This window comes from Atractosteus spatula, chromosome 7 (assembly GCF_055471065.1).
Source record: "Atractosteus spatula isolate fAtrSpa1 chromosome 7, fAtrSpa1.hap1, whole genome shotgun sequence".
NCBI lineage: Eukaryota > Metazoa > Chordata > Actinopteri > Semionotiformes > Lepisosteidae > Atractosteus > Atractosteus spatula.
The window spans coordinates 41442678-41586856 of NC_142712.1; the positions used below are offsets into that span (position 1 = coordinate 41442678).

Consider the following 144179-nt stretch of genomic DNA (forward strand, 5'->3'; position numbering starts at 1 on the left):
CCATATCGCGATATGCGGGCTTCATGCCCGCGATATGCGGGCTTCATGTCGCGACATGGGGGGGGGGCGGCACGTCATATCGCGATATGCGGACTTAATGTCCTGACATGGAGGCGGGGCGGCATGTCATATCGCGATAAATGAACTCCATGTCGCAACATGAGGGCGGGGGGGCAGCATGTCATATCGTGATATATGAACTCTATGTCGCAACATGGGGGCAGGGGCGTTTTGTTGGGGTATGTCATATCACAATATACGGGCTTATAGATATCGCGGCAGTAACGCGATGCGATCTTGAAGTGCGCACCCCTATCGTGACAAGTTATTTGAGTCATGAACGCGCTGTGGATGCCATGACATTCTTTGTCTGCTATTCAGTCTTGAGCTCAGTGCGATTTATCTTAGATCAGTTATTGGAAACCAATGGATGTGTTACTGTGTATCCACCGTGCTCATACAGCTCACACGGTTAACCGGGGCTGCAGCATTTGGACCAACACGAAAATCCCTCACCTACAGTATATATCTACATATATATAGTTTTGGAACTTCCGCTGTGGCGTTTACCCAATCAGTGTCGATTCTCAGTCTTGCTAAATTTAACCCAATCGCGGCCCGAACTGTTCGGGGGTTTAGCCAATCACGGGTCTGAAAGCTGCTCGAGCTTGCAGCGGCAGGTGGATCGGCTTGTTTACTGTCAATGAGAATCTATTTTTAAAATGCTTTACCAATTTCCAAAATAACTGCATCGGATATTTTTTATTTTACGTCTTAATTGATTCAAAATATCCCGTATTCTTCTAAATAAATTTTTATTTGCAATATAACTGTCTCCGCTGTTTTCTGTAATACATGGTATTTTTTTAAACAATTTTAAAAGTATATTTAAGGTCGGGGAAACCACCTACTGCTTTGTACTTCAAAAATAAATAGAAATGTAAAGTCTATGATAATTATATTATTATCCTTGTGCGTTCAATTTTGTTTCTTATTGTAAAATTATATCGATCTTGAAACTAATACCTAAAAATGTGAATACGGGCACTCGTGTACCAGCGGTAATTTGGAAACTGGTGTTGTCAGGATACAGCAACGGTGTCCATTAACCAATAAAAGGAGTACACAAGCAATACATTTTCGGGAATATGGTTAAAAATTAAAAGAGAAAACACCTAACCCAATTAACTAACATCATAACTCCTCCCTAAACCTAAGACTGTTTATTAGTGTAAAGGCTGCGGTCAACTGATCAAAATATCACAATTGAAAGATCTGGTGGTCGTGACTTTTTGTACGTTGCAGAGTGACGTCACAGCCAGAAAAAGAAGGCGCTATATTGAAATATATTGCAACATCCACCTCACCCGACCAGACAGACTCAGAAAACATTTTTTTTTTCATCACATTCAGGAGTTAAAGTACCTAGTATGTTGGTACCTGTAAACTTCCTTGTAGATAGTCACGCGAGTACCCGATAAAACAAGGCGCTAGATTTCGGGAACGAAAGCAGCACAAACGCTACTGTCAACGACACAAACTGGCACAAACACACTAACGAATGAGGTGGGTTTCATCGTTTGTGCTGTTTGTATGGGGGGCAACTTCACGGAGCTGCCAACAGGACATGTCTACACCCAGACACTTGTTTAAATAGGGCTTTACTGCGGGAGGGAAATATTTACACCAGTAAATGGTGCAGGAATGAACTGGCCATTCATAAGAGAACACAAGGAGTGTTGCGAAATGAGAGGCGCCATTCAGACCACTTTTCTCGTAAGGTTGCTAGTATCTTCATATGAAAATGCTGCCTGCCCCCTACTTTAAAAATCGCACGAAGACATTCAGCGTCTAAAGCTGTCTGAAGTCGAGCAGGTCCGTATCTTTGGTAGGAGCAGAGTGCTCGAACGAAAATCCTTAAATCGCGTCTTTAGATCCGGAAATGAGAGTTTTCGCTTCTACGGTCTGCGTAACAGTACAGTACATGACTGTCAACAACAGCTTTTCATTTCTCTGCCCAGATTCTTCGAGTGATTTCAACATTTAGAGGTTGCAAACTTTTTGCAATATAACAGAACAACCGAGAGGTATTTTCTTAGTAAAATATGATTTTATTTGTACTTATACATAATCGACAATGTAATCATCATACTAAAACGCCAGATCTTGAAGGCATTTAACATGTTTCATAAGCATGCAATACCTATGCAGTTTGTTCGGTGGGATAAATAAGTCATATTAAAATATAATTTAAATATATGTAAGCTAATGAGGCTTGCAATAACAGGACAATATAATATTTGAGGAAACGGACTTAATTAACCTGGAATAGAACATTTCAGACACATAGTATTTTTTTTAGGTCTCGCAAATGTTTTTTTAAACATTGGAACATAAGAAAAGGTACAAATGAGATTAGGTATTCAGTGTCTTTAAAGGTTAGGAAGTTGTCAGACTGGCCCAAGGATTCTCTCCTGAAGCAAATACTATGAATGCTTTCCATGACTAAGTACCCACAATGGTGTTTAATAACTTTTCATTCATATTAATGTTTCCAGTGTTTGATAAAGGAAACTCAATATGCATTGTTGCTGTGTACCTATTTTCCATTTCTCCCCTTGCAGAAGTGTTCTGGGTCAAAGATCTTGTTGAGAATGTAGCTCTGGAGATCTTATACGGAGACTCAGAGGGTGGGGTCAGAGGTCAGAGGTCGGCATGATGACCCGGAATTCTATATATGTCATGAAAATGCAGAGCAAATAAAACAAAAACTGGTTGGATTGCTTTCTGTAGACTGTAACTCTCACTCACCGTATGGAGTGAAGTCCTGGGAAACACTCTGGCCTACATCTTAACTAAAAGAATTGGTGATAATCCAGTTAATCTTATGGGTAACAACAAATACAACAAAAAATTGACAAAGAAAATACAAAATATTAAAGAGCACTAGAGCCTTACAAGGCACCTTATTGGAAACTGTCGTCTTCGTCTGCCAGACAGATGCTGTGAACAGTCAGGCACAGGAGTGCTCGTTGTGAGATTTACCGGTGGAGTGCTTTGGAAGGGCCTCAGGCTGGGTGTCCCTGTCATTCACGCTATTTTATTTGAATGCTTGCAATGCTAAAGCAGAGATTGACACTTTAACAAAGGACTAATCTTTCTTACATGGTGTTTTTTTTTGTAGTGTGGTAGGGATTTGACAAACCCATCGTTTCCTCGAAATTGCCGGTTGCTGTGGGTGTGGCCGGCGCGCTCCCGTCCTCCCGCTGTCCTGGCAGCAGCTCCGAGCTGCTAGAGGTCGATGATAGCGGCCAGGCGGAGGCAGAGGGCCGCCTCGGCGGGCACCGCGCCCTCCGCGAGCTCGTTGCCGTCCAGCCTCAGCACGCGCAGCTGGGAGAAGTTCATGATGTCGATCACCGAGCAGAAGCTGCTGACGGAGAACTCTGGAAAGGCACACAGAGGGGCCGTCAGCACGTAACTTGGCACGCAGAGCAGTCAAAGTGCAGCCCCTGAGCGCTTTAGGTGCCGTGCTTCTCTGAGAGATCTGCTTGCGGGGTGTGCGAAACGTGCAGTCGGTTATGTCAGAACTTCAGGTTGTCCGAACTTCAGTTTAGGTGTTCAAAACTGAAAAATCCTTAATAGAAGGTGAAAGATACACAGTGAATTCAAATGTAAGTGACATGATGCTTTTACATCTTTCAATACACCTTCACAGGCTTTTTCAGTGTTTTACACATTTCAATTCAGCCCATATAGCCAGTTTGGTAGTTGGTAGTTAATTAATCCCAGAATATCATCCAGCTGTTTCATGAAAGAAGCCAGGGTATTGGCTTCAACCACACAGCCGGGTAATTTATCCCACACTCCCACAGCCCCTGTGCACACCCCTCTTGTTTAAATTGTTACTGAAGATATTTTAATCTGTAAGCTCCACATTTTCTAGGGTAACCACAACAGGAATGATTATAATGAGAAGAGCACATGAAAACAAGTTACATATAGGATCATGTAAGCTAACAGGTTATCCTAAATGTGTTTTGTTTTAATGCATTTTATATTTATAAGCTGCTGTTTCACTGTGGAAAGCTCTAGGAAGGATCTTAAGATTTTGAAGCTTTCATTATCTTAATTGTATGGGACTCCTACAAAACAGCATGAAAGTCATTTTAGTGTTGGCCACAGGAAATGTGGTGGTGTCACTGCACAGAAGAATTACTGCATGGTAAGCCAGTGTATAACATATAATAAGAAATTACAAGACGAACATAAGGACAGACAAGACGTTTACAGATATCACTAGACTCTCCATCTGCAGCATCTCTAAGTAGGAAAATACAAACAGACTGTAAATCACACACTGGAGTCACAGGCACACCTTTCCCCACCAGGACACAATCAGCTGACAGCAGAAAAGAAAGTAAATCAATGCTGCCTGCTGGGGAAGAAAGCAGCCCTGAGCAAAACTTTGCTGGGGCTTTAAGCAGCTACTGTACTCCCAGCCCGTCTGGACAGTACTTGGGAAATGAATCACATCACATGTTTCACATATTACAGTACCTTTTTGAGTGTATATTGTGGTGGGTTTGCACAATAGTTTCACATTTTTCCAGTTTTCCCAAGCTTTGGAGATGCTTTGCTTTTCGGCAGTTTCCTGCAGGCGGAATAATGCCATGTTTCTCACCATTTGTTCACTGTTTGCAACAATGCTTCACTATGCTGTTGCTGTATCATGGTATATCACAGCAGACATTTCTAAGGGTAGGACAAGGGTGAGAGTTTAGGGTTAGGCGAAGATGAATTAGGGCTAGGTTTAAGGTCCTGATTAAGGTTAGCTATGTCTTGTGATTTTGCACGTTCTGTTTCACAATACAGGCTCACAGGGCATTAAAACCAGAAGTTCTGTACCTTTGATTTGATTGGCGTGCAAGTAGAGGTTTTCCAAGCTGGTGCTGACAGGGGGGATTTTCTGCAGCTTGTTATACGACAGGTCGAGCTCGATCAGGCTGCTGATGTTGAAGGTGTTGGAGGGAATCCCCTCGTCCGTGAGCTTGTTATTGGAGAGCCGGATGTACTGCAGCTTGGCAAACCTTCGGAAGAAGTCGCTGGGGATGGAGCCGATGCCGTTGAACTCCAGGTAGAGCTGCTGCAGCCCCTCGGGCAGGCTGTCAGGGAGCTTCTTAAGCTTGTTGTTGCTGATGTCCAGGAGCGACAGAGACGTCAGCCCCTTCAAGGCTCCCCCCACTTCTTCAATCGAGTTATCGTTGAGGAGCAGCACACTCAGGTTGGCCATCCCCTCGAAAGAAGCGGGCTGGATCTTGCTGATCTTGTTGTTGGACAACCGGAGGTCCCTGAGTGACCTGGGCAGGCCCTGGGGCACTCGTGTCAGGTTGTTGTGGTCCAGGTACAGCCTGTCCAGCTGCTTCAGGTTGGAGAAGACTTTTGCCCCTAACTTGTCCGTGCTGAGCAGATTCCGGTGCAGCATGATCCAGGCCAGTTCGGTGGCGTTGTCGAACACCCCGTCCTGAATCGAAGTGATCTGGTTGTTCTGGAAGTAGACGTACTTCATCCGGGACGGCACGAAAGGGACGTGCCCCAGTTTGCGGCTGTCGCAGTACATGGCGATGGGGAAACTGGGAAGGCAGTCACACTCCAGTGGGCACTCTCTGCCCGGGGAGCCCACGGAGTCCTGCCCTCTGTTGGAATTGTAGCCAGCCCAGCGTTCACGCAGGTACGACAACCAGAAGAAGTTGTCCTGGTTCTGGCACAGAGTTAGTCCATACAGCCCCGTCGTTAGCAGGAGTGCAGCCAGTCTCATTCTTGCAGTTAGTACTCAGCCCAGGAAATGGAGCAAGAGCTGCAAAAGGAGTTGCATCTTTATTAATATCATGGCATATTGTATATACATTGATTGCATTCGATCAGAAAATAATTTATCTTTTAAAAGACCATGTCTTGTGATCAAGTGATCTGATAGACCAAGAGAACTGTTCTTCTGAAACAGTGAAGAGAACCCCGAAAAGGTTGTTTTTGATCTGTTGAAATGTAAATACAGAAATATTCAGCTTTTTATTTCTTACATTTCCCATGATAAAACAATACACTTCTGTCATAAAATTTCCTTGCTGGAGGCATGCTGTTATTTTGTATCTAATCATGATGCCTCTCAAATCAAGAAACCTACAAGAAATGTCTGAATTAGTGTGGTATTTGCAAGAAATGTGTTACAGAAAGTGGGCGATTAATGTTTGCTTTCTAGCCCAATTTGCGATGTGCATCAGCATTTATCCCACCTGAAAAAGAAGAAAATATTTTGAACTTTTCAAGCCAGCAAGAACCCAAAACTGAAAGCAAAAAATGTATGAATCCCAGTAGTGTTCAAATCTGCAGGGAGCTCTGCAGTGCAAATTCTAAATACAGGTAAAGTGAATAAATGTTCATTTATATAAAATTACGCATGTGTTTTCATGATTAATTTAGGATTATTTTGCAATCTGACATACACATTTCTTTACAAAGGTACTTTTTAACTTAGAAAAATACACCAACCTGGATAAAAATAATGCAGTCCTTCGCTGTCCTGTCTCTGCCTGTGGCTTTCTTTCTGGGACTGAGTGCTAAAGATGTATAACAGTTTGTAAATACCTTCTCTGGAGTAGCCTTTTTTTTCAACCTGTCCAATTACTGCAGGCTTCCTTGTTCCATCAGAGATCCTTAGCTATTAGCATAGGCTGGCTGTTTTATATGACCTAGCCAGTATTAATCCCATCTGCAAAACAGGTTAGGGACATGTGCACTGTAATGGCAACCTTGTTTTTCTCATTAGACCTGAGAATTGAACAGGACCTTCTCATTAACTGAGTAGGGGGTGTGACCTGTTTTTTTCCTTTTGGCATGTGTTTGTTTTTGGGAGTAGGCCAAAGTGGAGGTGACATGAACACAACTGATCCCTCCCAAATAATAAGTCAAACCTACAGAGCAATTTCTAAACTCTTGAAACTATTCTCTTTTCATCACTGAAGCAGGTGATTTGTTCAGATAAGAAGATTAAGGATAGTGTGTACTGAAAATCCAAACAAACATTAGTCCTCAAGGACTGCAGTTGTCCATCCCTGACTTGATTGAAATTGTTAATTTGGTAAATCTTTCAAAACCCAAATTTTCACAGATTGATGATTTGACGGCGACCCGCTATATGAGTTGACATCCTGTCCAAGCTGTTGGCCTCCCGAACATACACCTTAAGGTTGGGATTATAATTATTCATCAATACATCCCTGCATTACAAGGATGTATGAGCCAGAGCCTATTCCAGCAAGCAAAGGGCACAGTCTGGATGGGACGCCAGTCAATCGTAGGTCACACACTGACACAAAGACACACACATTCACACCAGGGCCAATTTTCTCAGAAACCAAATAACCACAAGTATGTGGGGGAAACCCACACAAACACGGGGAGAACATACAAACTCCGTACAGGTAATACTCCAGGAGCCCAGGGCCCCAGTGCTGTGAGACAGCAATGATAACCACTTTGCCACCTTGCCTCCTATTATTATTATTTTACTGTTATATAATTGCATTTATCTAGGGCAACATACAATATATAAAAGGTTAGGGACTGATATGAAAGAGGCAGTTTCTGTTCTTTGAACATAGCTGGCGAATGGGTAGTAGGAAAGTGACAGAAGAGGAGTGTGTTGGGAGCAGGAGAGGGAGGGGACAAGAGTGACACAGAGGTTCTTGTCAGAAGAACAGAGGAGGATGGAGAGCTGGAGCCAAGAGGTAAAGAGCTAGAGAGCTCCACCACAGGGAGAGAGAGGAAGGAAAAAAAAGGAGTCGGGCTTCGAGAGCCTGAGTCTGAGATGGCGCAGCATCCAGGAGGAGACGGCTCTGAGACAACATTAATAATCATGCAGTCATTCACATCTGACCCTGATCAGGCCTCATCTGTAACATCTTATCCTCCTTTCAGTAGATTTCAGCAAAAGAGCTCAATCAGTTTGAGTTTGATTATGCGTTTTAATTCCAAAATCTGCAAAATCCCAGTGAACATTTGTATTAGTTTATGTCTTTTAAACCTTGAAGCTGGTATATAGCTGGTATGGATGGAATATAATATATATGAATTAAAGCCTGATACACTATTGAGCATTCTTAGCACTATGCAACTAAAAATATCCTAACTTAGACTTATGAATGCAGTCTTCATTTCCAGTGACACAATCACTGTATTTGTTGGCAAAAGAGGGTCTGTGCTTCCTTCCTGCTTCATTCTTTGCAGGATGTGCTGCTTATTCCCATTATCCCTTGCATACAGTTAAGGAATATGTGCAGGAAAAAAATATGCACAAAAATTGAAGCGACATTCTGATTCCCCCTGCCCAAAGGAAGAGCAACGGCACTATCTGACAGGACGGAAATGCAAGTTTGGGGATATTTCAGGAACGGAAGAGAACAATATATCCTGTGAGAGAGAGTTTGTCCAATGCAGGCCAGAAAAGGTAGATCAAAGTGTGTCATGGGCACTTCTGTTGGTACAGTGTACCTGATTCCAAGCACAACAAGTACACTTTACACAGGCAATGTATATTTCCATTGGGTCTTCGAAGGAAACATAGAAACCGCAATAATAAAACAAATCTTTGCTCCCATTTTTTCCTGTTTTCCATTTTTTCCCTCTTTATGCTGTTGCTAAACACATTGCAAAAAATATTAATGCCAGCACTGGATAACCCGTATTTTTCTGATTACATTACGAAATCTAAAATATCTACACTTTGGGAAGTAATTGACAGGCTTCCATGCCAGTGAAAACACTAAAGTGATGGAAAGCTGCGGAGATGAAAAGGAAGGGACAGGTTATAAGGGCAATAAGGGTTCCTTTCGTGTCAGGTTCCCAGTCGGAGAGTCATCAGGTAAAGCAGTTGTGTCTGGAGCTCCAGGAAACTTTATCCATTGCCTCAGTTTGGACTGGGCTGGTGCCTGCTCACTTGAAAAAAGTCTCACATGAAGGAATTGCTTCGCTGTTTTCCCACATCTTTTTTTGTTTCCAGCGTGAGAAGCCAAAAAGTGCCATATTACACATTCTCCAAGGAGGCAATCCAGAGCACTGATGCCTTCATGGAAACTGGAGACTTGCTCTGTTTTGTTACACAAGGGGATCCGCAAGGCAAGCAGTGCTTCAATGGAGGCCTGGCAGGGTTTAAAAAATGAGTCAGAAAAAGTGGAAAAAAAAGTGAAGCAGAGGCAAACAGCAAACAGCAGTTGTCATCTGCTGAACATTCATGCAAATGTGCACTCACACTCAGATAATCAGTGCTCCACCAATCCCAGACTCAAACTTCTTCCAAACCCAACAAGAAAATACAGAGCCTTGATCAACTGTCCATTAAAAACGTTTATGTGAGAATCCTCACAAAACTGTGAGATCCCATCTTACTACTTAATAATATTAGGATTTTTTAAGTGATGTCATTTCATAAATCAGGAAAGATAAAACCAGCACAGAAAACATTTATAAATCTATATAATTGTTTTTAAATTAGGACATTTTTAAAGCAATTAAGACAGTACTTGTGATTTAAACAATAGGACACTCCCAGTAACAGTTCTCTCCATGAGCATGTCTGTGCTTTCCCTAGAAGTGGACTGGTGTCCCATCCAGGGTGTACCCTGCCTTGTGCCCATTGAATGCTGTTTCCCTGCAACCTTGAATCGGAAGAAGTTGTTAAAAATGGATGAATGGAAAGATAATAATAATGATAACAATACTTTTACTTTTCACTATTACTACTACAAGAAGTAGCAAGATGGGGGGTCAGGGTGTTAAAATGTTGTGCACAGCACCCTTTCAGTGACATCACTTGACAATATAGCAGACCCCGATATAAGTGTATGCACTTTCTCAGGGCTTCAGACATTTGTTACTTGTTCTAATGATCAAACAATGAGCCCAAAATTTGGTAAAATGAAGTCAATCTTAAAAAAAAAAAGCTGTTAAGAGTTAAGGTTTGAAAACGTATCATGTATTGTTTAATAGCCCTGTAAGGTAGATTTCTGGCAAGCAACCCCTTTATTAGACAAGCATGTAACCTGGGCTGAGTAATCATTCATTCTGGCGGACAGCATTCAGGAGTCGGCTTGCAGCCGCCATCACTCCTGTCTTGGTCTTCCTCCGCAGGAGGGCTGGGGATAAGTTCTCTTGGCCTCTGGCCGAAACACAAAACATTGCAGTCAGCATCAGGAAACACTTTACATTCCTTGTTCCTACAGTCATAGTGATTATCCTCCACAATCCGTCATTCATCACGGTGTGAATGTGAAACAAAAAGAGGCCCTTGGCCAATTTTGTGGTCCCAGAAGATCTCCTGCGACACCAGATGGTATCCATACTGAGATACAGAGCAGCACACTGCGGGTGAACGTTTATTAAAAAGCAGATGGATGCTTCTTTGCGTGTTAATCACTGGATCACCTGTCCATCTAGATTCCTTATGAGTTGATATATAAATATATTGTATACAACATGTAGATATTGTAAAACAATGCTGCTGAAATTATTTGCCTTAAATATATTCTCGTTTTGTAGTCGCCAGTGATGAATTAATTTATGTCTATGTGTGTGTGGGGAGGTTCTGCTCATTCTCCTTCACAAAGCTACAATTGTCAGAGCTGCCCGCCATGTCCACTCTGGCAAACAGGAGAGTCAGCATCAGTCAGAGGAGGGATGCAGCTCTCACTGGCAGTGTCACAGGCTCGCTGGCTCCCATGCCCTGTAGGCAGGGGGCACCTGAGCTGGTTCATGTCACCTAGCTAGACCAGGCCAATTGTATAGAGGTCACTGTCAGCTCATGACATGTTATGACATGACATAATAAGTGAGTGCATTTCTGGTGGGTTTAATGGACTATTTAAAATGTATTTGAATATTAATTAGTATTTTTCTTTCCTAGCTATGTGGAAAATTTGAAAGTTAGGACATGAGAGTTGGCAACACATAACCCTAACCCTAACCAGGAGACAGGGTCAGGGAGATTTTCGTTTGTGAAAGTGGGGGTGACCAGCTGAACTGAAAGACAACAGCCAGCTACAGTAGGAATGAAAGAAAAACATTTCCATGAAAATTGCAGAGTAAGATTGTTTTGGTGTTTGAGCATTTGATAATTCATTTTCTTTAAAGAAAACAGGACACGTCTTTGTTAACAGACTGCAACTGAATACTTCATTGGCTTACTCGTGAGAAGGAACAGTTTTTGAACAGGACTTTTATTGTTCTGCTTAAATTCACTCATAACTTTAGACACTCAGGGTTTCAGAAATCAATCAAGTGTTACTAGACATTAACGATACAGTAGTTGAAAGTATGCAGGAATTCCAAAGCATCTCTAAAGTTTGCAGTGTGATCTTGGATCTGTACCCTAGTTCCACATTTACGGCACAATATGTGGCTTTATGATGAAAGGACTGCTGCTCGTTATTCCACCCTCATCATTAGACACCTCAGATGTTTCTTTTTAATTTGGGTTTCTAATCCCACATCAGAAGCTGTGATGTCTGCGGGACCTGATAGGGAAAGATGCCTGAGCCCAGATGAGAACCAGATATGGCAGCAGGATTTTGTTTCCAACACAGTGTGCTGTTAATTTTAACAAACGAAGCAGAGGCCCTGTCTTATTGTAATGTGTGGCACTTGTGTGTCTGCTGTGCACACCTGCGGCTTTGGGCACAGATGGATGTGTGTGATGAAATGACGTGTGAGACTAATTGGAAAGACTGATAGATAGGAGGAATTTCCTTTGTATACCTGTGGCAGATGCAAAATAATTCCTCATTCCAAAGGGAAAAAAAAATATTATAAGAGGTACTTGTCCACCTTGAAACTTTGACAGTTTGATTTAGTAATACAGCTTGCAAATGTGTGTGTAAAGGAGATCATGCCAGTGCAACCACTTATAAGATGGAAGAAACTGAAGACAGCCAGTTACTTGCTTCAGTAGATAGGACGAAGGTGTTCAGAAAACGTTGAACTTCATGAGCCCTGTAAAGTACACATCACCCCATTCCTCTGATGAATTCCTACTCTGGGGTGAGGCACAGATGAAGTGTGAACATCAGTGTCCATCGTTTCCTCCATTTTCAGGATTCATTTTCTCCTCAGGCGTTCACAGTGAGGAGGAGCGTGACCTTGCAGGCACAGGCACATGACAGGACCTGTCTGCATACAGTGGACAGGACACAGCACGGAGACACTGAGATCCCAGTTCACCTGGACAGCATGTTTTTGGACTATGGAAGGAAACCATAGAAAACCCACATAAACACAGTGAGTGACATGCGAACTCTACACACACAGATCCAGATTCAAACCCAGTATCCTAGACATGTGACGCAACAGCACTAGTCACTATGCCCCTGTGCTACCTGGCATGTGTCATTATCCATTTACAGAGAAGTTTGATTTGACAAGACATTATTTCTAATTTTAGGTGTTATAATATTGCTAACTCACAGGTAACAGTTAGGGTGCCAGCCTAAACATTTCTTGAACTGATGGGTGTTACCACTCTCACCCCTCTCTTAATTCTGCTACACCTTGCAACAAAAACACTGGTATGATTGTGCGCAAGATATTGACGGTCAGCAGAAAGTGACATCCCTGCCTCTGTTATGCATGTGCTGCAGAAGCAGGAGACCCAGCTGCTCAGGGTACGTGCAGTAGGGGTGCTGATATACTGTATTTAAACACTTTACAGCGGATTGGGTCATATCAAATACTCCCAGACAGTTATGGGTAAATAGGTTCCAATGAGAGATTAATGTGATTACTTTAAGATTTAAAATTTGTCCATAAACTGAATTATGCATTGCATTATTTCATAAAATAATGGTTAATTGACATGCAGTGCAAATATGTAGTACTGATTTGTTGTTCTGGGGTCTGAACAGGGTAGAGATAGCAAAAAGCAAAAGTATGGGATGTATTTGCTGTGCTCAGTAAATACAAAACTGTTCATTTACACATTTATTTATTTCTTATTTTAAGGGCATCTTCAAAATGTTGTGCTCCCTTAAAGCATTATGTTAATCATGGGGCCCATTATTAAGGTAGAATAACACTAATTTCCCATTTTTCAGCCAAAGAATTAAGACCAGCTGTAGAAATCCAGGTCTGTCTTTGGGATGTTTTACAGTGGCTTCTCGATCTCAGCGGTTGCACTCATTCTTTCACGAACACTCTGATTTTTCTCCACAGCAGCTGAAATTTCCAAGCTTGATTTTACTGTTGGTGACCTCCTGGGTCCCCTTTCATCTGTACTTTGGCTTTGATGTTAGGACCCCTTGTGGTGATTCACAACAGCTTTGGCAGTAATCTCACAGCTCAATTACCCCTTATGAAAGAGGATCACATGTTCCTCCTTAGTGGTATTGTAATTCTCATTGTTTTATGTTCATATCTTGCGTTTCAAAACTGAAAGAATTAAAATACAGCACATCTCAATGAAAAACTCACTGTAAGAAGCATTTACAGTATATTATTTGCTGAATTATATCTACTGCAAAGGTTTATTGCTCAGATCTTAATTGATGGCTTAGCTCTTCATAAATATGAGCTGGCTGGCTCCAGAGGTACTGTGTGCTTATAGACTCCATGAAGTCTTGCAGCAAAAAAAAAATGTTTTGGCTGTCATTATTTTAATTTTACCAGCAACATCTCTCAGAAGATTCTAGCTGCATGTGTCTTTATAAATCAAAGATGTCCCTGTCTTTCAGCTTTGCTTGATGTCCACAGCTTCTAATCCAGATGGGAGTGATTTCAATTTTTTCTTGCTGAGGAGAATGAAAAAAATGTTCGAGTCCAGAGTTACAGAGCACGCTTCCAAAACAGGCTTTCCAACCCACTGGCCACCCTGTGGAACAGATGTGAGAGTTTCAGAAACTGACGAGGTGACTCTAGTTACAGCGGCCCGTCTTGTCTGTAACACTGCCTTCAACCGTGCTATAAAGAAGAAATGTGCTGTCCTCCTGAAGCCAAACTCTGAGTCACGTTTCGACAGAATCAAAGCAACATGATTCCCAGAGGATTTTTTTATGGGGGAGGGTGATGTTAAGATGACATTGTTTCAGATATTAAACTTGGATGCTAACAAACAGGATCCCTTAAAACAACTTAAAGATCAAACAAAGCAGAACAAAATCCTGGAAGACATTCTGCAGCAATACTGTTGCTGTTAGATTTAGGGAAAATAGTTTTAAACTCCAGAACAGGGCTCACAGAGCAGGATGACAGTGTTGTGGTGATATCCCTCCTCAGGATTTCTCAAGAGGCATCTGATTACCAGGAACAAGGTACTGCTCTGCTGGCATTAGGGGTTTAGGGTTTGTCTGGGTTGTATGATTTAGGTACTTGGAGATGTTCCTGAAGTGGAATTCTGAATCTAAGACAAAACCACATTTAGTACACTACCATGAAACAACCTATATAAATCATAAAATTGCTTTTTTACACTGGGGCTGACGGTTCAGCTATAGTACTTCTAATGTGCACCCATGGTTAGATGCATATATTTGAGTCTGTAGGGTACAGTTTTTTTATTTAATTGCGTTGTTGTTTGATGTTTTTTGTCTGTTTGTTCCAAAGCAAGAAGAGACACAGGAGATCACTTTTAAAGCATTTAAAGAAGAAAATAAAAAAATAACTACCTAACTCTGCGTTATTTTGTACATGACTCAAAGCTGTCTGACTGGCATGAGGCTTTGTGTTGCCACAGTGGCTTGTGGTTTGGCCACAGTACAGAGTCAGCTACAAGATCCTCAAAGACTGTTCAGCAGAGAGAAGAGGGGGGGCAAGGCAGGAGAGGTGCAGGAGAGATGTTACAACCATAATATTTATAAATACAGCAACATACCCCTCTGCCTTCATGAATGGGGTTTTATATTCTGAGTTACACAAGCATATGCATTTGTGCTGATGTTCGGGATTTCTTCATGCAGAAAAGATCTAAAGAGTCACCCAGAGCCAACAAGGTAACACATGGAAGTTATGAAGAACAAGACTGCAGAGCCTGTAGAAATGTTTTTTAACACAACAGTTACAGTAACAGGGCCGACAGTGGCTGTGCACATTAACCCACTAGCTGCCTTCTAAACTGTGCTGTTGAGCTGCAGTTTTATAAAACATCTTTGTATTCTCTGGAGGAAAACAAACTGGGAGACAAATAATGTTTCCTGTGTTTGTATTTCTATCTCTTGACCTGTACCACGTACGGGTTAAAGTTATGAGGGAGGCCTTTATTCTGGCAAGAAAATTTGGATTAAAAAGCAAAAAAAATATCAGTAATACCAGAACTTAAACATAATATCCTGTTGGAGGCACTGACGGCAGTTTAGAAATCAAAACTATTCTAAGGCCTGAAGAGTGAATCCTTAGTTGTTAAGATGAACACAGTAAAGGGAAATTTAGTTTAATTTTTGTAAAGACACAGAAAGGCGCTCTGTCAGACACAGCATTTAGTGAAATTGTCTTTCTGTCCGACACCCACCCACTGCAAAGCCACCGTTGTTTACAGTATCAGAGTCTGAAGGCTTCAGTTGTGGATATAGGGAGAACTTCCTATGCATGCTGCCACGAGTTTCAGCCTGTAAGGAGCAAATTAGCAACAAAGTGCAGAATTGCACTGTTCTAGGGTTTCATTGTAAAAACAACTTTGCAATTCTTGATTAACATGCACATGGAGTCCCCAAGTCCCCATAACCACCTGTGCCACCCAGTCCCTAGTTAGTAAGTGGAAACGAAATGTTGATGAATTGCATTTTAAAGTGTGTTTCACCCGATTGACAGCTGTCTTTGACCTTCTGCTTTTAAACGCCTGTGAGAAAGTCAGGGTGCATCTCTTGGCTGGTTGAGCTTTGGGCAGAAGAGGGTTGAGTGCAGCAGTTGGTAGCCTTGCCACATGCTTCAGAGGGTCTTTGTTCAGCCATCCAGAAGACCTATGGAAAGTGTCTTAATTTCCTCGTGTTTATAGGGAAAGGGCTTTTTTCTGGGATTCGGCTGCTGTGCCTGTTTCCATTCAGCACTGAGACATCTAAACATTGACTTTTCGGGCTGCAGGCCATGCTTCTGAAAAAGAGAAACCTGTTTAGTAAAAGGGGCCCGTTTCCAAAGATTTTAGACTTGAATGGATTATTTGCCCTCGTTTTTTTTAAAGAATAAAACCTCTTACAGGTATATGTTTAACACAATAAAACTATGTATTTAAAAATACTGTTTGTTCACTTCTGGACTTTCAACATACAACTTAATGTTTTCTTTTTTTTTAAAATGAAGACACCTGGTCTTCTCGTTCCAATACAACTGTTTATTAACTCATTGTTTTGAAGAAAGTTAAACTCAATACATGGTTTTAAAATATCCGATTTAAATTATAAACAATTAATATGATCCATATTCCTTCTTACTCCTTTTGGAGTGAAATATTGGAGTAATAATGCCAAAATAAATGTTTGACACATCTCAAAAACAACTATGCTGTAAGTCTTTTATGGGCTGGCAACACCAACAGTAAATATTTTCATCTTTCACTCCTTGGACAATACTTACTTCAAAATCCATTTTACAGTTGTTTAAAAATACAAATAAGATCCTTCTCCTCCAGCCCTTAAAAGATATCTGATGGGCAAAAAAAATCATTTGCTCGTTGTCGTCTTTATTTTGTTCTGGATGGTGTTCAAGAGTCTCAACAGATCTAAGATATTGTGAGAAGTCTTGGACACATCTCTTGATCTCTGCTTCTTTCTTGTTTTCCTTGGAATGGAAACCGAGCTGAGTCTTTTCTGGTGTGTGATGCTATATTTAACAAAATAGCAGGATTGAGAGCAGCAGAGGTTAGGGGCTGAGAATAAAGCAGCATTTCAAGAGCACCTCATAAAAGACAAAAGAAGGACACCTATTGGTGAATTCATTCTACTACACCTCATAGATACAGTCAGAAATCCCTGGAAATCCAGGAAATACTCATTACAATAATTCCCGGTAGGAAGTACAAATTAGTGGGATTCTATTACTTGATTTTACAGGATAATAATCAATGTATTAAATTCCAGTAATGGTCAGGGTAAACTATGAGATAATTGGTGTGCGCACCACAATGTCAATTAATCAATACAGGCCCAAAACTTGAGTTATCTTTCTAAAATGCTGCGTTTCAAAAGAAAATAGTTTGGCTCAAACAAAGATGAATATTGCTTAATAACACTTTAATCCAGTTCAAGGGTGATTGCCTTTCTGTGCAGTGTAAAGAAACAGAAGTGATTGAACCCCCCGGGGGTGTTTATTGAAGGGGGCGCTGTGGTCATTCAGATCACAGCTGCGCGTTCCCCCTCTCCTCTGCCACTCACAGGCCTACAGTGTCTGACTGCCTGCAGGTCTCTCACAGTCCTCCTGCAGCTTCTTATCGCAGAGCCGGACTTCTCACATGGTCTCTTGGGCTCCCCAGGCCTTTTTCATAACTGTGGGCTTGTTACAAACACTCTGCACTGCACAGCCAGGCAGCTCAAAAGCACTCCTCCGATCCGCTGGAGCTGTGATGGGGATATCGTCTTTACACAAGTCTGCTCTGCCTTCCAATAACAAGTCACATTCCATCTGCTCCCAGCACTACCAAAACAAAGTCGAGTTCAGTCTTAAAGTTACAGCCAGTCTCAATAAGAGCAGACAGTGGGTCTGCAGTGAGCCAGCGCACACAATCAACCAGCTGATTGATTTGTCTGAAACAAGTTGTAAAAAGAAGGGTAGCAGAGGAAAGACCAACAGGTGTTTCCAAGGCCCAGAGGACAGAGCAGTCAGATGTTAGGATAATATTTTATGTAAATCTTTAAGTATATTAAGAAGTCATTCTGGAGATAAGGGTCTGGGTGGTGAAAAGGGAGACTGCTCAGTTGCAGACAATCTGGAATCAAATACTTCACAGCTACAGATAATGAACGTTGCAATTTCTGTCAGCAAACTTGTTTTCTGACAGGTGTTTTACTGTTACAGGCATTGAAATGAAGTTAGAAATGGGGGAAATCGAAAATTTAGGAGGCAAAATGATACTTGGAGCCCCACATTTTCCCTGTGGCAAACTGTGGGCAAGTTGCCTATTTTATTAGTGAGCGTTCAGTTTGCCCATCACTGTTTGTCCACTGGAGAAATAAAGCCTTAGTTTTCAGCTATGAGGGAAAAATGGGAAAGGATGTGGTATCTTTGGGATGGGCAAATATGTACCAAATACAAATATGTACCAAATAAGTGCTAGAACCACACAAGAATTAGAATGATCCTGATTTCAATAGATGAAACTGCAAAAGTGCTTTCGGATCTTCAAGGCGATCGAAGGAATGAAGAAAGGAGCCTGAGAAGTTTCTCTTTGAAAATTCCTGTTGGGTACATGCTCCATCTTTTTTTGGCGGGACTCTGGTGCTTCAGAACACATATATATGTAACTCACTTTTAATTCATGCCAAGTGTGTAGCCTAGCAGACTCCCTGGGTGTGGTGAGGACATATGACTTACTGGAACAAGAATGAAGGGATATTGACACCCAGACAGATGTCAGAAGCAGAACATTGGAAAGGGAAGGTCAAAGGTCAGGTCTATATAACCAGGAGATCACCAGATATGGAACTCATCCCCTTACCCACCTTAACAAGTGGAAATTTAGGAGCAATTCAGGTAAATGTCTAGAAATGTCTATATACAGCATATATATATACAGTATACAGCTTCGGTATTCTGTAGCTTTGGTGCTGCAATGTGTTTTAAAACTTTCAGGTTTAGAGGTAGTTTGCTGGGTAGTAATTGTATCAGGAGAAAACTCAGGGGCAAAAGCCGACTAAGCTGCTTCTACAACAACTTTAACAACTTCTACTGTACAACTGCTTCTACAACTTTAACAGCTGCGGTAAATAAACTGCAGGTTTTTCCATATTCCTAACAAATAACAAATACGTGTAAATAAACTATAAGTCTTCCAATTGCTACTATAACTTCTCTTTAGCTGTCCCAGTAAAAATGAATCAGATTTAGGATTGTTCACTATTTAAATGCATGTCGGATAGCTACTCTGACATTTAGAAGCCAGTCAAGGTGAGTATTAAAACAGCCCTTTTCTTGTCTTTATTCCGCTTTATTGATTTATTCCTGCAGGTTCCTGCAGCTGAGATTTTCTGTTGGCAAGCACATTCCTACCAAATGTTGGAATAGGAAAAGAAAACCATTAGCTTCTGCATCCCTCAAGATGGGAAGGGATATCAAAAGGCATCAGTAGTCTGGGGCCTTCGCCATACGAGGATGTGGAATGTTTCAGTCACAGGGTAAATACTGTGCAGGTTCCTAGCGCTCAGACCCGAAGCGCAATGCCAGAAACGCTGTAGAAAAACAGGGAGGAAACCTGGGAACAGGAGCCCTGAGAGAAAACAGCTTTTTACGGAAGGGACACAAGCAATCAAGGTATGTTTTCATTTTCTTTGCCTGTGGCGCTCACCCCTCCAGCTCGAGAAAGCCACTTTTTTTATTACAAAACCTGTCTTGTTACTGACGAGGGCGAAGAGGCAAAGGGCAGAGGATTGGGATGTTTAAAATGCGGGATATTCATGAGTCCCCAGAAAAAAAAAGTGATTGCTTAAGAGATGGCAGAGTTACTGTAGGCAAGTCCAGGCCAACCAGCTCAGAGAGATGGAAAAAAATGGAAAATGAAAAATATGTGTCTGGTGTCGCAAAACATTTTTTCATGCCCTGTAAAGACAGTTAAAATTGATGGCAGTATCTCTGCTTTTGATTAATATGAAACAGATTGACAAGGAATTATTTGCAAGGCCCATTAATATATTAATATTGAGACCTGTTTTCCCAGTTATGGAATGGATGTGTATGTGTTACTGAAGGTCACGTGTGGAGATGCATTGTATTAAAGCCTGAAATGGTTAATATAGCAGCTGATAAGAACCAGGTACTGCTTGTGGTGGCGCTATCAACAGGCCAAAGTGTATTAAAATGTAATTAAAAATCAATTTAATAAAATGTAATTTTAAAATCATATTCAATCATATTAATCATCATATTTCTACACTGCTGCTACTTTACTTTTGCTTATAAGTAATAAATATTGAAGGATTATGTCAATGTATAACTAGACTTAGAAATGTAACATGGGAACAAGCTACATCTTTTCCATAAATGTTCTAGATAAATAATGTTTACTTTTTTATTTTTTCTATATTTTATAACAAACAGCAGTAACAAAATAAATATAATAACAGTAAGAACATTTGATAAATTTTAGGAACTAAGCTAAAAATGTTAACTATAGTATTTTCAATCACATTAAGGCTAGTTGTATTAATTACAAAATGGCTCAATGAGATTCTAGCTCAGGAATTTGAAAAACAAGTCCTGACTACACTCAATTATGGTGACCATTACAGAAAAAAAAAACTAATTATTTGTGCAACAGATTACAAAAGTCCCAAACTAAAAAATTCAATATTATTTAAGGGGCCCAAATACAGGGCCTCAGAAGCACAGTCCAGGGGGTTAAATCCACTGTATCTTATGATCTCAGTGGACGATCTCTCTGAGGTTATCATACGTTTTACATCATTAAAAGCCCTGGTTTGTATTCACAGAGCCAACTCCGTATCCACACCCAGGCAAAACTCCCATGGGGTTACCAGCCTTCCTGCTGTGCCTCTCTGTGGTTTGCATACGTCCGTGCTCGGGCGGCTACAGCGACTATGATTATGGCGGGATACCCGTCATGATTAACCGCCTGCTGGGGGAGCCCAGTGTGCTGAGCCTGAGGGGCCGCCTGGACGCCAGCTGGTACCGCGCGGTCAACACAGAGACCTGCCCGCCGGAGTGCGACTGCCCCGTCCACTGGCCCTCGGCCGCCTACTGCGACCACCGTGGACTAAAGGCCGTGCCTCCCGCGCTGCCCCCACGGACGCAGTACCTGTTCCTGCAGGGCAACCTCATCTCCGGCCTGCCGGCGGGCATTTTCGCTAACGCCACCCTGGCGCGCTGGCTGCTGCTGGACCGCAACCAGCTCGCCAGCGACCAGGTGAACAGCACGGCCCTGGCGCAGCTGCCTCACCTGGAGAACCTCTTCCTCAACTACAACCACCTGACGGACGTGCCCTCCCCGCTGCCCGGCGGCCTCCTGCAGCTCCGGCTGGCCCACAACCGGATCAGCAAGATCGCCCCTGGGGCTTTCCGGAGCCTGCGCAACCTCACGCTGCTGCTGCTGCAGGGCAACCAGCTGCAGACGATAGGAGAGGCGGCCTTCAAAGGTCAGTGGAATTTGGATCCGTTTCCTTTTAGTGTTTTTCCCTGGCCTGTGAACAGCGTTACGTCTTCGTGAGCCGTGAGTACATTTCGCTTCAGACTAATAGTGGAAAGATCTCTCCCATCGCACCTATAAACCAGTCCAAAGCTTTCAGAACACAATCTGAGCGTCCAACACTGACTTCATCAGAAAATGAGCCAGTGCATTTTTCAAGAGCTTAAACAGACCATTTCCTCCCTTCTTTTGGATTCACGGTCCAAAAAGCGTTTTTAATCTGGAAAAGTGAGTTTTGTTTGGTGTTCTCTCTTCTTTTGTTTTATTGCGGCAGGTCTGCAGTCCGTCATTCTCCTCGACCTCAGCCACAACCAGCTGAAAGAATTTCCAGAGGGCCTGCCTCCATCCATCCAGCAGCTCTACATCTCCAACAACTCCCTCAGCGTCCTGCCGGAAAGGAGTCTGATGGGGTTTGGCAATCTGCAGTACCTGAGGATCAGCCACAACAGGCTCCAGGACAAAGGCATTGCCAGCAGCGTCTTCAATGTGTCCTCGATTATCGAGCTTGACCTTTCCTATAACCAGCTCACCTCTGTTCCCGTAGTGTCAGAGACTCTCCAGTATCTCTATTTACAGGCTAATGTCATCCAAGGTAAAGTAGTTCTTGGTGCTGAGGTTACATGTGGTGTTACAAGCCAGTGTGGCTTTGCCATCTTGCTCACATCATAAGACCCTTGGCCTTGGGTACATCTTGCATCCCTAGAGAGGTTCTGATGAATCACGTCCTCCATCATGTTCTAGAAGCAGCCACTCACATTGCACATTTAATTCACTGTGCAGTTGCATTTTAAATGTATCATGGACTTCATTGTGGTGTTGCTCATGGCTGCAAAGTATGTAATGACACATGCAACGGCTGAATCACTTACTTGGATTCAAAAGTGTGGGGTTACTCAACTTGTCCATAGCAGTTTGTTGTTCTTATTAAAATTGCAATTAACAAGGTCAACTGAGTATTCCTGTTGAAAACGAGACTCCATGGCAAATGCATGAATCAGAATTTTGGATGCACTTAAATTAAGTCCACAGCTCCATTTAAGTGTTAGTTGATATTTCTGGGTCTTGTAAAATAGATATGTGGCAAGGACATTTACCAAGGTCCTGAGCCTATAACATGATTATCAGGAATCCTCAATGAAAAGGTATACAGTTCCTGTGCAGACGCAGAGGAAGTAGATATTGAGACAGGCGAACAATCCGGAACGTCAGGCGAGATCGTAGTCGATAGGCGAATGGCAGATCGAAATCCAGGAAGTACAGAGAGAAGCAAACAATCCAAAACAGAAGGCGGGGTCCAAGGTCGAGAGGCAAAAGGGAGTTCAGTCACCAGTAAGTGAGCGTAATCGTGAGGTAGAGCTCTCAAAGAGAACACCCAATACCGAGCAGCGGGAAGCGGGTTAGGATGGTTTAAATAGTGCTGCTTGCCGCATGGTACAGGGTGTGCTGATGGATTAACACCTGCGGCAGCGCTTGTTATTATTAACCCGCTGCTGGTACTGGTTAGTTCTTTTGTGAGCTGATCTCCGCTGGCTGGTGGTCGTGACACTGACGAAATAGCTGGTGCTTAGCTTAGCTTTGCTGTAGCCAACATGGCTGCCTGCTGTTTGAACAAGTTAAATGTCTTGTCATATCCACTGTGGATAAGGCATAGGAATCTTGGATCCTTAAAGGATGGGTGTGAATTCTTGCCTAAGACACTCAGTTCCTCCTACATTGCTGCACATGACTGAATGTTGCAGTGCATGTAGAATTCACAAAACATCTGGATATCATTACTGTGAAATCCGAGGGATAACAGCACGGTATGAGGCACCCTAGTCATACAGTATGTTTAGGGCACAACCCAGAACACAGGCTCGGTAGTTAATTCCAACACAAAATTATACGTTTTGGTTAATGCAACGTGTTAATGTTATTGAGGACACATGAAGTGATCAAGGGGCATAATCTCTCTTATGCATTAAGTGATAAAGTTGATCTTTTTATTTTGTAAAAGCAGAGGTGCTGCAAGATATGCTTAACGTTCAACTGAGCTGAAGGGAGTAATAACCCTTGCTTAAAGACCCATTGTGTGAGCACGTCTCTACTCGGCAATCATGGAAAAAGTGATTAGAATCTCAGACCAACCCCCACCATGCCTGTTTGACTTGATGATTATTCTTCATCAGTGAGAAACTATGGCAGTAGCAGTATTAAACCACATCATCGCTGGGAATTTGCCGGAAAACATCTGCATGGAGATTACCAGGGACTGCCTTGCAGGCCAACTGCACGTTTTTTTCCAGCAACAGTCCAAAAAATGACAGAATTCCAATTTCTGGCTGGTCTGTTCTTCTGCTGTACAGTGATAGTGAGCATAGAAGAAACAAACTACAATTTGGTTATATGGTACTGTGAGTAAAAAGTTAAGACTGCATTTTCTAATCTCATGGATCATTGTCTTTTAGCTATATGGTGTGGTGGTCAGGCAATATAGCAACACTGTGATTAGTGCTCAGGGGACTTAGCTGTGATTTTGGTGTTGCTGTTAACTTTAACTCCATGAGCTTGCATGCTGTAAGTTTTCTCTAGGTGATTTTCTCTTTTCTCCCAAAGACACAGAGGAAATGTTCGATTGACTTCTTTAAAGTTCAGTGTTTGAAGTGAAAGAAGCTGATCTCATTTCTCTGTCCTGTAAAGAGTGATTCTGTGGTGCTTCTCTGTCCTGTACTTGGAACCGAGTTGCCGAGATTGAAATATGACTGTATGGAGAAAAGACTACCTCATTTTTTGCCTTTCACATATTAACATGTAAAAAGCAACTTTGGTATACCACAATAAAAGTGTGGTGAATTGTATAACAGTGCAGTGTAATCATTCCAGTGAGTGAAGGGCTGTGGTAGACCATGATATGAGGGAAAGTCAAAGCAGATGAGAAGCATAAGCAGGCAAACCCATTGAAAAATAGCAAACCTATTGTATAAATGTTTTCAGGGGCTGTACATCCTGGAGAAGCCATTGTTCGTGTGAATTTCTGTTCAGATCTTCAAGGAATACCTACAGGAACACTGATTTCCAACAAAGGGACCAGTATTCCTCAGCAGTGTGGTTAGAAAGATCTTAGGTATAGCTTCTGATTCCAGAGACTTTGTTTAGGAATTCATGCCTGCTTTTTTCCAAGCGGAGATCCAGAAGACGTGACAACACAGTCTGAGCCATTGACTGAGGTGAAGGAGGGAGGAAACTGGCAAAGGATCTTGCCACCCGGCACTGTGGCTTGTGGTTAGCTCACTCACAGGCACATTCTGTTTCTCTCTCCTGGCTGCCGAGCTGAGGATTCCGGTCTGTCTCAGACAGGGAAGGATGCCTTATGATCAGCACCGAGGTTCACCCATGTTCATTGCTTTGACTGAGATTTTTATTGTCTGAAAAGCAGCCCCCATGCACCTGTGTCTCGTTTGTTAATTTCCAATCACATCCTTCTACATTTCAAATAAGGGCTCCTTATGAGAACCATGCAGAAAGAACAGTCTGCCTTTTTCTTGATGTTCAGTTTGATTAATATTGAGTAAGAGTGCGAGTTTGTCATAAGTTTCCACTCGTACGTGCTTATAAAAATGTCACACTGTATCGCTGAGCAAAATTTAAGATTATAATTGCAAGCGCTTCTATAACAAAGTGCTCAAGCTCATGTGAAGTTCAAAGTATCTCAATTTTCAATGCAATCGTGCCGGTAATACCAGAGAGTGGAGAACAGTAAAAGTAAAATGGTGGACATGGCCGGACAGTGAAGGGTATGATTCTTAAAACTTTTGTCTTTTGTCTTCCAGAGGTCAACATGACCAGTTTCTGCAGGACGGTGGGCCCGGTGGATTACTCGCACCTGAGAGTCCTGCGTCTGGACGGCAATCCGCTCAGCTATCACCAGCTGCCTTCTGACTGGGTGCTGTGTCTCCGCGTGCTCAGCAACATCTTCATCTGACCCAGCCCCGGTCTGCTCCTGCATCAAGAGCAGCAGGGATACTCTGTCCGAGCAGACACTGAGCACTTTATATCAAGAAAATATAAAGGCACAAAGCATAACATGCACAAAGCATAACATGCACAAGGCACAAAGCATAACATGCACAGACCTTCACATCCGTTAACTAACTAAGCAAGTATGTCCCATGAGTTTTTACAGGAAAGAATGCTTCAGTTTGGTCCCCTTTTGTATATACTCAAACTCTAATATGAATGCAAATTAAATTGCGTCCAATTGCATCCAGGAAACAAATTTGTGTGTTGCATTATTCAGGAGGGTCTGTTGTGAAAGTTTTGATTCTTCTAAAATATTTTGAAAAACCACAATAAAACCGGGGAAACACTATGAAATTATGGTAAAAGCATGAAAAAGTTCAGGGACATGGTAAGGCATAAAGTATAGCAAAGCAACACCGAAAAGGGAAAAGGATTTAGCATAGCATGCTTTTATAACAGAAAGTCACAGTCGAGGAGATGTACACTGGTGGGAAACCAGTGGGCGTAGAGCATGTGCTTCTGTATGTAAATACTCTACAGATAAATAAATGTATTATAGCAATGATACAAATGTACATTTTATGACATGCTAACTGTCAGTGCACCAAGTCAGTATATTGAACAGTACATCTGGAACCAGAATACTGCTGCGCAGCATCACTGTAGAGGTCATTTCCATGAAGCTCTCTGTTTTGCACGGCGCTTGTAATCTAAACAATGCAGGGTGCGAGCAACGTGTTCTCCACTTAGCTTCTGGGGTCTCAAATGTGAGCAAATAAGTCCTGTAAGGTAAGGACAGTGACAAACACAGATACTAAGTATTCACATTTTGAATCTGAAATTGCTTAATTGACATAAACAAGGGCCTCCATCCCTGTGTAAATCATGGTGTGCTAATGCTAACAATTCCTAGTAAAACCTATGGTATTCCCAGGGTGCGGTGTAGTAGTGCACAGTGAAGGCATGTTGAACCCATAGGAAAACACAGCAAATGTTTGGTAAATCCATGGTTAAAGTGAAAATAAAACTATGGTAAATTCACCAATACAAGCTCTTCAGGACATGCACACCTTTAATATTTTAGTCTAAGATGTCCATGACCAGACAGGAACTTTCATTCATGTTGTGGACTCTTTCAAAGCACTCAAAGCTCTGCAATACAAGTATGACAGGCATGCTTCAGGAACAGTAGTAATTCAAGCATATTGCCTTTGTTCTTCTGGCTCACTAGCTTCTCCTGTAACGTGCACATCTGAAATTAGGCTTAATGCAGCTAGAACTACACATGTTGCCCCTTGTTTGCTGTTGAAATCTTGTGCATTTCCAGGTTTCAACCTTTCGTGCACTGTGATAAAAACAATTGTGAAAGTACACTAATTCTCTGAAAATACAGGAGGCATTTTCAAAAAGTCAATGATAACGAGACCTCCTCAGGTTAAGAGCTGAACATGTGTCTGTCGTATTAACATCTCCCCAGTTTGTTACAGTCATGTAAGTGACTCGGGACACCACACTGCTTCTTGAAATGGTAATTCTGGTGTTCCTCGCAATTACAAATTGTGTAATTTACATAGGCTAATAGGTGGTCAGGGGTTGTGGTGATGATGTAATATGTAATATTATTGTATGTTAATGCTAAATTTAAGAGTTATTCATACTAAATAAATTATATACAGTAGCTTTACTTACATCTTGCTTTCTTCATTTATTTCATATCCTGTGTCCAATAGGACTCCAGTTTGGAAATATAAAAAGCATGGTCTGCTTGCTTGAAACCAAGCCCCCCAAGGCTTGTGCCTAATTTCCTCACTGGTATTAGTGTGGACATGTCTGCAAAACTCAACTAACTTTTGGAGATCTCCTGGTAATATCCATAATTAAACTCATTCTTGTTGCCATGGATGAGTGGTGGGGCAAGCTAGTATCTACCTAGTAGTCACATACACCTCAATCACCTGTCATTCAAGTGCTGGAGACTGTGGTAACTAATTTGACAGGAGTCTTGCACAACCTGGAAGCAATCACTATGGCCGACCCAGGTGGTTTAATTTACATAAGCTGTGATTTGGCAGTGCTCAGGAACATAGAGTTCACTACGCCTTAGCTTTGTTTCGAGTTCCTGAGCTCTTGTTGTATTTGCTTCCTAGATTCTGGACCCTGCTTTGCCCTGACTTCGCTCCTCATATTTCATCCCTCGTGCTTTGTACTCTGTCTCTGTGTTTATGGGCTGTGCTTCTTTCCCTTGGCTCTGTGTTTTTGGATTTCCCTTGGCACTGTGCTCCTGTGTTTACCCAGCTCTGAATCTCTCCTGTTTGGGTAACACTCTGGACTTTGTTTGTCTGTACCATGCATGCCTGTTCTCCAGAATTTCTCTTCCTGCTTTTGGGTTAATTTCACAAAAATATGTCGCTGCATTACCATCTCCACCAGTGACATATAACATTAATAAGCAAATTAACCTCAAAGGGCAAGGATTTCAGGGTGCAGGTTTTTGAAGGTCTCAGTCTGCACTGACATCATGTCTAGGCCTGGTGCCATATGTTAGTCATGTGATATCTACTAACTTCTGCAATCCGACTATTGTTTTCCTGGAGCGAGCAGAGGAACTTTGGTGTCTTTTAGATTAGTCCAGTCATTTCACAATACAAGAGCTGTTTTTAGCGTTCTAATAACTGTCCAATAGAAAAGGTTAAAATGTTATTTTTCAATGCTCACATTCAGTTACAGCACTTTGGCAAGAACACGTGTAAGTTCACTAGAGTTAGATGGCCGCTACTAATTTTTGTTTCCTAACAGTCTAGACTGGCTGCTGTTTTGTCCTGGCCTCATCATGCTCTTATGTTCAGCCCAGGTACAGTTCCCTCCAAGAATATTTGAGAAATTGCTGCCGGACGTAATCAAATTCTTATACCATGACAAAAGATCCATTTTGATTTCCCAGAATCTTTTGTTTGCTCCATGGCAACAGTGTTTAACTTCTTAAATTACATTGACAGAGTTCTAGCATTGCAGTATTTCATTTCCCACGTGCAATGGGAAGCAATGTTATAGCAATACAATATTAAAAAACACATACAGTATATTCAAATTATATTTAGCTTTCATTACTTTAGCGACAGTAAAGACAAGGAGGTCTAACAATCACTATAGCTCTGCAGACTTCCAGTGGGGTTCCTGATTTTTCAGTGGTTAACTTATTCTTAAAGCTCCAGTAGCATTTAAATAGATTTAAAACACAGACACCAACTAATAAGGCCTCTTTGATAAATACATTTCTAGCTGAGATACTTTGGCCAAAGCACAATTTCCCTGAAGGTGTGTTAACGTTTCTTTACTTTTTCCTGGAAAGTTCTAAGTCTTTATAATTGATATTTTTTTTAAGTTATTTATAAATGTTTCATCATGATTTGCATGATTAACTGAGTACCCTATCTTCAGTGTAATAGAAAATGTGCAATATTTGGCCAAGGTCAATCGATCTGTGTTAAAAAATCTATACAAATATGCATAAATAATTAAGACCTCTTATTGTTAGAAAACGTTTTCTACAATCTTATTTTTTTCTCCAAAATTATTTTAAATTTTGAAGGATGCTTAATATTTTGAGCTTTAAGTTACCGTTCTCTTGTGAATGGTGGTTTTGAGACCACTGGTGTTCTTCTTTCCCCCTGCTTTAACAGAAACATAAAAACTGTAACACTGCATGATCTATAGAATGCGGACTTCAAAATCACAGGCACTTAATATACAATCATCCACAAGCCTTGTGAGCCAAAGGAAACCCAGAAGTGCAAATGAGCAGCAGATAAAATAGATCGGAATCTCACATACAGTACTTTCACTCGGCCATGTGAATTAGTCACACACGTACTGTAGATTTCACTTCCCCTCCACCCCATCTTCACCCCAATAGTGAGGAAGATTCGGGCAGCTTTATCCTCACATCGCCTAGAGTAGAGTCACACCAAATGTTCTCTACATAGTTCATCCCTCTGCTGCACTGATTAGGAACTGAGCTGCTGAAGTGAGGAAGACAGAAGGGAAACTGCAGACAGCGCCAGTATAGCACTAAAGAGGGCACTGATCAACAAACACATTCTTTCACTGAAACCTCTTCCAGAGTCCGTCGACTTCCCCACAGTACCTGTTTCCATGTGGTTTTATAAGGAAACAAATTAAGTCAATATCATGATCAAAGACCAGCCATGTCTGGGGTGGTGTCTGAAACTCACAGATGGCGAACGAGCAGCATCTCTCCTGAAGAAAGTCATTAGGAAAACAACTATGAATATGACCATTTAAAGGCAAGGTCATACTTTCCTTGGCAATCAGGAAAACAACTCATGCACAGCCTGGAAAACTTTAAGCTATACTCAATCCTTGCATATGTGCAAGCTGTCTGCACCAATGCTACTGTTCAAACAGTGATCTATATTGCACCCTGCCTTTCTACTCATCCAAGCAGCTACTAATCTGTCAGGGGCTTTCTTTTCCCAACTGCATGTTTGACATCTTATTGTCTGTATATTATCTTTCTTTCTATAGCTCATTATCTATGATACATACAATATAATTATGCAAAAAGTGATATCATCTATGTTGAAACTATGTCTTTTAGATAAAGTTCTTGGTTTTTTACTAGCTTCAGATTTATTAAAATATTTCTGTTCTACTTTTCCTTATATTCTCGAAGTAAAAGCGATAGCAGATGGGACTTTTTAAAGCAAGTAATCCGCCCTGTGAATTAATCGAGACATGGAAAAAGAGACCATTCTCTGGGGCCGAGGTGGTGCAGCTCACCTTTCAGGAGGCAGAGCCGTTCCCCCCACAGCCTGGTGTGTTTGTATTGGTTGTGCACGAGGAATTACCTCATTCCTCGGCTTCGGCCCATTTGGCTGATGATGACATCATCGTGGGTGAGCCGAGAGGCAGCTGCAAAGGGGAGCAACTCGGATGGGATGGGTCCGAAGCAAGGCATGCGGGGAAGAAAAGATTAACGAGTTAGTATTTTTACAGTGGACGAAAGCTCGGCCAGTGTCCAGTGAGCTGGGGAGCTGTCATCCTTCCCTGGTGTGTGTCCTGTCTCCAAGCAGCAGCCGGTCATCATGGGCTCCCCCTTCACTCCCCTTTCTCTGCTTCTTGCAGCTTCTGGGTTTCCCATCACATGGAGAACGTGAGGACTCTGATCCCTCAGCAGCTCTCCAGCAATCAAACTGAAGTCCTTGAGGATGGTGGGATGGACAGAGAGGGAGGAAAGATCAACATCTGCAACAAAATGTTGGATTTGCTTTCACAGTTATTATCATTCCAGCTACTACTCACAATACTGACAGTGATCACTTTTTGTCCAACTGGTAATTTGATCTGCAAGCACATCCAAATTCTTGTGCAAGTATACTTATTTTAATGTCAGTAATTCTCAATAGCTCCAACAAGCTGAATCATCAAATGCACTTTTGTTGCCTTTACATACTAGTGTGGGATTTGCATCCTCAACCGTAAGACATGCTAGAGGCCCCAGCCTTCTGTACTTTTGTCCTTTTTGTTTTTTTTTAACTCTGACATTTTAGCAGATGAATATATGATATGCAAATATTCATTAATAAACAAGGGCTCTTGTTGTTTGAAAAGATTAGAATCAATTATTTTTTGTTTTGTCAAAAATTATTTTTAATTTTGAAGGTTGCTTGACAGACCCTCTCACCAAGAAACTGCAGTAGCTTCCATTTCACACAACGTTTTTATAACCTTGCAACTTAATATCATCCACTCAGATTTATGGGACTCTTAAAGAGAATTAATGTTGCAAGAAGAGGCTCTCATGCAGAAGGCCGTCAGAGAGCAGAAAAGAACATTTTTTATGCTGTAGTTATGGTTTAGCAATTACTGCTGCATGTGACAGATTGATATCGCTTTGGTCGACTCTCTCAAACGTCTAGGCAGGCAAGGTAGAGTGATCTAACAGACAGTTCAGAGCACAGAAAGCCTTGAAAGTTGAAGAAACCTTTGCAATATTGTGCTGACATATTTTACCACTTGCAATATAATGTACAGGAGGGACCCTGTGTTGCAAGAGGTTCCATTTTTCAAATGAGATGTTAAATCCAATTCATGACTACTCAATAATTAAAGTTCCTAAGGCACTGTTCCTAAGAGCAGGGGCCTTAACTTCAATGTCCTGGCTAAATCACTCGCTGGGCTTGAAAACTCTTGCCCTCACCAGTCACCTTCGGACCCACAAATTAGATGATCATGGAAAACAATCGATTTCAGCTGCAAGGAATGCCAGAAGACAGATACTCTTTTTGGCATCCCAAAATGACATACTGTACATAATTACTATGGGAGAATTTTTTGACTGATTTTCCCATTGCTATTAAAATGGTCTGATTCATTTCTTTGTGTTAAATGTTTTTTTTTCTGAAAAAGGGTTTCAGTTTCAAAAGGGTGTAACTTTAATACCTTTAGCATACTTTAATTGAACTCAGAAAACATGAATCATATACAGTAATTACCATTGGAAAGGCTTCGGAGATGTGGGCTGAGATCTTTTGTACAGTTCTGTGTCTTTGTAATTCTGGTTTTGCTATACGGTAGTATTATGTTATCACTCCAGAGCTGCTGAATTCTGCTGATTCTATAGGTGGGCAATTTAGCTCTTCTTGACCAAAGACATTTCATGTTTCTTACCAATATGATTCTTTTAAGAATGAAATAACTCATGAGAGCTGGAAAAATGGAACTGTTGGTCTTCAACACATGAATCTTCATAAGCCACTCTCCTGTTTAACAATAGCAAATCTTGTTTTTGATTTACAGAATATACACTTCATCGCATACATAAGTGTTCTGCCCAGCTTATTATTATTGGTATTATTATTAACAATAATACTATAATTCATACCCACAAACTTGGACTGACTTGAATATATTGTTACAAAGGGAATATATTGTTATTGTATGGCATTAAAGAATACCAGGACCTGACCAAGCAGATTAGTCAGTAAGTAAAATAAATAACCATAACCCCCCAACTTGTAAGGATTTTGCCAAGAATATTCCCGAGCAGCTGGTATAGTTAGAGGCACATTAATTCTTTTTTCTCTGGCGCAGCTTTGGTAAAAAAGAGCAGTAATTCAGGCACATATGGTTAAAAAATATTAATTAACAATGACAGTGACACACAGAAACATACAACATGGCTTTCCTTATGTGCAGTAGAAGTTTACAGACAAGGCATTTCAGAGACCAGCATCTAGACTCTTAATGCCTACAAAGGCCAAAAGAAGAGATAAGCTGCCTTCTAAACTAAATACAATACAGCCTGCGGTTAAGCCTCTCTCTCAGTGAACACAGATGTCGCTAAATAAATGGGAACCTATCTCCCTATTGTAAAATGCACCTACTAAGCAGGAGAGGACGTTTTTAACTAAGGGGTTCTTCACTCAGGAAATCCCTAAAAAGCACAGAATAGCAAGCTCTCTTAGCAGGGTTCAATAACTTAGCCCCAATCTGGTCTCGAATCTCGAATGAGGACCACTCTCCTGGCACACACTTTATGTTCTGTATCCTCCTGTCTCCCCTCCTCTGTCTCTTGTGGTCTGTTCTCTCTTGTTCCGTCCTCTGTCTTTTACCCCACACTTCTGACACCCTTAATCATTTACCCAGAACTTAATTAACTAAGGTAAACCAGAAGATTCTTTTGATCAGCCTGTGTCACATCCAGCACAACTAAGTAAAGTAAGCTCTACAAGTGGAAATATTGACGCTAGTTGGTTGTTACCCATTGTGTCTAGATTAGAAGAGTCACTTCCATAGTCATCCACCTCAGCCTGTAACAATATTTTCTTTTTTCTGGATTTGTCCAAAGCAACTTACATCTGTACCCAATTAAGAAGCTCTGTATTTTACTGGACTAGACTGGACTGGACTTACTCAAGGGTACTACAGTGGTGCCCCATTCAGGATATGAACACACAACCCTTCAGTTACACAGAAACCTAGCCAATACTCATTATATAACATATACTGTACAAATAGTGTAAGAGGACCCGGGGAAGGGTCATCTATAACCGGTATTTCTGGAACGAAACACTGAAAATACTCGATATAGACCTGGGCAAGATGGCCACCCAGGATAACCAGCTGACCCGCTATTGGAAAAAGCCTATGCAGCGAAACAAGGAGACACAGCTGAACTACATCAGGAAATGGGATATAAATGCCCCAGAAGCGATGAGCCGGCGCGGAAGTCGATAAGGTGAAAGCGTTTTGGAGGAAGGAGAGATATTAGGAGTGTGCTAGAAGAGAATTAAGAATAAGGGACTATTGGATACGGATTTTGACTAGGATTACGGATTACGGCTTGGATACGACGCAGAGGAGTGTGGACATACGGATTTGGGAACTAGGATTGTTTAAGGATACTGACAACGGATTGCGGAACGGATTTGGGGAGACACACGGACGAAGAGCACAGAAGAACAGTGTGGTGTGAGTTAAAACTCTTTTACGCCTATTTTCCCCCGGCGACACCACAATTGGTGGAGGATGCGGGCAGCTCCCGCTCTGGTTTGAGAATTAAAGAAAGCAAGTTTTTTTTGTGTGTGTGTGTGCGGGTTTCACTTTGTGCGTGTGAAGAAAAACTATGGAACAATTAATACAGCAGTTGTCCCAGGCCACCCTCGCCCAATTCCAGGCATTAAAAGGACAGCAAGAAGCTATCGAAGCGCAACGGGAGGCGAACCAAATCCAAAGCGAAACTAACGAACGAATTATAGAGGAGCAAAAATTAGTACGCGCAGAATTGCACAGATTAGGGGAAGAAATCCGGCAGGCCCCGGTAGCGGGGAGAGGCACCGCTCAGGCGGAACAAATTACGCTACAAAAGATGACTGAGCTTGATGATTTGGAAGCGTATTTAACCACCTTTGAAAGAACTGCATCTCGAAATGCATGGCCCAAAGAGCAATGGGCTGGGAGAGTAGCCCCTTATTTAATTGGAGAAGCCCAAAAAGCATATTATGATTTAAAAGTGGAAGATGCAGAGAATTATGAGACTCTGAAAAAGGAGATATTGGCAAGACTAGGGGTAACCATGGTGATACGAGCAGTCTGGTTTCACAATTGGAGATACCAGATGAACAAGCCTATGAGGTCTCAGACGTTTGACCTGGTACATCTGGCAAAGAAATGGCTCCAGCCAGAAGAATTAAACCCAGGACAGGTGGTAGAAAGGGTGGTGTTGGATCACTTTGTGAGGAGTCTGCCTGTTCATCTGAAAAGGAAAGTAAGTGAAGGGGATCCCCAGACACTAGATCAGGCTGTGGACTTGGTGGACAGACACCATGCCACAGAGGCCCTGATTAGGGAGGAAAAGGGGGACTTTCGGAAGGAGGAGAGAAGAAGCCCCAAGAGTCTGGAAACCGAAATAAAGTATCGGCCAATAAGGTATAGTGATTATCGGGAACCTATACAATTTAAAAAACCCCTTCGGGAGAGGTCTGACTCAAGGCCCTGGACCATGGAAAGAAACCCGGCGATGTTTTAATTGTCAGGAAGAAGGGCATTTAGCCAGCTATTGCCCCGGCCTGTCCAAACCCATGCAGGTAGACCCCAGAGGTGAAGCCAAATGTAACTACCTTACAGCACGGGTCCCGACCTGCGAGGATCCCCCTTACGAAAGTTGAGATGGGGGAGAACCCGTCGAGGCCTTGTTGGACTCTGGCAGTACTGTGACCCTGGTGACCCCTACAATACTTCCGGGAGAACTGGAGATTTCGAGAACAGAGGGAATACCTATTACTTGCATTCACGGGGACACCAAGGTCTATCCGACGGTAGAATTGAGCATCTCTACAGAACAGGGGACCTACCGTTCAACGGTAGGAGTGGTTGAGCAGTTGCCATACCCTGTCGTACTGGGACGAGACTGTCCCCATTTCCTCCAGATTTGGAACACGGTCCAAACAGCTAGGCGAAGACCAATCCTCTGCCCGGAAGACCGTGGTGACGCCCCTACCGACGACCCTGATGAGACGGACCCACAAGAAGGCGGAGCTGAACTTGGAGTTGAGTTTGAAAATATGGATTTACCGAACTGGGAACCCCCAGAACGTCGTGGTAAGTTTAGGTCGGCCCAACTAGAAGATGGGAACTTGAGACATGCGTGGCGGCATGTCAGGAAAATTGATGGGAAGTGGTGTACTGATCCTAATACAGTGAGTTACCCATATTTTATGACAAAGAATAATCTCCTCTATCAGGTGCAGCAGAAGGGACAGGAAGAAGTGGAACAACTCCTTATTCCCCGGGCCTACCAGATGAAGCTCCTCAACTTGGCCCATAGCCACCTCCTGGGCGGACACCTGGGGGTAAAGAAGACATCCGAGAGACTCCTCTCTAGGTTCTTTTGGCCAGGGATCTATAAGACCATCGAGAAGTACTGTCGGGAATGCCCCGAGTGTCAGAAAAGTGCGCCACAACCTTATTATAGAAACCCTTTGATTCCCCTCCTAATTATTGAAACCCCCTTCGAACGGATTGGGATGGATTTGGTGGGGCCCCTGATCAGAACCACCAAAGGTCACCAGTATATTTTAGTAATAGTGGACTATGCTACCAGGTACCCCGAAGCCATTCCGTTGAGAGCTGCCACCGCCAAAAACATAGCTAGGGAGCTAGTACAACTGTTCGCTCGAGTCGGAATTCCTAAAGAGATCCTAACTGATCAAGGAACACCTTTTATGTCTAAAGTCATGCGAGACTTATGTAAGCTACTGGGTATACAGCAGATCCGAACCTCAGTTTATCACCCTCAAACCGATGGTCTAGTAGAATGTTTTAATAAGACCCTGAAAAGCATGCTTAGGAAGACTATGCAAAAGGATGGGAAAAATTGGGATCATCTGCTCCCGTATCTCATGTTTGCGGTTCGAGAAGTACTGCAGGCTTCGACTGGATTTTCCCCATTTGAATTATTATACTCTCGGAAACCACGGGGCCTATTGGACGTGGTCAAAGAATCGTGGGAACATCAACCTTCCCCTTTACAAACTATCATTAAGCATGTGGAACAGATGAGAGAAAGAATAAATGTTATTGTTCCCATAGTGAAAGAAAACCTGGAGAAAGCCCAGGCTCAACAACAACAAATTTATAATAGGGGAGCAGTTGCGAGGGAATTTCAGATTGGGGACAGAGTACTGGTTCTAGTTCCAACCCCAAAGTGTAAATTCTTGGCATCCTGGCAGGGGCCTTATGAAGTGGTGGAAAAGGTGGGGCCAGTCAACTATAAGGTCAAGCAACATGACAGAAGACGGCAGCATCAAATCTACCATGTCAATTTGCTGAAGAAATGGCATGGTTCCGAAGTTCTGCTCACCCACTTTTCCCCAGACCCTCTGGAAGAAGAAACGGGTGCGGTATCCGTGGGAGACCTGGCTCCGGCACAGAAACGGGAATTGCAAGAATTCCTAACCCAAAACAAAGATGTTTTTTCCCGGACACCTGGTCGAACCCACCTTATACAACATAAGATTATCACGGAATCAGGGAAAAAGGTAAGGCTACCCCCGTATCGAGTACCAGAAGCCAAAAAGGAAATTGATTAAAGAAGAGGTGGGGAAAAATGCTGGAGATGGGAATAATCGAGGAATCCCATAGTGAGTGGGCTAGCCCGATAGTTCTGATCCCCAAGCCGTATGGAACTATTCGATTTTGCAACAATTTCAAAAGGTTAAATGAGATCTCGCTGTTTGATGCATACCCCATGCCCCGTATAGAGGAACTAATCGAGCGATTAGGTAACGCTCGATACATCAGCACCCTTGATCTTACGAAGGGATATTGGCAAGTGCCGCTGGCCGAAGAAGATAAAGCCAAAACCGCTTTTGCCACACCTGAGGGACTATATCAGTATAGGGTCCTACCCTTCGATTTGCATGGCGCTCCCGCAACATTTCAAAGATTGATGGACCGAATTCTGAGACCGTATCGGGATTTTGCAGCCGCCTACTTGGATGACGTCGTAATCCACAGCACGACCTGGGAACAACATCTACAACACCTGGAAGCAGTGACTGGAGCATTGCGAGCAGCAGGATTAACGGCCAACCCAAATAAATGTTGTCTGGGGGCTAGGGAAGCCAATTACCTGGGTTATACGATCGGGAGAGGATTGATCATGCCCCAAGATCAGAAGGTACAGTTAATTAAGAACTGGCCCAAACCAGTTATCAAGAAGCAAATTCGAACGTTTTTGGGACTGGCAAGTTACTATCGATGTTTCATTCCAGGGTTTGCATCCATGGCCGCCCCTCTACACGACCTGACGAAGATAAGCTGTCCGGAGAAAATAAAATGGACCGACTTGGAAGAGAGGGCCTTCCGAGACTTAAAAGGAACTCTCGCTTCTCAACCCGTCTTACAGGTACCAGACTTCAGTAAGCCTTTCATGATACAAACTGATGCTTCGGACACTGGGATTGGAGCCATACTGTCGCAAGAAATTGAAGGACTGGAGCATCCTATTCTGTATATCAGCCGTAAGTTGAATCCGGCCAAAAAGCACTATTCTACGATATAGAAAGAATGTCTAGCAATCAAATGGGCCCTAGACTATTTGAGGTATTATTTATTGGGAAGATGATTTATATTATACACAGATCATGCGCCATTAACATGGATGTTACAAAATATGGATAAAAATGATAGAATTACACGATGGGGTCTTAGTCTGCAAAGATTTCAATTCCAAACGGTATATAGACCCGGAAGGAAACAAGGAAATGTAGACGCCCTCTCCCGAATGCACTGTTTTTTTTTTTTTCTAGATCGCCCGAGGTCGGGGCTGATCTCAGGGGGAGGGAATGTAAGAGGACCCGGGGAAGGGTCATCTATAACCGGTATTTCCGGAACGAAACACTGAAAATACTCAATATAGACCTGGGCAAGATGGCCACCCAGGATAACCAGCTGACCCGCTATTGGGGAAAAAGCCTATGCAGCGAAACAAGGAGACACAGCTGAACTACATCAGGAAACAGGATATAAATGAGCCAGAAGCGATGAGCCGGCGCGGAAGCCGATAAGGTGAAAGCGTTTTGGAGGAAGGAGAGATTTAGGAGTGTGTTAGAAGAGAATTAAGAATAACGGACTATTGGATACGGATTTTGACTAGGATTACAGATTACGGCTTGGATACGACGCAGAGGAGTGTGGACATACGGATTTGGGAACTAGGATTGTTTAAGGATACTGACAACGGATTGCGGAACGGATTTGGGGAGACACACGGACGAAGAGCACAGAAGAACAGTGTGGTGTGAGTTAAAACTCTTTTACGCCTATTTTCCCCCGGCGACGCCACAATAGTTATCTATGCTGTTGGTTTGATGTGCGTGAAATGACAATCAATTACTCAAGTCATATGATCTGACCAGTTATTAGACTCTTGTGTTAAGGCTGTTCTGCTAGAAATCAAACAAATAGTTTAGTTTAGGTCATAACCTAAACAATAACCACACATTTCTCTTCCCTGACGAATCCTTGATTTTATTTCAGTATTTGTGAATGACTGTGCTGAAATAGCATGCTTGGAAATTCAATACTTCAAGGTTTCAATACTGAAACTTTGGACAGCTTTCAGGACATGCTAGTATATAAATAAACAAAACACTGAGTTCCAGAAGGCGCTAATGTCAATGGAATTGAATTCTGATGTAAAACATGTTGAGTCTTTCCCCAAAAGGCAAAGCAGAAAACAAAACTAGCAGATGAAGCTGAAAAGCTGCGCTGTGATTTTGCACCCACGGGTGGGTGGAAGCGGACATCCTGCAGGTTTGTGGCCTGCCAGTTACTTCATGTTCATTAGTGGTTGTAACTGTCTCATTCCCCTTAATGCTACCAGCGGGTTTCAGTGTAACACCTCATCTGCACCTAGATCCTGTGGGGGCAAAAAGTCCCTCGTGGCAACTGTTGCCCAGGGCTCATCTCTGTGCTGGAGTACGTCTTTGGTTTTGCTAGATTGTCCATAGTTATTTCGTGGGATGAAACTGCTGATCTCAGAAGACGGGGTAAGTGAGGGACATATCGCTATACAGGGGGAGGGGATGTGAGCAGAGACCCAGTGCTGTGTAAGCTGAGTCCCTTCCTCTTTAAATGATCTCACAAGAGAAGCCTGAGCAGCAGATGATCACTTCCATCGGCGAGGGGAGAGAGTGGGCGATGGGGAGCCGGGGGTGGGGCCCCAGCAGTGATCGGTTTGCCAGTTCATGCCCGCAGAGAAACGACTGCTCTCTGCTGTCCAAGCAGTGTGAAGCATTAGCTCACCAGTGCAAAAGACCCGCCAAGTTACAGGGCTCTGGGGAGGAAAAAAGAAGGCTGTTTCAGAATGCAAGCTGCAGTTTAACACTGAGCAGACTTGCAGAGTACTGAAAGAAGATGGAATGCTGATTTTTGCAACCTGATTGCACAAGAACTGAAAGATTACTATTTTTAATAACGAAGTAAAAGATATTAGGCAGGTGTTTATGCAGTGAACCCTTAATAGTAAAGAATAATAAGTAGTTGACATTGTCTTTGGAAAGTTTGTCAAACTGCAATATAGAATCTTGTCCATGTTTCCACAGTCTAAACGCCTTTGCTTTCCCACCATTTACACTTGTGCATTCCTCTCTACAATTTATCACTCATTCACCGAGCTTTACTGCCTTTTACTTTGACCTCATGTTGCTGGTAAGGACTGCAGCCTGCACTAGGTACTTACAACCATCACATTGCAGGTGAGTGTGCTGCTTTTGAGGGATTCCGTAACACAACCTGTATATCAGAGTTAAGCTAATACTTAAGATTCTCTACTGGAGGCACTACTGGATTATCAAAAACTCCAATGGGAAGAGCTAGAACCACAAATAATTACTTACAGGCAATTTCTGAAGTATGGCGATTGCATGTCGTTCTGCTGGAAATGAAAGGTCTGGCATTACATTTTGAGAGGAATTTAGGGTTAGGCCACCCTCAGAGCAGAAAGGTATCCGTACTGACCTGCAGAATTGTGATAGTACCTCATCTGTAAAACAGAAGGGCCATGAGTGCAGATGAAAGCCACTGAGACTTAATAAGGGAAGTTAAGTGGAGCTCAGAGTGCACGAGAGGCAGGATACTGTATTGCCTGTTTCTTTGCTTGGCAAGCTGATTTTATATGAATATGGCTAGACACCCAAAACAATCCCGGGTGACAATTTGTGCTTTTTCTAGTATATCTGAATTGTTCTGTTTTTTTTTGTTTTTTTTTACAGTTCATTGATTCTTTTCAAAGGATGTTGCCTTGGGTCAAGGTTTTAAATGAATAAATGAATAATAGGAGCTCACAGTCCATTGTGCATATGTTTTATGCTTTATATCTGCATATTCATGTGTTCTATTCTATGTTCTTTGGATATACACATTGGAATGATTTGTAGTCGTATAATGCTGACCAATTATTAGAAATAAAAAAAACGTCAACATTTTTGCTGTGAAGAGTTTTTTTATGTGTACATGACAAACAACAAAAACAACAAACATGAGGCCCATCTAATTCATTAGTAGCTAATTAATCCAATTATCTCATCCCACCATTTCATGGATGAAAACAAGGCACACCTCCACGACCTCAGACCTGGTGAAAAAGTGCCTCCTGACCTCAGATCTAAATGTACTTCCCCCTGCCATTAATGGGCCCTGTATATAACTGTATACACACAATGGAATACTCTAACAGTGTCTAGAAAATCTAGTGATGCCAGAGGAGGAGAAGTTTCTCAACAAAGTGACAACACATTTTTAGTCTCGGTGAGGCCAGACACTCCAGTAGCTCCCTAATATCCTCTTATCTGGAATAGTGTGCAACTTCAAAACTGTGTTCTTATTTCCATGAGTTAGCTCTGTATTACAGCAGCACCAGTGCTTCCGTGAAACACATTAGCACACAGGGAGTAGGGATCGGTGTGGCTGTGTCAGAGCCAGTTTGTTAATCGCAGTCAATAAACCTTTCCTAAGCCATTTTGAAATGCTTTCCCATGTTTGTTGGGTATTATAGACTCCAGCTCGTCTATACATCTGAATAACTGGAATCATTTTTTTATTGCTTAATGAAGGCAAATTATACAGCGTATGTAGAAGTGGGGTGGACTGGCAGCACATTCGAGGACTGTGTTTTATATACGGAGCTGTTGCGGGCTGTTTCGTGGGAGGAACATCTGCTATTTTTGTACTCGGAAAAGACAACTTTTTAGATCGCTAGGTTACCCTTCATACCAAAGTTCTAAGAAAATGGATTTTCAGAATCCTATACCATAATTATTTCTTGCTGATACATGGAATGTTGTAATGAATCAATATCCTTTATTCCAGTTTAAAAGCACTAAACATTGTCTGACTGAAAAGGCATTGCAATGCAATATGCTTTACACCATATTTTGATATTTAATAATTCATTTTAAGGTGTTAGTCTGTTAATGGTCTGAATAGACTCAAGGTCTGTTTGAGCTTTTGGTTTTAAGTGCAACACAGCTCAGCTTCTTTTTTCAGGACTTAAGGATTCTTCTTGAATCAACACTTTCAAATGAAACGTTTCCTTTCACTGATGTTCTTTTAACTGTTTCCTTAAGGTGATAAATAATCTTTGAAAACAGTATACATTAGATATAGTAACCTGTCCTCATAATGCAAGAATAAAATCTTTAAATAAATAACAGCGTAAGTGTTTTTCAAAGCAGATTTCTTACTGGGTTTGTAAACAGCCAATAAAAGCAAAAGATTCTTCTCTCACAGCTGGCTTCTACTCTTTCCTTTTCCTGCTGTGTTCCACACATCCCATTGCTCTCGATTTCAAAAAGCTTGTTTTTATTCTACTGCCTGTTATTAGACAGGGGCTAGAATTATCTGAGATGTTGTAGAACTGTAATGCATTAAGTATCATGTAGTAGAAATAAACAAAGACCATAAACCGCAAAGCACACTTGCCTAGTGCCTAAAGACGGAAAACAATGTTTAAACCGTCCACTGTTTTTTGATCTCTTGCAGCTGATCACCAAGCAGTTTTCACTGAGTTGTGCCATGGTGAAGCTTCCTTTTCAAATTCATTTTGTATTTTCAGCATTTTGCTGTATCCATGAGCCACACGTAAAAAAAACAAATTAAGATGTATTCATTTTACAGAAGAGACACTGCTGACAGGGTTTGGGTGGAGTTTGCATATTCTCCTGTTGTTTGCTGAGCTCCAGTGAGTTTTCTACTAAATGCAAAGGTTCACTGCCATTTTCTAAAGATAATCTGGCCATCTTTACTGGTGTCTCTACATTGTCCCTTTGTGTGTGTGTGCCCTGTGATGGTCTGGCGTCCTAACCAGGGTATGTTCCTGTCTTACACCCTTTGTCTTCCAGGAGAATTTACTTGCTCATCACTCCCCTTCTCAGGGTGAAGCATCTCTTTGATTATAGATGGTGGATTGACACTACTGATTGCAGGAGTGTTTTCAGCCTTGAATCAACATCAGCAATCAGTCATATTCGGCAGAAATTGAACAAATGGTTTTATAAAAGCGCATGCTTATGCTTAAGTGTGTGAAGAGACATGACAAGTGTTAACAGCACAGGGAATCAATATGAAAAAAATTTCTCTCCCCAAGAAAGGGCTTAGTTTACAGTAATTGCTGTTATGTACAGTAGTTGTGTGGGGACTATTCTGTTCATGAGTGTACTGTCTGGATTTGTGTGCTTGTCTGTCCCCTCAGATACAGGGTTTATTTGAGGTTTCTCTGTGTCTCCCATCCGGAGGTCTCCAAGCTCAATTAGAAGAAGGACATTTGGATGGTTTCAGAGAGAATCATGACTCCCTTCCATCACCACTGCACTCTCCATTCAAAAGCTTGTCCACAAAACAATTAACACAAAAAGTTGCTTTGCTCATTGGAAGGCTTTGTGGGATGAACAAACAGCTGCATTTTGCCCAGCCAGGGAGGCAAGAGGAGCACAAACAGCTCCACAGTCAAAACACATTCCTGCAAAGTGACTGGTTAAGGAGCAGAAATCCAGCTAAAACCGCACTACAGAGAAGCACAGTCTGGACATTTACTGTGGTACAAATACAGTGAAGTCCACACAGTCGTGGAGACAACATGAAGCTTCATGGTAAAGAGATGACAAAATGTGGTGAAAAAAGTGAGAAAAGTAGAAAAGTAAATGATTGACACAGGTATAGTAAAACAATGAACGATGCCTTATTTTGTATGGTAGCTTTTGTGACAAAAATCCCAAAGCACTTCACAGAAACCAAAGTCACATTATTAGACTACAGAAAGTACAGTTTTCAATCCCTAGAATCTATGTGGACAGTGCAGAACTAGGAATATTCCCTGAGAGACTTGGCTTGAATCCCAGCTGGGAATGAACTGCGCCACCACACATTTGCTCATTTACTCTAGCAAAACTTTCACAAGGAGAAAAACTGGAGAGGTTTTATAGAAAAACAACACTTGACTCGAATTCTTTTAAAACCGGAGGTGATATTATTTCAGTTGTTTCTGAGATGAGGAGGAATTCTGTAATGGCCCTTGTTATACAACACTGCGACTGGAGACAGAGCAACATTATTCCAGCTCTTCTGGGTTTCTGGCTTGGTGTTGTTGTGCTCATGGAGCATGGGGCCCAGATAGGTGGGAAAGAAGGCGTCTCCTTCATTGCCTTTTCGGCCTCAGCTAGAAATTCTCAAAGAATGGGATGCTAACGTGTTTATTATCTAACCCCCCCCCCCACACACACACACACACACACACCCTCAATCCAAAATTATAACAAAAAAACAGACCATCATCTAGACTCTGTAGAAACAAAACCACAGGAGCAATTATTTTCAAAACAGACTGTATTGGAGATCAGTGACCACAAAATACCAAAGCACCCTGGAGTCATTGGAAAAGCAATTTTTCATTTAAGCATAACTTCTCTGGACTCAGCAAAAACTATTGAAAAAGTGGGCATGAGATTAAGTCTTCAGCCTTCCCTGGGGGGTTATAGGTGTCAGCCCAGGCAACAGCTGCAAGAAAGGATACAACACTGAAGAAAACCACTGGATTCAAACAGACAGGGAGGGGGGCTGCTGCAAAAGTCAGTCTTTCTTTCTTTCTCCTCTTTCTTTCTAAAGCCCTCAGTCGAGCTGTGCAGCACGCAGGGGGGTGATATTATTAAACAAGTACATCCTCTGCGACAGGGACAGGCTTGTGGGTAGAATCTCGAAGGATTTTTTTTTTTGGCTGCAGGATAAAAGCCTTATTGTTGACCTTTGGAGAAAAAATCCAAAAAGGGAAAGGACCCAATAGGAAGTCTGCATTCCCAAGGAGGGGAGAGAGAGACAGAGAAACGGAGGGAGAGAGAGAAAGGAGAGAGGGAGGAAGAAAAGGGGAGAGAAAAATCCTTCAGGAGAGAAAGAGCTTACAGCTTCTTAAAAGAAGGCAGGTACAAGAAGCAGGTAAGAGGCACACACTTGTCTTCCTCAGAGTAGAGCTCTTCTTCCTGAGTTTACTACAGTAAATCTGTGTAACTTGGCAGGGGAGGATTTGCGTAGTGCTCTGTGTTACTATAGAAACTTGCTGCGTTTGTACTGGTACTTTCTTCCAATGTGTTCTGGCTTTTCTTCATCTCACAAGCTGTTTTCTCCAGTTTATGTCGCTCACAGGTTTGACCTTTTCAGTCTGTAAAGATATTTACAAAGATATTTCCAGATTTCAACTTTGACTTAGTATTGATGATATTCTGTCTAATTTCAATCGATCACTTGCGGGATTGTGTTTATTGTTGGACACTGTTCTTCCCAGTAAGTCAATAATTGTAATCCCTTGTCAAATGGCAGTGGTGGTTTTCAGAAAGCTCAGAAGGTATTATGTCAACAGTGTTTGGAGTTGCATGGGAGAGTTCTGACATCAGGTGGTTTTGCACAAAGATTCTTTTTCGATCTTTGCTGGCTTCATGCTTTTAGAAATTTTATTTAAGGAAGATGTTATTTCTAAGCATACTGAGTTGGGTTGTATTTGACAAAAAAAACTAAAACATTTTAACCAGCACATTCTGGACTTATTTAATCTTAAAAGTTGTATTATAAATAGCTAAGTGTAAATAACATTCATTATACTTTATAAAGAAACTCAAGGCTTTGTCTCAGGTACAGAGTTTGTCTACAGCTGAATTCTCAGTTCAAGGACAGTAAAACCACACTACCAGGTTTCTCCAGGAGATTAGAATTACAGTTGTGCATTTTATTGGAGAAGATGTTTTACACGAGATGATCAATGCGCGCTTGTTTCCACCAGCTGTCTTCATGACAAGTAAATGTTCAGAGTGCACACACCCCACATGTTTTTGCCATTAAAGAGCTTATACATTTGACATAGAGCAAATGATATGCATCTTATATAGGATGAAACTGTGGATGTAATGTCTAGAACCTAGATCTAAATGGCTTAAAAAAGTCACAGGTTTTCATTTAGCTGCTTTGCTCATACAAATATGTTGTTTGCTGTACATAGAGACACTGGAATAATATTTGTCACACGAGTCACGTTTATTTCATCTGCCAGGTCTGATTTCACAAGAAGAAAGTATGTAGTTTTGCTGCCTGCACGCCTTATCGGATACGTAGCTGCTAGTCTTTTTTGCATGTCCACAAACAAACGTGCGAGAATAACAGAAGTAGAAGAACGTACATACTAAACTTTACTTTAAAATTAAATAAAGGAATCAAGTGGAGCCTTTATGTCTGTGGAGGTTAACAAATTGGAATGTTTCAGCCTGAAAGTGCAAATAGGATTAGTTCCCTCCACCTCCCTGTGGCACACACACATACGCCCTCCCTCCTCCTTTGTCTCGGTTTCCCAGAAAGTCAGTGCCTGCATGAGGAATCAGAACCTGCGCAGAGGACCAGACTCATTCAGCAGCCATGCATGCAAGGCATCTGGCTCCCTCCTTGGACTCACTCTTTCATAGGTGACAGGCTTGAAAAACTGGGCAGGAGCCCTGCATGAGCTGCCTCTCTTTTTGAGAGAAGTTGTTAGGGCCGCTTTCCAAGCTCTTCCCCTTGGCTCACTGCTCCCCCTTCACTCACCACCACCTTGTCTCGGAACAACAGTCACTTTGCGCCCTTCCTGCATGAAGTCCATGTCAGACACTGACCTCCTTGGACAGAGAACAGGACCCCACACTAATCCTTTGACAACACAGCCCTTCAAAGAGTATCGTGCCTCTTCAGAACTACACCATGCAGGAAATACCACCCTGCCTTTTGTTCGTAGCATTCAGTCCTTTAAGACCCATGACTTGTTTAATCCAGTATGTACGTACCCTCTCTAACTTTACCCATCAGGCTTTTCTCCCTGTCTGGAATGCAGAGCCAGAACTGTGCTTTCACTCCTAACAGGGACATTTCCTGCTTTCTTATCCCACTGAACCTTGCTGTTCCCAAAACTGACGTCAGTTCATAGACTTTTTTGACCATTCTGAAGAATGTGCCTCTTGAGCAGGGTTGCAACTTTGTGCCGTCCGTGATTTTACTTTTCAGGGGGCAGCTGACGCCTCCAGGAAGAAGAAAGAATTGCATTTAGGTTCCCCAGGTTTTCTCCTTCACTTCTAGAACGTCCGTCTGCCTCGTCTTCACGGTCGGGCAGCTGTCAGTCAGCCAGGCAGCCAGAGCCAAACATCTGTAGATCATCTTAGGCAGCACCCTGAAAAAAGAATCCCAAAAGAAAACACACTTCCATTCCATTACAGTTATGTATTGTGTTAGCATCTAAAGCTCTTCGGCATTCTGTGGCTTTAGTCCTTACATCTCTCAGGGTACATCATTAATCCAGGCTGGATATATGCCTTTATGTTATGTTTTAGTTTTGTAATATTCAGGGCGATGAGCCCAAAAAAAGAGCCTTGGAGGCTTACTGCTCCATAGAGATAAAATCCCACTCCAGAATTACTTCTTGGAACCTTTATTAAGATTTTTCTTCAATAGGTGGCAGTTTTTAAGGTGTTTATTAAATGCAATTAGGTACCTCTGCCCTATTTTAAACAATTGAAGAGTTCAAATTAATTGTATTATTTCTTCACTTAAAAGGCCAGGGTATGAAATGAGGAGATCAGAGGGCAGTAGGAGTGAGGATCTCAAGGACTGGAACTGAGTGAAAAGGTTTCACCAATTGTCCACTTAAATACGTTGCAAACATATCTTTTAATTGACCTCAGGCTACTTCCCAGAGCAGAGAGGCCGGTTGTGTTGTGTTTGTGGAGCATTGGCTTTCCATCACCACGCCATGCCACGATGCCACGCTGGCAGCTCAAATACCTGCTTGGTTCAGGTGCAAACAGGCCATCAGAGATCCAGTTCCAGTAGCCAATGGCTGGAGAGGCCAAGGGCACTGGCATCGCCTCCTCTCATCAGCGGGCATGCCCAGTGGGTGCAACCACAAGCACACATGCCAGCACAGCACATGTCATTTTCCAGGGGATCCCGGTTCCCCTGTTGTTAGTCACACTTGCCAAAACGTCACTGCTGCACCGTGCACAGTTGTGCGAACTGACTTTACAAGCGCCCTCTACTTAGCTGCTGAATGGAACCGGGCCATGTCTTATAAGATTCCCTCTTGACAGGTGGGCGCAGGCAGTACCTGTGAAGGTTCCACTTCCTCTGGCAGGGGAAGTGGACGTCTGTCTGATTTGCCTTAAATGGCCTGGCCCACACATGCCAGGGCCTCGTGCTTTGGTGTTGCAATCAAGCGGAGCGAGAATTGCCCGATGCCCCCCTTTTCTTTGCTCCCAGAGGCTTTGCCTGCACAGACTCGTCATTGCTTGCTATTGTCATAACACATGTGTTTTCTTTGTGCGGGACAATTAAGAGCAGATGGAAAAGAAAGAGCTGATAAAGTACAAATGCTGGCAGCTGTCCCTGGCTGTTTTTGAACAACTCGGATGCAATGAAAAGTGGCAAAAGGGGAATTAACGAGGCTGGAGCCCAGCAGTGCCTCGAAGACTGTGCCAGCATTTACTTCCAAGCTCAGTGGTGAATTTGGAACTAGAGGAAGCTGCCTATGACAGGGAGTTTATTGTGACTTGACTATTATAATACTTCTCCAGACCCTGCAGGGAGGCAATAAAAATGTCATGGTATACATTGGAAAGTATAGAATTTAAAATAAATGATTTAATGTTAAGGCTTCCAAAGATCTAGTTAAGAGTCGTTTAGAATATCGTGCCCAATTCTAGTTGCTTTTTTACTCAAAGGACATTGCTGCCCTGGCAACTTTCAGAATTCTGTCCATAAAAGGGATACAATACAATACAATACATCAATGGGTTAATTGAGCTGCTCTCTTTAGTCTTGAACAGAAGAGGTAATGAGGGGATTTACTAAGACTTTAGAAAATCTTAAAAATGGTACTAACCCAATTAGCGGTGTGCTCAGCAAATGCAAGAAAGACCTGAAGGCAAAAATTTAAAGTTGCAAGGAAGTGCAATTAGGGCTACAGGAGTACAGGAGGAACGTCTTACACAACGTGGGAGGTGGGAGCTTGGAGCCAGCTGCACAGCCAGACTATTGGAGCCGATTCCTCTTGCTTCACTAGCTTCCACATGCAACATCTTCTAGAGACCACTGAGGTTTGGTCTGTGTGCACTTCCGTCCCTGGGATCCATCACCTTGAAAAGTGTCCACTTCAAAATGGACTTTACTGCTATGGATTCTTTTGATTACTTTGTTGCAGTTAGTCAAAACCTTAACATTGTTTTTAAAAGCCTCCCAATCGTGTGACATGAACGTTACGATAAAAAGTAAATGTGTTACCGGACAGTTATTTCAATGGAATTTGTAACAGAAGTACGGGAGGGATGACAGCAAGCAGGTTCAATCACATCGGCTGTCAGTAATTCACAATCGCTCCCTCTCCTAAAACACTGTAAATACTGTGCGGGACCCCCTTCTCTCCCTCTCACACCTCCACCCCATCTCTACCTCGGCAGCTGCCCCTTGGTCACTGCTCGCTCTGTATGGGGGTCCCAGCCCTCTTGTCCTCTGGCCAGGAGGTCGGCCCTCCGCCAAGCGGGTGAAGCCAGATTTTCACTGAGCACTCCATCATCCTTTCAGGACACTTTTTTTCTCGGGTGTTGTCATTCCTAGTGACAAGAAAAACAAATCAGGCTGATCTCATTAAAATGATTAATCTCTTGATGAGCTGTTAACTGTTTTGTTGCATGCAAACAATAAAGTCGGAATTTCTTTACACTGGAGGAATTCTAGATTTAGATACACTTTTTTATCTCCTTCATTATTGGAATATGTTTTTGCAAATAAAAGGCCAATTACTATAATCATTTATCATAGTGTCCTTACTTTAATTTGTATCTTTTCCTTGAGGTTTGAAAAAATACGTTGTTTTAGAAAGGAGATCGTTATCAATTGCAAAGAAATACTCATTGAAAAGGTCAGAATCATTGTTTTCTCTATAAATATTTCCAAAAATGCACATGCAATTTCTGTTATAGTGTAAAGAACTGTAATGTAGGGATAACAGATTGGCTTTTAACAAATAATTACTTTCCTGAAAGACTCAATGTGTAATTAGAAGGCATGTGCAACTACACGTTTAATCTACTCATTCAACTATAACAAAAAATTATGCTGAAGTCAATTTGCAAATTAAGTGTAAAATAAAAGCTGGATAAAATTCAGTAATTGTTCACTAAGCATAGGCACCGTAGCAAATACTCCTTTTATATATTTGCTTGTTTTGAAATTGGAGCACTTCAAGGTTTACCAAAATTCCCCTTGTCATGTACAAACAAAAACAAGAAAGGTTACAAAGGTTCATGTGGCCTGTTCCGGAGTTAGGACCAATCAACCCAAGATCCAAGAATATCATCCAGCTGTCTCTTGAAAGAAGTCAGGGTACAGGCTTCAACAGCATAGCTGGCTCCCTTAGGTTGTTACAAACTGAAAGATCAGGAAAAATGCCCCTCCCCCGCATTTTCTTTTTGCAGTTAAACATTACTTGCTCCACAGGGTCAGGGCTGAAAGTCAGGGAGGTACCTAAGGGATCTGTGTCTGAAGCCAAGTGTTTCCTCGTTCTTCCTCTGCGCTCCAGCACCCCAAGAAAGGATTCAGCAGCACAATGTTTCCTTTATATGTGCCACTGATCCCTGGAGCTGCAGCTGGAGCTGGAAAATAACCAAAGCAGTTCTGGTTCACTTTGAAGCACTAAATTGCTGCCGTGGACATGGCAGAGAGAGCACTTCACAGCACAAAGAGACAGCGTTTTTGCACCAAAGCCTTGCAGCTTGTGCGGTTATTGTGGGAACATTCTTTACTTTTTAAGCGACATGGTTGCTAAGACAAAACATGGTTTCCCTGTGCATAAAAGTGGAGTCACTCAGTAAACAAGTGGTGGGGAATATTCATTTTCACACTTCCCGTTTGCACTGCTCTGGTGTGTTAGAGTGAACATACACACGCTTGGTCATCCCTTCCTGATTCTCTCTTTGTCTTTCCTGCACAGGTTACTGGACCATGAGGGCCCATCTTGGGTGTTTTCTCCTGTTAAGCCTTCTCCTGATTGGTGCTGTCTCAGGCCAGAGGCGGAAACCTGTAAAACCCACAAAAAAGCCTCCCCCCACCCTTCTGGAACCCAAGGAGCCGACAGACTTCCCTCCTCCCATCCTGGGGCCGCCCTCCATCTACCCGGACTGCCCCAGGGAGTGTTTCTGCCCTCCGGGATTCCCGAATGCCTTGTACTGTGACAGCCGCAACCTGAGGAAGATTCCCACCATCCCATCCCGGACCCATTACCTTTACCTGCAGAACAACTACATTGACGAGGTGACAGAACAGCCCTTCATAAATGCCACCGAGCTCAAGTGGGTCAACCTGGACAACAACCGGATACGGCGAGTGGAGCGCCAGGTGTTCGAGAACCTGCCCAACCTGCTTTTCCTGTACATGGAGAGGAACAACCTGAAAGAAGTGCCCAGCGACCTGCCTCCCAACCTGGAGCAGCTCAGGCTCAGCCGCAACCAGATCTCCAAGATCCCACCGGGGGTCTTCAACAAGATGGAGCACCTGGCCTTGCTGGACCTCCACCACAACAAGCTGAGCGACAGCAATCTGGGAAAGAACATTTTCAAGGGGCTCAAGAACCTGGTACAACTCAACCTGGCTCACAACATCCTCAGGAAGATGCCCTTGAACGTCCCACACAACATCTACCAGCTCTACTTGGACCGGAACAACATCCAGGACATCCCAGAAGATTACTTTAAGGCCTTCCCCAACCTGGCTTTCGTGAGGCTGAATTATAACCAACTGACCGACAAAGGAGTGCCCAAAACAGTTTTCAACATCTCCACTCTCCTGGACCTCCATCTGGCCCACAACAAGCTGAGCAACATCCCTGTCTTTAATCTTGGCTTGGAGCACCTGTACCTCAACAACAACAACATTGAAAGTGAGTCCTGGGAAGGCACTGGGAATATGGCTTGCTGTTTCTTTTCACTGTAAACACTGTGTAAAAGATAAATTCAATGAAACAATGTAGCTACTGTATTCAGACAGGCAGAGAGAGGAACAGATGGAATGGATGGATGGACAGACAGGTAGCAAAGCAGAGCATATAATAAGGGCAATGATTGAAAAGAGCAGGAAACAATTATAATCTTTCTAGAAAGAATTATGAGTACTACATGAGAGACCTGAGTGGTAATAATACCAATAATGTCAATAATGCATTCTGTTCTCTGCATCTGCTGGAGAAATTAACACAGCCCGTTCATTCTTTGTTTCGTCTTTCCAGAGATCAATGGCACAGAGATTTGTCCTTTCCAAGTGATGAGTGTGGATCTTAGCAACGAGGATCTCCTGCCACGGCTGCGGTACCTGAGACTCGACGGGAACGAGCTGAAGCCGCCCATTCCATTGGACCTCATCATGTGCTTCAGACACCTGAAGTCCATTGTGATTTAAACCCACTCTTCCTCTAATGGCTGACGGAGAGCGCTCCGTGTCCCATCAAAGGTCAAGGGTCAGGGTCAAGGGTCAAGGACTAACTGGTGTGGCCTTTTTCCTGTTTGTCACAGAATCGATTTGATACCTAAGCCTTTAGATTCTGAAACATAGGAACCCTATTTATTAAACAACAATGAAATAAACGATGGAAATGCTTTTCTGGCAACAATGCCATTTTTTGCAAGCATGGATAAAATGTGCAGGTTGTTACTTTTTCCTTTAAGCTCGTTTATGTTTACAATATCACTATGGATAATTCTGTGTGACAGAGGTGGGCTCAGTTTCTAATTTTCTTCAAGCAGCATAATTGATAATAATAGCTAGATACACCTTGAAATAAAGGTACATTAACCGCCATATTTAATAGTGTAGTTACTTCTTTCTAATGTCAAATAGAGCTCAACATCCTGTTGTGCTTTATGTGGCAGGAAAGTTAGACACCAGACTTTTCCAGTAGTTTCTGTTTCATTATCACACTGTTCCATTTAAGGGAATGCTGTCTTAACAGAAAGAGTTACAAATTAGAGGAGGGTATTTGGTCCATAAGAGAATGAGATTCACAACATGTTTAAGCTGTTGTGTAAAACATTAAACTACCATTTGGTTAAGAATATCATTAAAGTACCAACATTTTTAGGCTATCTCATTTAAAGATAGGTTTGCTTGCTTTGTTCTATAGAAATGTATGATTTTAGCGAGCCCATTTATGTTTACAATATCACCAGGGTTAATTCTGTGTGAGAGAGGCAAAGTGATGGGCAAACTGCTCATCTTATTCATTTGCAATGTACTCTGCTGTTTGCCCACATGGAAATTCAAGGGCTTAATGTCTTCTTAAAGAAAGTGGTAATTCGTGCAGCAGAATGTAATTAGTCTTGAGTGCAATATTCACTTGAATTCTTTCCTAAGCCCTTGACCTTTGAATAAATGCTTTGACTTTGACAAACACTTTCTGAACTGTTGAAGTACAGAGTAAGTACCTAGTGGGACATGCTATTTCATAAAGTATGAAAAGAAGAATGATATATGTTTTATACCGATAAGCAGTATATCTCTGAAATACTTCCTGAGTCTTGTTATTTTTGTTGATGTTGTACTTCATATGGTGTCATTTCTCATTGGGTAGCCCTGCACTCAGAGCATTTATATATACAGACTTAGATTCAAAACACCTTGTATGGAGTTTTTTTAAGAGGCTTTAATTTGTGTGGAATAGTTGTCAGATGCCAGTCATGTGACTCACACGATTAGCTTTTCTCATCTGAACTAAATCTATCCAAAATACATGGATCAGCCAGGAGATGCAATATTGCTGCATTAATTAAATGTGTCTTATTAAATGTAACAGACTAGATACCATCCCACCTGCATTTTCACAGTTCTGTAGACATGGCGACTTATAGAGATTGAAAGTCAATCAACCTTTTGTGCTCTTTTGATAGTCCTATCTCCACACTCCTGTCCAGAAGTAAACACTCAAGTACAAGCTATTGCTTCACCGTGATTTGTTTTAAACAAGGAGAGACAACAGCAAATGTGCAGCCTTTGCATTGTCCTTTGGTCCAGTGGAATTGGCGATTGTATAAGAGGGATCTAATTGACAAAACAATCACAAATGAAGTGAAAGTGTGTGTCTCTATACCAGGCCATGGCAAGGGAAGCTGTAAATATCCAGGTGAGAGCTCACAGATTGGAGGCCTGGTCGGTTTCCTGTTTCATTTCTGTGTGCAGCTGTGTAACAGTCTGTCCTGAGCTGCTGAAACCTGTTTTTTCTCTGACATTTCAGCAGAAGGGCAGCTGCTGGTGGAAGATCTGACCCACATCGTTATTTATGCCAACAAAAAAATATTTCTGTTTTGGGTTTTCTTTTTTGCTGTCTTCAAAGGGCGATGTGCTGAAAGCTCAGAAGCTTACAGGTGATGGCTTACAGGACAATAAACGTTTCAGAAATACTGGGTTAAATGTTTGTAGGCGGAATGCTATGATTTCTAAAAATAATAACTAAATGAAAATGCTTGCTGCAGCACTTGTTGCCACATTGTTTTAAGAGGAAGACAGAAGGAGAGTCTGACATGCTTTGAGGAGTAATCCCTGCAAGACTAAACCGAAACCAAAAGGACACATTAGTTACATTTGCTTCATTTTTCTTGTCCCATCTTTCTTCCCACAGTCAATCATAAGACTTCAGTGAAATCATGGAAAAAAGCAGATCAGAACTGACTGTTTTCTAAAAAATGTGGGTGCCTGAAGAGAACTGAAAGATTGCCATTATATTAGATAGACAGGCAAGTTAGCTATGTCATTCTGATCAGAAGAAGTAAGGGTGAAACATCTTTCTGTGGCTGCTAGCTTTGACTTTATTCACAGCCAGTGGAATAGACATCACCATAGACAGTTCTGCTTTCTAGTGTTGTGAAACAGTCATGGCTAATTAATAGTCATATATCCCACAATTCATAGCAATATGCTTCCTCTTAAGATACCACAGCTCTGGTCCTTTATAACAACTAGATTGACAGTTGAATAACATAATCTTAAAAATGTATAATTAACAATTCTTTAAGAGCAGTTTAAGAAACAAGGCCATATTATTCTGCAAACAAATGCATTTCTTGAAAATATTACAGTATTTTATGCTCAAAAACATCCTCTTTCCTCTGCCTATCGTAACTCTCTCACTTTAATGTGTGTCTTATTTCCCTAGCAGGAAGGGCTGGGACAGGCTGATAGCTTTGGCACTGCCAAGGAAATCGCACACATCATTTCAGCTTTTCAGCATGCTATTAAATGCAATTTTATTTTGCCTACTCACACCAGGTAAGAATTACTAACATACATTTGGCTGAAATGGAGCACAGCAAAATGTTAGATGCGGGCATTGTTACAACTGTGCTAAATTTTATACTCACTTCCTTTCCTGAAGCTCTTGTGATTTCTGTTAATTTATTAAAGCACCGATGACGCAAATATGTTTATATATCAATAGACAGATTGGTAATAAATTAATAATAATACATCTGCAAGCATTGCTCATTGCTGTTGAATTTATTGTACACAAATGTTAAAGAATGAATGTTTGATTCCTTGTGGTTTATAAAGGTCAGCTAATTGTAAGACAACTATTAAAAGACAGTCATGTTTTTTTAATTCATAAAATGTTCATAAGAATTTATGCTTGTTTAATAAACCTGAACATAAATAAAATTATGTCAGTGCATTAAATGATTTGACTGTATGTCAGATGCACAAAACAGTGTCATAGGAACTGTTAAGGCATTTTTGTAGGGCATATCTGTGTGGAATTTTGTATGTTCTCCCTATGTTTGAGTAGGTTTCCTCCCAAAGACATGCTGGTAGGTTAATTGTCCAGTGTGAGTGTGTTTGTGTCTATGTGTACACTTTGATGGACTGACGTCCTATCTAGGGTGTATCCTACCTTGTGCCTGTTGCTTGCTGGGATAGGCTCCGGCTCTCCTGCGACCCTGAATTGGACGAAGCGGTTAGAAAATTAATAGGTGGATCTTTGGTCACTTTATTTGAATTCAACAAGAATTTACCTTACAGCTCAATCCACTATAATGGATTTGCTTCCTCCCAATTCAATCAGCATTAGCTCAATGGACTGACCACTTAAGTGCCATTATTGGGTAATGAACAAGAACAGCCAATGTGGTCTGTGATGCTCCAGCATCATTCTGATCCCATCGTGCCGATGTATATCGATCTACTACGCTCCACTGGGTTTGGAAAGGACTGGTTCCGCGTGGTGGGGTGACCTCCTGCGGTTCTTGTGCCTCACAGGCACAGTGACGCAGGCGAACTACAAGGTGGTCAGCGGCACGGAGGGGCAGAACTGCCTGATCCTGTGTGAGTGTGACCCCGTAGCCGCCCAGCCGACGGTGGCCTGGTGCCGGAAGCAGAGCGCGGACCCCTGCCTGCTCATTCTGAAGACCAGCACAGACGGGCAGCAGGACAGGGTCTCCATGTCCATCACGAAGACCAGCAGGTCCCTTTTGGCCCGGGTGTCCATCCAGCCGCTGGTGGCCTCTGATGCCGGCGAGTACTTGTGTGGCTTCTGGGGAAGGAATATACACGGCGAGTTCATTAATGTTCAGGACAGAATCATCCTTCATGTTCTCAAAGGTAGAAGCTTCCTTTGGCAGTATGCATCATGTGTGCAGTCTCTGTTTCTCTCCTGTGGCATACAGAGACTGACAGCCTGTGTGATGCAGGGGCAGATAGATTAGGTTTTTCACCTCTAACATTCAGTTATGTCCTACAGTTACATAGGACGTTAAATTTACGACCCACATTTTCAGATCACGTTTTACAAAACTGAAAAAACACACAAATACCATTCAATCGATAAATCAATTATGGCATAAACATTTGTGTGCTATATGAACCAATTAATCAATGAGTGTTTATTACCAAATAATTACTGTCTTCACAGTTTGGATTTCTTTTTCTTGGAAGTCTTGGATTGCCAGCCTCTTTCAGCAGAATAGTCTCACATCTCTTGAGAAGCTTTTAAGATGATATACAGTATATGAGAAGTAACGCAGATCTAGGTCCTTGTACATCTGTGCAGCTCACCGGCGATCCTAATGACGTCCAACTGCATATTGATCTTTTGTTTTCCTCCCTCAAGTTTCCCTCTGTCCCCTTGACTTCAAAAAGATCACAGAGAAGGCAGCTTAAGGGCACGATGCCTGGGATGTTCGACTATCCTCATAGTCACAGAAGTGAATCACAATCTTAGTGCTGAGATCCACTGGACAACAAAGGGGAACTCCCACAAAGCATGTGGAGACCATCAGTCACTGTCGGAGAGCTTTCTATGGACATCACAAACAGTTTTTCTCAACACACAGCTCTTCACTGTGGCTGAAAAGGATGTAAGGGGCTTGATACAATTTGTTTCAGGCATGCCCACCCTTTAATCATGGACTGCAGAGAATACACAAGAGCTTATAAGCCTGTCCTGTCTTCCGTGTTTTAAGGGTGAAAAGACAATCTCCCTTGTGTCTGTGAGGGAGGGAGAGTGATGGGAGAGGTCATTTCCTTTTCGGTAAACACCAGATGGGCTCTTCTGCACGATGAGGGAACCTGATCTATGTGATCCAAATGAAACAGCTTTTTAAGGAGGGAAAATCAGGTGCAAAGAGTAGCTGAGATTGAGCGCTTGTGGAAGTGGCCGGTCAATCAAGTGGGTAGTACAGTTTGTGTACTGCCGGGGTGCAACAGACCAGAGAGCGCAAAATGTAAAAAGGTCAAAAGTCACGAATACATGTTCACCTTAGATAAGGTATCCGTATAAAAAATCAGGCTGTTGGAGAGGTGTAGCAGACTGTAAAAAACAATGGGTTACATTAGAATTCTAAAAGAATTATAATGAAAACACGCCATTTAGGAGAAGAGTTTTGAAATGTATTTTATGTTTCCCAAAAGCATGTGAAATACGTGGAGCATATTAAAAATGAGGATGCACTGCCCATACGAATTTTCCTGGGGTGACATTTCTCCTGCCACTGCACTGCTTGCAAACTACTAATAAAGTATTAGTCAATGCAAACAATTTTGATCTTGTGTAAAGGGGCAGTGTAGCATAGTGGGTAAGTGTCTTGGCTCATTCATAGCTTGTGGGTTGTGGGTTCAAACACAGCTGTTGTACCTCGTGTGAAGCCCTTTATCCCAGTTGCTCCAGTCCACCATCTCCCCATCCGTGGGGCCATATGCTCTCTGATCACTTCACACCTAGAAAACAGAATAAGTTCTGATGAGCCATTGAGAGTGCCTTGTATGGAATTATTCATCCAGCCTGCACCAGGCTGGTTCTTTTCTTTCCACAGGTTGAATTCAAATAAAATTCCAAATTTACTTAGAAGAAAAAAAAAGAAAAGATTTTTGTTTTTCCACCTGCACACCTCAGAAGTGACTTTCAGAAACAAGGTTTTTAAAACTCCTTGTGCAATTGTGTGATTTACAGCTCAGCAAACCTCAGACAATGCGGCCACTTCTCCTCCCTTGTTAAACTCCACTGACAAGAACGTAACAGAGCTCCGTCCCAGGTAAGGAGATGGTGTTAAAGTGAGCAAGAGTGAGAGAGAATAAAAACTAAAATGGAAAATGGAAAATCCTGGACCATCCCTTCCAAATATTGTCCCAAAAACTCATCATTGTGATTTTTTATAAATACCCAAAAAAAGACATCAATGTAACTGAGAGGGAACTGCATATTGTGAGAGAAAAATGGTTTAACTTGTTTTCCCCCTGGAAATAAGTTCCTCAAAAAGGACACACGTGACTCACTGCTTTTTAAAACCCACACGGACTGCAGTGGGAATGGCTGTGTCATGGGATACTGGGAGATCTGACATTTAAAAATCAAAATATTTTAAAACAATGGAAAAAAAAACTGACCAGAAAAAAAATGCATCTTTTGGAATGTACAGTAACTAGGCTACTAAAAACAAAACAAGCCAGAAAAACTCCACAGAGCCTTTTGATAGCCAAGAGGAAGTAGACCTGGGCTAATTTACTGTAGATCCCTATGGTACTGCACTTTTCCTAATGATGGCACTTTTGTGATCACAGCTCTCTCAGAATTTTCTCAAATCCCCCCAAATCATGCGCTCAACCCTCAAGATGGACCCCCATCTCCACCAAGATTCACATTCCCCTAGCAATAGATTGCTATGGCCTGAAGAGGGTGAGACGAAACTTACTGCTAAGCTTCCCGTCCCAAAAGCAAAGTCGGACACTTTCGGACCCCGACACTCCTTGAGAATGTTCTGTCGCTCTGTTTTTCTCCAAAGGGGTACAGACCTCCGCCTCGCCCTCCCCCTGGCGGTGGCCCCGGTCCTGCTGGCGGTCACAGCTGCTGGATACTTCAAAATCCGGAGAAGGAGGGATTCCAGAAAAGTGGGTAAGCCACCCTGCTGCTTTTTAAAATATTCAGGCCGCGTTTTTGCCCTTGTGAAAGGGAACTAAAACCTCCCCTCTTGACTATGCCTCAGTGCTGCAGAGAAATCTTAAGAAGGTGTTTTGAGAATTAAAGTCACAAAAGTCTGCAATCATGACACATTTTTACTTCATGGTCATGTCACCTGTATTGTATATACTGTATATACCGTATATCCATCCCTTAATATTGCACCTACTATATATTGCAGCACAACTCACTTCACTGTTTTGCACTCTTGTCACTTGGAAACAAGTGCTCATTGACGGTCATGGTCTGACAAGTACTTGTTTATGTAGGAAGGAGACAAAGTAATGCAGTACCCTGCACAGGTGTACAGCAACAGTGTTTTCCCAGGATCTGAACCCATAATCCTTCTTAGTGGCAGTGTTGAGGTAAAACCATTGTTCCACACTGCCACCCCAAGCAAACAACCACAGTACTCTGCTGCCTTTTTCCTTTTGTTTCTCTTGGATGACTTTTGTGTGGCTTGAACTTCACATATTAAGTCAGCTGCCAAACACACTCATGCACAGAGAATGACGTCTGCTTGCTCACAAAGTCAGCACCTGTCCCATCGTCCAGCCAAACTGGCGCACCCACCAGGGGCCTTTGAAATTCTGCAGCATGCATTTTTTCAATCAGCACCCAGCAGTCTTTTCTTACTACATTAAATATCAAAGTTAAGTGTAGTTATGTGAAGGTTCATGTAATTGAGTTATGTATAACTGACTCTTATTCTAATTATTCTTGCTGTCTTTTGGCATTTTTGTTTATTAGGTGCTGCAGGGCCCCAGGATTCAGTCAGAGCATGTGAGGTACTGCATGTCTTATTTACCAGACAGACTGACATTTTTGGCGGTTACTCCTGACAAAGAGTTTTACTTCTTTATTTTTGTCTTTTTAATGCACGCAATCTTTTCTCTCCCTCACTATTTTGGCCCCAGCTCAAAATGGGCAACTCAGATTTCAACAGACCTGCAGTGCACATGCACAGGGTCTGGTGATCGGCGAGTGTGCTCTGAGCTCATCCGATCCTCTTCACCACACAGTGAACTTGATTAGTCATGTTCTTCCACGAAACAAGCAGTACAGCAGATAGGTGGAGAGATATGAAGAGACTGTTTCAGTCTAGTTACTTTCTCTTGCCCCAGAGCTTAATATTTAAGAAGTCAATCCTTGTGCATTGTACAGATTGCAAGTGGAACTGCGGCCGCTGACCTTGGATGGTTACAGGACCAGCAAGTGAGCTGTACGTGTGTGGATGGAAAAAAAAAAACTAATCACAATCCATGAAACTCAAACCACCAACATTTTTATGTCTCTTGCACAAGCAAAAGCTGAATTCCACAGTCTTTGAGTTTTTCTTAAGGGCAGAATTTGGCCTACACATGTGGTTGCATTTCTTAAGGATAAACCAGCTTTTAATTGTGGATCTGACAGACAAAGATCCACATTAGACAGACAAAGAGATGGCCCAGATGTAGGATTGCACTGCATGTACCATCCCATGCGAAAGTTCACTATAGCATTCCTGCCACGGTGCCATTGTTTTAACACGATCATACCGGTTTATTTTCCTCTACTGTGTCTTTTTTCCCTTTGTGTGGGATGTGGTTTTACTCTATTGTTCTATGCTTTACCATGGTTTGCATCTGTTTACTCTGCCTGTATACCAGCGCTTCTAGAGCTCTTGTGATGATGCAGTTTCTGGGCGGAATGCTTTGCAGATCCCTGGTGGAGGTGAGCCCGGCGTGACGGATCTCACCTACGCGGTTCTGACATTTCACCCTCGCGTCTCCTCTGAAGAAGCCAGATATGTAAACGTCCAGCCAGGCCAGGAGCCGAAAGCCCCAGAGACGGTGGAATACAGCTCAGTCTCCTTCCTGACCACTGCAGGGGGAGGACATCAGGACGGGAAGTAGGAGAGAGTTACAGTGGCATTCCTGGGTTTGTGGGTCAGTAATGGATCCAGGCAAAAGGGCTGGCATCTTGCATCTTAAATGACAGCACCCACAAGAACACCATAACCGTCTCGTGCTGGGTTGGATCAGAGCTCCATTACCTTAGAGGCATCAGTGACAAAAGAGAGATTAACAGAAATATTTATTGCACTTAAAATTAATCAATTAAAATAAATTACCCAGTAATATATTTTCTAGATGCAGGGTGTTAATGCCTATGTCTGCAACAGAACGTATTGGATCTGAAAGCACTCTGACATGTTCAGCACACACAATAATTAATCATTTAGCAAAAACAGATAACAGAATCCAAAGGAATATCAGGACTGCTTACAAAACTTGTTTTTTCTCCAAAAATGGACTATACTTTCCAAGTTTGTTTTAAATAAGTAATAAATAGTCTGCTTACTGGTTTGACCTGTTAATCATTTACAATGGGTTTTGAGAAAACGAGGAAAAGATTTCCTTGGGAGAAAAAAAAATCCTTTGGAAAATCACCCTGTTAATAGTCGAACAAGCTTCTTCATTACACGTCTCACATCCGTAGCTAAGTTGAATGCGCCCTCTTGTGGTGCCACAAGTGCAAAGGAAATTACTGTAAGTTTCCTAACTGCTGACGCAACGTAAACAAAATTTAATTATCTCCGGCTGAGCGTTCAGTACCGTGCTACAAAACAGAAACATTTGTGTAACATTATGTATGTTATAATCATAAGATATATGACTTAATCTGAAGTACAATTATTAAACACCCTTTTAACTGTGTTTAATAATAGCAGGAACTGTTTACCTGAGAACAGAACAATGCTCTTAAAAGGGCTACAGCTCACCACTACTTTACACAAAGGGTTGTGGGACTGTGGAGCAGACTATCCAGACATGTTGTTGAAGCCTATACCCTGGCTTCCCTCAAGAAACAGCTGGATGATATCTGTTAACCATTAACTATCAACTGTATGTAAACGGTCTTATGTTCTTATGGTCAGAAAATAGTGGGAACTGACTTTCTGACTTTTATACAATAAGTTACCATGTCACTCTGCAGAGGATTCCTTGTGCTCCTTCTTGTGGGTGCCATTGACGAGCAACATACAATAAACCTGGGGACATAAAATAAACTTCAGTGGCCTAAGAATGAAAGGGTTTGCAGCAGGTTAGCAAATATTTGAACAGGCCTGCTGATACAGCTTGTTGGTACAACTTCCTTACAGGCAGGTTGCAGTTCTCAGCCAGGTGAGTTGCCTCTCCAAGGATCACTGTTTGAACCATGTTTTCTACAAGTTTCCTTGAGGTTTGACCAAACTGCTGAACTCTGCGTTGTCCCTGTGTGTGTGAGATGGACTGGTGTCATGTCCAGAGAGCAGTCCCCCTGTCAGCATCTGCTCCTGTGATGGGCTCCAGGCTAATACATCTGATAATACATGGGAGAAAATTTATGTTCATTCTACAAAAATAAAACCCAGCCAATTAAAATTAGGATAACTTAAAAAATCACAGTTTTTAAAATTGACATCTTCACCACATCGAGAATTCTGATCTCAAAATGTCAAATATCAAAGACAGGTCATAGGTTGTTTAGTGTTTCAGGCAGCTAAACAAAACTGAAATTACTGTATTCGTCTTATCTTTTAAAAACAAATAGGATACAGTACATCTGCCAAGCAGGTACAATTAAAGACTTTCAGCTCGCAACAACAAAAAATTCTTACAATCAAAGTTGCTACATCGGTAAAAAGAAATATTATTCATTTCATAAAGGAAATTATTTGAGTAGGATAAAAACTTCCCAAAATGTTAGTTTTTTCAGAGAGTGGGTTAGTCTTTCATTTTACCAATCATGATATTCATTTGATCTGTGTAATCTCAGAGCTGCCATCGAGATTCCCCGTTTTCTTCATTGAGGAAGCTTGGCCTTAGCCGATTCAAGTATTCACAATCCCCAAAGGTGCTGACAAAGTCAACACACTGGTCTTCTTCGGATTCAGCAGCAAAATACAAATCAGGGTGTCACGTGGCAGTTCCTTCCGGGCCCTATGCGGACGACGCGATCCGGAATAGTGAAGATACACGAGGGAGAAAGTCATGCAGGAAAGGGTCAGGATACAGGGGGGCCTGTCCGAGGTGAGCAGGTGTCCTGGGGAAGTGAGTCCGGGCGAACAAACAAAGCCAAAGTCCAAACGGGGAATCCAAACGGGAGAGAAGAGTCCAAAGCCAGGAGATCCATCCAGGGGTTAAAACCATGAGCCGGGTCGGGACCGGCGGGGCAGGGGATCAGGAACAGAAAGTTAAAACCATAACGGAGCCAGACGCAGCAGGACCCCGGGCTCTCGCGCTGCGGAAATCAATGAGGAACCAGGAGTGAGGTCCGCGTCTGGCTTTTAAGGGGGAGCGGGAATAGCGAACAGGTGCAGACAATGGGAGGGAACAAGGAAGGCCTGGAGCGCCCTTAAGAGGAGGGGCTAGCGATCCTGACACAGAGGACAATAAGTGTGAACTAAATGGCAATTAAAACTGACAACAGTTTACACAGAGGGTGGCGGGGGCCTAGAACAAGCTGGCCAGCCATGAGGTCAAAGCCAATACCTTGCCTGCCTTCAGGAAATTGTTGGATCCTTGCACTAATTAGCTATTGAAAAAGAAACAAGACAGACGGGCCACACTGCTTCCCCTCCTTTGCAGTTGTTCTTGCTATGGTGGGATCTTTAAGCTACAAGCAACACATGCAATACAGTACAGCATTGCACCCTTACTCAGTTGTAGCCTTTCCTTCAATTCTGAAGAAGAGTATGATAGCCCAGTTTTTCCTGTTGTTAGTATCCGGTGGCCTGGGGGTACACCTGTTCTTTTACTTCAGCATTCCACCATTCAGCTTGCACAAGCTCTGCAGAGAGCAGTGCTTCACAGACACTGAAACAATAACGCCCTGGAGCTCATTACACAGGGTCACCGAGACAGCTGGGTGAACAGCTAAAACGACCACAAGACCAAAATCTCTAACCTCACCACAGCACAAATATCCTCTAATCCGATCCGAACTCAGCAGGGCTCTCAAAACCTGGCTCAGCCTGCTGTCTTCACTAATAAAGTGAGCCCTCTGCAAACAGGAGACACAGCCCCCCTACAGTACTTGCAGAAGGTGAATGACAGCGACAGTGACCTGCTTCTCATTGGTCCTAAAGAGACGCTTTGAGTATCGAAACAGGGGAGGCAAAGGGGTTGTCACATAGATCCTTGGACCGAGGCCAAGACCCACCAAGATCCAATTCCCAGAAAAAAAAAAGTTTTTGTTCTGTGCAGAGAGCACTGAGACATCCTGCTTGGAAAACCGACCTATCACCATTCTCAAACAGCTCACTCCATCCTCACTTTACATCACCCTGCCCAACCCTCCCCCCCACACCCACTACTCCACCCTGTCCTCACAACTGTATTGCTGTAGTTCCTGGAAATACAATAGTAAAGCAACAAGGGCTATTATACCTGGAAACAATACGTTATGGAGTGTACCACGAAAGTTTTTGGGACGGGTGACTGCAGCCAAGTTCACTCTCACCTCAGTTGCCCTAATTAAAACTAACTACAAATACCCCACGTGAGGCTTTTCTCCTTCGCACTCGTACTTTCTGTTTCTGTGCCCCGCGCCCCTCCATCCCCACTCGTTCTGTCCCCCTTCGTTCACTCCTCCCCACGCGTGGGGGTCCCAGACTCCTCGTCCTACGGCCCCCACGGCCAGGGAGATAAGCGGGTTGAGCCGAATCTCACCGTGACTAGACTAGACCTTTTACCTGATGGTATCGTCATTATTTTCTGCAACTCCGAGATCAAAGATCTAGGATTCTGCGTGGAGTCCTGGGGGTGATCTATAAACTGCGTTTTGGGCACACAAAAATAATGACTTGCAGCAATAGTGTTGACGGCGTGACCCAGAAGCGTGAGAAAAGTCGCAAATATCAGCCCTTGTAAGTCTGAGTGTCCCCCTTACCACTTCAAAGACTTCCCCGAGAGAAACGACCCTGTCAGGCTGAGTGTAACGCGTTTGTTAAATTGCTAGTAGAGTTTTAACGAGTGATCATTTGTCCCGGTGATAACAGGATTGACTGAGATTGACCATCCCATCCCAAAACACCGAGACTCGCAATACATTTCATCACAACTGACGACGCGCTAGAAATCGGTACCACGCTTGCCTTTCCGCGAAAGAGCTTTTCCTCCTGCGCAATCTGCCCGCTGGGAGGGAAAACTACATTTCCCACAACCCACCGCAAAGCTGTCATTGGTGGCTCCCGCTGTCACAAGTGAGTACAGGTGACTGGAACACAACAAGACACACTCGGAGAGATTGTACACACTGTAATCACATCACGGAGGGGAAGGGAAAAAAAGAAAAAAACGAACAGCTTGCCTCCAAAACCGGGATCTGAATCTGTTCGAGTATACACTTAAAAATATCAAGAAGTTGGGAACTCGCAACTTTTTCTCTCTTGTAGGGAAGAAAATAACTTAAATATAAATATCCATTGCGAATTATTTCACAGCGGCAAGTGCAACTGATCCAGCACTTAAGCTAACTTTGTTCTTTATGACCTTCAGCGGGTAAGTGCTCTGAGTATCTACCAACATTTAAATATCGAGAGTTCTGTCAAGGTCTAACCTAGGCGTAGTAGGGTATTTCGGGAGTCAAGATAGCAAAAGCGGGATTAGGTGTCAGTGCTGGGAACGGAAAAAGAGGGCTGTAACACGGCACCAGTGACTCTACAGCTGCGGGATTTTAGCAGCCGGGCAGAAAGAGGCGTGTGTAGTCCGAACTTCAGCAGCGCTGCAACGGGGTGTGCGATACTTGATAGTGATAATGATAATGAATGCGTCCAACTTTAAAAAAAACGATCAGCGTCACGCCAAATTTGACAAAACTGTGACAGAAATATAATGAAATATTCTGATACTCCTAAAATATTTTATATAATACTCACGAATGATACGCTTGACTCGTTTCCTTTTTACATGTGGAAAAGCGCAGTGCAGGTTCGTAATTTTACAACCACAGAAAAAAGCTTGTGTCTGCAGTGCTTTTAGTTTTACAGACTTGTTTTGTTTTACTTACGGCGACACTGCTTCACTATCGCCCTAAGTGAAATAAGTGCATTGGTGGAATATTATTGTATGGACGAAAAGTGTCTTTGTAAAATCTAAAAGGCGCCCTTCTTTTACGAAGGTTCTGACCCCCCCCCCCCCAGCATAATAAAATTAAGGAATTAAGTTCAGTTAAAGGTGTTTGGACGCCCTCGCTTCTGTATTCCGCAAACTTTGCGAGGAACCGAATGGAACCGGACGAGGTCGGATACCGTCCAAGGGCCGAGAGCCTGCGCTTTTCGCCGGGTTGTGTTTACACATAACGTAATACCTCCAGGAGGTTATTTATAGCATTAACGCAAGATGGCCTCGCAAAAAAGGAACTTTTCTTCAGTAGCAACCTCGTGTGCGTTCCGAGTCGTGCGTCTTTGCAGGGGGGGCTCCAGGAACAGAGTCACCAGAAGACTGATAGCATCCAACTGAGTCTGTTCGCTCCCAGTTTACAGCCAGCCGAGTAATGCAGCGTTTTTGAGCGTGTAATAAGCGAAACTACATTCTGGGTAACACAGGTCACCCTGATGCTTCTCTTAAGCGGTCTCCTGTCTTAAAAAAATAAAATGTAACATTTCCCAGGGTGCACGATACAACCGGTGTGTTTGAAGAGGAGGAGTTTTTAGGGACTGAAGTTACAGCAGGGCAGCGTGCTGAAATTCTGTAGACTGGTGCGTATAGCGCGAAACGAATTAGGTCTTATTTGGATTATATTTGTCGTGCTTTTTCTTTTAGAGCCAGCAGTGGTCCGGGTTCTAGTCTAGCAGCTTCAAGGTAGTGAGAATCTGCTTTTGTGCCCTCGATCGTGGTACTTCACCAGAACTGTTCCAGTTGAAGACCCAGCTGTATCAGTGGGCACAAATCCCAAGTTGCTTTGGTTAAAAGCATCAGATAAAAATGTATCTTTTTCCTGCCGATTATTTGTTGCTTCACGACTCGTGCAGGTCTAGCTGTGCTGTTTGGTACATCAGGAGTGTCTGAGAAGAAAAAGGAACGTACAAGACGCAAAGGTCAGCGGTTCTGTTGACTTGCTAAATATTTTGGCGTGTGGCAAAGGTAACATGACGAAATTGTAAAAGGTTGCTCTGAGGTGGATCAATCCTGAATCAATCTGTTATCCAGGTGATGCTCCTTCCGAAAAGTGTTACAGTCTTACTTAGGTCTTAGTATGAGTTTATGAAAACTTGTGGGGGAAGAACATATATACAGTAGTATTAAAGTGGTTATAAATGGGAAATAGGCCATTCGGCTGACAAAGCCATTTTGGAAGTAGATAATTGATCTCCTCCAGCTGTAAAGTATTGACTTCAATAACATACAGTAGCTGGGCTTGTTCCATACCCCCACAACCCTTTGGGTAAAGAAGCTTGAAAGAATCCTGGTATCGGCTTTATATTACATTGCAGTAGTCTCTGGAGACCTTTTTGTACTGGCAAACAGGCTTGGCACGACAGCTTTCACATCTCCTGTTGGTCTGCTCAGATGAAACGTTGAAACAGGATGTGCAGAGGCTTGTCTGGTAATGGCCAGGAGCGTAGCCACACGCCAGCAGGGGCAAACAGGCTCCACCATGCATTTCTTACAGGAGGAGCTACTGTGACCTTTAAACTTCATGCGCTCTAAGAGGCTGTCTGCCCTCGCGCCTTTGTCAGAAAAACAAAATGAGAGCTTTCATTCAGAAAGATTAGGATTTTGTTCCTGTTAAGTTTGGCAATCTCGTGGAGCAAATCTAAATAAGAAATGTGATGTGCATGATACAGCACTTATTCTTTATGTTAAGTACATACCGTATGATACAGTAGGTTACAAATGAGAGGAGGTCTCTGAGTTCACCCAGAGCCCACTGAGCTCAGCTTAGTAGCTAATTGTTTTGAGAATTCTGTTATATCAAGCTGTTCCTCACAAAAAGCAATGGCCTTCGGCCTTGGCAGCATGTCTGGGCAGCTTGTAAAGTAATGCCTCTTGTCCTGACTGGAAGATCTCATAAAGCTGTGTCCTGTGAGAAGCCAGGGTATGGGCTTCAACACTACAACTGGACAGGGTGTTCCACACCCCCACCACCCTTGGTGTAAAGAAATGCCTGCTGTTTTCAGTTTTAAATGCCAACGTCCCCACATTAGTGTGGATGGAATTGGCTTGAGCAGTGCGAGTCATGTGCGTAATATTTTGTAATGCTGAATCATCCTGCTCTGCTTTGACAACCCTTCACTGACAACCCCTTGTAAGCGGGCGCACACTCGTGAGTTTTGACTTCTGTCATTCCTCGACTTCATATCGCCAAAATCAGCGTGGAGCTTTAGGCAAATCAAGCTCAGTGAAAGGACATGCTGTAGGACTGTAGCTAGGAAAGCCTTATCTCCTCTCTGAACGTTCTCTGACAGACACGTGTAGAGTCCAGACATTGCTGTCGCTATTGTAATCTGTTTCTCGCTGTCATGTAGTGTGGCCCAGCAATGCGGGCTTTGTGGTGCTGGGTGAGGGTGCTGGCAGGGTAACCTGAAGCCCTTGCCCTGCGGAGAGCACCTGCAGCAACAGACATGAGGCAGTCTAGGAAAGGGCAATCCCTTGAAACAGCTCCCCACCCCAGTAAAAACTCCCACCACCCTCTTCGGGATTAGTGTTGTGTTGTTTTGTGAAAACAACAAAAAATGGAGTTGATTGTAATTGGAGCACCACCTATTCAAAAAGTAAGAAAACAGTGCATCCCTTTCTTATTAAAGAAAAAAGTTTATTCCTGGTGCTGTAGTTGCATCAAAAAGGAACGGTCCCACTAATAAAACTGATCATTATACTTAAGCTGTTTATTTTAATGCTGTTTTGAAAAATGTGAGATGAATTTAGTCTTCATAATTTATCTGTGGGTGATCTGGCAGAGCAATTGAATTATCTTATTATTTGTTAATCTGTATGTAAATACAGTTAGTTACACATGAAGCCATGTGTTTTTGTCAATGGATCAATGCAGTCCTACTCGGGAGAAAGGCCTAAACTGTTCTCCCTCAGCCTGTCAGTAAAATGCACAGGAAGTCTTGTGTATTGAATCACGTTGGCCCATCAGAAGTAATGCAATTTATTTGTTTGTTGCATCTGCTTTCTCCTGTATTTCAGTTGTTAATAGAGAACGTCACAGTGTTTTCTGGGACATTCTGTGAGAATGTGAGGATAATTGTTGAAGTCTGGTTGTGGGGTCAGGGTTCTTTCTGAAGAAATAACTCCTCGGGTGTGCGAGGTTGAATTCCGCCAGAGTGATCCAGAACCGAGACATTGGCCAATCCACCATCTTAGCATGGCAGGTCTTAGGGTTGCAGGTGGTTGTGTGGGTTGTAGCTGACAAAGACGAGGAGGTCTTCTGGACCATCTTGATCATTTGGTTGCTAATAGTTTATCAATCCAGCTGTTTCCTGAAGGATCCTTGGGAATTTGCATCCACAGTGTGGAGGGTCTGCTTGTATCAGACACCTGCAACCCTTTGTGTAAAGAAGTGCCTTTTTGGTTTCAGTGTTGAATGCACCTTTACGCTTATGTTCTCAGCTCGGTCTTTCACAACTTGTCCTACTGATGATTTTATCAGTACCTGTCAGAGTTTTAAATACATGCATTGAGTCTCCTTTGTTTAAGGCAGAAGAGAGTGGTGTGCTCTTTTAATCCGTCTGAGCCTGACATTCTTTTCAGAACTGGAATTAAACTGCTCCCTGTGCCTTGAATGGAATCTGGGGCGACAATGTCCTTTATGTAACATGGTCAAAACAACCGGGCGCCCAAACAAGTATCCCGATATTTTTAATCTTGTAATCATACTCCTCCTACTGCGCCTCCGCAAACAGACAAGAAGAGGTGATAGTGCATGAATGCCTGCAAACTGGCACAGCAGGGAACATCACAGCAGGGAGCTGTGGCATTACCCTCCTTAACATAAGATTCAGCTGTACTATCTAACCTTGTGAAAGACTGGTACAGTAACCAGTTCTGTCTTGGTTTTCCATGCTTATACTCATTCATGTACCTTCCTTAGGCTAGCTGCCCTCATCTGACTTTCTAAGGCATTTCTACATCTTTTACTCTGAGTTTACCTTAGCATACCACACGAAGCTCACATAAGCTTGTGTGAGTAATAAGCTTACTGTCAGTACAGCGGGTTGCAACACAATTTGTACCACTCTCACCATGGAGTTTGTTAGCGCCATGTCCTGAAGTAGTCTCTGAAAGGCGGCTGCTCTGCCACCTGTGGCACTGCGTTGAGCTGATATTGATGTCGTTTTCGTCTCTGTTTTCATTTGCTTGTGAACACGAGCTTGACTGAAGCTTTGCTCCAAGTGGCTCGTATACAAATCCGTTTCCCAAGTTTACAAGGGGAGAAAGATCCTGGTGCAAGGATAAGCTTGAACAGACTGTCAGTTTGGTTTTCTGAATATTTTGAGTTGTTAGATTGTTGTTAATGTTAAGAAAGTAACAGAAATGAATATTTAAAAGCCATTTGACAGTCAGCTCTATTAGATGCAGTGTCTTTCCAGTTCTCATCCTTTAACTGACCTGTGACTTTTTATAACCGATAACACTCATTCAACTGTTAATGGTCTTATGTTTCTTTTGCGACATAAAAATATGACAGTTGTGGTTCCAATTCTAGTACTGTCTTGACATATTAATTTATTCTTTGTAAATACATAGTTTAAAGAAAATAATGGCATACAGTATGTGTGTCACAATTCTGCTTTAATGTCATGAAGATCCACTGTGTTCCACACAACATCAGGATAATTTTACTCAATCACATTTATAATTCAAAATGTGCCTGTACAGTATATACTGTACTACTGTGTGTATTATTTTGTGTGTAGAATAGTAAAGATTGCAGTGTAAATGCTACTTCCATTGAAGCTGAAGTGAACTGTAATTGCAGCTTAAGGCACTGCTTTTGTTGTAAATTTGAATTGAAATTTATCTCGGGTGTGATCTATGCCTGTGTGAAGTATATCTGGGCAGCCCGCAGTGGGATGGGTTCTGCTTAATGAGTCTGTCAGACATGTGGCAGACCCATCAGGCTCATTACCCTTGTAACAGGGAGCGAATCGCCAGGGCAGATTCGAATTTGTTTGAGTAAACAGACATGTTTGGCTACACCTTAGCAAAGCGCAGAGGAGCTCAAACCGCCAGCTGTTGCTGCTGCTGGGAGCTGCTGAGCTGCTGAGCTGCTGTTGAAGGCTGCCCAGGTATGGGCAAGACAAACAGTGACAGAGGAATGGGACTTTTCACAAGCCTCCATTTTCCAAGTCATCCTGTTTTTCCTTTGCTGACGTTAATACTGTAAGTAGCTGTTTGTGCTGTTGACTGGTTACCACAGTATTTTTTTCTGTTTTACCGGGGTTTGCTGCGCCGTGCATTTATTATATCTGTTTTGGGTGTTTTACTATCCCTTTGTGTACTGTACCATGCTTGTCCTTGGATTTCACTCCGCATGAGTACACTCCCCTCTGCTTTTACCTTGCTTTACCACAGTAAACGTTTCTTGGGACAGTCCCCTTGACTTCTGTCCTCAATGGAGGAGCTGGCTATAGGTTTTTCTCCTGGATTGAGTGAAATATCCCACCCATGCGCGTGTGTTGGACACTGTTATTATGGTTCCAGACAGTGCATAAAAAAGTCAATTAAACTGGAGTATTCTGATTTTATAAAAGTTTTTTTATAAAGGTTTTTAAAAGGTTTTATAAAAGAAAAAAAGTGACAAATACACACTTTTCACGTCTTCAACTTTAAATAATGTAATTTAAAATACCTATGTGCTACTGAGAATAATGCTCTGGTAGTTTTGCAAATGAGTAACGCCATTGTGTGCCTGAGCATTGAGCTGACATTAGGAGTTATTTTTTCTCTTGACCAATACAGGATACATGATTTACTGTAGCTTCCTCGTTTTGTCTGGCTTCATGTTACTGGATGACTTCCCCTTGTGTGTGCCCTCCCTAAAGGTATAGAATCTCTTTGAAATGTCTCACATGCCACAGCTCTGGAGCACAACACAAAGAATTTACTCTGAAACTAAACTCTGCTTAACCTGCTACTTGAAATTCAACACTTGTGTTGTTGTAAACAGGCAGGTCGAAAATCATTTTCTTCAGCGCTGCAGAATACCACAATGTCCTGGTCTTAAACTCAGTAAGTGACCGTAATATTTGCTTATATATATGTGAGTTCTTACTCTCCACAGCTGGCAGGCAGCCAGAGAGCCATTCGATTGATCAGCACTAGCTGAAAGCACTTGGATATATGCTTTTAAAAACCCACCTCCCTTTGTCACAATTATGTGCACAGTGTGGTAATAGAAAAAATGTAGGTGTTCAAATATTTTTGCAAGCCTGTTTAAATGAAATGCAAAATTGATTTTTTAAAACAAAAAAAAAGTGTCCTGTGTTTTTTTAAAAGTATGCGTTGGAGTTGTCAAAATGCATTGTGAAAAAAGAATGGCCTTAAAAAGAGCTATAGTTCCCTATTTCCCTTGTCATGGGAACATGTTATATTTTTTATATTATAGTCTTTTATATTTTCTAAATATACTAACTGCACACACAGTTGAGTTGAACTCTTAATGGTGGTGAGTTTGGTGCTTGTGCCTGCCTTGCGAATTGTCACGGCAGCTGTGACCTGCGCTGGCACACAGCACTGGCCTGCTCTGAAGAATCTAATGACTTCTGCAAGCACCTCAAAGTAAAGTCAAATAGATCACTGTGTGTTTTAGGACAACTGCCGTTTCGTAATATCTGAAAGCGACCCTTCTCTGTTTAACGTGGCACCGTGGCCCCAGGCACATCCCACCCATTGCTTGCAGGCAAGCAGAGTTTGTTTTCTAGTCTGGCTGTCTGCAGAGCCACAGTCGTGTAGGCTTCATCACTGCAGGTATCACTAAATGGCCAACATGCAGAGATCTGGACAACATGTCATCTCCTTATTATTAATCAACATAGTGGTCCAATTAACTCACTCAGAGGGTACTGTGACGAGTAATCTCAGCATCCTCTGGTGTTCAGCTGAAATGAACAGCAGAGGATATTGTGGTTCTGCATGAGCAGCTTTGCAGATTTCTCTTCTGGACAAACTGCTGCCGATATCCAGATGCTCTTAATTTTCAGGTCAGAACTGGCCCGTGCAATCCATGTCTTGCTGCTTGTCTCCGTCCTTGAAGCATCCCAGACCCCTGCCTACAGCCACGACCGTGTCCGCATGCCAGCTGGGTCAAGGGCTGGCGTGCTCATCATACTTTAAATAGCTCTCTGCAAGAGTCCTGTGTCCATGGGACAGGAGGCGTCGCTCGCGCAGAAGAGCCAGGAATCCGGGGCCCGTATCGCAGGTCCTCACCCCTCAGATTCGCCACGCTCCGTCTCAAGTGCATCTGACTTTCCACGTCACCCGACAGGCTCTGTCGCACTGCTGCCCACCCCCGTGCTCTTATTTGGAAGGATTAGAAGAGAAATAAAAATGCCGTTCTGCTGGTTCTGCTCTTGACATACCCCTCCCACAACGATATTTTTTTTTTGACCAAAAAATAAAAAGTTTTGTTCGTGGAAGCTGCTGCATGATCATGTGAAACAGGAAGTGACCCAGGCAGTTGACACCCAGCACAGAGGGCTGGGACTTTTTGTGTGTTTTCAGGTTGCTTTGCGTTTTCTGTCCTTGCAGCGCGAGGAGCTCTGATCTGAGACCGATTTCAGATTTCACGTCTCGCCTCGCGCTGCTGCGGGGCTTGCGATGTAATTGTGTTTCCAGCCGTCCCCCTCAGAGACGAGGCCTTTTGTGAGACATTTCACCAGTGAAAACAGCGGGCTCTCGGAAAGAGAAAACGTCTCTGGATGGATGAATGTGAGCCTTGCGTTATAAAGAAGTGGTTTCTTCACTTTGGTGAAAATACAGAGGCAGCTGTTATTGATCAATTCATAATTCATTGCAACAGCAACAACAGCAATAAGAATAATGACGCTTTTCTGTATTTTAAGTACTTTTAGGAACTCTGTGCCCTTTCCAAAAAACAGATTTCCTAAAAAAGATGAAAAAACTCACCGTACTTTGACCTGAGAAAACCAATAAAAACAACCAATAAAAACAATAAAGAGTACATTAAAAGGGATAGTAAAAGTGATTTCCTCAGTCAGAGCTGCTTTACAAGAAAAGGCTCTGTAGCCCATTGTGTGGAGCCTGGTCTAAGGTGTGATGAGAAGTCCTGTGTCAGCAGATCACAGATCACACGCTGGACTGTACTTGTACAGATAAGCTGGAGCTGGACCATTCAGTGCCTTGTATTGCCTTAAAATCACCTGTTTCACAGAGAACCAGTGCAGCTCACACTGGACAGGAGTTACTGTATCTGCTCAGGCAGAGAGGAGGTACTTTCAGTAGCACGTGACGTGCAGAATTGTGGACTTACTGCAGCCTGCAGCAGAAACCCCAGGAAGCCAGGAATTAATTGCCCAATAGACCTCCCTGGCATGACTTGTTCACCAAACCTCTGGGTATATTCTGAAATAAAGTTACTTCCTGTTGGAGTCATGTGAGATATTTAATTGTCAAGCTGTTTCCCACTTTAACCAAAAGCCCAGAGAAGGTCTCTGGAGATATAACCATAATTTTCTTCTGGACGGGCAGTGTGTGTGTTGTTGCTATGGAGCAGAAGCTTCGAAAAATACTCTAGTACAGTCATTCAGGCTAATGATATTTAATCAAATCTTGACCCCAACTAGAAATGACCTATTTTAAACTTGTTAATGCTGAATGGAAACCACCTTCATGCGTTGAATTTCTCAGGAAGGGTTGCATTTTTAATCCAACGAGAGCCTAGGTTTTCAGATGCAGTATAATTCATCACAAGGTTGTTGTCCCACAAAGAGACAAGTGATTTAAGAAGGTCTCTTTTGAGGAACAGCACGCATATCTCATTAAGGCGAGCGGGTTTTCTGGAAGACATATCCAGTCAATAGACAGTAAGCGGTGGTGCACTAATCTTACTGGAGCTACTGTGCCTGCAGCGGTTAATGTCAGATTTCCTGTTAGCGTGCTAGCCTTTGGCCACCAGGAGTTGCACAGTAAGGAAGAAATATTCCAGAAATTCCAAAAACAGGTGAGTAATTAGCTGCTCACTTATCCGCGGAGCAAGAGTGGCCATTGTGTGGGGGTGATGCAGAGAGCTGACCATGGAGTTTATATTGTACATGAGCATCAGTCACGTGACCTGGAAGTCCCGAACTGTTGGGACTACAGTAGACTTGGCGCAAGTATTCATCCCCAGAAATGGCAGCACAGTATCATACTTCATGCACAGCTGTGAAAAAAGTACCCAAGGGGACACATGGAAGTTACTTTAGGAAGAGGTATGTAGGACTGAAAATAGGAGGCTCCTTTCTTACTATACAAGTTGTGACTTGGGTGTCTCTTGGGAACAAGCTGCTCCACCACAGTATTGTAGCTGATTCAGTGTGGTACTTTCAGAAACGATTGCTAACATTCGAATCGCTGAGGTTCGGCTCAGTAAGCCTCCACTCACTTATAACCGATCTTGTCTTCAGCTAGCAAGACTTTCCTGTGCTTGCTCATTACGCTACACATTTAAACAAATCTGACAGCAGCCTCTCTATGACTTCTAGGTATCGACCCGTATATAAGACAAGGCTTTTTCTTGAACAGGAAAGCAGTGCCGCTGTGGTAGTTATTTTGGTATAGCACTCATTCTACGACACCTCCTCATTTCTATGCCTGTTCATGATGCCATGCAGTGGGAGGACTGCATTAAGTTATTAGTCACTAAGACAGCCTGCAGTTTAACAAAGTGCTCTACAAGAAGCAAATAAATAAAGATAAGGAAAAAAAATCACAAAGGAAAAGAACAGCAACAGGAGGACATGCTGCCTGCGTTTGTCTACCCTTCTGCTGCATGATCATCTATTTCTCACGCACTCCCTGCCTGGGATTTCTGTGCCTCAATCAGAGCTGAGGGTTTCAGGCCAGCACAGAGACAGCCCCTGCACGTACGTCCCAGTTTGCAGCAGGGCCTCGGACACTGAGAGCTCCTTGTTCCCCATAAGAGTAATGGCATTTCAGTCAATTTAGGGGAAGCGGAGGAGGGCTTGCTCAAAGCAAGAAGTAATACTGTAATTGGGAAGGATCATGACTAAGGGTTTCCCTGTGACTTTATGCGGCCCTGGGTCACGAGCAAAGGCGTTTCTTTTCAGTGTCAGACAAGGAATATAAGGGGAACGAAAGGAGAAAACATGATCCGATCAGAACGTAGCACTGGGATCACGAGCAAGACATTGGCAGGGGATTCCAGCTAGACTGTGGGTGCACCATGGTAAGGCATTGCAGTTACTCTGAGCAGTTCCACTCGGCGCTCTGTTTGACTGTCGCGTCGCAGGAACAGTAGTGCAGGCTTTTCTCTTTACTGCTCTTTCTTTTGGTCTTGTAGTTTGCGCACGCTGTGAACAGTAGACACGCTGCACAGCACGGCCGACTGATTTCAAAGCTAAATAGGTTTTTACCTTTCTCTCTCTTGTTGTTTTTTTGTTTTTGCTTGTTTGAGATATCCGAGATATTAGCTTTGGTTCAGAAGGACCGTCTTCTGTCATCTTATGTGTTGTTTTTATAAACTGAAGGCTAATATTGACACGCTCATGGAGATTCTTTTGTGCTAGGAGTGACTCAGTGGGGATGACGTGTCCCATTGTGTGTCGTTTAAAAGTCTAATAAATTCCCAAACCCATGAATTATCTATTTGTTCTACCCCTCTCCGTGTCCCTCTTTTCTTCTTTTCTGTTCTTCTTTTTTCCAGTGGCATTTTTTGTCTTCTCTGAGATGTGAGATTTAAAAACCACTGCCAGCGCAGCTCTTTCAATTTCCAGTGTTGGAGACAAAAGCATGAAGTTGAATTTGGATGTGAAGGCTCCGCCTCAACTCCAGAAGTTTGTTTTAGTTGACTGGTGCATCAGATTATAGAGCACCACCCTAAGGTTCTACCATTCTTTTCAGTGAACTATTGGAATAAGAATAATATCTAAAAGCCATGAGGGAAGACTTCTTGGATGTGGGGAACTAAGTTGTCACATTTCTCAAAGGCCCTGACATAGCCAGCACAGTGGACTTCTTCATTGTTGACAGTGAAATATGAACCAGAAGACACAGGTGGAAACTTTGTGGAAGTGCATTAAAGCCCAGAAGAGGAGGCAGTTCTTTACAGAAAGGGTTGTGGGAGTCTGGAACAAATTTTCCAGCTGCATTGTTGAAGCCGATACACTGGCTTCTTTCAAGAAGCTTTTGGATGAGATCCTGGCATCATAGGCTTCTGTCTACCAAACAGACAAGACAGGCCAAATGGCCTCCTCTCGTTTGTAACCCTTCTTATGTTCTTATTGAAGAATGGTCTACCATATGCAGTCGTTCTGTTGAAACTGGGCATCTCCTTCGAGGTACTGTAAAACTATGGCAGGCATTAGTCGAAGCAGCAACAGCAGCATTATAACAACGAGTGCTGGTTTGCATAACAGGTAGGGTGTTGAGTGTAATGGTTGCAAAACACCTCTTTGAGCTGCAGTCATCTGCAAGATGCACATTGTTTTGGATCTGAGCAGAGATAAGAAGCCTGAGAACAGAATTGAAATAAAGGGTCTGATTCATGATGAACGCCCACAGGCTCATAACTATATGAATTGTGGAGATCATTATATCTCATTCTGACACAGATTTCTGCTGGTTTTAAAAGAAATACGCAAATTTTTGGAACTAGTTGGAAATATAGTTAATCCATAATTGACTAATACGATATAATTTCTGTGCACATTTGGAGACTTTTTGGCAGAAGAGTGCCTTTTCAAAGCTGGTTACAGGTGCAGCGTGTGTTGTCTGACTCTGAATTTGAACCCCATCTTTATAGACCAGATATGTATTCAACACAGTTTGCCGTAAGCCCTGTCCCACACCACAGGAAGTCTAAAGCTCTTGACAGATCTGAGGAGTAACCTCACTATAATAGCCTTATCCTATGTAATGAGACTTGCTGCACTGTTCCGTATTTTTAAATCATCTGGATTATTTCCTTGTGGTATCTATAAATTGTAAAATTTGTGTTTTCAGGACTTCACCCCATGAATGTTTTAAACGGTGTACATGTCCAGGAAGAAAGATGTCTTTTTAATCCCCAAACCAGTTCTGTGCTCTTGAGTTTTTTTCCTTCGGATACAGACCTCGTGACTTAGTTGCCTCTTTTCTTTCTAGTGTTGTGAAATCCCAAACCGCAGAGAAAATTATGTTCCTTGCCGGTTTTATTCTGAAATGCTTCTGATAACTTTTCCATAGTGTCATAGCTGGTAAACCTTTTTTTGTTTGATCTTTGTTAAGATAAGATCCAAGTGGTTAAGGCTCTAACCATACATGAGGATAATAGCGTATTTTAAATCTCTGGGAAAAAGAAAAGGAAAATGTATATTGTGTACAGTCCTGTACTCACAGAATAGGAGCAATAACCTCGACTGTGGGGGAAATTAAAGACTTTGGAGACTTTTTTTCATTTTCTCCAAGACGCACTGTAATCTTAAGTTGGAAAGTATAATTTCTACAACAGCTGCAAATGAGTGTCATTTTGAAGCTGCTTCAGATATGCGCTTTTTCAGCGCAGGAATTCCTGGAGTTTCCTGACTCCTGTTCCCAGTTCGAAGTTGTTGTTAGTCCTGGCAAACCAACACCTCATATCAGGACGCTCACTTGACAGTGTCAACGAAGGCAGGAGCAATTTCTGGACAGTGTCCCTTGAGGACTGAGCACAGTAATTGATGGATTTATTTATTTACCATTTGCATCCTAATTCTCTTCCAGCATAATTCCATGAGTATTCCGTAAGGACCTTCCCCTCACAGAGATGTAGAGCACCGTGTGTTGAAGGCACCAGGAGCACTTTCAGCGATTTCAGATAAAGAGGTAATTGTCTCGCCTTTGTTCGGACACATCCAGCTAGAGAATACTGCATTGAATGGGACGACGTTGCAGCTGTCCCATCGCTTAGTTCCAGCACTGCATAGCTGTCACTCTTGCTGAATGGTAACTGGGCGCCTGGTGCTTCTTTTGGAGCTGTCAGAGATGTACCATGTTGAGTTATGAGCTTCTCTTTTTAGAAATTGATTTTTAAAAGTTTTTTTTTATCTTTGCAGTACAGAAAGCAAGCTTGAACGTACTCTCATGACTCCTCGTTCCATGTGAACTGACACACAAAAAGTGTAATGTGTCAACTTGCTTATTCATACACAGAGACCTAATAATGGTCTAGGTGGAACACTTTGAGGTTGTGTATAAAAGTATAATGCTAAAAAATAAAGTGTCCTTTTATGTATAGAAGAGGGGTCTCCAGACTTGGTCCTGGAGAGCCCCAGCCTAGCAGGTTTTGTAGGTTACTATTAAATCACAAAAATCTGAAGATTTGTATCATTTTCTCTGTGATCATTTGCAAACTGATTTGTTAAATTTAGAGAGTTTGGGAAAAAATGTAGAGATTATTTGGGATTCAAATCCAAGTACTCCTCATCCATCCAGCACAGTTTACAGGTGTAGGCAAGCTCTAGGGACAGGCTTCCTGAAAGATAACTGGATGGGGTCAGCGGGGACGCTGACCGGAGGCGGTCATGTTACTCGCTCACAGCTCCTCGTGGCTCTTACCCTGCGGTGGGGTCCGGTGGGCAGCTGAGGCTCTGAGCTCCTGCTTGTGTGTGTCCCCAGCTGCTCAGGTATGAGCATGGTGTTTCTGTGCCGCTGAACCCCAGCAGGGGCCGTGACCCTTAAGCTCCCTGCTTTCTCCTGCTTCTGAGTTCTGCTCCGGGCTCCTCGAATGGAAAATCTAAGTGTTGATACATGTAATTACATGTTAAAAATACATCCATGCACGGTCTTATGACCACGTCTTAATTTGTTTTTCAGGGTAGGAAAAAAAAGAATGCCTTTTTTTTTTACCAACAGCGTCGATTCTTCCTGTGCTTTTTTTTAATTGTTGTTGTATTGATTTCACAACTTCCTGAGATGTCATTCTGGAAGTGTATCAGAGCTGCTGCGAGGGTTATGCAAGTGCTCATCAGCACATGACTAGAGAGGTCTCTCCATCCAATTACATTTTCCATTTTGTTACATTCACTTTTCTCCCACCTTATTATACAATAGACTATTCACTTTGTCTATAACTGTCAAACCATTCATGTATAACATGTATCTGTGTGTCCGATGCTTGGACAGTATGTATATATATATACAGTATGAAAGCATGGATAGAATTTTGGCCATTTTAACAGGCAGGTTCTGGTGGTTACTCAAGGTCCTTTTTCTGAAGGCTGCTGAGCAGAATGAGTAAACAAATGAGTTTCATGTACACTTGCTAGGTTTGCCCACTTATAAACCATAGCAAGCGGTGCGATGGGCAGTGGTAAAGATCGTCTTTACAGCCTTTCAGAGATGAAGCCGAGATTAAAATTCATTTCAGGAACATGGGGCGGTCTTGTAGTAACACCGGTTAGCGGTACTGGCCCACAGACAGCTTCCTCCCCAGCCTCCTTCCGGCTTCTGTGCTCATCATTTCAGGTAAAGAAGGATTACAGTATCTAACCACAGCTGCTGAGAGTGAAGAGGTTGCAGCTGCAGGGAAAGGCACAGCTTTCTTCAGTTTCACATTGGTTACTTTATGCTAAAACTGTATGCAAACTCTGAGAGCGGTACTTCTGTGTAGTTTATTTAAAGTTTTGAATGTCCAAGAGCAAGCTTTTTGCATCTCGAGCTATTTTTTTTCTGAGGTTATTCTCTGCTCAGAGAAGCAACACAACACCCCTCTGTACTGACAGCATGCTGGTGCCCTCCATTGTAATATTAAATTGTGAATACCTTGCCTGCTTTCGCTGTGAGATGTGAGGTTTAAGATATTACTGTAAAGACGGTTGCTGTACTGAATTGGAATAGCCCTGTGACGCACAGTCGGCATGTCAGATTCCCAGAACGTGTGGATGTGTGCGTGTGAGGGGGGGGCTCTTTGGGACTTCAGAACTTTTAGAACCAGGACCCTCAGTCTTTGATGCTGGCAAAGTCCATTCCAGGAGGTCCACGGGCCTGAAGATTTTAAAGTTATCTTTTAAGTGCACGACTCATCCATCCATCCCAGACATATGTGTGGGTTAATTGTCTTCTGGGAAGATTGGCCCTGGTGTGAATGCATGTGTATTTGTGTCTGTCTGCCCTGCCATAGACAGGTGTCCTGTCCAGGGTGTACCCTGCCTTGCACCTGTTGCTTGCTGGGATAGGCTCTGGCTCCCCCGTGCCCCTGTATTGGATAAAGCAGTTAGAAAACGGATGGATGTAGAGTATATATGTTTCTATGTATTTTAATGTTATTCTGAGAGTGTTAGTAACCAATTTGTACAAGGTCTACAGAATTCAGAGAAGTTCGACAGCATGTGAGGAATGAACCCTTGAGAAGCAGCACAGTCAAGTGTTTCCTATAAAAAAGTTCCTATATTCTGAGCGATAAACTCAGTTGCTTATATATTCATGCTTCATTTTGAAAGAACAAAAAAGTCCCTCTTAAGGAAATGCTCATATTTTTCATGCAAGAGCCGTGAGCAGGTAGTCCGCTTGCAGGGCGAAGGGTCCGGGCGAAGAGGAGGTGTGTGTGCTGTCGCCACCCTCGAGTGTCTTCCGGAGTGGCAGGAGCTCTCCATGAAGCGACACGTGTTGTCCGTGATGTACACTAGCTGCGTCCTCGGCCTGAGTAGTGGCCTGCCGCAGGAGGCAGCGGTGCGCGACGGCGAGGAAGGAACACTGCGCAGCGATGCGCTCTGCTGGGTGCAAACAGCAGAAGTGTTCCTGTCAGGGAGGGCTGGCAGCCACAGTCGCCCCGAGAAACGCGTTCCGCCCTGCTGCAGCTGGATCCGAGCAGCACACGATCGCTGCCTCGCTGCCTGGGGGACTGCACCAGTACAGCCCAGGCGAGGTCCTCCTCCAAAACCAGCCACTTTGGGGCTGATTCTCAGTAGTAATTAGCTGATCCCGCTGGCGGTCTGCGAGAGCTGTGAGGGCTTCTCTGTTGGCGTGTTCACAGACATGAAGCAGTCAGGGAATCTGCGAGCACACATCAACCTGAAAAAGAGTTCTCATCTTGAAAGTTAGCCTAGAAGAGCCTGGTTTGGGGAGGAAAGGTTACAGATAATTCTCTCGGAGGCTGTTGAAGATATTTGGTGAGCTTTTCTCTTTTTTTTTTAATCCCAATTTAGGAAAAGGTACTGGTGATATTGACTAGATGTGCTTAGATGTTCATTCAATCTAAAAATTCGAACTCGAACGTTTTAGGCAAAGGTTTCAGAAAGCTTAAGGAGACGAACATATATTGTTACATACAGTACACATATCTATTTTGAGCTTATTTAAGGGCCTTCATCTGAGGCTTTTCCCACTTGATAAAAGGTGCTTGCTCATGTGTGGCTGTATTGAGTTTTATGAATTGAACTAATCTGATCTGACGAGTTTCAAAACGCCGCTATCGTGCTCATGCACAGATACGCTGGAGCCAGCCTGTACACTCTTCTGCCACACAGGCCTAGAGCTGGCTGTTGTGGCGGATGTTGTAAGGGTTTTGAAAGCTGCATTTTTGAAAGAAAAAGGGGAAGGGAAAGAGAAAGAGTTATTTTAAACCAAGGGCTGGCCCAAGGCAGAGCAAAGGAGCGCTGGTGCAAACTGCACGGCACAGATGCCTCCAGACTCCTGGTTCCACTGGTCATGCGCTCACAAACCCCACTTCCGCACCTCCCTGCACCCACATTTCTGAAGCACAGGAGCACCCCGGCTGGCTTCATCTCAGTGAACGTTACAGGAAATGCTTGCATGTTGTTGTTTTTTTCATTCTCGTCTTTGAACTTTTCCAGCACCAGAAAATACCACTTAAGACCTGGCAGGTTTTTTTTAGTACTCCATCTGTACGTGGAGCATATTGATTTATTGATTTACGTTTTCCCACTGTCTTTTCATGACATCGTCAGCAAAAGCTAAAAACATTAGTTTTCAACAAAACAGCAGTTTTGTTCCAGAGGATTTCAGTCATTGATTAGGCTTTGAAATAAATTCTTCGGACCACCAGGCCCCAGCATTAACTAAAGTTGGTCTTTTTATGGAGAAATGATCATACAGTAATATAAGGGTATGTTGTTTTTAAAAAGATAACACTCCCATCTGAATCGGATTACCCATTTACTCTGGTGATGTGAATGGGATTCAGCCCTGGCCAGGAGAGAGAAAAAGTCAGTTGTACAACGGCCCCAAAACAGCTCTTGGGAAAAGTTTGGAAATGGGGGATATCAGAGACACTGTAATTTACAGGAAAGGCATCATATTTCTCCTTATCATCAAGCCTTCCAGGATTCTTTTGTAAACTTTCATGAATGTCCGTGGTACGCTATTCTGATCCAATCTGATTCGGCAAACTTGCCAATTCTATTATTTTTTCATGAATCTGGAATCTAGAATTTGCATGTGGTTGATGCACACACCCAGCTTGGAATTGCCAGTTGTGTTTCTCGATGTGTCTTAGCAGTGACCCCCGACCCCACACGGGGGAGAATGAGGAAGAGCAGACAGGCTCCTCTGGCCTGCCTGTGTGACCGAGCAGTTCAAGCTACAAGCTCCACAGTGACAGCAGGGGGGTCAGCGCCCATCAGAGGAGAGGTGTGTCCCTTAGTGGCATCCCTGGTGTTATACCCCTGGGAGTTACCTGTCTTTTCTTTACCTGTGCACAAAGTATGAAGTCAGAGAGTATATTTTTGGTTATGACTTTGACCTCTTACAGCACTGAAGGTTGACTTATTTTCTTGCCCAATAAGAAAACAATGACAGAACGACCTCTGTAGTTACACCGATGTGTTGCTTGGTAATAACCATTTGACTGCGTTGCCAGTTCCCAGTTTGTGTGATTCCAGATTTAGCAGTGTTAGTGCTGGGTGCAAGGAGGAGTTATTCGGAATGTAGCTGTCAGTGGCTATAAAAAGATTCAGCCGTCAGAGTGAGACAATGAAGTATCCACTTTAAAACTGCAGACATCTTAGCGTGAAAGGCTGCTGAACCCTCAAATGTGTTTTTCCACTCTGAACCCTTCAACACCATTATTTTCATGGACAAGCTGTGGAATTCTGGAGTCTTTGTTTCTATAGTTATACTGCTGTGACATCACAGACTGGATACACAAAAGAAGCTCTGTGTAGTCATGTAAAGCATTAATTTTTATGCATTTGTGTGCTTCCTGTTCCCACAAATGCCTGGAATGGCAAGAAAGAGTTTTTTTCTGTTCAACTCAATGAATTGTTTGTTCTATACCGAACACATATGTTTACTATAAAAGATTACAGATTACAGCTAATGTACAGTATATGCTGTGCTTTAATAAGAGTTTTTTTGTTTTGTGATTTAGAAACAGAAGGGAGTGAACGATTGTTAATCGGGAAAGCTCCTGTGACAGACAGACTAATGTTTTCTCGCACACGGCTCTCTGGCTCTGTCATTGACTTCAGAGATCAAATCACCCCTTGGTCCAGCTTTATAAATAAACATCTTTGCATGTCAGGGTCTTCGCTGTAAGTGGCATCACTGACATTGCACTGGAGTTGTGCATTATCTATTCTAGACAGCACTGAAGTCATGATAGGGGTGGCCACCCACATAATAAGCAACACGTTACGAAACTGCACGCAGAATTGCGATGTTGCATATAGATAAAGAGCACTGATTTCACTGTGTAGATTTTTCACACTGACTCTTTTTCTCATCTGGCAGTTATTTAAGAGCCTAAAAAATGAGCCTAAAACATAGATTTTTTTTAATGAAACAAAAGGTATGGCATACTTAGGCTGATTAGGCTGATCAAAGATTCTGTGTTTTGCACTGGAATGCCACATTGTGCACCTCCAGCTGTAATTATACCATCTCCGTGGTGGCTTTGCAACTCAGTGGTGTCTACCCTTGTTGAACACTTTCTCTTGGCTAGTGACGCTCCCTGCTTAGGTTGCCTGTAGGTCTCATATTATCTTAACCAAAGGGATGGTCATGGTAACTGCGTATTGCACACTAGAAAGATCTCAGCTGGGATCCGCAGGAGAATTGCACTCGAACTGTCTTGTTCCAGGTAGGAATGGGAACATGCAGGGTTCGGTGCTTCTGGGCTTTAACGATATGCACTGTGGGTGCAGTGGGCAGAAATCATGGTACAGAGTACCCATACTGCCAGCTTTACAAAGGAAAAAAACAGCATTCGTATTGCTGCAATGTCACAGTTTGGAAATCATTTCCTATTCTGGCAGATTTAGAGTAGATTAAGTTACAACTTCAGCCCTCCCTTCAGCTGCAGAAGTGCAACTCCAGCTTGCTTGGCGGGAGCTCTCTCTCTCTCGTGTTTACCTGACAGGAAGTCTCCAGGAGTCACCATCCAGGGGTCAGATCAAAGCTGCGGTAAGCCAGGATTTATTCTCACAGACGTCCTGGCTTCCAGAGGCCGTAGAGAAGGATAAAAATACTGGGTGTAACAGCATTTCAAGCTCTCTGAAAAAGCTCTGCATCTGTGTGTTGCCCAGGAGGGTCTTGCTTTGGGGTTTTTCGGATCGCAAGTGTATTTTTCAACCAGGCACTGTTGGCTTTGGTATATTTGCCTTGCAAATGATAAGTATCAAGCTCCAGTTAGCATTTCATATTCTTCTTGTTTTTTGGGTGCATTCATACAGTACCTGTCCGGCTCATTTAATTAAAAAAATGAAATTCCAGTTTTCCTTGTGGCTGTCCGCAAGACTCGTCACTGAGATTGGTGTGCATCTGCTGGAATGGCCATGGTTAAATCTGTCATTATTCCCATCTGATAACTGAGTGCCTGCCATCAATGACACAGCTGCACGGTGAGCGTGCACATCTGTGCGCTATGTGCAGTTCTGCCCAACGGCTGGCGACTCGCTGTACATCCAGACAAGTGATGCAGCTGAAAACAGACACAAAAGCTCGCTGTGTGTCTGTACCCGGGCTGTGAAATGTGCTCTGTGGGCTGAAGTCCCCTTCACTGGCTTCTCAATAGGAGCTGGTCATCTCTTTGTACCTCTAGACAATAAGCTTGTTGTTGCTGTACCTATGTTACTGTTTCATTTAGGAAGGTTTGAGTCTCCTTCTCCTTTTTTAGTGTTAAGACCCCCTGTCAGTATTTGTGCCAGTGTGCCTTGGCAGCTCTCACAGAAATTAAAATAAACTATTTTGCAGCTGTGTTTTTGTGCTAAACATGCAACACTGTCTCTTATAAGATAAATTTAGGGCACTGTGTTGCTTTTGTTTCTGATACTTTTATCTGGGCTTGAGCTGTGCTTTGGGATATATATGCACATATCCAACTCATAAAAAAGTTGTATGTTAGAAATCTTACAGATTTTGCTGAAGTATTTACTTGTGTTCCATGATTTTAGACCTGTTGCATCAGTTTTGAAGTGTCCCTTCTATTTTCTACACATTAGGTTGTTGTATGTCAAATAATATTTATCCTGCAAGTTACTTGAACTGCAGACTTTCTCCCATTCCCCAGTTAGCATTGCAGTTCAGCAAATAATTATATAATATTGCAGGAACAGTCCTGCAGGGTTTTACTGGTAATCTCCAATTAGAAGTTGATCAAGATCTATAGAAAAAAACAGGTGATTTGGTTGGTTACCCTGATTGTTGGTTGAATGAAGTAATTGAGCGGTGGACTGAAAGGCGGGGGACCTTGTTGTTGTGCTGGTGTCATTATAAAACCAGGCTGAAGCCAGATGGGCCGTTTCTCAGTGCTTTTCAGAATCAGTGTAGGCTCCTGAAGGGCTGCGTCTGGGCGAGGGGTCTCTGCTCAATTCGCCGGCTTGAGCCCGTGCAGGGGGGAAACTGTGCCGGTGCTCAGCCGGTGCCGCTGGAGGGGAACCCCCCGAGACACAGGGGGCACACTGGGAAGGTGGGGGGATGTCCCGGCCACAGTCACGTGACAGAGCTTGAACACACAACACAACAGCGACGGGCTCGTGACCATCCCATGACTGACAGCACCACTGCTGCTGCTATTTATAACGACAGCGCTAATAACAAAACCAATAGCTGCCTTACCGTATTTGATTATCAGAGTATTTAAATAACTTATTTCTTGCTCGTAAAAGAGGGATGGTTTTCGAACTAGTTTTCTAACTGTGCCCAGGTGTTCTGAGTATCTCCTTAAACAGCGTCTGTGCTATTTCCATACACAGTGACTGTGATTGTAGGATATTTCTAGCAATTATACTCTAGTTACTTACTATTATTGTTTTTGTTGTAGTTTATGTGCTTTGTTACTTCTTTGATTGTTAAACTCGGCAATTCTCTGGGCAAAGTGTGTCCAGAGAGTGTGGAGCAGATGGGTTTGTCCAGAGGGAGCGGATTGGAGGGGTGTGTCCAGACAGGATAGAACAAGTGATGTTCAGAGAGTGTGGGCCAGAGGGGTGTTTCCATTTTGTGGGTTGTAGGGGCGTGTCCCTGTATCCCTGGGCCACCATCATGTGAAGCTGCTTAACTGCAATAGCGATGCTCTCATGGCTCCCCAGAATGACAGTGACTTGCTATATTGTATCTTCACTGTGATGATCCTCAAATTCACAACACATCCCTTCTGTCTGGGGAGGGAAATTAAGGTGCACTGCCATGCTGGGGGAGTGAAGTGAAGACATCGAAGGATATGTAGATAGAAATGTCCACTCTTCTAGACCCCATCTGACAGTGCACTCAGCCATTGTAACGCAATAATGTTCGTCTCTTCCTGCCTTGCAGCGACCCGCACCTGTGACCCCGACTCCCCAGGCCTGCCGGCCCCACCGCCCCTGCCCCGCCCCGCCATGGCGTCGCGAATCGGGCTGCGCCTGCAGCTGATGAGGGACCAGCTGCAGCAGGAGGAGCAGCGGGAGAAGCAGCAGCAGCAGGCCGCCGCCATGCACTACATGCAGCACCGCATGCCCCTGCCCTCCACGCCCGCCATCAACGCGCCCATGAACTTCCCGGCCCCCATGCAGGTCCCCGTGGAGGTGCTCAAGGTGAGGCCGCTGCCGGGCGCTGCTGGGATTGGCCACTTCCTGTGTGTGTGTTTGGTCACCGGTGGACATGACTGGCTCCGAGATGGCTCCCCAGTCGCATAGGTTTTGCCTTTTTACTATGGTTTTACCATAGTTCTGCTGCAGTCTCTTCACTCAGTCTCACTACACTGGACCATGGCAATACCATGGTATAGTGTAGTGAACATACCTTACAAATAAGTGTCATGGTACAACATAGTCCAGATGGTAAAGCACAGTAGGAGTCTGAAAAAAATGTTAAAAGTTTTTCCACCAAAGTATGCTTTAATAAGGGGGCTGCCCTGTGTTTTTAAACCACCTATTTTTATTATTATTATTATTGTGGTTGGTGTTCTGTTTTCCTCTCACGTCTGCTTATAAGGGCTCAGCAGGGCTGGTCATTTGCTGAACTGGATCACTTTAATGCCCTTTAAAGGTCTTCAGCTCTTGATGATTTTAAGATAACTAGAAAATTGGGTGGATGTGAGGACAGGAAGTGGGCACTTGTGCGGCACAGTGGTTGGCATTCCTGGGGTGCTATCTACGTGGAGTTGTGTGTTCTTGTGGGTTTCCTTCATGTGCTCCAATTTCTTCACACTGCCCAAAGACATACTGGTAGGTTAATTGGCTTCTGGGAAAATCGGCCCTGGTGTGAGTGTGTGCCCTGTGATGGACTGGTGCCCTGTCCAGGGTGTACCCTGCCTTGCGCCCGTTGCTTGCTGGAAGAGGCTCTGGCTCCCCTGCGACCCAGAGTTGGATAACAGAGTTAGAAAATAGATGGATTCGACAGCAACAATTCTCATGCTTGCTGGATATAGAAAAGGACGGATAGAACTGCAGGTAACAATTTAAAAACCAAAACCAACAATCAAAAAAACGATGAATTTTAAGCTGCCTTGCCCTGTTTGTTTGAAGTAGCCAAGAGAACAGTAAGACCCGAGGGCTTTAACCCCAGCTGAGTTAATTGTCTGGCAGAGATCAGGCAGAGCAGTAGGGCAGGGGTAAGTAAGTAGCCCACGCTGTAAGCTTCAATTAGCCTTTCAGTGTCCATCCAGCCACGCTGCATAATCCCTCACGTGCTGCGGCTGCCGTCCAGCTTAAGAAGACCTGAGAGGGGAGGTCCTGGGTAGGTTGGCACAGACCTGGACTGCGTGCACAGCACACAGCAGCCAGTAACAGGTGGAAGGCAGACAGGACTTGCTCTGGATCACACATAAACCAGACGTAATGGGGTGGAGAGGCAGCCAGGTAAGCGCTGATGTATATTAGAGGGAAATATATAATCATGCTCCTACATACTGTAGTGTAATAGTCAGATGCCAGAGTCAGGCATTTTGCCAGCTGCCCGGCAGCTGGAAGCAGAAGCCGAAGCCGCATGTTATCTTATCTTAATTGTGCTTGTGTGTTTGCGTTTGTGCTACCCACACCAGACAAGTCCGATGAAAATAAGAAGGAGCCTATCGCAGGATCCGTCCTGCCGTCCTCTCGGCCGAGACCGCGAGTGACTGACAGACTGCCAGTTTCTCAGCGAAGGGAGGCTCGGAGTATCACAGAGCGCCACGGGGGAAAAAAGATGCTCCCACAAACTCATCGCAGTACTGATGTGTTATTGATGGAATTGTGCGCTTTGGCTTCAAAATGCAACATCTTTCTCCCTGTTTGTGAGTGCCTCTCCATCTACCCGGATGCGCGGTAAATTGGTCGAAAGTTCAGTGATAATTCAGCTTCTGCCCAGTGTAGATGGTGAACTGCCCTGGCATTTCATCCAAAGTGCCCAACTTAGGCCTATAGTGTAGGTTAGATCCAAATACCTTCAGCAGAAAATAAGGTTTTGATACTGTAGGTCCCTTCATTGCTTTGAATGATAAAATGCAGAATGAAAAAAACTGCACTGGGGTGACCAAGCCAGCGGCCACAATCCAGCAGGTTTTAAAGGTCACCCTTATCCTTCAGCTCCCTAATGACTTGTGACAAATGGGACTTTATGATCAGTTTAGCAGGTTGGTTAAGTCATTTCTGGTCCTGGAAAAGCTACAGGGCATTTTGTGTTTTTTTTGCTGCAAAGCGTCTCTGAATGATTTCAGTAGTCAAATGACCTGCTTAAAAGGTAAACTGCTCCATGCCTTTAGGTGACGGTGGCTAAGGGGTGACCAGGAAACCAGGGACTGTGGAACCATGGCTGCCGAGCCCTGATTAAACATGCATGTACCCTATCAAACAACATGCGTGTACCCTGTCAAAAAACATGCATGTATCCTGTCCGATAACACGTTTGAGCTGGGCTTCTAGTGTCTTGCCAACAAGAAAAGATGGCTGCGAAGGTGTTTTTTCCATTGTTCTAAAATGCACATCTTGCTTTAAAACCGAGGATGAGCAGGCTATTGCAGCAATTGCTGGTGTGAGTGGTACCTCTCGGTTTGTGAGCCAAGTATAGAAAATGTACTACAAAGAGCTACAGTATGCATGTGAGGTTCACCATTCCAGCTCTCCACATTGGTCAGATCCACCTCCGAGATTAAGTCATTCCTGGATCTTAGCGCTCTTCTCTAATCTCTGCTGGCCAGCCATGTGGCACCTGGTTATGCTTGAGAAGCCATGAGATTTCTACATATTTCTTTATTTCCCAGCAGTCTGAGTTAGTGGCCATTAAGTTTGGCATGAGGGTGTGCAGAAACTTAACTGATAAGACAGTGTGCTTTTTAACATTATACTTCTCCTTTCTCCTGAGATGACAGTGATCTGGATTGCATTCATTAGCCCGTAGAAATGACTGGCTTTTCTTTTGCTAAGCCAGTGACTTTTTATTTTGTTTAAGCAAAGTTGTGACAGCTTAGCTTGAATTGAACAGAATGTCCCCGAGGAGGACATTAGAGCTCTGAGACTGCACTGCGCAATGCAAGAATCTGACATGTACATTTCTCGGTGAGCGGAGATGCTTTGAAAACAAAAAGAATTAGAGAAAACGGGAGAAAACTTTTTGCTGGAAAGGAAAAGTTTTTTTTTGTTCGCATTCTTTGAGGGTTATAAGGATTTCAGCAGTATAACAGAAGAAGGGAAGTTCTTGTTAAAAAAAGACACAAGAAAGTTCCCTGAAGTCTGCCTGCCTTTGAAGTGAAAGAATGAGGGCAATCCCCTCTAGCCTTTCACCCGGCACGCGGTGCCTTCAGGATTTGCAGAAAAATTTCTGAGGGGAACTCAGCCCTCCAGCGTACGGATTTAAGCTCCAGCGTTACGTAATGGCCTGGGTCTGTGCCTAGAACTAAGCAGGCACATCTGAGCAAGCGTCTCTGTGTGGTCCCAATCACTTCCCCTTCCAGAAAGGCCATTGAACCCTGATGAGAGCTTGGGGGGCCCTTGACCTGAGTGGGAGTGAGCCACAGTGACAACCACAACACACGTGCATCTCTTGGTTCCAAAATACAGCGCAAACCCTTTGCGCTGGCATCTTATGTACTGAAGTGAAACTCTCCCCAGAACCAATTTTCTCTAGTAGTCTGGAGTTGGTTTGTGTTGTTGAGTAGGGCATGTGATGAGACACATACAGTATTTGTTAAGTCTGGTGATTCCCATTGTTGAGCCCAGGTGGAGTCTGCATTGAAGTCTTGTTGGGGAGGGTTTTTTCAGATTGGCTGTCTTGAAAGCATGACAGGTTTTTGGTGGGATGTAAACAGTTAGACACAGTGTGCTTGTGCACAGTTGTGGTGGCTGTGCTACAGAAAGGAAAAGGCTTAGAAAGGTTACATAAAAATATTTAGAGTATTCAAAATATTTGGAAAAATGCTCTTAAAGGTACTGACAAATCAACCCAGTGGATTACTCTATACTCAACAGCAAGACAGTAACACAAAGGCACAACGTAAGTTACAATTCATGGCCGACAAAAGGTGGCAGTCCTTTACACAAAGGTTAGTGGGACACCAGGACAGCTGCCCACCCGTGCAGTTGGACCTGATAGTCTGGGAAACTTCAGGAACAGGCTGGATGACAGCCTTGGATCATTAAGACAATGGTGAGAAACATGGGCTCCTGTTGTTGTTACTGTTGTTGTGTTTCTCTTTGCTGTCAAATTTAACCGCTAACCCAATAGTGAAAGGAGGGGTATGTGTGTACATATGATGATCATGGAAAGTTGTGCAAGTTCAAACAAAGATTTTCATATAACGTTTAATAGTAAAGTAGAATCTGACGTCACAAGACATTTGAAAGCGAAACTTGATTCCTGTTGTCTTGTGAATTGATCTTGACATTCAAAAGACGATCCTCAGTCCCGAAGTGCCCTGGCATGAAAGGCACTATATGAACACTCATGTAGTTCTTTGTTTGTGCTCCACAGGTGCAGACACATCTGGAAAACCCCACCAAGTACCACATCCAGCAATCCCAGCGGCAGCAGGTGAAACAGTACCTGTCCACCACCTATGCTACCAAGCAGGCAGTGAGCGCAGTGACAGGGGCTCCGAACTTACCCCCCACACCTGGGGCCCCCGCTCAGCTCATCACCCCCTCCGCAGGAAACAGTGCCCCCAACAGCCCCATGGCCATGCTGAACATCAGCGCCAGCCATGAGAAAGAGGTACCTGTTGCTCACTTTGGGGTAAGACCTAACTCTTCAAAGCTATGGTTTTTGACAACAGGAGCACTCCTGGCGAAATTAGACTGCTGACATTGTTACAGTAGGGTTTTTTTGCTAACATTCTGTTATTTAGCTGCCTGTCCTTCTTTTTTGTTATTTTCTGTAATTTTGTACATTTTGGCATTCACAATATCACAAAATATGCTGGACAAGCTGGAGTCAAAATATTATTCAACAAAAAATAAACTAACAGAATTTTGAACTGGGATAGGCTCTGGGTTGCTGTGAAATGTAATAAGAATAAGGGGGGTTAAAATGGGTAGCTGTGAGCAAGTAAAAGCAGAACACATTTTGCACTGGAGGAAAATGCTTGAAAAGCTGTTCTGTCAATCTGAGAAATGTTGACTTTTGAGTCCGAAACTCGAGTGGTCCACTGAGAAACGTAAAGTAGATCTCCCTCTAAATTGCTGAATAAAACAAATCATTGCACCAGTCATCTCTGTCTCTAAAGCCCCAGGGTACAAATATTTCTTCCAAAAATTGCTTTTCCAGAGGACCAAAGAGTCCTCGAACTGTTGCTTTGCTGAAAGTGGATGCGTTTTTTACGTTGTTGTTGAGCTGTTTCGTACAGCAAAGATATTAAGGGCTAAAAAGTGCCTTAAGGTCAAAGTGTTAACTTCACTCTCATTGCTGTTTAACGGTGCAATTACCGCAGTGGGGCTGTAATTACAGTTTAAACAAAGTTATAGTACACCTAAACTGCATGAAAGAGTCAATTTCGTCAACACCACCACATAGACTTTGGTCCCCTCTGGATTCATTTAAGGCCGTGTCACTGCAGTCTTCCTGGTGCTGTCATTGATCTTGGTGAACAGTGTGCGTGTGTCTGTGTGGCTCCTTTCCTGCCATGTGTAGTTTTTTTTAATGAAAGAACTTGAGGTGTTTTAGGAGAGTTATATCTGAGTTTTTTTTTTATCAAGGCATGAAATAACCTTAAACTTGACTTGGCTGTGGCATCTGTGTGGCGTCAACCAAGAACGCCACAGAAGCCTGCCTGCCACTTTGTAGTGGTCAGTTTTTTTTTGCTGTGGTCAGATATGAAGACGCACAGAGTTAAAATGCATTCTACCCTCATAAGGCAACAAAAGAATCAATAGTAGCCCTTGTTTGTTTGTCTGGCTTCCAGATGGTGTGGGTTTGGGTCTTTTTATCTCCTAGCAACACTCTAAATCTGGCTCCTCTGTCTGTGCAGCTGGATGAAGTCATCGATGACATCATCAGCATGGAGTCCAGCTATAATGATGACATACAAGCCTACACTGACCCTGTGATTCAGATGCCAAACACAGTAAGTGCCACTCAGAATCGCTGTGCACAATTCTTTATTGTGTGTTTTATATCTGAGATGTTGTTTTTTAGATAGATCCAATTACTGAAATAAGTTAATCAGGTTTTGTTGAAGTAGCTTTTTACAGGATGTGCATTTTAGGTTGCTGTTCTGTTAGAAACTCCAGTTTACAATTAGAGAACAAATACTTCTTCATCTCCTTCTCTTAAAATGTTTTTGCCTTAAAATATGATACTGTATATACAGTACTGTACTTTTTTACTGTGCTGGCCATTCTGGCACTTTACATATACTTTGAAAAAAATTGTTATTTTTGAAAGAGGCAGAAGTCATAACTTTTATTTCACAACATGGTCATGTTTAGAACTGAAGCAATTTGTATAACAGCTGCCACTAATTGGTAAATTATAGTTTGCCGAAATAGAAAATCTTTAGATTTACCAATTCTGTCTGTGTCTGAATGCATGTTCGCTTTTTCGCTACATAACCTGCAGTGACCTTTTAAAAGTGTATAGCAAAGACAGGCTAGTTTGGTGATGAAGTAATTAAAATAAGGATAACAATAAGTTTAGAAAAATGTTAAAGTGAGAAAAGAAAACTGTGTTAGAACTCTTTTAGACGGTCGGTACTTTGCTCTGTGCTGCTTTAAAGTGGCTGTTTGAAATTAACAATTAAACCAGTGCCAGTTAGAGTTAAACTTGTTTACAAGACATGTTTGGAGGGACACTTGGCCACAGGAGAAAACAGGCTGAAAGTCCAAAGAGGCGAAAGTTCAGTTCTCTTAGCTGCTGAGGAGGATAGAAGAGCCTGTGTTTGAGACTGTCTGGGGTTATTCTGGCTTGGGACTGTGGCTCGTGGCTGAGTCATCAGGCAGGTCCTCCGCAATGAAGGTGAAAGGCAAAAGCTATGCCATTGTGGAGGTGATTGATGGGCAGAAGATACAGCTGGTAAGAGAACAGCAGGAGAGGTGCATGTTCCTGGCAAGGGGTATGACTCAGGTCTGACTGGAAGTGATTTTAGAGAATGTGTTAGCCACCATGTCTCTACAGGAATGAAAGGTTCAGGACATTGCCTACAGTCTGTGACCTGTAGGCAGTAACTCAGTAAAAGGGAAGGACCCATCCAGAAGTTGAGTGTTCCATTTTTGTGGCAGTGTTTTCTTAATGTTTGCTGTTTTTTTACCCCCCCCTTGCACTGTTTGCCTCGGTTTGTCATGAGTTTTCACACAGTTCATCTCTGCTGTGCATGGCCAAGTTTCTGCTGCATGTTCTTCTGCTTTTAGTAGCGCAGTACCTCAGTGTAAATCTTTGCTTGAATGAGGCTAGTCATAACTATTATAGAAACAGTCCACAACATGATAAAGTGGCAGGCATGAAAACTGTCTAGAAAATAAAAGGTCACTTAAACATACCAGGGGCGGCATGGCGGCGGGGGGGTTGGCTTGACTGCCTAGCAGCGCTGGGGTCCTGGGTTCAGTTCCTGGGGCATTACTGTGTCTGCCAGGAAACTGTCCCTGGTGTGGGTGTGTACGGTATGTGGGTGTGTTTGTGTCTGTGTGCCCTGCGATGGACTGGCATTCTCAGGGTGTATCTCATCTTGTCTCCGTTGCTTGCCGGGATGGGGCAACCCTGTGTGGGATAAGATGGTGAGAAAATGGATGGGTGGGTGGATGTACAGTATAAACATACCAGAATCACTGTCACTTAGATCCATCTGCAGAAGGTCCTTGTCAGCTCTGACATTGTTGTCTTTTTCCATCATTTCCTTCTTCTCCCTACCTGAAGTTTTGCTCTTAGCTTTCGGCTGAAGCTATGGCTCATTGTGAACTGTCACCCAGGGTCCTCAGTGCTGCTGCTCTCGTTAAGCCCCTCAGAGCACAGGATGCCTTGGCCCAGGAGAGGCTGAGTGCTGAGTGCACACTCCCCTGTGTCTGAATGGGAAAGTGCAGCTCTTTCCCAGCGACATGCCTCTTGTCCTTTAAAATATCACGGCCTCTGCTTTTGGATCCTGAAGGGATCTAATGAACAGAGTTTCCAGAAGTAGCTGTTTGTTTTGTCGTGTTGTTTCAGACACAATAAACAGTGCAGAGATCAGTCTTATTATTGATCTGTTTCATTATTGATCAGCCTTGTGTACATTACATTCTTTCTGCTGAGCTAGGACTTCATTAGATTATTTGCTTTTTGCTATAAAACACTGCATTTAAACATATGTGATTCATTAGTTTTGTTTTTCAAGATTTATTTATTTTTTTTGAAGATTGCATGCAGTGTGCTAATGTACAGCGCATTTTGCTTTTAAAAGCAATCATAGATGCTTAGTGAAATACAGCCTAACGTTTACCAGCAAAACATTAGAGCATTTAAGACAGGGATTGAATCTGCAGATTTTTATACAAATTCCCATTACCGAAAGGTTAGTTTGACAAAATAGGTTTTTCAGATTACACAACTAAATACAGAGAGGATTGGCTAGAATAGAGCTGTCCTAAGAAAAGGGGACTCAGTCAGTAAAATCCCTTTGTTTATCCAGTTGTTTATGTGTATTAAAGCCTGCTAATACTCTTAAATCCTTCGAGGGTTAACAATGCACATCAGAGGAAGAGGTGGAATCAATCCAGTGCGCTGCATTCCAGCAGGCTGACACCCTGAGCAGGTTAACACATTGCAGCACGTTGTGGTGGGCAGCTGGATTTTTTTCAACACCATATTGAGCAAAGGTGTAGATTTAACTGCATTTGCGGTGACGCCATGCCGGCTGTAGCCTGTCCCTTTATGGAAACTTAGAAACACAGGGGGACAGAAACCCTGATTACTACGGAAGCGCATTGCTGCAATCAAGGGAAAAAATATTTCATGTGGTATCTCATAATTACGAAATAGTATATTATATCGTAATTACTAGATAGTAAATTATTGTGTAATTACAAGATACCAATGATCATTTGAGTATATGCACAACCTCTTACATGGTGCAATGACAGCACCTAGAAGCTTCTGAGAGCTCAACTGGAAGTTTGGGTTTAGTGTTCCTGACAGTGTCCAGCGCTGCAGAATGTGTATGGACTTACTTTCGACTGGGGGTTATTCATAATGAAATGTAGCACTTTGAACCTAATGTGAACACAATCATTAAAACCCTGAGGACCCTCACACTTATCCTTAAACAAGAAAGAGTGTACCTTGCAATTGATTGCAATGCTGAAAACTAATGATAATGTAGGTATTATATGGCTATTGTCCTATCATGTTATTATCACATAAAATACGTGATAATGTACTATCTTGTAATGATGAGATCATTTTACGAGATAACACAACATATTTCTTTCCTTGATGGCAGCAATAAGCTTCCAAAGATTATCCTTTTGTTTTGTGACTTTGGAACCTGTGCTTACATTGCTGTCCTTAATCATAGAGTGCTGCTACATGTATCTAATCATTACTTTAAAGATGCCTCATTAACAACCAACAATGAAGCACTATCCTATTCCTAGTTAAGCAAAGGGTTAAAGCAGACGACAGCCTAAAGACTATTTTTAAAAGTCAGTGTTAGAGTTTTCCTCACTGTACTAACAAGCTCTCATTGTTGCACAGTGGTGACTTTACTGAAATTAACCCTCAGACTGGTAAACAGATGTTTCGGCAAATGAGGGCCTATTGTGTTCACAGATGAATCATCACCCTCAGATTGCATAATAACCCCATTCCTCGCAGAGAATGAACACTACCAATTACCAGGAACGCACAGAGAAGCAAGCTTTAACAGCTGGGGAAGAGCCAGCGCAAACTCTGTCGTGGGAAAGATAAGGGTTGTCTGTGGTGCCTCTTTTAAATCTAATAGTTCATCTTCATCTTTTGTCAGTCATTAGATTACTCCCAGTTTCACGATCACTGCCAACTTGCATGTCAGTCTTATAAATTGTGTTCAGGATATATAGGAAAAATATCTATTCTATTCTAGTCTTCTACATATCTCACTACATTGTTCTACTGTTGGTGCAGAGTGCAAATCTTTACTATAGCAGTTTCTTTCTGTTTGTAAGAATTATCTAGTATGTACTGCATCTGGGATAAATATGTAAGGATTGACAATTGTAATTTTTTGACTATTTTAATTTATTTTTAGAAGGTTGAATGATTATCTGTCACTAGATAGCAAAATGTCTCTTGAAGGCTTTTATGTTTCTGAAAGGTCTAGGAACAGCGACATTTAATTTTCAGGAAAGTAAAGGATACAGACAGAAGAAAGCGATAAGAAGATGATAAATGAGAGAATTCCTGATAGTCAATCATTACTTTCTCCTGAAGTTCAGCATTTATATTTTACCTGTGTCTTATCTCAAGTCTTTATCTCTGGTTTATGACTTCACACTGACAGCTTAGAGATTATAGATCAAATCTTGAGGTTGCTGGGTTATATCTGAGAAAGCTGATTTTCTAGGGTTACACAGAATCTCCCCAAAACGTATTAGAAACAGGAGGAGGCTAAATTCTAATGGAGCTGATGAACCTCTCCTGTTATCAGTCTCTTTCCAATCTGTCATTTTTGTGTGGTGTTCAAGCTCATCATGGAAACAATTTGGAAAGGCACAACCTAAAACCTGTCATTGAGAAACCTGAAGGGTGTTGTACTTCATTCACTTACTCACTATAATTCTTTTTTTGTGTCTTTTTTTATTTAAGCTGCCCCTGTCCAGTAGCCATTTAGAAGGGTACTCTGGCCCAGGTATTGCTGGGCCAGCTATTGCCATGACCAGCAACTCCTGCCCAGCCAACCTGACCATCAAAAGGGAAATGTCAGGTAAGCACAATCACTGCTGAGAGCGCTGAGCCTGGATAGCGGGCAGCGCTGGGGGAAGAGAGCGCAGTGGCTCAGCTGAAGCTTGATTGTTATTCCAGTAGGGACGTGTCGTTAGGGACGTCAGGAGATCCTACAGAAGGCTCTCCCTTCTCCTTTGCTTTGTATGTGTGTTTTTGAAGGGGTGTGTTCTATAGTAGAGAAGCTGATTGTTTTTTGCACTTTTGTGAACTACTTTCTGTTTTTGCTTTTGGTTTTATGAAAGTGTTTGATTAGAAAATGTAGAGTAAGTCTTTGCAGCAGGTCTTTTGAAGGCTGTGTCATATATTTATACTGTATAAATATTATAAAAATATATAAAATTAATCTTATAACTTTTTCAAAAAGTTATTGTGTGTATATGCATTATGTCACATATACAAATTTTAGAAGTGGTTTTAAGATGTTGGCATTGAGGGACAGATGTTAACATTTGATTGGTAGGGGCAGTACAGATGTTGACTTGTAGAGACAGTATGAGTGTTGACAGAGTGGGACTGTACAGATGTTGATGGAGAGGGATTATACAGATGTAGACTGGTAGGGACTATACAGATGTTGACAGAGTGGCACTGTACAGATGTTGATGAGTGAGACTGTACAGATGTTGACAGAGAAGGAGGGTACAGATGTTGATGGAGTAGGACTGTACAGATGTTGATGGAGAAAGACTATACAACTGTTGACTGATAGGAATGGTACAGATGTTGATGGAGAGGAGTACAGGACCCCAATGACTGACTGAACTTGTCTTTTGTTAAGATGCAGAGGTCCATGCTCTGGCCAAGGAGAGGCAGAAGAAAGACAATCACAACCTGAGTGAGTCTCTTTACGATCTTCCAGACAGTTTAAAGTACAGCTATGGGGAAGGAATCAACAGTGTCATTTAACCCCAAGCCCCTTAAATATTTAACTGACAGTATATAGCACTTTGGTGTATAGTTAACCTGCAGGGTTTTGCAAGAACTGCAAAAAAATAAATTACCTACAACATTTCTCAGATGCAGAAACAACACTCCAAAGAATGTCACTGACATCTGGAAAGGATCCAGAGATTTCCAAGGTGGCATTTTCCAAAACCAGTCATTGCTGAATGTTTACACATGCAGTTGTAGTTAAATATCCCTGCAATTAGGCCGTTAAACATGGGCTGAATTGCGCTAAACACTGTGCACTGCAATTATCACCGTACAGAGCCAGGATAAACAGCCTTTTAAAACATGTTAATGCATAGAGACCTCAGTATTATATTCTTTCACTAGATATTAGTGCTTGCTGAGAGCTCCCTGTTTCAGCCATGGGAATGGAATGGATAAGGAGATCAGCAGTAGTTGGGGAATGTAAAAAACAATAATTTGATTTGTCTTTGTCCTATATGCTGAGCACTCAAATATATTTTTCTTCTCCCACTCCCAACTGTCTTTCACCATCTCTGCCCACGCCCACGCCAGTTGAGAGAAGACGCAGATTTAATATCAATGATAGGATCAAGGAGTTGGGCACCATGATTCCCAAGACCAACGACCTGTAAGCAGCCATGTCTGTGTGTGTGAGTGCATGTGAGTGTGTCTATCTGCATGCGTGAGTGTGGACATGTGTGTGCAAGAGCGTACATGTGTATGACGGACATGCTGGCGCTCGGTCTCCTTGTTCCTCGTTCCTTGTTCCACCAGTAGAGCTAGTGCTGGTCTTGATTTAACAAGAGTTCCTGTTAAAGCAGTACACGGCTGTGCACTGCAGTCAGTCCCAGTGAGTGTGCAGGCCTGGGGCTTCACTGGCCCAGGTTAGGGTCTGTAGGACCTCTCCAGTTCTCTATTAACTTACCTGCAGGAAGACAGGACTAGATCTTGGACATGGCGCTGACGACGTGGCGCTAAGTGTGTGCTGAGGGTGTGAATTTCTGAGGGGTGCACCGTGTGTATGCGTACTGTATGCAGTGCCCATGGGAAAGAGACTGGCAGGCAGTGCTTTGATGCCTCTCTCCCCACCAGGGACATTCGCTGGAACAAGGGAACCATCCTCAAAGCCTCGGTGGAGTACATCAAGAAGATGCAGAAGGATGTGCAGAGGTCACGGGAGGTGGAAAACAACTTCAGGAGGATGGAGATGGCCAACAAGCAGCTCCTGCTGCGCATCCAGGTTGGATCTGAAATCCTGAAATTGAATCCCCATGAGGCTGTGGCTGAACCAGGCAGAGGATCAGAGCTTTAGACCGGGGTTCTCAAACCCAGGTCCTGGAGGGCTAGCTTCTGTTCCAGCCATGTTCGGAGTTAGATAGTGGGTCTAGGCGGAAATTTGTCCATCAAAACTGATTCCCATAAGATTTTATGTAAATCCCTCTGATTGGTTCCCAAATTCTAGAAAAATCCAACAGCAATTTTCCTACAGTAGGATGTCCAACAATTAAGGATTTTTATTCATTATGGCGCGCTTCATTATAGCAAAAATTCAGAAACTGATTGTAAATGTAGGGAAGTCTTCTAACCAGGATCTGAGGTGCAAAGCAACTGTAACTTTAATAAAGAGAATGTCCTGTGTAATCAACTTTAATGACACTTTAAGATAAATCCTATATATTGTATGTCTGATTTAGAAAATAATGAGGATGATTGTTTTATTGACAACATTGGTTGTACAAAAGGCAGAATATTCCAGGCTCTCCAAGACCGGGCCTGAGACCCCTGGGTTAGACCTGGGTCAGACTCACCTCTAGAGGGGCAGTGAAGGTTGCTGTGCGTTTCAAAATGACAACATTGCAATTTTGCATGAAATGACTTTGATATGAAAATTCTGCAAAGCAGAGCACATTCATTTGATGCGTGCTCAAAAGAAGACGATGAGGAACAGAACCCATGGGCCACCGCAGAACCCGGTACTCTGGTGTGATGGCTAGATTCCACTCTGGGCTTGTGCAGTCTGTCCACCCTAAAGACCTCCCATAGTTCATTGCTGAAGTGTCGTCCTCCCCCGACAGTGGGGCTGCTGGTGCAGAATGGCTGCCACACGTCACCTCTGTGGTAGCTGCACTTGAATAATGGGTGAAGAGCTGTATCAATGCAATTAATTATAGTTAATTACACACAAGAGGTCACCATATCTTCACAGTGTCCTTGATGACTTTCACGTGTATCCTCTGCAGGACACTAGAGGTCTGTACTGTGACTGTCATGTTCCCGTGATCCCATCCATACAAGCCCCACATTTTCGTGCTTCTCACTACAGGGTTTCATGAATAATACATGAATTATTCATGAATCATAACCCTAATCCACAGAAATAATGAACTATCCGACACTTGCTCAAATCAACTTACCAGGGCTAGGGTGAACTGTGCGTTGACACCGGCAGAGACGGACAGCAGATTCTCAAGGACAGAGGACATGGAAGTGCAGTATCTTGCACAGGGAGACAAAGTAAGGCAGTAGCCTCCCAAGAAAACTTATCACTGGCAAAGACAAACCTGCTGATGAGTTCATGTAGGGTGCAGGGGCTGGCCAAGCATGACAAGCCCTCTCGTGTTTTTTTAATTTGGTCACAAGAGGCCTTTGTTTCCCGAATTTTTTTTGCTAGGAGCTGGAGATGCAAGCGAAAATTCACGGGCTCCCCTGCAGCTCCCCGTCGGGGCTGGGCAACACGGAGATGCTGAGCTCCTTCGTGAGGCTGGAGAGCAGCCCAGAGGAGAAGACCTCGGCCGAGCCCCTGCGCCAGCCAGCGCAGTTGCCGCAGCCGCCGCAGTTCTCGCACCACCAGCATGCACATCACCAGCAGGTGCAGCCGCAGCCGCCGCAGCTGCCGCAGCCGCCGCAGCAGCCCATACAGTACGGGTCAGTGGGGAGCTCCCAGCAGCTGGACTTTGCACAGACACTGGACTTGTGTGACAATGCGGCTGGCTACCAGGACCCGCTGTCCCAGCTCACCGACCTCTCCTTCACCTCCCCCTCCAGCAGGAAGGGGCTGGGCTTCATGGATGAAATACTCTCCCCTCTTGGAGGCGACCCCCTGCTCTCCGCCATGTCCCCCGAAGCCTCGGTCGACAGCAGCCGGCGCAGCAGCTTCAGCATGGAGGACACAGAAATGCTGTGACCCCCCTCCCCCTCACTGTCACCTGCCCTCACCCCCGCCTGCCCCGATCCCCTCCCTCAACCCCTCTCACACTCAACACACTCACACACATCGTGCTCATGGCCACACTGCCACCCGGCGCTGACGCGCCGCTGCGCCGTTCTGGAAACGATGTCGAGGAGTGGGGGGAGCCGCGTCCGGCCAGCTTGCAGGAACCGATCCGCGTTACTTTCGAGACAGGAAGCGGGTCCCCATTGCTCATCGGTCGGGCTCTGTCCCTGTTTCTTTCCTTTTTTCTCTGCGTCGAAACACTGGCCAGTCTCTGTGTTTCCTCTGCAGGACGTTAGCACCTTTCTGCACTGCCAAGAAGCAGGAGGATCTTAGAGCGGCCCAAGGAACCCTGCTGAAGCAGAGGCAGTGCCAAGCCCTGAAATCCTTTCCTCACGAGACAGCTAGGCAGAGCTCCACAGCGGTGTTTGAACAAGCTGAGGCCAAGTCAGTATTGTACGTCTGCAAAACTCAACGGGCAGTCCTCAGGAAGTGGCTTGGGGAAAACAGGGTTTTTTCTTGCGAAAAAATTGTTGTGCAAATTGCTACACGATTTTGAGATTTCTCGGTGGTGAACGCACCCGGGCAAAACATCTAGGTAGGCCGCTTTAGCGTGGCAAACCACCTCATAAAACCTCTCGGGATTGCAGAGACAGGCGTTCAACGTTACGAAAGGGATCGGTCTTCTTAGGACTAACCTGCAACAGCACCGTGCAGGAAACCCTGCTGTTCTGCGTGGCCGCTGTGGGCTGGCTGCTCTTAGCGCTAAGCTACTGCACATCACACCCACGTGGCAGTGAGTGAGTGGAGCTGTGACCCCTGTAGTTGTTTTATATTTGAACTTGAGAAAAATGAAAAGTGATTTCTTCTGTTGTTGCTGTTGTTCTTATTGTTGTTTTATATAAAGTTTTTCTCCTCCCAAAGCACTGAAAACCTATTTTATTTTGTGGACTTTATACAAGAATGTGTTTTTTTTAATTAGACTTTTTGGTAAAGTGTTTTTAATTCAAAAAGAAGAAAACTGTGGACTTCTGAGTGCTGTTATGCCACTCAGGTATATTTTATATTATCTTATCTGATCCCAAAGTGACCTTTTTGCCTTGTAATGTCATTTGAAAATATTTCTGCCTGTCTGTCTAATATCTGAGGGGGTGGTGGAGCCGAGTTCTTCTTCTGTCAGTTCAGGAATGTTGTCCTCGTCTGATTTAAGAAAATGAGAACTGTATTCTTTTTACTGTTACTATTGCAATTTTATAATGGTTGATTTTTTTAAAGGAAATATTGATATTTAAATGATACTTAGATTAAAGGCGATTCTTTTACCTTACTCTATTTTAATGAGCTTTGTGAATTTCAGCTAATGCAAACGAAAAGCGAGATGATTGTCTATGTTAAGCACACAGGGAGTACTTCATTGTTGTACAGCTGGGTGCTGAGGATTGGGGAGACGTGTGCTGAATGTAGTAGATTCCCCAGAAAGAGTTCCTAGTGCAAGGTTGTGGAAGAGTATAAAAGCATGATGAAAGAATACAGAATGCAAGTCATCCGGTTGAAAAAAAAAGACTTTTTTCAACACGCCTTGTCTTGTACAGAGTGGATTTTATTTGCCAGCGATCTTGCCTTCCCAGATGAGGATCTGGTGTTGTCGTTTCCTCACTAGTGTGCGATTCTACTTGAAATCGGGCACCCTGTCTTGTATGGGATGTCCGATCGTTTGCTCTTGAAAGCCTTAAGCTCTCACAAACAGTTGTGTCACAGATATCAACCTGATGAAAGTCTCTCAGCCTGTGTCTGAAGAAGCTCAGAAGAAGCAAGAAAGTGAGGTTGGGCTCTGATTCCTGCCTGAGAGCTGTTCTCCTTGTGACAAGCTCAAGGAAAAGCAGGGCTGACGTAGAAGGAACGGCTTCTCGTTTTCTTTTTACGAGCTTTTTGAATCTTGCTGCTGTGTGAATTTGTATTTGCATTTGTCCTGGTGCAGGAGGCGCCGCGCTTGCGTCTAGATATCGCTTCGCTGGCGACGCATAAGCCACGAGTGCATCGTTTTGAACGTGACTGTGCTTCTTTTAAACGGGTGCAGTCCCGTCGTGGGCGAAGCGCTGGTACAGCTGTTCCGTTCAGAGGCAGCAGGTCCTGGGACAGGCTGGGCCCCAGCGAGCTGCATCGCTCCTCCGGCTGACACGGTCTCTCCCGGCTGAGCTCTGGAGCGCCTGGTGTGAGTCCTGGCGGCCGGAGTGCAGGTTTCAGTGGAGAGAGTGCCTGGGCTTCCATTCCACGCTGCCCCTCCCATGTTTCATAGCAGCAACCACAGGCTGATATATATACAGTATATATATAACTGATTTCAAAACTGCTTGCTATGTAAAAGAAAAATCAGTTCTGGGTTAATGGGGAGAGGAATGTGCTTGAGCTGTTGTTCGTACCATATCTTGAGCTGTTTTTCTTTCTGTGTCTCTGTTATTCACTCAAATGGTCACTCCTACAACAATGTTCTTTATAACATACAGCCCTGTGAATTGCTCCAGATCCTTGTGAAAAAAAAATTAAATCTCAGGTAGCTACTGTGAAAAGTTTGTGATTAGTTGTGACACCGGTGTTCCACAAGGGGGCGCCATTTCCCCCTACATGAAAAGCAACTCATGTGTGACGACGTGTGGAGGAGACACATGAATACATCCCAGCGTTTCATTAACTTGTGTTTCTGTGTAGGTGCCGTGATTATGATTAAGATAAATATGCGAGCTGCTTGTTGCCAATGATGCTGTAATATAGCTTTATTCACTTCATTCTGGCATTGATCGGTCTGCACTCTGGCTGCTGGAATCTTGTAATCTGTTCAAATTAAAACATTGCACTGCCTTTTGTGGAAAGAAAATCTATTTTGAACCAACAGTACTGCACTCCCATTACCACAGCATTTACCGAAATCACACCAACTGACATTTTAAAGATGTTTTAAAAATGAATCAAAAAATACTTTTAATGAATATTACAGCTCTGGCTCATCTTTATTTCGTTAGCTGCATTCCGAGAACTGTCCCATCTGAATTGTTTCTCTGCAAAGGAATAGGTCATAGTTAAAGGAATCTTAATGCATGCAGTGTGGATTCAGTTTTGTATCTTTTTATGTGAGGTTTGCCCCATATAGGCTGACAGGCTCTCAGCTTGTTTGTCCTCAAGCCTGTCAAGGGAATGAATTGGTCTGGGATCGACTTGACTGGGCCACAAGGTCAGTCATGGTGTGTAACCTGCGAGGTGAACCCAGACACTGCGGACCCCTTTGCTAAATTTTCCCCCATTTTCCTGGCATTTTAAGTAAAGATGTTGGTAAATTGAAGGTCCCCGCAAAAGCTCGGTGTGCACTTCCAAGCTTGGGGGTGGAGGAGGGGGGGGGGGGGGTCAAATGTATACTGTGGGGATTCTCTTCCGCTACATGAGTGGGCGCCCCCCCCTCTCCAGTGATTCCCCTGCCTGTTCAAAGTGCACCATGCAAATGCAGAATGAGCAGAAATACCAGATGGGAGGACGCTTCTCAGTCACCATTTCGGATTTTCACACACATCACCCCATAACTTATTTTTTGGTCATTCAGAATCGGAGATAGCGAAAAACACAACACGTGGAAAAAGTTTTGAAAAAGTCAAATTAGCTTCATAAGTCTCAATAGAGTTTTCCCCTAACAAATGACTAAATGAAGGTACTACTGACGTCAGTGGGGATGTTTAATTGCTGTCAAGAAACTGCAAAGTGTACAGCTGGTTATATGAACGTGAACCAGTGTGTCACAATTCTATACGGCTGGTAGGTTTATTGTACAAAATGTATTTATGTAAAATCTGATATTTATTTTTCTTAATTTATATGAAATATATTTTCTTTCTGGCAGAAAAAAAGCTGTAACATCCAATAAATTATGCCATTCTCCCATGAGTAAAAGCTCACTTTCTTGAGTGTACTTTTTAGCTCATTTGATTCAGGAATGACCACAGATGCCATTGAACTCAGTTTATTTGCTAGGGGTTGTGATTTTCAGGTACCTTTGGGAAGATGGGAGGGGGCCTCACAGGACAGTTACTTGGCATCTTTACCAGCTTCTAAAGACTTTGGTAGCCAGTGAAATGATGAAACTTCAGATTGGATGAGAACCACTGCTGTGAATGACCAGTGTTGCTCCAGTTCAGTGCTCCTATTCTGTGAGGTTTGCTGTTTTCAGGGTGAACTTGAACTCCATTGATTCAGGGGAATAAATGGACATAAAAGATTATGAAGACAAAATGCATAAAAACTTTATATAATAACTGTGTACTGTGTGTATCCCTAAATCATATGTATAATTGATTTAGGCTCTTTCATTAACAATTACAAGTAAAAATACTTTTTTTGAAATTCTGATACCTTACAAGAGAATAAATTTTCTGATTTCCAAAGGGCAGCTTCAGGTGTGATGACCTACAGTATAGTCCAGAAACCACTTTCTGCTAACGCAAGATCGGAAGTGACGCAAACGTCTTCGACTGAAAAGCACTGTGATGAGCAGTGCTTTAGGGGGGGTCTCGTTTAACACGTTTTATTAATAATTGTTTCAAGGATGCAACTGCGCCTGAAAGGGTACGTGGAAACTTAAATGTAAGTACAATTAAATATGTGGAAGTACAGTGTTTTTAACCCTTTTACACGCAAGGAGACCACAATCCGCTTGGAGGGGCTGTTGCTCTTAAATATTCGAAATAACTGAGGGGAGGTGTCTTGCTTTATCGGTTGTCTAATATTTACTCGGACAAGTATTTGCTGCAAAAATGGTTATGAATAAATAACGCACGACGTTAATAAACTTTATTATTATACAGTCACTGCTGAAAAAGTCTCCATGAACGTGATATTTGCAGTTGTTGATAGCTGTATAAAGTAAGTAGACCAAAATCGTAAAAAATGCGTTATTTTAAACATGTAAAGTGACTTTGCTTGTAAATCAGATGTAGTTAAACCTACGTCTCATTTTACTCACGCTGTAGTTCTTAGTGTGACCACTAGAGGGATCCATCACTCTATCAATACCATGTTTCTCTGCTCTTAAGCGCTCACCTCATTTATTCCAATAACAATTGCATAAATGGGGCTGTGTCGCAATTAACCTATTTTTAAATACCATTTTATTAGGGCAGATTCTACCAGATAAAAAGGGAGTTTAAAATAGGCTAATTGCAACACAGTCATTAAAGTATCAAGCCAAACACCCCACTTGAAGTTACAGTATGGCTAATTATTTCCTTTGCTTAATGAAGTTTAATCAAATAAAGCACAACACAGATAAACAGAGAGAGAGAGAGAGAGAGCTCAATCCAGAAGCATAAAATGCATTGCATCATACAGTGTGTGCTTTTAGGTTAGGTTGTTTGGTATCTTGCCTTGTAACAGCTGTATGCATGTATATAAATACTTTGTGTGTATTTGCACTTTTTCATTTTTGCCAGTAGTGGTTCTACAGTAGTGTTTAACTCAATTTTGAGGTACAGAGTACAGAATGTGCATTAATATTTGATATATCAAAAAAGCCCCTGTGAACTCTGACTCATGCAAAAATCTGTTGTAAATTCACACTTACTGATGTACAGTATTACATTTCAATAGGAAGGTAATTTATTTTATTTCAAAACAAAAGTCAGGCATTTGAAGGAGATTGCTGATGCACAGCCCTGCTGCTCTGGAATACCATTGTCTCTTATCCCGCTGAACACTCGGGGAATGTGCACAGTCAGTTTTGCTTTGGTCTGCTGTGTGCCGCAGAGGAGAGCTCAATGGAAGGGACACTGTGCTGTGCAGTGGGGGGTCTTTTCGTGGTTCCACGTGTTATTATATACAGTCCAGAGCTGAGCAGATAAATATCTTCACTGCATTGAGTTAAACACCCTTTTAAGCTTGAATCACAGCAATCCGATTACTCTGACTCACACTTCCCCGTGTCTTAAAATTCCCAGCCTGGAATGCGCTATTCTCCATTTGTTCTTTATGATGCTAATGGACTTCTGTCTAATAAATCCCTGTAGATTTGAAGTGCGTGAATGTTATGCCTTGCGCTTGTGCACACACTTACAGACACACTGCCATGCCACCATCCTCTCTCTGTCTACAGTACCAAGAATAGCCTGCCTTGCTTATATTTGAGGGCGGTTTCGTTTGTAAGTCCTAGAGAGGAAAGAAAAAAAAATATATACACATAAATTAAGGAGCGGGAGAGGTTATGTTACACAGAGGGTCTCTTGATTCGTGTGCCAAAAAGGTACCGGTATGTCTGCCCAAACCATATCCAGCAGTTCATAAATTTCCTCATTTCTAAGGCTTTGGGGTCTGTGTTGGCGGTAGCAAAACCTCCAAGAGCTAAAGGACTCTGTGACAGCATGAGGAGACGAAAAAAAAAGGAAAATAATCAGGCTGATCGTTTTACTGACCGAACAAACAAACAACAGTGGCTCCATTCACGGCGGAGAATGTGCACTGTATTAGATTATGCCGAATTAACATATCTCGACGCATTCCACAGATTGCTGGGGCCAGATTCCCCGGCCAGGTCTGGCTTGTGTTCGGAATAATGCCTCTGTATCTCTCTCCCTCTCTCTGCCGAGCTGTTCTCGCTGGCTCTCTGCTGCTGCCCGAGCAGTCCCGCGCCTTTGTCCTCAGTGCTTGTGAGCCTGTGTGCTTGCCTTCCCAACAAACACCAAACCAAGGGCAAGCAGCCGAGGGGCTCTGAACGTGACCGAAGGCTGGTTGAGGTCATTCGTGTCCTGGATTGCAGCTGCTTGCCTGTCGCCCTGTTTCCTTCCGCAGACAGAGAGAACAATCCTGTCCAATGTGAATCCCCCTTTTATTACATCAGGTGGAGATTCTCTCCTGCTCTGTTTTTCTGCTTTAGTTCATCAGAATTTTAGAGTCCTTGTATCTTGACTAACTCACATGCTGTAGAACAGCTTCTTTCCCTTCTTTTAGAGCTGTGGTACACAGTTCCATTTCAGCACTTCATCAGCTTATAGGCAGAGCTGACATGGACCAATCTAATGCTTTTCTATGGTCTTCAGCTCTTGATGATTTTAAAAGAGGGAGAAGGTCTGGTGGATTTGAAAAAAGCGGGCACTTGTGCTGCACAGAGGCTCTGGGGCCCTGGGTTCAGTTCCTGGGGTTCTGTCTGCGTGGAGTTTGTATGTTCTCCCCGTACTGTGATGGAGTCATCCTGAGTTGGGGTAGGTTTCCTCTGGGAGCTTTGGTTTCCTCTCACAGTCCATAGACATACTGTACTGATAGGTTAATTGGGAAAACTGGCCCTGGTGTGAGTGTGTTTGTGTCTGTGTGTGCCCTGTGATGGACTGGTGTGTTGTACTCGTTGTGCCAGGCTTCAACTCCCCTGTGACCCTGAATTGGAAGAAGAAGTTAGAAAATGGATGGATGGGAAAGTGCACTTGTCTTATGAGCCCAACACACAACCAGCCAGCTTTTTAACTCGCGATAGCATGCTGTGGGCTGATTGAAGACATTGGCTTGAGTGTCCTGCAGCCATCCAGTCAGACATACCCAGGTCAGCTGTCTGAAGAATTTTCACTTTTAAAACCACTTTGTTAGTTTTCCTTCTAGAAAACTCTGTGGACGAGAACTAAAGCGATTTGTGTTTGCGATCCTTGTTCTTCTTTATTTTTATTAGGAAGAGGTGACGTCGGAGCAGTAGTAGTTGTGACAGGTGCACTAGTAACACCAGCTCTGCTGGCGGTACGGCAACAGCAGGTACGCCAGGCTCAGAGCTGCACTCTTACTCACTGACAAATAACGCTGGAAAGATTCTAGCAGGATCTGGGCAATATGAGAAAGTGTGTGGGAATAGGAAGCTCGCCTTTCAGAAAGGTTCTGATTGAACTGTGACCTCCACGGCATTAGACAGCTATTCACTTTTCCTTTTTCCCCTCATGCTTTGTTAGACTTAGGAGGCTTGCCTTTACATATTTAATACTTAAACCTGACTTTCTGAACCCACAGCCTTGCAGAGGATCCAGAATTGGCAGGGCTAGAGCACCATATTACAACATGAATAATTTTTTCGCATTAACACTGTGAGAGATGGATAGCCTTTTCATGTCTAGAGAATAGAAGGGGGAAATGACATTGTTCAATCTCAGGATGCACTTGGCTCTTTATCAAGCAGAGATCAAAATTTATTCCCAGGATGCGGCCTGCGACCTGTCTGAGACTCGGGAGGTTTTTTATAAGCCTAATTAAGTAACGGGGATGAAAATTGTGAAATAAGAGGCCAATTTACAACTCACAAAATGGGGAGATCAAATCAACTCATGAGCAATTAATGGGGAGAGTGAGAGAATAAAAGAGACTGTGGATATATAGAGGGCTTCGTTTAATGCTGTACTTCAGTGCCATAAAGGATTAACTTGAAGGTCATGTTTAACTGAAGATGACCTTGAAGTTTATAACCGTTCTGTGTAATTAATATAGCAACCTGACTCAAGCAAGTTTTACAGTGTGTTGGAAAGTAAAAGACCCTTTGAGAGAAGCAGAATTTACACCACTCTTCACTTGCAGTAAGTTGTGTCGTTTTGTCTTTCGTACAATTCAGGATGAGAGGTGGACCGAACTCGCTTGTCTGCAGCCTGTCTGCATTAGGTGCTGACTGTATATAAGTGTTTGCCAGGCTTCACTGTGGTGCACATCAGTAAGGCTTTGTGTAGTACAGCCCAAAGACACAGGGCTATCTGCATGGGCAGGCACGGTGAAGCGTGAGGCAGCCAGTCTAATGGGAAGGCACTGAACAGGGCAGAGAATGCAGTGATGGTTTTGGGGACTGCGCGGTTTCAAATGAAGTCCTGCTTTTACTGTATCTTCCCATTGTGCTGACTTCTTCATCTCCCAATGAAGGGCAAAAGAAACGGGGGCGGCCACAGCAGGGCGCATGACAGAACCACGGAGAACGACCCTGCCGGTTTCTGGTGGCACTGGGCTGTCGGAGCCCAGCTGGGCGCAGAGGAGCGTGGCTGCAGAACGGAGGAGTCTCTCACATGTGGCCCCTGTCCGGCAGTGTCCACCTTCAGAGCCGCAATGTACAGACAACCAACAGCCTCTGTGGGCGACGCCATCACAGGATCCTGCCGTTACCGCCCCCTTAATCATTTCAGCGCTAATCGTTGGGACCAATGCAGCAATTACTGTGCTGGTTATATTAAAGTACGACGGGGGAGTAGACTCACAGGACAGCCTTGGCGTACATTATGTGCTGCACTTGCTATATCTACATGAGCAGTAATTTGATTAAAACAAGCATCCGATTAGGTCTAAAAAAACGAACATCCTGTGCTAAGTGTTTACAGGGGGCTTGAAAGCGCGGTGCCTGTGGCTGGGATTGGGCTTGCTGTCCGTGAATGCACACTTGTGTAAAGGGTTCGCTCAGGTCTCCAGCTGCTCCAGCTGTGTTTTTTTTTTCCACCCTGCTCACACCGAGCCCACCTCTAAACCAAATAAACGGAAAGCACCGGGATTAGTACCAGATCCCTTTCTTCTCTTCACGTTTTTTTTTTGTTATTTTGCCGAAACTGGAGCTTGACCTCCCCGCTGCTCTGCGGGGAACAGCTTTGCAGCCTCTGCGCTGGGCGGGAGTGCGCCGCCAGGGGGAAGCAGTGGCCTGCAGGAGTCTGGGTCAGCTCTTCCTGACCGCCGGCCCTCCGAGCTCTGCAGCTTTCTCAGCGCCGTGTGGAAATTAATATGTGGCCAGATCATATACCGTGATCGTTTTACAGCCTGTCATCTGTTAGGCTTTCGGCGGGTGTGTTAGTATGTGAGTGAACACGTTTCATAAGTGTGTTTATTTCTTCATGTAATATTGAATTATACATGAAGGCACTTTAAAAGCCCTTCCTTTAGCATAAAATGCTTGAGCAGCCTAATAGATGAATAAGCATTAAAAGAACACGGAGAAAAGATATGACACATTTTGTCAATTCAAGCTGGCCTTGGTTGAGGAACAACATGAGCTGACTGGGGAATTTCAAAGACGGGAGTTCATTAGGCCTGGCTTTTGTAGAGAACTTGAGAGCGAGAGATTGATATAGTGTAGTAGAGACGCTGGACCCTGCGTTAGATGTCTCATTCTTCCATATCCACTGTGGAAACGCAGGGAGACAACTTTGGGGGGAGAGGGGGGAGTGGTTATAAGAAGTAGTAAACTGCATCAGGAGAGGTTAAAAAAGGCCAAAGAAATCCTTTAACTGGGTCAGAGAGCTTCCCGGTAGCTACATGATAACATGCAGCGCGATCCAGTATAAACAGAACAGGGCTGACCCCGCTGTTCGTCTGAACGAGGCTCTCATATTTATTCAATTGGCGCTTGACCCCAGGGGTGGTGCTAAGAGAGGGGAAATCATTACGCCACGCCGCCTCTGTCCATATCTCAAAGACTGCGTTAAACACTTCACCAGCAGCTGTATGAACTGAGAATTAAGTACAAGACAACCGGTGGGGAAAACTGGTCTGATTTAACCCTGGAAAAATCAATCTTCAGGCTCTCCGATGGGAGCAGAGATCCGATGCCTAGTATCTCTTTGCTGCGAAGCTGCCAAGCCACTCAAAAACAAACCGTTGAGACTCGGACGCCACACTGCTTACGGGATCATACCAGGGTCAGCGGGATATTACAGCGGAAACTGCCACATGTTAGATGCCACATTAAAAATCTTAAATTTCATACCCCAAAGTCAGACCTTCTGCTTTAGATTTTCGTCATTGTGAAATCTATAGGTCTAAAAAAGCTTCAAGGCTCTGTTTGTGGGCTCAGATCTGTTGGCACCAATTTCGTTTTCAGCACATGTGTTACTGGAAGAGTTGCACAATGTGGCTTGTTGTGTTAAATTGTGTCATTACACCGCAGTAGTTGATAGTTATTGGAAATGCCAGTCTTTTAAGGGAGAATGTCCCCATATGTGTGTTGCTTGCAGCAGATGTGTTTTTGTTTAATCTGCTTGATGAACCAACCAACGAATATGTTGTTCTTATTAGTATTTTAAACCTCATCATGATGTCTCATCTGAAAGGCGATGTCCTACATCACAGTGTCTCCCATTGCCATACTGGGGCTTTGGTTTGTGAGTTCTGGTCTGGAGGGACCGGCACCACACCCTGGCCCACCAGCGACTTAGAGCAGCAGCCTAGTTTACCTATGTATATGGTTTCTAATTTGGTTGGCTATGAATTAATGTACATATTTGTAACCTGTCTTTTCAGACCCTTAAATAAGGATTAGAAAACAGTCTGAAATTTAAGGATGTCAAACTAGGCCAATGATTTAATGGACCAGTCCTCATTTTAACAAACTTTCCAATCAAGCTCTTTGCTGAAGCTTGTCATGACCATCTTAATTGCTAAATAAATAATCAGCATGATCAGTGAAGGCAGTGCTTGTCTAGCAGTACCAGCAGGCGGGGACCGAAAGAAGGTAGAAGCCAGGTTGTTTGAATTCATGAGTGCTTACGTTAACATTGTTTGAAATGTAAAGCTCCTTACGAACTCAATTTACACCACTCGACACGTCACCCCTCAACCCCAGGAACATGCCTGCAGGCTACAGTGTCTGTCCCGCCTGTGACACCTGTGCTCCAAGAGACAGGAGCCACTTTCGGTCGGGTGCTCTCTTGCTCTCCCCCTGACGGGGCAGCTCTCCTTCCGCACTGCAGGCAGTGATACCAGGGAGGAACTGAGCCGAGCAGGAAGATTAAAATGGTGCTAAAACCACCAGATGAAGAGCTTCTCCACAATATTATTATTAATGTAAAAAAAATGTGTTAGTCTGTAAATGCGTCAGAACATGGTTACAATTAGAGGGCGATTTTCAAAAAGGTCAATGAATTCAGATTATATCCTTAGAGGAAGGAAATTTAATACCCTTTTTTGCTGAATTAATTAATTATAATATTAGACTCACTCGAGGGGACCCTTTCTTGAGTGATTAAGTGAACACATATCTTTAAAAGACTTCTTAAGTCTCTCAGGCTTTATACCTTTGAACCTAGGGTACACTACTAATATATGTATATAGTTTATACTGTATATACATATACTGTACTGTACATATGAAGAGACTTAAGCATGTAGGCATTTCAGTTAGCAGTGGAAAGATTTGTTTCAGAGCCTGATGAAAGTCTTTGTAAACTTTTAATTTTATGAAAATAAATAAAAATATTTCTCAAGTGTATTTATTTTAATATGTACATTTTTACTGACTTAATGAAACGAACAAATATATCCCTCCACTCCCCTTTCTGGGCTGTGTACTTTCCACCACCAATGTCAGGACTCAGAGCCTGTCTGAGGGGGTGGAGGGGGTGGAGGGGCACGACCAGAGCAGATGGCAGAACTGGAAGCACGAAGTCTTCACGGTATGAAGCAGCTGTGCGGCTCGGGCTCACCTGGCTGCTCTGCATGGCTGGTGTAACGTGTTAACTGCAGGTGTGTCCTTCTTGTGGAAATTCGCAATAGTTTTCAGACAGGCCTTCTGTACTCCTTCTGCTTTTTGGAGCACTTGCAATTAAATAACCAATATTTTGATGTCTTTTCTGGGCTGTGGGGCTAAGTGGAAAAAAAAGCCAATTTTAAAATCAAAAAGCAGTAAAGCCCAAGTAAAATCATTGCTGTTGAAAACTGCACTTCGACCCCCAGCTACAGCTGAGAGTGGCTTGGAAGACCCCAGGTATGAGATCAGCTGTAGGTAAGTCAGTCCAGCAGGTTGTGGAGGGGCATCAGTTAGTTTAAGATGTTGAAAGAAGCAGATGATTAAACTTTTTTACCTTGATATCCATTCATTTTCTAACCATTTTATCCAGTACAGGGTTGTGGGGGGGGCCGGAGCCTGTTTATCGGAGAGCAAACACAAATACAGGAAGGCACACACTCACACCAGGCCAGTCTTCCCAGAAACCAGTTAACCTGTCTTTGGACCAAGAGGAAGTCCACTCCAACACGGGGAGTTTTTATCTAGATCAGATATTGAGATCAGAAGCGGAATGAAATCTAGATGAGCCTGAAACCCTTCATTTTGGAGTTGTTCATCCCTGAAAATTATGTATTTCTTTAGATATACAGTAAATATGATGTCAACTAATACATTATTATTTAAAGACGGATAAGAATCTTTTTTTTCCCTCTAAGACTTTTTTTTGTGTTTTTGCTTAGGCTGTAGAAAAAGTTGGTGCTTTTTTTAGAAGTTTTGCTGTGCTCTGAAAACAAATAGCAAGGAACACGGAAAGAGAAGGAGTCTCCTGGGGTAGAGATCTCCAGCAGCAATCGCAGGTGCTGACGACCGGGGCTGCCGCAAGCTAGGCTTCGTCCCAAGGCTTCATCTCTGACCTCCCTGCTCTGCGAATGGTCTGTAGGGAACTGTGTCAGTGCAGCTGCAGTTCTGACTCTGTCTGTTCTTGAGGCCCTGGTCTGTCGGCACACAGCAGGAGCAGTCAAGACAGGAAGGACTTCCTTGTCTGTTTCCTGACCATGTGCACCACCTATAATAGAGTAGACAATCGAAAAGAAGAGAAGGAGAACAAATCACTCCTACACACACATTGAATGAGTTTTGACAAACAGTGCTGCCCTTCCTAGAGACCTTCAATGAAAATAACTAACGGCAGAATATTTTGTTGTTTGACAGCATTTGTATCTTTTAACTCAAGTTAAAATCCCCCCCCCCCGCCACACACACACACACACACACACACACCACCCACCCTATTGTGTAGTAAATGTGAACCCTGGAGGTAGATGACATCTATTCAACAAGTTGGAATGATCAGTATGGAAAATATCTTGAATATGCAGAAAAGGAAATAAGATCTCGTTATCCCGGTCCCCCCTCGTTTTGTTCCTTTGACACCTTAAGAATCGGTCACAAGACACACACACACCTATTTTGTGCATGTGACAAATCAAATTTCTTCCAGCATTAATGATCAAAGTCAAATTAAAGCAATTCTTGTTCTACACAGGGGGAAAAAAAATAGAATGGAAGCCTCCAGCAATGATTTCTGAATTAATTTTCTGAGGAAACTGGGCTTAGCGATGTTGGAAGCAGTGTAGATCCTACAGCACTGGTGCACCATTCTCTGACCTTGCTAAACATTCAGGTGCAATTAATTATTTTGGCAAGATCTAGGGACTATTTCAAACTGATTAACTTCCCTTGGGGCTTTGGCCATTATTTTAAAAGCTCTTTCTCACCATGAATTTTAATCATTTGAAATTTATTGATTAATTATTAATTTAGTAACTTAAGTGATGCCAGGTGGGCATAATTTCAAAAACAGTATAAAAAGCCTTTTGGGGGCTAGCACATTACAATTAGTTCCTAACATGTAAAAGTAAAATTAGGAGCTTGTTTTCTCAGCTTGGGTCTGATGTGATAATTTTTTTCATTAATGAGTTTTTTAAAAGAAATATTTCATGAAGCAAGACCTGGGCACTGTTTGAAAAAGAGATTAAAGTCAGGGCAGATATATTTTTTTCCCATTTGTTTCATTTCATTTCCATACTTTCATGAACTGAGCTTTTTTTTCTCAATTTTTCATTCTACCAATGTGCTCCAGCCTAGAGACTGCAGTTTAATTGAACAGTTCTTAATTAAATGTATTTTGCTTGCCACTTTGGTTCAGTCTTAGCACTGTTTACAAGCAGTTTAGCAAGGATTAAATGTGAATCACAATAATGAAAATGTTTTGTATCAGTACTGAAAATGATTTTGCAGTGACGGTGTTATTTAACAGAAGTTCTAGAGAAGGAGGTCAAATCTGTAATTCCACTATCCTGCATATAAAAATACCCACGAGCTGCTCACAACTCTGCAAACATCTTTCCTAGCACCCTTCCCTTCAGTACAACTTCACCCTTGCAGCAGCTCCCTGGTTCATTCCTCATAAGCGAGGGGGTTGTGACAGCACTGAGCTTTGGCCGGGACATTTCCTGTCATGCTACATAATGCCAAGGTATTAGTACGCTTTCCCCCTGTATTTGTAGCCCCACTTCATCGTTATTAGAATCTGACCGGACTTCTGAACTTTAGTTTCACAAGGGGAGGGGTCTCCGAGTTGAAAAGTGTTAATTTCTCTGTGGATGGTCAGAAAGCGTTCCTGCCTTTCCTGCGTTCTTCCTCCCTCGTCATTTATGTTTTGCAACTGGCCGCCAGAATGAACGTGTACTGAAACTACTGTTTCTCTGAATGGTCAGTGACAATCTTCTGTCCTCTTAATTCCTTTTACCAATGCATCTTTTCCTGATTTGCTGAATGGCCTCCTCGTCTGTGGCTTTTCTTATGTTCATAGTGTAAGAAGCAAGCTATTGCGTTCTTATGTTCCTAGAGAGCTCAGTAATCTAAGAGCCACAGTGTGAGGCACTGGTGAAAGTGTTTACTGTGGTATTCCGTGTTAAGATACTGCGAGGTCACAGTCCAGCGTGTGTAGTTGTGTTCAAGGACTGGAGAGGGCACAAGGACATGGTTGTAGGTGTTGTCCTTTTCGAAAAGTCATCCCCTTCTTTCCTTCTTCAGGGAGATGAGCTGGGGTTGGTGAGGATGCTTATTTTAACAAGGGGAATGCCATTCCACTCCATGTAATGAATAATCACTGTAACTTTCATGTATGGGATGACAAATTGCCATGCAATGCTTGCCAATCTTTACACATAGGGTTGCGGGAGTCTGGAACTCATGTCTTTGAAGCTGCATTCTTGGGTTCCTTTTAGAAGGTGCTGGATGATATTCTTAGATCAGTTAATTAATAGCAACCTAACAGGCTAGATGGGATAAATAGCCTCTCGTTTTTGTGACTTTTCTCATATTGATATATTTGTTTCTAGAGGGAAAGGTCACTAACAGCACTAAAGCAGTTCTGGATAAAAGAGATCCTTCACAGCTTACAGTGCTTTCCTTCCGCTCGGTCAAGCTCTGTGTACAATTTGCAGTGTGCTCCTGCCACTACTGCGGAAAACGAATGCTCTTCTCCTGAGTGAAAACACAGCAATTATAAATTACTTGCCTGATTAGTTCTGACCCCCAAATTTCCCAGATGCATGAATATTCATTAAAAGCCCGTCCAGTTTCTCAAATATTAATTATTTTTCTGACTGGACTGTGAATAAGAATGATTAATGGTTTTTTCGCACGTACAAATTTATCATCCCAAGTAGAAAAAATGGTAATAAGGATCCAATTAAACGCACAGTGAGGGAATAGCTGTGGGAGCCCAGCGTGCTGAAAATCCCTGGATTGGACATGTCCAGGTAGCACTGGCGCAGAGCTACAGAAACAGTGTCGCGCTCAGGTGAAGTGATACTGCCTGATTACCTCTGCCGCATAAAAAAGATGCCAAGAGCAGACAACCTCACTTTTTAACTGCACTTTCTTGCTCTCAGTCTCAGATGTGATTGTCTTAATCTTTTATCATTTTTATCTGCTTTCCCCACACTTTTCAGGATGGCTTTAAAAATGAAAAATACTTCACAGTTACTGTTGTCTATTGCTGTAGGTTTCCAGTTGCACTGTACAGTATAGATGAGTGGTCACAAGTGTAAAAGTGACCACTGGCCACTGTGATGGCCTGCCGAAAAGGAGAGGGATGCCACTTGGAAATTTGGGAGTGCAGGATGTTTTCAGCACCCCTAAACAAAAACATACATTCTGAAATAATAATAATAATAATTGCTTACACTTATATAGCGCTTTTCTGGTCACTCCACTCAAAGCACTCTACAGTTAATGGGTGTGTGGCCCCACCTGGTGATGCGACAGCAGCCATAGTGCGCCAGAATGCTCACCACACATCAGATATTATTAGGAAGGAGTACAGAGTAATGAAGCCAGTTTATAGATTAGTAGGAGGCCATGATCGGTAAGGGCCAATGGGAAATTTGGCCAGGACGCCGGGGTTACACCCCTACTCTTTTTGAGAAACGCCCTGGGATTTTTAATGACCACACAGAGTCAGGACCTCAGTTTTACATCTCATCCGAAGGAGGGAAATAACCTTGCAGCCTGTCTCAGGTTGTCTGTGGGCAGTGTCACATGTGGAGGAGCTCCAGCAGTGATGGCGAGCAGCTCTCTGAGTGACGTGATCGAGATACCCGAACATCAGTATGCACATCTCTCTATGAATTTCCACTAGAGGAAAAATGCCTCACCCCATGTTACTAAATGGCTAATGTCACCTTGGCTTACATTTATAAATTGATTAACGATTGTGTGGCACTGTGTATCATAGGAGAGATTCACAGGAAAAGAGTAGAGAGAGTAGAAAATGGGCAATTCAGCTAAAGTGCGCTGAACCTGGCTTCTCAGCTTGTCCTTCTAACACTATATTATGCTCACTCCTGAAATGTGTTTTCCTTTTTTTTTGAGAACTGGTCTTTGAGTAGCATGATATTGGTCAGTTCTAAAGAGTATAATGTGTGGGCTACTGTAAGATGAGTTGCTCTACAGAGAAAAGGCATTTGCTGAGAGTTCTGGGTAGTATTAGCCGGCCAGGAAAACTAACTGTGCTGCTTGATTAAATGAAAAAAAAAAATTCAGCTTGAGAGAAGCGACCAAGTGAACTACAGCTATATAATAGGGTCTTGGTTTCCAGCAGAGTTTATGTGAGTGGCACATTTAGAAAATGCAGCTTTTTCCTGATCAGTAATATTGCAAACATTATCATGTTTCAATATCACATTTTCTGGAATATTTTGGCTCCCTTACTTTTCTGACTTTTTCTCCCATGAGAAACTAGCAATCACGCTGTTTCTAGTAGAGTATGATCAGTTAGAATCTCAGTAGTGAAAAAACAACTCTATTTCACCACAGCAGTGTGAGGAGCACAGCCTTAACATTACTTAATAAGCATGTAATGATGATGATTATTAATAATAATAATAATAATAATAATAATAATAATGCTTTGCATTTATGTAGCACCTTTCATAAAGAAGGATGCCAGAGTAATTTCCATACAGGAGAAGACCACTTCATCTAATACTAGGGTGCTAGTACCCCTTCCTCCTAAGGGCCTTGCTGTCTTTGTTCCAGCTGAGCTGAAACCCCGAATCCAGCTGAGCTGAAACCCCGAATCCAGCTGCTGAAATACTAATACAGATGTTTTTTACAACTTCACCAGCTTGTAGCCTGATCATGTCAAGGGTGTCCTGGTCAGTCCTGAGAAGACTAGGAAAGCCAGGTTGCGGCTGTAAGTGCTGCAGTTGATAAGTCATTAGGTGGCGCTCTTCCCTCGGGACCAGAGTTTCCAAGGCAGTGCCCGAGTATGATAGGGGACACAGTGCTGCAGGAGCTTCTGTTGATGTGTATCCTGAGTAAATTCCACTCTGGTTCTCTTCATTCTGCCCCCCCTGAAGTTCCATTTAATTAATTTGGTGAAGCAAATGAATTCAATCATGTGAATCACTTCCCCACCAGGTCTGTAGTGAGCGGAGTTGCTGGTGCAGAGTGAAAACTAAAGTATAAAATGTAGTTAAATATTATTAATTATCAAATTAAGAAACACAGAGAGTAAGTCTGCAATAGTGACACATCTAGCACCTTTAGATTTTAGTAGCTAAAAGATCCAAAGATCTCATCCAGATGTTTATTGAAAGAAGCAATGGTATTGGCTGGTGTAACTTGTTCCAGACACCTAGGGCCCTGTGCGTAAATACTGTATGTGCCTCCTATTTTCTGTTTTTAAATGTGCTTGCCTATACTTTACACCTGTGTGCTCTGGTTTGTGTTTCGCTGTTGATTCTGAGGTCCACTGGGTTGTCAGGGCCATTGAAGATCTTGAGTACTTGAATCAGATACTCTCATAGGCTTCTAAAAAAATAAAAATACTTTTATCTTGTCAGTGTAGGACATTCTGTTGAGCCCAGCAATGTACCTGGCTGCTCTTCTCTGAATTCTTTCCAAAACAGTAGTATTTTCTTGTATCATTATGGGGAAAAAATCGGTACACAATATTCGAAATAAGGTCTTACCATTGCATAGAACAGCTTTGACATAACAGCCTTTGATTTAAATTCTGTTCTTTTAACTGTTAATTGATTTCAGCTCAAATAAATTTGGAGCTTTGTGCATCTACATTATGGAAGAAAATAATTTCTTATTTTTTTATTTTAAAGTTTAAAAATTTTAAAGTTTTTAAATTTTAGTTGAAATATTCTAAAAAGAAACAGCTTAGCACCTAGTTAAATAATTGAGCTCTGTGTTGGATTAAAACCCATCAGGCACTAGGATATTCCAGGACTGAAATGGAGAAAGGCCTGGATAAGATAAACAGCTCAGCTACCAGTCCCTATCCCTGACATTATCATGACTCGCGTCATTTCCTGGAACACTTCCCAGACTCTCTTCCCTTTAAACCCACAAGAAAAAAAAACAGATGAGGTAAATTCGAACCCGCCTTGTACGGAGAGATTAACATTTGTTCAGTTACATGCTTCTGTGTCACACACACAATAATTCTGCTTGTGCTAATTAACAATTAGCAAAGAGTCTGTGGCTAATTGTGTTATTCCTTGTAATTAAGAGGCTAATTACTAGAATGTCAATTTAGATTTAATTACTAAGTGCTTTGTTAATTCCCTGTGTGCATATTTTTTTCCCTTTTTTTGGTCTAAAACCTTTGTGACTGGGAGATCTCATGTAAAACTATAAATTAATTTTATATAAAAAAATTAAAATGCATTTGAGCTTCAGGGTTATGATAGTAACTTCTGGGCATTATGATTAATAAACTTGTACATTTGGACCTCACAATCTGTTCTAAAAAAATGAAAAGGAAACTAGAGAAAATCACCAGCTGCATCTGAACTACTGCAGTATCCAGAGACCTTTGATGCTAGTTATTATTATTGATATTTTTCATAATTACAGTGGCAGTGCAGAACTAGTGATAATAGAATAGTCATGTTGAAAAAGCGTATTGCATAGAAAGATGTAATTGCAAAGAAATGTAAAAATATAAAAATCCCTAAATGTGATGTTTTCATCTTCACCCAAGATGTATATAAAAAATATCCAAGATTCCCTTTGATCAGGAAAATGTATCCTGTAAGGAAACAGCAGCAGTTTACAGACATGTGCTTGTGTATTCCACCTGCTGCAGTGAACCCTGTACATAGGATCTGTGCGCAGCACACAGAGCAAGGCAGCTGCAGAACGATTTGAGAACTACAGTAGATGTGCATGTTTTTCACACATGCGGATGTTTTTGGGCTAGGGTATTATTCAGACAGAAGCGTCCCAGTTTGTGCCTAGAGCATCACCCAGCTCTGGCACCATTCCTGCTCTGGTTACGGGTGCGCCGAGCCCGAAAATAGGTTTAGAAAAAAGGCCCTTCGACTGATTCGTCCGGTCCTTGTAGCTCACACGGGTGGTTTAGCTTTGGTACGGCTACATTTGTGCCGGCAACAGGGACGCCTCCCGGATCTGAAGGGATTCGACGCCTTCCTTGTGGTAGCGCAGTGCAACTGGATCGTGTGTCATCTTGCGGGCCACAACACGGCAGCCAGACCCTGTTGGTTTTACTGTTGGGGGGCTGAATGGGCCCCTCTCATTTGCAAACTTTCTTACGTGCTTGGATGCAGCTTCCTAACGATGGAAGTGCGGGGAGACTCTTCTGTAGGGGGGAAGGTGTTGTCATCTTTTGTGAGTGTATCATTTTACTTCCTTTGGCTGGTATTAATTAATTCAGGCCAGAACCTTGAGAATATGTGTAAAGGTAAGTAACGACTCCCCACTCCCCCCTTTGCCTTCTTACAATTTAACTGCTTCGACTGTCATCCTAACTGCCTAGCTCTTTTAAACTGCTGCCAAAATACCATAAGACAGGGTATAATATATATAATTATACCCACTTACAGTAGCCATTATGCCACTGGAGCATTCCTTGGAAAATGACACACGACCTGTCAAGACTTCATTCACGCCATTAATAAGCATCATTAGTGTCTACTTTGAATACCCCTCTTGCACATTCTAGTCATTTCAACATGTCATATATTTTAATTTGGGGCCAAAAATAGCTGCAAGGATATTATGCACTCTTTCAGGAAGTCTCTGTGATCTCTTAATGGGTGAGTACCTCACGCTGTGACCTTGGCTTTTTATTGGAATTATGACTTTTTATTTTTTTTAATATCCAAAAAATATTATTAATATTTCTCTCATCAACATTATTCTGTTTATTACTAAACTTGTTGGTGATGCTTAGAGACTATGCAGGATTTCAGGGTTATTATTGAGTGCCTTGTACCTCTCTGTGTGCATCGTGTTTTATGGGATGCTTGTTCAATAGGAAGGCTACAATATTATATATAAGATTATATAAGTATCGGGTTTGATAAGGTATCAAGGTTACTTTCTGACATGCACATTTAATAGTGGATCAAACGTTGTTGTGGGCTTAACTTTAAGTGCATAAATAAGTTATTTTAATGTACACAATACAAGTGAAATAACTTGTACACTATGTGTGTCACTTTTTTGGTTGAACAATTAAACTGTACATCTTTTTAATAGACAAAGCAATCCAGTGTCCCACAGGTATAAATCTCCAATACAAAAAAAGATTTGTCTTTGATCTAAGTAAGTCATTAATTTTTGTTTATGAGGATGACAAGGAAGCTCAAGGCACTAATTAATTGTGAAGGCAAGGCACAACAGTTAATTAACTATTCTAAGTACCTTGGCATTTTGCAGAATATGACAGAGAATCAATCCCTTTGTCACTGAGGTGTTTTTTTAATGTTAAAGTTTAACATAACCCAGTTTCAGCGCTATCAAAGGCAGGATTATTTGTAATAGTTGGTGGTTGTGGACCCTATGAAAGCAACCCCTGTGTGCTTACAAGTAAAAATTGCATTGTAAGTTGTGTACAAGATGTTATTGGGTTAAGGGTAAATTATTCAGCTATGCCCTTTCAGGGTACTTAGGTCAGAAGTGCAAAATCGAGTGGTGACTGCTTATGTTGGATTTGCTTAGTCTCACTTTTCCCAAGCCAGATTCCACTTGCTCTTTGATTAGGTCTTGGGTGGTTAATGTAATTCATTCCAGATGTGCAGCACCAGCCTCTGGCCATATGTTTGGGAGACACACAAGTCTAGCAGAGCTGTAGTTGTAGGCGAAGTCTGCTGTACACTGGTGTCATCAACCAGTAGACACAGAGGATGTCCTTGTTGGAAAATGACTGTGTATGTCAGGAAGAATAGCATTCTGTCACATTTTATGGTCAGCTTGTTGAAAAGTGTTTAGGAGCATCAATAGTGTTTATAAGGATATACAGTACCATTTGGTGAAAAGTTCATTCTCTAGCTGAGAATAAGGTGAGTGCAGATTGTTGGAAATTCACTCCATTTCACCTCCAAATCGCTTGCCGCAGTGTCTGAAAAAGTAGCAGATTCTGCTTTAATTTGCATCAGTGGAAAAGTGAACATTTATTTACACTCAAACATCACACCCTAAAATCATCTGGCTAATTAACAGTCCTAAGTGATCACTGCCTGTTTCTACTCATTGGAAATATTGGGGAAACACAAGACCCTCTGGAGTGGCACAGTTAATCCTGTACAGCGAGTGATTAGATCAATTTAGCTCTCAAGTGAAGGAAGAGGGGCAATTACATCTGTAGCACTTAACATTGCACACTCACCTTTTCCTGCGAATACAGTATGTGTGTTTTCAAAAGACACCACCAGCGACATGGGGTCACTTGTGGCTATAGCCTCCTGGAGACTGAACTGTATTTTTTTTTAAATAGCAGGAGCTGCACAGGCAGTCATTAGCAAAATCCTGGTCTGAAAGGAAAAGAACTGTTTCGAATTGCTCTACAGCGAGGAGGCACCTTTTATCACACAGTGTTGCTGCTGCGCTGTCTGGCTCTCCTATTGAGTTAAGGAGCGCGCTTTTTGTGACCTCCCTGGAAAATAGCCCAAGAGAAGTAGCTGTGACCCAGCACAAGCCTTGAAAGGCGTTAGCGGAAACAGAATTATTCATAAAATGCCCCTGCGTTGAACAGAAATAATAGGCATTTTGAGAAATTACTTAAAATTAAAAATGAAATGCCAAGCATGTTGTCATTCTTCACCTGGTGGATGGTTTGCTGCTGTGGGTTAAACATATTGACTGATTTCTTGGGTTTGATTTCTTCCGGATTTGGCTGTTGGCAACGTTTTGAGCAGTTAGGATGGGCAGGTCTACTGGTTAGGGGCAGGGTTGCAAGTCTCCAGGTCGCCTGTTTGCCTTACGTTCTTAAGTTCTCTAAAGTCATGTTTTCTGGCTTTTTTTCCCAGATGTGTATCTTCGGAGTTTCAGGTCAGAAGCATTGAACACTTTGGAGAAAGGACAGCGGCACGGAGAGCCGAACAAATACTCTGCAATAGCAAAATCTGCATATAAGAAATGAATGATGACAGCCTCTCGAATATCATTTAATCCTGAGTTGTTAGTACAGCTGGTACTATACTTACACTTAGAACTCCCAGTGACTTCACTAAAAGCTTAATCAGCGCATAACTGTGGAAAAAAAATGTATTGAAAAGAGAACAGTGCCATAATTAAAATTTATGCCCCGCTAGACTAAGACTCTGACAATGTTTAGTCTGGATGTCAGTTATTTTATTTTCTTTTTCAATATCCCCTCACTTGGTGCCCCTCACTTCCCTACCTTGGAAAGTGTTATGACTTTGAATCAGTTTATCTGATTCTGAGAAAATGCAGCCATTCTACCACATTTAGAAACGTGAGTTCACATCCCCCTCGGCTTATAAATATAGAGGGCCCCACCATCACTTAGGTGAAATCTGGGATGAAAGTCACCCACAGTCTCAACAACTGTGTCATTAATGCTGTGTAGGTCCGTTTTTTTGCCACTGCATAAACACAAGGGTTTAAGCTGCTTCCCCCCACTTTGGAACATCAGCTCGGGCTCCGCCTCTTCTTGTCCGTCCGGCCTTGCTCATGGAAAGACCAGTGCTGCCAGCTGTACTAGTCCAGTATGTGGGTGTCAGCATGTTCGCTAGGCCATAGCCATTCTGTACATTCACTGTGATAGAAGCTGAGCGCGGAGTAGCTTATGCATAGCGACTGCAGGGCAAAGCATGAGACGACACTACCATCAGGCAAACTATTGTAAATGCACGATCTAAACACAGCGGGAAAGGTAAAAGGAGCTTGTTGATTGTGCCCTGCTGAACGTCTCTGCGGAAGAGCACTGCAAACAGCGTAAGGACTGCTTGTGAAGACAGTGAAGAGTGTGTCAGACTTTTTGTTTTCCTTCAGGTTTAAGAAAGCAGGTTTGCCTCCTGTTGTAACAGAACAGCAAAGAAAGAAAGAAAGATCTTTGTCTAAGCTGGATGTTTTGTGAGATTTTGAATTTTGGTGTCATTCCTTCTGTGCTCATGTTCAAAAATTCAGTAGATGGTGTATATATCCATTCCAATTAAGTGATTTTTCCTCATGCAACATTCTGTGCTTCATATGTTTAAATAAAAAGGTCAAAGTGTAAAAGGAAATGAGCTTAAGCTGTAGCTTTGAGGAGATAAGGCACTCTGAGGGCCTTCATAAAAAGCTTCTTTCAAACGTACACCGAACTGCATTGTGACGTCTTGCAGCCCTACAACTTCTTTAAAAGGAAAAGCCAATAGCTGAGTATAACCATCTCTGTGTGCTCTTTGAACAAAGTCATTTTCCTGTGGAACCTAACTAGGACTTCACCCCTTCCCCAAAAAAATTGACAACCTACCTACCAGAGGAAATCTGTTATTCTGTAGTGAGGAGTGACCTATGCAGCTTTGCTGTGCTGGTTTCTTCTGTCCTTTCTTTTGAGAACAGCGGTAAGAGTAATTTGGGCTGCCTCGTGCAATTACTGAATTTTTTGCTGTGTTAAATAAGCATGTTTCTGACAGCTTAGTGCACAACTAATAACATTTGTGTAAGGTTGAGAATTGTTCGCCGCTACCTTCTAATCTCTAACACATGGCGGAAAGTTTTGCTTTCAGGGAACCCAAAATCCATCTGGCATCGTCAGAGTCGCTCACAAAAATCGTGCTCGTTGTGAGAGGGAGGGGCGAGGTGGTGTGACGGGAGAATTTACATCTGAATGGAAAAACAAGCTGTCAAGAAAATTGTTTCTTCCTTGACAAATTCCTTTCATTATGGCCAATTAAATTCTTACATTACTCATCTTGATTATTATAAATGTTGAGACCTAGGAAGCTATTATAGCTAGGACACACATCTGGGAAGCAGTGAATACTACATCACAATATTTATGTTTTAACTTAGCTGACTTGGAACAGGAACTTGCAAAGCTTTCAATAAAAATAAAAAAATTAAAGGTTTTCATTACATTGTCATTACAGGTTCTGGCACAGAATTTCTGTGCTAAAACTGTAGATTCACATTTTGCAGCTAAAAATGAAAAACTTGTTTAATGTTTACAGTTGAATTCAAACAAGCAATATTTCATTTATTTTCCATAACTATCTTTATCTTTAAATATCGTATCTTGAAGTGGCATGGAATTTACCTCTGGCCTGTCTTGGAGTTTTGGTGAAGACATTGATGTTTGCTTCACTTCAGTACGGTGCGAGTTTGTGTTTGTGCCATGCGAATGCACCGCGTTTTTCTTACTTTTCTGCAGATGTTAACTGCAAAGTTTGATGTAACACCACTGTTCCCTGCACTAAGCCCATTGGTCCTATTTATTAGAGTCAGCACCCAGTATTTAAAGTCAGTAGCTGCGTAGAGTTTCAATTGACTTCATATTCAGCACAAGCATTACAATCTCTTTGAAAATCAAATTGTTCTTTCCTACATTTATCAGAACCACATGTTACCTGACCTGACCCTTCTCTGTGACCTCCTACGCCTCTCTGGTATACAACTTGCAGATACTGCTTGCTCTATGACTGGATAAAGGGTGGGACAGCACAACTAGTAACACAAGTGTATACTGTAGGTGAAGAGTCGAAATGTCTTCATAATGCACTATATGAAATATTCCAGCACTGGCAGCGTGAAATGGTTGTCACGAACATTTGTGGATGCAGTATGGCTCAGACAAGAGACTGCAGCCCTTGCCCTGGCTAAGATTTGGGGATGGAGTGGAAATGTTCTCCCCAAACCTGTGATACTTCTTGACCTCTCCTGGACACTTTGCCTCCTCAGCTCTTTGCCATTTGTCTTTCATAGGCCTCTCTGCTGTGTCTCAGATATTTCATTTTCTTTGATAAACTTACCCTACATTTGGGAGTTTCTTAATTATTTTTTTGTCTTAACTCCATATACTGTATTTGAATTTTTACAGGGTAAAAAATACAAAATCTAACTCTACACACATGCCCTGGACAATACTGTGTTGTCAGCCACACCCCAGTTCTCCAGCAATAATTAATTATTGGTTAATAATTCAATATTGGTTAATATTAAAGCATTCTGCCCACTGCTCTGTATGAAGAAAAGGGAAAGCTTGGAACTGAACATGCTCTTGGACAGTGGACCAGAATTACCTGAACATTTACAACATCTCTTTCTAAGGCTTCCTCTGTCTCTCCTCTGGGTGTAGCATCTTCCTACACTTTTTGGCATTCCACTGAGGCACTGGGCTGCAAACTGTAGTCTTGACCCCACACACTCACACACGCGCCCTCTTCACTGCCTCGTCACCTTATTCCTCAAGGGCAGTTCCCTTTTCAGCTGGGAGAGGCCAATAGAATTGCATGTGCGGACCTGAAGTGCTCTACTCCCTTGTGGAATCTTTTGAAATCCATTGGCAGGTGCAGAGTTTTTTTTAATGGGTTTAGCCGTACTCAATCATGGGTTTTCAAATCTCTAATTGCTCTATTACCAGGTTCTGGAATTTTTAGTTTTGCGGTGAGGAGAATCCTGTAGTTGGAGGCCAGTGTTGTAAACAGACCCTCATTCCACGTCACTTGGGCTGGATTCTGTGCAGGGCTGCATGTGGAAATAGCACATACCGCAAACAGAGAAGTTTTCTGATGTCCTCGCTTGACTCTAGATATTTTGCTGCTGAATTTATATATTGATTTTTTTTTATTTTGTCTGTTGCATCCCTTAATGCAAATATTATTGTATTTTGGTTTGTGCATCAAGGTGAGGTGTTGCAAAAAACAAGTCATATTTGCTCTTTAATTCTCCTTAGTAGCAGAAAGTCCTACCTTTTGTGCTGTGCTATCTAGTTCTGTGGTTTTTCACCCAGTAAAGACCTGTACTAATCATAGATATTACAGGATGTACATGCATTGGGCTCGCTTATATACTCGACTCTCTAATTCTTCATGAATACAGCTGCTGGTGATCTTGTGACATCATTTTAATGAGAGCCCAGTTTCTACACTAAGTCTTGGTGACAGGTTAACATTGCTACAGTAGTGCTTTTGAAAGTCTTGCTACCAGGAGGAAAGTCCTTTAATGACATCACAGTCTTCCTAAAACGTAATTAGCAACACACGAACATCTTAATAACACCTTGTAGATCTTCCTCCTTTTGCAGGAAAATGGTTAAAGAGAAGGGAGGCCTCATTGATCTCCCTGTAGTTACTCAAAGCTCTAATGGGAAATCTGTAGCTGGTATTAATATTGCTGTCTTAACTTAATGTTAATCTGTAATGTAAAGACAGCAGTACCCATCAAGCCAAAAGGAAAACCCTGATCCAGTGAGCTTCAAACTAAGGTTTATATACTCATTCACAGAAGAGCAATGCATCGCAGTACAGCAGGTTGTCAACAGGGAGTTAATATCATCAAAACATCCATCATGAAACTAAGAAGGCTTTTACAGTGCAAAGCAAGACATCAATGAGGGCTAAGTGCTGTCTTCATTAAGTTTAACTTGATAGATAGACAATTGTGCAGCGATATTAATAGCTGTGTGGCCACTTACTAAAAAAAATGCTTTATGTCATCAATGATTTGAATTAAATTGGCAGTAATTGTAAATAAAAACAGAGCTGGTTGATCATACATCAGCAGCACCTCCACTGCAGCTTCTTGACACAGGGGCACATCTGTCTGTCTCATGCACAGATTTATAGCATTGCTGAGTATAAATACATTGCTCTGATTAAGTCATTTGTTTGCCCATTCAGGGCTTTTCCTGTTATCATTGACATTGCTTAAAGCTGAATTGCTGAATTGACTGCAGTCCCAAAATATAGTATATTTACAAAAGTGATCCCCTGACCCTATACATCCCCATGTCATTTCCCATGATGCCTCTCTGCTGTACGATTAGTTTAGTCTGCAGTGTTGGGATGCTATGGGGGTACAGGGTTATACAGAACAGTCAGAGTGGAAGCCTCAGGTCTCTCTTAGTGTGTCCTACCCATGGGAAGAAGGAAAGAAGTATGTGTGCAAAGCCTAAGATGTATACAAGGAGGAGAGTCGGTCTTGTTCTTCTAAAAGTTCACCTGAGTAAAGTCACAGTCTGCTTGCAGTTTATTCATGGGTTTAGCATAGTTCATTGTGCTTTATGCATGGGGATCTCTACTATAGTAGCCAAGTCTAGCAACAATATTCCTCATAAGAACATTAGAAAGCCCATCTACCTCATCTGGTTGTTAGTAGTTAATTGATCCGAGAATATTGCCTAATTGTTTCTTAAAAACACACCAGGGTATTGGCTTCAACATGGCTGGGTAGCTTGTTCCGGACTCTCATGATACAGTATTTCAGTGATCCAGTGGCACAAGGCATAGTGACATTCTGTTTTGAAACCATCCCTGAGCTATGTTAAACCCAAAGTAAAACAAAATGCAAAAGGTGCTATGCTGAGCTTATTCAAATTAAGCTTTGTGACGGTGATGCGACCTTATCAGTCCAAACCCCAGCTCTGTTACTGACTCACTGCATGTGACACTGGGTGAGCTGCTGAACCTCCACGAGATTTAACACTGAAGTCTGTCGCACGTGCCTCTGCGGCAGCCATTGTTGATGATATACGTAGCTGACATCATCTACATAAGACAGTCTGGATAAAATTATGAGATAAATGACTAATTAGAATTGGAAATCACATCACATGATCACTTGCGCTGATTGTGCAAAATTGCCAGTCTGTGAAAGAAGGTACTATACACTTACAAACGGATTAAATTTAAAAAAAATCATGTTGCTGTAGCAGACTTGACAAAAACTCCATCTTCCCTGCATCTGTGTGGAACACTGTACTGGATCCACCTTCTCTGCCAGGTGACTGTTTTACCATTTTTAACTGCAGACACTGCACCTCTGCTTCCTGTTAGTCTGACAGAGAAACATCCCTGTTTTCTGTGCCATCGTTTTTCATTCAGTCTTTTATGCCCCCAAATAAAAATAGAGAAGTGTCCAAGATACAGTACACCTTAGTTCCTCAACCAGTAAAGGAGGATTCAAGGTGCAATTACAGTACCAATCAGATCAAGCACTGTGGATAACATTAATAATAGTTTAAGAACACAAGAAAGTCTTCACACAAGAGAAAGCATGGTAGGCAGGTAGTGGTTTTCTAACATTGTGTGGAAACTTGAAGGATTTCCAATAAGGTGCCTGGGTGCTTTGTTCAGCACATGCAACAGTTTTTGGGGAGATAAAACTCCATTCTCTTTACAACACCGATAATTGTCCCAAAACCAAAACTTCTAAAAAAGTCCACTGTGCTCTTAAGACTACAGTTCTCAGGTATGAGGAGTAAAGAATCAGTACCTATTAGTAACTATTGCGTTTAACTCATTTTTACCACAAATCTGTCCCCACATATTAGCTTGATTTAAATATCATTAGCTGCATAACTAAATATTTGCTTCATCTGGTTAATTTCTTTGTCTTTTCAACAGCAGAGGATTAATGGTTTCCTATTTAAAATACAGGCACTGTATCCCAAGTGTTCCACTGCGATGAAGAATGAACGCTGTGTTGCAATTATCAGTGCTTCTGAAAAAAAAGCTCCTGACAGCACTAAACATGAATGCACAAATGTTTTTTATTTTTTTAAGCACATGAAAAAATGGTTCATTTTTCCTTTGAAGTGGTTTTGTTTTGCTGACTCTGTTCAGCATTTCAAGTCCCAGAAGTATACAAGTTTAAACACATGGTGTAACTTTTGTTACAGAATATTTGCTGGGTAATGGCACATGTATTTTTCATTGCCCTTTAATTGTTAGACTTTCAGAGACTGAAAGCTGCATATTTCTGTGCATTTGCCTTCTGTCTGCGCTGCATTAATTAAGCTTCAGAAGTTTCAGATGGCTGTCTCCACTGTTACAGACATATCCACTTCTGAGGAGCGTTCTCTCACCTTGAGAAACTGCTGCACGCTATCGACATTCTGGGTGCAAGCAATTGGAGGAGTGGGGTACAGAAGTAAAATAGTGTAACCTTAAGCCAGAGTGTTTAAATTCAGATCCAACTGAAACTGAGATTTTAATGGAAAATAGAGGAATTTTTCTGGAGCCAAGGACAGTTCTGAAGCCTGTTTTAATTGCTCCCAGGCTGCCTGCTAGAGAGAGGGCTAATAACTGCTCTGGATTGCTCTGGGGCTGAGGGTCACAGCGAAGGCTGTGATTTTCAATATTCAGATCTATTTTTTTAAATGTACATGTGTCCTAGTAAAGATGATGTTCAGATATGTCCTACCTTAAAAGGGTAAAAGATATTCTGAAGATATTGAATAACTCTGGTGTTTAAGACTGCGTCTGAGTGCTTCCGTTCAGCAATAATTTGATATCTCGACGCAAAAATATATAGAAATTGAAACTGCCATTGTGAATTTAAAGGTTATGTTAATTATTAGAGTTTTGTTAGAAAAGCTTGCTTATTGTGATTGATTTCTAAAATGTGAATATACTGTACATCCACTCTGACAGCTCATCACAAATACCTAGCTTCACCTTTTATTCTTAATTAAGAACACCAAGATTAAGATTGATGTGGGGAAAAGTACCATTTTTCTGAGCCAAATGAAGTGCAGTGTGCATTACTTTTAAAACATCTGACTTCTCATTTGTTCTTGGCCTCTAAATGCCTGTGACATGCCTAAATCCCACAAAGTTTACTGCTTCCGATAGGGAAATACAGTTTTAAAAAATGTGTGACGTTCTAGCGAGTGTCATTCGTGAAGTATGATGCTAAACAGAAGAACGACAATGAGGGGCAGGGGCTCCCACGCGTTGTCTGCACAGTTGTTAGACATCTCTCCCTTCTCCTTCAGGTCTCCTCTAACCGCGGTGATTGGCAGAGATGTTAAGTGCCATTTGACACCTAAGAGGGTGAAAATTTGTGTGAGTGGGCGGTAATGAATTGGAGATGTCTGTGCAATTAAAATCACTGTTAATTTCTCCAGGGAGGATGGCCGGTTGCCGCATGAATCACGGGAAGGAAGATGAGTCACCATGCCTTCTCGCTGGGGGGCTCTCGATCGGGGAGGAAAAACAGAGCGATGTCTGAGGTGTCAAGGTATTATCAATGGGGGAGTGTATCTGGTTAAGAAACACATTTTCATAGGTAAGAGTTAATCTGAGACATATTTCTGTGTGTACACAAATACATTGTGCATATGTAGAGAACACGCATGAGCATAAGATAGGGTTGCACTGACCTGGTCAAATTAAAATGAATTTATGAATTTTGGTTCTCACTTCCAGTTCTGCCACATTATTTAAATCTCACCCTTTCGCATTGACATCTGCAAAGGACCAAGCTAGTACATAGTATTTTGTTATGATATATTAAGTATGTGTATTTATCAAAAGCAGTTTACAGAATATTAATCAAGATGGAGTTGAGTGTTTAGGCGAGGGTGGTGGGTTGTAGTGTCATCGTTCCTGTGTTTACAATGCATGTAGCAGAACTTGCTTAACAGCTTGTAATCTTTTAACAGAATTTCGACTTGGTAATGGCCTCTCTTGTCCTCACATTTAGTGATTTGGCTCTGTTTAGCTGCATCTGCTTTCCTTTTTCTTGGGTGCTCATCCTAATAATTGCCTGTAGCATTACCACTTGTGAGTCATTTTCTAATGCCTTACACATTGCAGGACATCCTTAAAACTGGAATCTGAGTGGCCTTCACCTGGAAAATTCATTATGCAAAGCCTGGTTCGCAACTTCAAATGAATTTATTAGCTAAATTCAGAATGAAATAGCCATACAAAGTAGCAGTGTTACTTTGAAGCAGTTACTTTGAACAACTTAAGACTTTCTGTGTTATACTGTATACATTTTTAATACTTTTTGAGCCCTGCCTGACACTTTACTCCAAAGCTACCAAATGTGCTTTTTGTTGGCTTCATCAAAAGCACGAGTTTGATTATTTACTGCACTCTTGTTACTCTCTGTCAAGGCTGCCTATTTTACTTCAACTTTGTTCCTCTCCTCACTGATAGTGGTGCATGTATTGGCGCACTTTGGCTGCTGTGGCATCATCCAGATGGTGCTGAACATTGGACATTAGTATTGGTATTATAGAGACCTTTATGCCTCTGTGATATAAACCCCCTATTTGGGCCTTGTGCAGGCTACTAGGCTTGGATGTTCAAGTTGTGGAATGAATAAGAAAGCAGGGTGTCTCCCCACTGTCTTCGCCACTGTTTCCTGTCAGCTGGTGTCCTTCCCAGAGTGCTTCTTCTGAGCCTGACAGCCCGTAGAAGGTGAGAATGCGTCGTGGACCTTCGCTTTCAAAACCCCCTGTCCCTGAGAGAGCCGTCCCCGTATCAGAGCCAGATCCCTTCCAAGAGCCCTCCACATAGCAGCCCGACTCCTGGAGAGGCCTCCTTTCAGCCCAGGATGCCCAGTGTTAATCAGCTACCGACATAAAGTGTTAGTATATTTGACAGGAGCTTGTTTAAATTACCTCCCACTGGCATTAAAATTACAGGTCGCCTTTCTTCTGTTGAAGAGCGGGGGGAAAGAAGTATCCATAGCTGCATTAATGAAATTCTGTCGTCCTTTTTTCTTTCCCCGCGCCTCCACCCCCTCCGCCCCCCTCCAATAACGAGGCAAAGTCATCTCTTTGAATTCCCGCTGGGGGTACCTGCCATGCACAAAGACAGCGGGAAGCTATTTTTGGAGTCCTTTTTTTAATTTATTTCCTTGATTTGGCGATGATAGTAATAATTGTGCTGTAGGTGCCGTATTGAAATTAACTGCCAGTCCTCTGGTGCTATCGGGGAAACGCGATCGTTTCCAAAAGTGCCTTCCTTTTCTTCCCCCTCTCTGTCTCTGTCTCTCCCTCTCTCCCTCCGCAGACACAAAGGGCATTGAACCAGCTCTTCCTGATTTTGTTGAGCTTATTCAAATCAGGTGTTTGAAAACCAACCTTGTTTGCATTGTAATGCCGCAACGGAGGGTTTACAATTTACTGATATGAGTGTATAATAGGTGCCGGAGCTCGCTTGAATTTTAAATGAATGAGATTTTGCTTGTCTGTATTCAAATCGCAGTGTTACACGATAGCTTACAAGAATGCCTTTGAAACCGTTTTTAACTAAATAAATTTGATTTTGAAAGGGTGTGTTTGGCAGATTCGGTTGTGCAATTTTTTCCCCCACCCTGTGTGCCACCTGGGATAAAGAAGCAGCTTATTACATATAATAGGATGCATGGATTTTAAATATACATGGATTTCTAAGATAACAGGCCGTGGTATTGCAGAGCTACAAGCTGGCTCATTGCTGAGGCTTTGCGTTGACAAGTTCCAGAAGATATTCATTTGCTTACATAAGCGATGGGGATCAGCATGCTTAAGACTAAATCAGTGTATCATTTAATTTTCTCGGCATTTTGAAGGACAGTTTTTTTTTAGTTTCTTAAATAAAGGTTAAAGTATGCCTGTCACTTTTAATATCTACTCCAGGGGAATCTCTTTTCTGAGATTGGGTGGAACCAAAATATTTGTAAAGTAAATCATATCATTAGTGAAACATTAGTGATTTCTTTAAGAAAAAGTGTGATCTCAAGGGTTGCTCCACACACTGGTGAAACCATGACAGTGTGTTTTATTGTTGTACTTCACAGATCAATACTGAACATTTTACATGAGGACAGGACTTGGGACACCCTGCTGGCTTCTCATCTCTCTTGCTGTGCAGTGCTCTGTAATCCAAAGAGGCAGCCAGCTACAGCTCTTCGGTTCCACAGGCCTTCTGCCTTTTGCCCTAGCTGATCTCTTTAATTGCTACCATAAAACATGGACCATTCCCTGGTCTGAGGCAGATGAATGAAGCAGACTTGCAGAGCTTGCTTGGTTTGAGGACATGTGCTGATGCCATCAGTGTCCCAGGCTCAGTCACTGGGTTTCCCACCTCACTATCTATGGTGCATTTGTCCCCTGTGCCCTGAGCTGGTTATGGGACTGCGCAGACATAGCTGTACACACACTGTATACAGTAAGTCTGCACTGGACTTGATGGAACAGTGAAGTTAGTCATTCCTGCTACAATACCCTATAGGGAGGAATTCCAGAAAGGCCCTTCTTAGAAACCTTGGATGAATTCCTGAGCTCCTCTTGCAGGACTGAGGCCCAGTGTTCACAGGAATCTAAATCTTCATTACACAAAGTAGTGTTAGATTGAAACAAAAAAGTTCCTAGATTAGGCCCCCAGATACCTGGCCTAATGAGGTGAGCAGCCAGATATGAAGAGCTGCTCTAAATTCCCTGGAGCACACAGACACCATCTAGAGAAAGTTCTTGTTCATATACAGTATAGAACCTCTTCCTGTTTGTATTTGTAAGACACAATCTAACAGGTCTGCTGATCTTCAGCCCTTCAATTCCACTCCGTTAGAACATTTTGCTAAAACTATGCCTTATGAAACATCCTCAGTGCCTAATGGAGGGTCTTTGTCACACTGGGACCCATTATTAATAAATATACTTCTGTTTTTCTGGTGGCAATCTCAAGAGCTATTCTTCTGGATCACAGGGCAGACACACAAGCACGCAGGGACAGTTCACAGAAAGCGGTTATGTGAGCCAACGTTTCTTTGGGAAGTGGGAGGAAACCCCTACAGCCGGGGGGATAACATGCAGACTCCACAGGGAAGGTGCCCCAGGCTGGAATCGAACCCGGTGACACAGCAGCATTTACCACTATACCTTTGTGACTCAAGCATGACTCGCATAACAACAGCCAAGTCACAAGGGCTTTTTCAAAGTCTTTTTGTGGAATGGGTCTTAAACCTAAGTGGTAATCACTTCTAAAATTTATAAAACTGACAACGATCTGCTCACAGACTTTTAGACCCTTTTCTGATGCTACTTTCTTTCACTTACATAAAAATAAAAAATGGAAAAGGTGGGATTTTTTTTCCACGGTGGATATTGTAAAAAAAGACTTAAATAGGCTGGTGTGCTGCAGCTTTAAGAGAGAATATTTTATCTGCTACATCATAATTATCTCCTTAAGGTAGAAATATTAGCATATCCTCCAATCTTATTATCTGAGAAATTGCCTCATTAAGTCTGCAGCCTCCCCTTGTGCCCACCTTGTATACCATTGTCCATATTTCATCAGTAAGCTGAGAGAGCTAGAGGCTCTCATGATTGGCAAGAGACATATGCTGCCTAACGGGACTCTTCTGGGAAAAATAGGGGAATAAAATGGCCCGCAATGTCTGTGTTTCTCAGTCGTGAAGATTATCATTAATTTTGTTCGGTCCCCCCCTGCCTCCATCTTTCCTCCCTTTCTGTCCTTCAGGTTTGGAAAAGAAATGACACCTGTCATAAATATGCTGTTACTCAATTAATGACAGAGATCCCTGAGCGGAAAGTGTTTTACTTAGCCCCCGCCAATCAGGATTTTAGCTGACCTCATTTGAAGGCTCCCTGTCCAGCCGTGGGAGACAGTGTGTGTGTGTGTGTGTGTGTGTGTGTGTGTGTGTGTGTGTGTGTGCACGTGTGCAGGGGGTTGCTGTACGTGTACGAAAATGGATATGACAGTTTGGTAGCATTTGGTGCTGTGTGCTATAAGCAGAAAAAATCCTAAAAACAAGAGGAAGTCATTCAGCCTGTTAGCTCGTTTGGTAGTCAGTAACTAATTGATCCGAGGATCTCATCCAGCTGTGTCTCGAATGAAACCAGGGTGCCAGCTCCAACAACATGGTTGGATAGCATGTTACTTACTCCCACGAAGCTTAGTGTGAAGAACTGTCTCCTGTTCTCAGTTGTAAATGCACCACCCATGTTGGGTGTACCTCTGGCCTCTGGCTTGTGTTTCACTGCTCACTCCTTCTGAAGAGGTCCACTGGGTTGACTTTGCCAGTGCCTTTGAAGATTTTGATTACTTATACCAGGTCCCCACATACTATTCTCCTTCATGACTTAATAGGTTCAGTTCTTTCATCCTGTCAGTGTAAGACATTCCCTTAAGCCCCAGAATCTACTGTATTTGGTTGCTCTTCTCTGGACTGATTCCACAAGTGTGAATTCTCTTCAGAACTCTCAAGTTTCAGCTGATTATTTTGGTACATTTATCTTTGTGGACTGAAAATGTGCCTCACTCTCTGGCCACCTTGGTTTTGAATCTTGTTTATTAGAGTTTTTTATATGTTCTAGTCCTAGAGCCCTAGAGATGTCCTAGAGCCAGGTATTTTTTACCCTCTTAGAGTGCTACTACCAGTCAATGTCAGGGGGCACACACACAGGCTATTTATGGACTCCCATTAACCTAGCCAGGACAAAGAACGCGTGCAAACAACAGAGAAGGTTCCCTGGCTAGAACATAAGAGCTGTGAGGCTGAAGCACTGACCACCACACCTCCACTAAAAATAATTAGTGAGATAAATTACCACTGTTTTTGCTGTGAAGTCTAAATCACTTTTGAGAGTTCCCTTCTTACTTTGTGTCTTTCTTGGCCTTAAGAAGCCAATAATATTTTTTTTTAAATCTATTTACACACTACATATCACAGCAAAAAAACTTTGTTAAATGTGACAGCCTGAAATCCTGAATTAACATTGTGCGATTCAACATCCCACATAATGACCAGCCACTTTCTGTCCCGGAAGAAAATGACATCATTCTAAATCTATCGCAGTGGATCAGTAGCTCCTGGGAATCCTATGACTACCTCTGGAAATGGCATGAGTCAAGAGATACCAATGAGATACCTACAGTAGGCTTGGTGCTATTGTGTGGTAATGCAAAGAAATTACAACATTCATTGTCTTGAACTCACTAAGTCACCCACTGATGGAGGACAATGGAGTGGGTATAATTCCAGTTCTGCGTAAGGGTGGCAAGGGGCATAACAGAGGGATGCACAGCAATGAGTTCTGGGAGCAACAAAAAAGGCCTTTGTTGATATCGTGGAAGGGACATGTGGGCTGTTATTTGTTTCTACAGTCTGATCTTCACAGTAATTAAGCCATAACCTGAAGAATAGATGCTTCACACATGGCTGTGGGTTTAAAGTATGCTATTATAGTGCCTGATGTATTGTTAAACTCTTAGCCTTACTTCGAGGAAAATAGCAGTAGAATACGAAGGACTGCTAAGGGGGGAAAATTGTATAATGTCCTGTATAATTGCACTTCATTGTAATTATTTTTTTTAGAGCGAGTCTCCTTTCAGAATATCTCAGCATGTAATCCACGAGCAGGAACTGCAGAAAATTAATCCACAAAATGAAATCCGACACAAATTAATGCATAATGAGATCATCCACTTTAATTCCAGGCGTGCTGCTGCAATAACCCGTATAATCTGACACTTTCTAAAATTCCTGGGATTAAAGTGTAGAGTGCTCCCTGGTCAGGGGCAAAGTTCCTTGGATCACTGTGGTCTGAAGCCATATTTACAGGACTAGAGGGACAAAGCTTATGCAATTGCCTGTATAAATCGCTCTTTATTTTCCTCTCCTTTACTGCAACGCCAGAGAAAAGCTTAAAACTCTAGCCTTCCTTTAGAGCAGAGTAGCTCAATGTGCTCCTTCCGATCTGCTCAACAATAGTAATTCAATGCCGCCAGCACTGTAATTATTATATTGATCCTGCTATTTATCCATTTATGATCAGAGATTATTGATGATCACAGGTTGAATAGCCTGAGCGGAACACCTCTAAGTGAATGCAACCATGAGAGATTTAAGCGGACCTGCATCTCCACACAGCCACACAACAGAGATTGTTTTGGCTACAGTACGACCCGCCAGCCGTATTTGAGAGCAGCCTGGAAATCGTCCACGAGTGGGGGCAGTCTGTAGTGCTCAAGTCTCACGGCTTCGATAGTATAACCCTTGCACAGAGCCAGAAGTGCAAGGGAGGGGGGGAGCCTGAGCCTGCCCCAGCAAGCAGTGGGTTCACGGCTGGGTTCACCCTGGACAGGGTGCCATTCTATCGCAGGTCACACACAGACACAAACTCGGACTCACTTCAGGGTCAATGTTCCCAGAAGCCAATAAACCTACCAGCATGTCTGTGGAAACCAGTGGAACTAGCGAACACCCATTTGACCGAGGAGAGCACGCAAACTCCACGCCACTGGCGCCTCAGGAGCTGAACCCAGGGCCCCAGCCATGTGAGGCAGCAATGCTGACAGCTGTGCCACCGTGTGCCCTCTGAAGCTTTCAATTGCAGGGCATTCCCAAAACATACAGAAGTTGGTGCCAGTCCCACAGTGAGCCTGTCTGTGACAGAGAAACTCCGAGAAATGTAAATCATGCTGCAAGGATAAAACATAAAGTGTGATAACTGAAGTGCAAGACGGGCATACCATAATTAATCATCAGAACATTTTACCTAGAAAAATACTTGAGCTTCTTTCTAAACACCTGTAGATTTAAGCATTAACTCAAATATCAGTTATAGGCCCCAGCTCCCCCACAACCCTGAATTGGATGAAGCAGTTAGAAAATGGATGGATGAAATAGCAGCTCTGTATAAACATGATCTTCTAGCTTTATTATTCGTATTAATATTATTAGTATTATCATACAGTACTTGTTATTGATTTTACCTGCAAATTTTATCGTAGCATGAAGTGGGTATTGGTCCAATATTTATTTACCTTTTTTTATCTTAAGAAAATAAATTTTGCCCTCTAGAGTTTTGGGAAAATGAGAGAAGTATGCTTCCTGGAACTAACAACCACTAACCAACACGAAGTATGTGAGAAACAGTATTTGAATTTCACATTCTGCTCGTGCAGTACTTATCTTTATGTGGATTTTTGCTTTTAACACTGCGTTCTTTACCTGGGCAATAGCATGCAATTCTAAATGTGGATTAAAACAGAGCAACAAAATATGAAGGTATTTTTTTTTTGCAATAACTCGATTACACCTACAGTACCATCAAAATTGCTTTTGAAATGTGTGGTAGCAGATTCTGCGGTGCATAAATTCCCACCTGCACTTCATTTAATTTCCTTTAAATAACAGATCCGTGGAATTAATTATGCACCACAGGCCAAAAATGAGCCCTGGTTAAATGGTGGAGAAGAAGGAAAAGATCTGTGGGTTGTTTTTTTTTTTCCTTTTGACTGGCAATGCTTGCACCCTCAGCTTGCCAGTCGAAGTGATGTTTTGTTTTCCTCTTTTTCAAGTAGTTAAAAGGGTTTGTATCTGAACGGGCTAAAATTAATATTTCATTCAAGATCCACTTACGCATACAGTACATGTGTATACAGTACTGTGTTTGTTTTGTTTATTCAACTTGAATCAGGAAACCAGAATACCAGCATGTGGTGTCTCCTGGCTGAAACTGTGAATTGAAGGTACTGCGGGGAAGGTGCTTGAGCTCTGATATGCTTAACAGCCAATTTACAAAGGTCAGGTCCTAGGGATCAAAACATTGGGTAAATTGCAGCTTCAGGCTCATAAATGAGAAACAATCAGCTTCCTTAAAGGTCACAGTGCTAACACTGAGGATTATAATAATAAAGTAAGCCTCCTGCCCTCTATCTAATTTACTTTCAAGAATATCTCAAAAACCTAGCAAAGGGGGCACTTTCTTTGTGCTGCTGTCGGCTTTGCTGGCTCGCAGTAAGTAGAGTAAGAACTCGCACGTTAAGGGAAATATTATTTCTTCTGAAGTGAGCGTCTGTTCGCTGTAAATACCACACTCCTTCCCGAGACTGTATTCGTACCCGCCCCCGCGTGGCTGGGCAGCTTGAGTCAGAAGAGACGTTAAAAGGGTAATAATGATGACAGAAGGCCATTGCAGCTTTGAAGTGTGTCACAGAAGAACAAAGGCTAGGTCCTTCAAAAAAGCCAGCATTCCCCCAACCCACAGTCTTAAAATCAAATATTAATCCTTCCAACAGCCCTTCTGATTTAGGATATTTTCTGATAATATGCCTGTGTGCTCTGGAGACATGTATAACATTTCTTTCTCCAGACAGAGTGAATACCTGAACATTATGTTGTTGTCCATTTCCATATAATATATCGCAGCAATACTACACTTCTAACAGTGTGACTGTAACTCCTGAGAGTGTTTCACATCTGCAGTGCTCAATATTTTATTTGATAAAACATTTATTTATTCGTTAATTTACTTACATTTTAGATGTAGTTATCAAGAGCATTTGGTCCGCCAATAAATGCTTTTGATGAATCTCAAGAAAATGATTATCAGCCATTCAAAGTGTGTAGCTACTAATAGAATGTGGGGTGTGTATACAGTATTCAGGAGATTTGCAAAAGAGGGATTTATTGCTAGAATCGGTCCTTTACATTAAACT

The 144179-nt window shown here is 42.7% G+C and overlaps 5 protein-coding genes across 10 annotated transcripts; 4 read left to right on the forward strand and 1 right to left on the reverse strand.

The window, feature by feature from the left end:
* Nucleotides 1–3291: 3291 nt before the first annotated feature.
* Nucleotides 3292–5815, reverse strand: fmoda (fibromodulin a). Its single transcript, XM_088922080.1, has 2 exons — nt 4906–5815; nt 3292–3443 (listed from the first exon to the last, which is right to left on the reverse strand). Exons 1-2 carry the CDS (start codon nt 5813–5815, stop codon nt 3292–3294), a joined length of 1062 nt encoding a protein of 353 aa, XP_088778206.1.
* Nucleotides 5816–19386: 13571 nt separating this feature from the next.
* On the forward strand, nt 19387–25337 carry LOC148831017 (lumican). The gene is made up of 4 exons (XM_088922245.1): nt 19387–19488; nt 20664–21326; nt 21651–21968; nt 25186–25337. The coding sequence occupies exons 2-4, from the start codon at nt 20699–20701 to the stop codon at nt 25335–25337; spliced, it is 1098 nt and encodes a 365-aa protein (XP_088778371.1). The 5' UTR covers nt 19387–19488; nt 20664–20698.
* A 19421-nt stretch (nt 25338–44758) lies between these two features.
* Nucleotides 44759–55648, forward strand: prelp (proline/arginine-rich end leucine-rich repeat protein). Its single transcript, XM_088921984.1, has 3 exons — nt 44759–44884; nt 50943–51887; nt 52233–55648. Exons 2-3 carry the CDS (start codon nt 50954–50956, stop codon nt 52400–52402), a joined length of 1104 nt encoding a protein of 367 aa, XP_088778110.1. The 5' UTR covers nt 44759–44884; nt 50943–50953; the 3' UTR covers nt 52403–55648.
* On the forward strand, nt 55189–62011 carry LOC148831019 (CMRF35-like molecule 9). The gene is made up of 6 exons (XM_088921985.1): nt 55189–55261; nt 56246–56587; nt 58434–58515; nt 59263–59372; nt 60189–60226; nt 61139–62011. The coding sequence occupies exons 1-6, from the start codon at nt 55222–55224 to the stop codon at nt 61331–61333; spliced, it is 807 nt and encodes a 268-aa protein (XP_088778111.1). The 5' UTR covers nt 55189–55221; the 3' UTR covers nt 61334–62011.
* Nucleotides 62012–65687: 3676 nt separating this feature from the next.
* Nucleotides 65688–106324, forward strand: tfeb (transcription factor EB). 6 transcript variants are annotated; one of them, XM_088921416.1, is made up of 10 exons: nt 65688–65965; nt 79337–79438; nt 88322–88581; nt 92933–93193; nt 94425–94520; nt 99206–99323; nt 100128–100178; nt 100811–100886; nt 101351–101498; nt 102930–106324. In XM_088921416.1, exons 3-10 carry the CDS (start codon nt 88387–88389, stop codon nt 103440–103442), a joined length of 1458 nt encoding a protein of 485 aa, XP_088777542.1. In that variant the 5' UTR covers nt 65688–65965; nt 79337–79438; nt 88322–88386; the 3' UTR covers nt 103443–106324. The 6 variants fall into 6 exon arrangements, with proteins under 6 accessions (XP_088777542.1, XP_088777539.1, XP_088777540.1 ...); XM_088921413.1 differs by having other exon boundaries at nt 65694–65965; nt 100122–100178; XM_088921418.1 differs by having other exon boundaries at nt 65704–65965; nt 92933–93172; nt 100122–100178.
* Nucleotides 106325–144179: the final 37855 nt, after the last annotated feature.

Excerpts from the sequence above, each read along its gene's own strand:
- tfeb (XM_088921413.1), top strand. The coding sequence starts at position 88,387 with ATGGCGTCGCGAATCGGGCTGCGCCTGCAGCTGATGAGGGACCAGCTG. Across the intron at positions 88,582-92,932 it reads TCCCCGTGGAGGTGCTCAAG|GTGCAGACACATCTGGAAAA; the intron begins GTGAGGCCGCTG and ends TGTGCTCCACAG. Across the intron at positions 100,179-100,810 it reads GAAAGACAATCACAACCTGA|TTGAGAGAAGACGCAGATTT; the intron begins GTGAGTCTCTTT and ends CGCCCACGCCAG.
- LOC148831017 (XM_088922245.1), top strand. The coding sequence starts at position 20,699 with ATGGGGTTACCAGCCTTCCTGCTGTGCCTCTCTGTGGTTTGCATACGT. Across the intron at positions 21,327-21,650 it reads AGGAGAGGCGGCCTTCAAAG|GTCTGCAGTCCGTCATTCTC; the intron begins GTCAGTGGAATT and ends TTATTGCGGCAG. Across the intron at positions 21,969-25,185 it reads ACAGGCTAATGTCATCCAAG|AGGTCAACATGACCAGTTTC; the intron begins GTAAAGTAGTTC and ends TTTGTCTTCCAG.
- fmoda (XM_088922080.1), bottom strand. The coding sequence starts at position 5,815 with ATGAGACTGGCTGCACTCCTGCTAACGACGGGGCTGTATGGACTAACT. Across the intron at positions 3,444-4,905 it reads GCACGCCAATCAAATCAAAG|AGTTCTCCGTCAGCAGCTTC; the intron begins GTACAGAACTTC and ends GTGCCTTTCCAG.
- LOC148831019 (XM_088921985.1), top strand. The coding sequence starts at position 55,222 with ATGCTATTAAATGCAATTTTATTTTGCCTACTCACACCAG. Across the intron at positions 58,516-59,262 it reads GTAACAGAGCTCCGTCCCAG|GGGTACAGACCTCCGCCTCG; the intron begins GTAAGGAGATGG and ends TTTTCTCCAAAG. Across the intron at positions 59,373-60,188 it reads GAGGGATTCCAGAAAAGTGG|GTGCTGCAGGGCCCCAGGAT; the intron begins GTAAGCCACCCT and ends TTTGTTTATTAG.
- prelp (XM_088921984.1), top strand. The coding sequence starts at position 50,954 with ATGAGGGCCCATCTTGGGTGTTTTCTCCTGTTAAGCCTTCTCCTGATT. Across the intron at positions 51,888-52,232 it reads CAACAACAACAACATTGAAA|AGATCAATGGCACAGAGATT; the intron begins GTGAGTCCTGGG and ends TCGTCTTTCCAG.